We start from the raw sequence: 144179 nt of genomic DNA, 5'->3' as shown, positions 1-144179 counted from the left end.
CCATTCAGGCCTCCATCAGCTCCACAATGCCCTGGGGGATGTGAAAGACATTCAGATCTCCCTGGGAGACATTGGCAATGACTGGAGGCAAAGCGTGAACACCATTGAGAACCTGAAGGATGTAAAATATGCAACTGTCAGCTAGCCTCAGTCGTGGCGAATCTGAAGAATATATTTTCAGGTATGTTCAGCTGCAAACATGCCACTTGATTGGGAACTATTATTGTTGGCTTGCATAACATTTTACGTGACATTGTACAATTACAACATATTTGTGTAGTAATATTTCTCATACTTTCCTGTGCAGTGACTGAGGTTAATGATAGAGCAAGCCGGGCTACTGGAGGGCCACCACAAGCCGATGAACCTGGAGTGCTCATGGAATGACCTCATGTATGATCAGTACCACATGTGCAGCAAGAACACGCACAACATGAACCTCATTCAAAACTACTTTGGCAGGGTGGAGAGCCTGTTGGACAACCTGGTCAAGCAACTGTGGTTAGTGCTGCAGTGCGCCATGGACAAGGCTTCCCAACACATTACAACACCTGGAAAGGTTCTTCAAGCTCGATCCACAAAACTGTGTCCGTGAGGGTGCAGGAACTGACTACAGAGGACCTGACGGCCAAAAGGTTTGTGTACCGCTTCACCTGGGTCCTCAATTTATATTTACAAAAGTAAGTCTGTACTGTGCTCTCTATGATTCATGTAGCATCAGTGATATGGGCACTAGTCCAATCATACCTTTCTATTCTAATGTTTCTGACAGTGGTTGGAACTAGATGCACAATAACAAATAAAATAAAATGGTATTTGTCACATGCACAGAATTCAACAGGTGTAGACCTTACAGTGAAATGGTTACTTGCAATGCAAATAATCTGGGTAGCCATTTGCTAAGATGTTCAGGAGTTTCATGGCTTGGAGGTAGAAGCTGTTTAGAAGCCTCTTGGTCCTAGATTTTGCGCTCCGGTACCACTTGCTGTGCGGTAGCAGAGAGAACAGTCTATGACTAGGGTGGCTGGAGTCTTTGACAACTTTTAGGGCCTTCCTCTAACACCGCCTGGTATAGTAGTCTTGGATGGCAGGAAGCTTGGCCCTGGTGATGTACTGGGCCATACTCGTTACCCTCTGTAGTGCCTTGTGGTCGGAGGCTGAGCAGTTGCTATACCAGGAAGAGATGCAACACGTCAGGATGCTATCGATGCTCCAGCTGTAAAACAATTTTGAGGATCTGAGTACCCATGCCAAATCTTTTCAGTCTCCTGAGGGGGAATATGTTTTGTCATGCCCTCTTCACAACTATCTTGGTGTGCTTGGACCATGTTAGTATGTTGGTGATGTGGACGCCAAGGAACTTGAAGCTCTCAACCTGCTCTACTACAGCCACATCGATGAGAATGGGGGTGTGCTCGGCCATTCTTTTCCTGTAGTCCACAATCATCTCCTTTGTCTTGATCACGTTGAGGGAGAGGTTGTTGTCCTTGCACCACACGGTCAGGTCTCTGACCTCCTCCCTATAGGCTGTCTCATCGTTGTCTTGCAGTAATGAGTGAACAGGGAGTACAGGAGGGGGCTCAGCACGCACCCCTTTGGGGCCCCCGTGTGGAAGATCAGCGTGGCAGATGTGTTGTTACCTACCCTTACCACCTGGGGGCGGCCCGTCAGGAAGTCCAGGATCCAGTTGCAGGGAGGTGTTTAGTAGCATAGTGATGAGCTTTGAGGGTGCTATGGTATTGAACACTGAGCTCTAGTCAATGAATAGCATTCTCACATAGGTGTTCCTTTTGGAAAGGACAGTGTGGAGTGCAATATAGATTGCATCGCATGATTGAAACATGTTGATATTACAAACTCAGACAGAGAGAGGTTGAAAATATCAGTGAAAACACTTGCCAGTTGGTCAGCGCATGCTCGGAGTACACGTCCTGGTAATCCGTCTGGCCCTACGGCCTTGTGAATGTTGACCTGTTTGAAGGTCTTACTCACATTGGCTGCGGAGAGCGTGATCACGTAGTCGTCCGGAACAGCTTATGCTCTCATGCATGTTTCAGTGTTATTTGCCTTGAAGCGAGCATAGAAGTTATTTAGCTCATCTGGTAGGCTTGTGTCACTGGGCAGCTCTCGGGTGTGCTTCCCTTTGTAGTCTGTAATAGTTTGCAAGCCCTGCCACATCCAACGAACGTCGGAGCCGGTGTAGTACGATTAGATCTCAGCTCTGTATTGATGCTTTGCCTGTTTGATGGTTTGTCGGAGTGCATAGCGGGATTTCTTATAAGCTTCCAGGTTAGAGTTCAGCTCCTTGAAAGCGGCAGCTCTACCCTTTAGTTCAATGCGAATGTTGCCTTTGGTTGGGGTATGTACGTACAGTCACTGTGGGGACGACGTCATCGATGCACTTATTGATGAAGCCAGTGACTGATGTGGTGTACTCCTCAATGCCATCGGAAGAATCCCGGAACATATTCCAGTCTGTGTTAGCAAAACAGTCCTGTAGTGTATCAGCTGCTTCATCTGACCACTTTTTTATAGACCGAGTCACTGGTGCTTCCTGCTTTCCTGCTTGTAAGCAGGAGTCAGGAGGATAGAATTATGGTCAGATTTGACATGGAGTCATCTGTGAAATTCAGCATGGCTTCTGGGAACTTTCACTATACAGAAGTCCATTCATGTCAAGTGCATTCCACTCCTTGGAAATTGAAATGATCTACATTTCAGATTTTGCTTGAAATTAGAGAAAGTGTATTATGTGAATAACCTCTACCTTAAGCTAGTATCTTTCCCTCTAAACTAAGAATCAGCCTTCAACTGTGATAGAAGGATTGTTTTATTAGAAAGAAAACATGAAAATGTTCTTGAATGTGGGAATGAAGTTGAATAAAGATGCCTCCTTTGCTCTATAATGGTTTAGATCTGGGAAAATGGAAGTGTCACGGTCGTCCTCCTCTTCATCTGAAGAGGAGAGGAGGATCGGAGGACCAAAATGCGGCGTGGTATTTGTTCATCATAAATTTTAATAAAGAGGACACTGAACGCTGAAACACTATACAAAAACAATAAACGAAATAACAACCGTGAAGCTAATGAGAACTGTGCCGAAACAAGCAATCAACATAGACAATCACCCACAAACAAACAGTGCAACCCAGGCTACCTAAGTATGATTCTCAATCAGAGACAACTAATGACACCTGCCTCTGATTGAGAACCATACTAGGCCGAAACATAGAAATCCCCAAATCATAGAAAATCAAACATAGACTGCCCACCCCAACTCACGCCCTGACCATACTAAATAATGAATACAAAACAAAGGAAATAAAGGTCAGACGTGACAGGAAGTAATAGTGTAGAAAATAAAAAACGTTTTACCACAGTCGGCCTTCTTTGTTCAGGTCAAGTAGTTAGGCGGCAGGGTAGCCTAGTGGTTAGAGCGTTGGGCTAGTGACCGGAAGGTTGCAAGTTCAAACCCCCGAGCTGACAAGGTACAAATCTGTCGTTCTGCCCTTGAACAGGCAGTTAACCCACTGTTCCTAGGCCATCATTGAAAATAAGAATTTGTTCTTAACTGACTTACCTGGTTAAATAAAGGTAAAATAAATTTAAAAAAAGGCCTAATCAAATCCAATTTTATTTGTCACATGCGCCGAATACAACCTTACCCCTGAAATGTTTACTTACGAGCCCTTAACCAACAATGCAGAGTATTTTTTTAAAGTAAGTAAGAAAAATGTGTTAAACTAAAGGAAAATTAGTAACACAATAAAAATAACAATAACAAGGCTAAGTACAAGAGGTACCGGTACCGAGTCAATGTGCAGGGTTACAGAGTAGTCAAGGTAATTAAGGAAATATGTACATGTAGGTAGGGGTAAAGTGACTATGCATAGATAATACACAGAGAGTAGCAGCAGTGTGAGTGATGAGCGTGAAGGAACTTTTTTAATGACTGAGTCACTGGTGCTTCCTGCTTTCATTTTTACTTGGAATCAGAAGGATAGAATTATGGTCAGATTTGCCAAATTGAGGGTGAGGGAGAGCTTTGTACGTGTCTCTGTGTGTAGAGTAAAGGTGGTCTCAAGTTTCTTTCCCTCTGGTTGCACGTTTAACATGCTGAAGTTTCCCTGCATTAAAGTCCCCGGCCACTAGGAGCGCTGCCTCTGGATGAGTGTTTTCCTGTTTGCTTATGGGGGTATTGAGCTCATTGAGTGCAGTTTTAATGCCAGCATCGGTCTGTGGTGGTATGTAGACAGCTAGGTAGATAGTTTGGATTAGTGCCCAGATATCACTGATTAGTGATAGAGTACATAAAATAAAAATATACATATCAGGTTATTATTTTTGATAATAAATCGTATCGTTTTGAGAAAATCGTAATATTATTTTGCGCTAGTTGGCTGTACCTACACAAAATTGCAATATTTCCCCCCATCTTTTTGTAAAATAGGGAGAAAAAAATTCAGCATTTCCAAGACTGATCAAAACTCATTTTCATATGGCTCTCTGCAGAAAACAATATGGTGAGAATTATGTTTGGAACGCAATAAAATCAGTATCGAATTGCAATAAATATATAATAGGAGAGTTGGGACAGAGTTGTAAATGGTTTAGATGGGGTTTTACATTAATCAAAGGGCAGTGCACATTCCCAGAATGCAACCAATGTCAAAGATAAACAAATAGATTTCTTCCTTCAGTCATGCTTCTACTAAAACTCCAGATCTAACTGGATGGTATTCTGTCAGTTGCTAGTTCTTAGCAGAACTAATTTTCTAATGATAATGCTAGCTACTGTAGCTAGCTATGGCTCCATAACTTTACCTAGTCAATTTCAGTAGCTAGCATCAGACTCCAATGTTAGTTACAAACTCTTAATTACAATGACTTGGACAATAGTTTCCCAAAACATTAAAAATAAGAAACAAATAATGCTACCTAGCCATAAAAGAAAGACATTAAAACTTACCAGCCATGAGAGCTAATAGCTGGGCTTCTTTGGTGGACATTGTGCAATCAGTCTCAGCTGTAACCTGGTTGTGCACATCGTGATTGGGGAGAAAGGAAAATGGCCCTACCACCTGTTAGCCCTCTCTAAAAAAGCACCACACATTCCACTATTTAACCCTACCTAGTCCTACTCCAGACAAACAGTCTGAGAGGACATAACACTACCACTCATCACCTCCTGCAGCTGTTCTGCAGTAAATCCTCGCAATCCCAAGTTCTTCTCTGCCGCTGCCACTACAACCTCTATTTTCAGTCTTTCGATTAATTTCTGCAGTACAGTTAACAACCATGGCTGTGAATGCTAAAAAGCCCACCTTACTGAAGCACATTTTCTTCACTCTCTCTTGATCTCTGCCTACTCACAGGAATCCTTTCAGGTTCCCTCACCCTGTACCCATCTTCCTCTAGTACTCTCGTCACTGCTTTGGCATATAATACTTTTTGTACTTCTCTAACCCTGGGAACCTCAAGCTGCCTTTCTCTCTCTGGACACCTCTGATCTATAAGCCCCATGATCAACCCCACAACTAACACACAACTTTCTCCACCGATACCACACATTCGTTAGTCTCATGCCCTCCTACACACTGCTACAATATGGCCATAACCTTGACACCTAAAACACTGTAATATTCTCAGAACATAAACTCTAACAGGATAACTGACACTTCCTGCCTTGACCTTATCTGGTAACGATTCTGCATCAAAACTCAGCATGACAGATAATGTCTTCTCAGTTTCCCACCAGATCTACGTCTCATCAAGCGGCGGGCGTCAGACACCGGGATCGTCAATTTCAACTGCTCCTCCTTAACACCTATTGTAATGCCACACCCATTATCACTCCTCTCAACGGCGCCCTGCTCCATAGAGCAAAGCATGTCACAATTCTTGTCCCTAATCTCATAATCTGGCGCGCCCTCTCCCTCTGGGTGGAGGAAACACAGTAAATCATCACGAGTCCACTCAGAGTTACCTTCACCATCTCAACAGTCCCCAACCTCGCCTCCACCCAACCTGACACCACATATGGATCAACCAAACAGCAAGGATCCATTCTTTACAAATCTCACTCCAACAAAATCCTCTTTATCATCCTTGGGATGAGGCCCGAAAGCCGTAGGTACTTCACCCTCACTCTCAACAAGTTCCGTCTCTGAACTACTGGAGCACATTTCCTTGTTTTTGCACTTGACACCCACCTTCCTCCCCTTACTACTTCCCTCTACACTCAACGTCTTCTCAGCAATCATCACTGCACCTGCCACCACCTTTAATTCATCTTCACTCTCGTCATGTTCCATTTCCTCCTGAAGCTCTTCCAAAAGTTGTGTGATCCTCCATTCCATATTCACTCAAAAAATATTCCATGTCTCTTTTTTTTATTGTCCATCTTCTCCTTCAACAGATCTGTCAGAAGGCCTGTGCAATCCCCCACTCCATGTTAATTCAGAAATTACTTTCTTCCTTATTTCCTTTTCCACCATCTTCCACTAGCCTACTCGCATCCAAGCGGCCTTGGTTGCGTCAGACAACAAGGCCGATGCATGTGAGCTGTCATCAACCAACCAGTGTAGAGTATGCTGGTCTATGAAAATCTCATCTGATTGGTTAGAAGAAACAGGTCCCCCCTCCCAGAGCTCTAGCTCTATCTCTCCTTGCTTGCAAATTCCTGTTTGGACATCTACAAATCTTTTTGTCATGGTAGGGCGCTAAAACACTGCCAACAGTCTGAGCGTGTGAAATTGAAATGCACAGCTGTACAGATGCAATTATTGCTTGTAATTATTAAGTTGGAAGTTTGCGAACGCGATTACAACTACACGGGCACACCAAGAAGAAGTCCTTCCATTCCAGGACTGTAATTGTGTGTTATCTGCAGGTTGTTTCCATGGTTAGGCCTGTATAACATAATGACCCTCTAGAGATGAGACTGAAACATTTAAATCAATACCATGTCACAGCAGACTCCCAAAACGTTCCATACACACTGTCAAGTCAACTAAAGGTAAACTTCCTAACAGGAAGATAGCTCTTTACTGTCTTTAAAAAAGACTTGTTACCACCACCTACATAGAGTGTACCGGAGTCAGATTACATAAACCAGAAATGTTTAATCTTGCGCATGCTTTGCTGACAAAAGGGCAAGGGGATTTGTCATCAGTTTGGTCTGAAAGGTTGAGGGATAGCAATTAGGGCATAGATACAAGCCGCATGGCAGAAGATCCACACTATAGCACAATTAAAATGAAGGAAGTGTTCCCGCATTCATGTCGGCTCAGAAATTACATGAACATTTCAGACACGCTAGGGGGCTAGCAGGTAGCCTCGTGGTTAGAGGAGCGCCAGCAACTGCGGGTTGCCAGTTTGAATCCTGGGTCCGATGGGAAAAATCTGACAGGAAGTGAGCTGACAACTGGAGGGTTATTGCTGGTATCAAATCCTTGAGGCCTTTGCCTGCCATTGATCAAGGCACTTAACCCCTCACAATAACAACTCCCCAGGTGCCAAGTCTCTCCAAAACCTGTAGGAGGGGATGGGTTAAAAGCAGAGGTCAAGTTTCAGTTGGACCTTGTGTGCAATTGACCAATAGTGACCTTAATCTTACAAGATACGTATTGAATATAACCCCTAGATCTCAGTTTGTTGGAAATGCAAAGTATTATGGAACTAAATCAACTTCATCATCTTGATAAATATTGAGTGACAATTTGAATAAATCATGTCTCATGTTGATTTAATCTGCGTGGGAAAGAATGGAAACTCACCCAAGTGGCACAGAGCCAAGAACAAACCTTCAGGAGCACAGATTTAGAGTCAATAAAGATATGTTGCACATTACACAAACAGAACATACATGAACATATTTAAGTGTTTTTACCTGCAACTAAAGTGAGCTTGCTCATTATGCCTGCTTCTCTGCTAGTCAGGTAGGAGGACATCTTTATGTCTTTCTCAAAATGAGGATGATGAGAAAGGCGAAATGACAACTATTTGCTCATCATATTTTGTTCCACTCTCTATGACTAATAATTAACCTGGGTTAATCATCTGACGATCCTCCAAAATAGCTCTGTCATTCCTGTCTGTCATAGGTCTGTTACAACAGAACAAGAAATGTCTTATCTTGTGTAATAAAAAAGCTGTGCCACAAAAGTTGGTAAAACAGTACACACACAAACAGCTTCCTGTTCTCATACTTTCAGTATGAGGTTTGATGACCATAGTATTAACATATAAACCCAGAGCATGAACTCAGTATGAAAAATGGGAACAGTTGCCAAAGAGCCTACAGATAGCTGTGCAACTTCAAGCACTTATACAGTACTGTCCTGTCTTCTTCAGTACTGTATGCTCTGGGGTAAACTGAACGCAATTCCCTGAGGGCTCCCTGGGCCAGAAGCTGCAGTGGATCCTGTCTGGAAGAGTCACACCTGCCAGAGATCAAATGAATGCCAAGTTGAATTTGAAATGACAGTCTATTTCTGTGGGGTCAAGGGACAAATGGATGAAAACATATGTATTCCCCACACAACCCAACATGTGACAACAGACACTACCAGAAATCCCTGTTCCTAGTCCTATGGAAAATTAGATGGAAGATTCCACTGACATGAGACAGGCTTAAGATAACTTGGATTTGATTTAGTTTGTTGTTGTGTTGGGAACAGTTTGTGACTGTCAGGTCTTATGTAGTATATTCTTCAATAATACTCTATATTTAAATGTTTGATGTGTAGCAGGCTCATGGGTGTGGGGTTTCCACGTCACCAAGTTCAATAACAAAGCACGCCCCAGTAGCATCACTAGAATGCAAATGGAGAGTTTATAAGGGATTTTTGTACACTGGGGAAAAGGGGGGGATTCGCCAACTATTTCACAGTTCACAAACCGGTCTCGTTGTCCGTTCCGTTTTCCAGGAGTAATCCTAAAACTCGGGTCCTCAGCCAATCCGGTTTGGTACACAATCAGACAGTCCAGGTCACAACGGGTAATCATACAGATATTGCGCTCTCTTCTCCCGCTCTCTCTTCTCCCTCTTTCTCTCCTCCCTATCTTCTCCCGCTCTCTCTCTCTCTTCTCCCGCTCTCACTCTCTCTTCTCCCGCTCTCTCTCTCTCTCTTCTCCCTCTCTATCTTCTCCCTCTCTCTCTCCTCCCTCTCTCTCTCTCTCTCTTCTCCCGCTCTCTCTCTCTCTTCTCCCGCTCTCTCTCTCTTCTCCCGCTCTCACTCTCTCTTCTCCCGCTCTCTCTCTCTTCTCCCTCTCTTCTCCCTCTCTCTCTCTTCTCCCGCTCTCTCTCTTCTCCCTCTCTCTCTCTTCTCCCGCTCTCTCTCTTCTCCCGCTCTCTCTCTCTTCTCCCGCTTTCTCTCTCTTCTCCCTCTCTCTCTTCTCCCTCTCTCTCTCTTCCCTCTCTCTCTCTCTCTCTCCTCCCTCTCTCTCTCTCTCTCTCTCTCTCTCTTCTCCCGCTCTCTCTCTCTCTTCTCCCACTCTCTCTCTCTCTCTTCTCCCACTCTCTCTCTCTTCTCCCGCTCTCACTCTCTCTTCTCCCGCTCTCTCTCTCTCTCTCGCTCTCTCTCTCTCTCTTCTCCCTCTCTCTCTTCTCCCTCTCTCTCTCCTCCCTCTCTCTCTCTCTCTTCTCCCACTCTCTCTCTCTCTTCTCCCTCTCTCTCTCTCTCTCTCTCTCTCTCTCTTCTCTCTCTCTTCTCCCGCTCTTCCCGCTCTTCTCCCGCTCTTCTCTCTCTTCTCCCGCTCTTCTCTCTCTTCTCCCGCTCTCTGCACCTTTGTGCAGGCTGCCTCCTCCTTTATCACCAAGCACCCCCTGGCTTAATGACCCACAGCCTCGCCTCGTTGGGGCAGGACGTCCATATAAGGATTGGTGGTGGAGCCAGGGGGGCTGCATGATATCTCCCCTCAATAACCACTCCCCTCACCTCTCCCTGCCACAGATGGTTGTCATGTCGAAAGACGCCACCACTGCACTACAACATGATTGATGGTTTTCAGATGGTGGTTATCGACCTTCAAAATGAATTTTGATTTGAAGTTTTGGTAACACCTTATTTGACAGCGTCAGTATAACATGGGCATGGCAGGATCATTTTGATCTGAATTACACATTCTAAAAAACTGTCCCCAGTTGTGTCCATGGGAGATGAGGATATAAAGTGCCATGCTGGGCTAATAATGCTAATAGTCAGACTGGCCATTAACCTGTTATGACATTAAACTCATTGGAGGATGATTGAAATGGTAAATGGCCTGTAATCCAAAATGAGACTCTGCATTTTATCACCAGCACCGGCAGGGTAGCTTAGTGGTTAGAGCGTTGGACTAGTAACCGGAAGGTTGCAAGTTCAAACCCTCGAGCTGACAAGGTACAAATCTGTCGTTCTGCCCCTGAACAGGCAGTTAACCCACTGTTCCTAGGCCGTCATTGAAAATAAGAATTTGTTCTTAACTGACTTGCCTGGTTAAATAAAGGTTAAATAAAGGTTAAAAATAATAATAATAATAATAGAAAAAATACCAGACAAAACAACAAAATAAACTCCAAAGAGAAAGTGGGTGCATCTCACTCTAACTTGGCTCCTCATCTCCTTTCCTTACTGCATTGACATGAAAGAACAGACAAATGATGACTACCAGGAGTTAACATTCACCTATCCAGTTCGTTCACATCATTTCAGAAAGGAAAGGAGACAGGGAGAGGAATGTTCTCATATCTTTCCCCCTTTTTCTTTCACATCGCTGCTCGTGGTATACAAATATTAAGTTTGCTCCATGAGTAGCTGTCTCTCAGTCATGATTACGAAACGGGCCCTGGGGCCCCCGACCTACAGGCACCCCCCAACCCCCCAGATAGCAAAATGTGTAGAATAGCAGGAAATTAGCTTTAAAACTACAACATTTTCTCTATGACCCATGGCAAAAGTATAGAATTGCAGGAAATTATCTTTATTAACCCTCATGACAGGAATAGCATTATAAAACTGCAACCACAAAAATGTGGTACTCAAATACAGTAGTCCAGCAGGAACACTAACAATGTTAAAGGTAGACATTTTCAGTTAACTGTCTGAAAGTCATGAAAGGATTCAAACCCACAGTAAACTTAATGAAAGAAATCCCAGTGTGGAGGAACATCTCCTGAGAGACATCTTCAAATAAATACATTATTCCTGATTGTGAGGTAAGCAATGTGCATTGAGCATCTCATTAACTTTAGTACTGCCGAGAACAAGAGAGAGGGATTCAGCTGGACATCAAGAGCGTGTAGACGGCTTTATGCCTCTCATGGGTCTCGTTGATATCTCAGTGACGTCTCGTTAAGCCTGACACTTTTGTGTCACCTAAGCTTACCCCGTCCTCTTTTTCTCTCCCCTTTTTAAGAATCATATCTATTATTCATAATGACTATAAATACACATGAGGATTCACACACTGTGGATGGTCATTATTCTCTGAGCAAAGTTATATCCTGTCAATTACACACACAGGTGAGAACATGCCGCTAATTCAATCTTTGTCTGAGACCTGGTGAAACGATCATAAGCATTACAGATAATGGTCAAATTAGCTTTCCTTTCCCATCTATCTATCTATCTATCTATCTATCTATCTATCTATCTATCTATCTATCTATCTATCTATCTATCTATCTATCTATCTATCTATCTATCTATCTATCTATCTATCTATCTATCTATCTATCTATCTATCTATCTATCTATCTATCTATCTATCTATCTATCTATCTATCTATCTATCTATCTATCTATCTATCTATCTATCTATCTATCTATCTATCTATCTATCTATCTATCTATCTATCTATCTATCTATCTATCTATCTATCTATCTATCTATCTATCTATCTATCTATCTATCTATCTATCTATCTATCTATCTATCTATCTATCTATCTATCTATCTATCTATCTATCTATCTATCTATCTATCTATCTATCTATCTATCTATCTATCTATCTATCTATCTATCTATCTATCTATCTATCTATCTATCTATCTATCTATCTGTCACATCTGCTCCCGCTCTCTCCCCCGCATCACACACTCCAATCATCCATTATGCACGCCTGCCTTCCCTCGTCACACGCATCAGTGATATTGGACTAACCTGGACTCACTCATCACCTGTTATTACCTCCCCTATATTGGTCAGTTCCCCAGCTCTGTTCCCCGCTTCTGCATTAATACTTTTTTGTCTGTATTATTAGTTTGCTGATGCGGTTCCTGTCTCGTTCCGTGTCTCTTCTGTATTAGATGTTTTACTCCCCGTACCTGCTTCCTCTCTCCAGCGTCATCCATGTGACAGAATGCAGAAGCCTCTGTCGCAAGTAATTGATGCTGGAGAGACGAAGCAGGTACAGGGAGTGAAACATCTATCTATCTATCTATCTATCTATCTATCTATCCATATATCTATCTATCTATCTATTTCCCCATGGAGACATTTTCCAGCTTGCAGATGTCAACATTAAGACCGCTAATTATCTTGAAAATGTTTCAAATATTTCTGATAAAGCAGGTTGTTGGAGGCAGTTTGCTCAAACTGCTGTCTGCATCACATTAGCACTGAATACTACCATACACAGGGCTGGACTTTTCTAGACTGATTTTGCAACGGTGGAGATGACACTATACATGTTGGGATCACCTGGTCATATATGACTTAAGGGCATTAAATGGCATTTGTCCCCTGTACAGTAATAGTATAGTTTCGCAGGTTAAGCAGATTTCTTCAACACACGGCACTATCAGATTTTTAAATGTATTTATCTTGGGCAAGTCTGTTAAGAACAAACTCTTATTTACAATGACGGCCTAGGAACAGTGGGTTAACTTGCCTTGTTCAGGGGAAGAAAGACCAATTTTTACCTAGTCAGCTCGGGGATTCGATCTAGCAACCTTTCGGTTACTGGTCCAACGCTCTAACCACTAGGCTACTTGCCACCACAAAATGAGCTCTATCCATTTCATGATTTTTTAAGGCCTTATACAAACCCCAAAACACTTTTGAAGAAATGCTCTCTCTCCCCTTGCTGAGTCTACAGAGACATTAAACTGCAAACCAACAGAAGAAAAACACTTTTAAACAAGTATTTTAACCCATCTGAATTGTCAATGACATGAAAAAAATTTCTTCAGTCCCTTGGTAAATCTAATCGCTAAATGCTGACTCAATGTTCACCTTGGCAAGAGCTTCTCTCTCCTCTACCTGGCATCAGGCCTAATCGGGTTCTCAGCAGGTGTTAGTTGGGGCTGGCAGTAGCCTGGACTCCCTGGGAAGAGTGTAGGGACAGCAGGCCATACATAAACACACATCTACTTTATGCCAGAGCTGAGTAGGCTGGTACACTCTACACTGTAGCAGCATCTGATAGTTTTCGAGTTCAGTACATATAATTAGGTGTTTACAGCAAAGCTGTGAAACCTATTGTTATTCTTAGATTATCAAATAACTCAAGCATAAATTGGAAACTATTTTTCCAATTTGGCACACAGAGACTACTGGTCATACGTAACCATAAGACCAAATGACACAGAATGTAGGCCCATGGTACGTCTTACATTTGTTTGAGAAAGCTAAGGGATTGGTCAAGAATTTTGCTGAGGTATTGATAGGAAATCAGGAGATCAGATTTTACGTTTCCATTTAAATCCTTTGTAAATTCACTTCACAATGGCCTATCAAGTCAAAACATTTTAGGGTCATCAAAGACATTAACATGATGAGCCATGTTGCGTTTGGCATTGATTTCCTAAATAATAAGGAAACTATTAACAATAAACTTTTTTGACTATGTAATGCTGATTTGCTGACCACGCCTGAGCATTGCAAAATAAATGTACACATACATGTTATTCAATCATTGCACCCACACTGCTCGGTCGCGTCAATGAGCGTCCACGTAGCCAGATGCTTAAATAGAACTTGGTTCAATTTGTGACACTTACCGCGCAGCAAATCCCGCCTCTCCCATCTCCTCATTGGCTTTAAGGGGCATACACCCCGTGGGTGATTGAAAGATGAACTGAGGTTCACACTCCAGTCCAGTTGGTAGTGTTATTGCACCTTATAGTTGGTTGCCAACCCCCATATAAAGTCCAAAGAAGAAGATGCCTGAATGAGGAGCGATTACTAGAAACTAACTCGGTTTACTCTTTTATCTGTGGATTACTTGTCGGAGTAGAGGACCTTGTGCATTTCAGGTAAAATAACAACCCAATGTTTATATCCCAGGACAAATTAGCTAGCAGCAGCAAGCTAGCTAGCTAGCTAAATTGCCATAAATGTTTAATGCTTTTCAACCTGTCTCCAAATTAATATAGTTGGTTCAGAGTTGGTTTTGATATTTCGACCTGCATGTCCTGATCGCATCTGGTGTGTGGACAAAATCAACATGCGCACGATGGCGCATGCGGGCGCACGCGCACGAGCGGTCTGGTCAGCATGTAATGCTTCAAATAATCTTTAAAAATCTTCTTCTCATGGGCTAAACGTAGATTCACTCCAGATTTGGTCTTTGGACTCATCATAATAGTCCCTAAAGAGTTTGAGAAGATAACATTGATTCATTCAAACATGGTCACAATATACAGTAGATGCTGCTAACAATACTTCAAAATCTTATTTTCATGAACCATAGAACCTAAAGACACCACCTTTGTAATGTAGGCCCATGGTACATTTCTTAACTTAGTTTGAGAAAGCAATGGGATTGGTCAAAATATGTTATTGACAAATCAAAAATAAGACTTTATGTGTCCATTTAAACCACTTTAAATCCACTCCACAGTGGCCTATCAACTTTAAACTAGGCATCTCTACAGGGTTGACTGGTTGAAACCAGGCAACACTTATTTGAAATGAAATCAGTTTTAATATGAACCATTTCATTATAATATTCAAATTTGAGCTGGTTCAGGTCTGGCGTATAGCTTTTTGATAAAAGTCTACAATTAACATATTTGAATCATCAATAAAGTGCTTGGAAGCTATGAACATTTGAATCGTTTTAATACATTTAAACTTTCATTCATTTTAAGGGTATCAGCAGCATTATACATGAACTCTCCAGGAAGACTGATGTCTACATAATGATCTTAGTTGTATTTGGCGTACAAGTGTCATTTCAGTTGAAAGAACGATAAACTTAAAGAAACAGCTGACATATTCAAACAGTCATATCAACCAGAGAACTAAAAGTCAGGGACAAAAACCACCACAATGTGATCTTACTCTGCGTTAGTTCAATTCAATTAATAACCAAACAACCATCCATTTGTACAGTAAAAAAAAAATGTTACGTCTCTAGTTATGCTATAATGGTACACATACACGTCTTCCTCTCTTTCATCTGGTCTGTAACTAGTTTCAAAGCAGTTTAAAGCTTTCTGGGGGTTCTTATCAAACACACAAACATATTTTTTGAGAGAAAAGAAAAGTATGAACATTAAAGCATTTCTTTTGTCATCGGTTCTAGAATTCATTCACTACTTCTCTACGTTTCAGCTGTTTTCTGTTATGTGTATAGATGTTTAGCAACAGGTAGGTTGTGCGTCTGGCATCAATAACTACTGTACTCAGTTGATAGGTTACAATTCAGTGACCTGATATCAAAGCATGGACTGTAATACACGACAGTAGTGTAAATTATGGCTTAGGAAAACTCCTATATGGCTTACTTTAGTATGGCAAGTGTCCATCTTTGCAAATGAACTTAACATGGTTGTGGCTGAGCTGCTGCTAAAGGAGTTAAGAGAGGAAATATCCATTTGGAGAATACAAGACAGTTTGAGGTATCGTTCCTTCAATGTCAAAATACACTTTTTTACACAACCTTTTTCTGACAACACACCGTTCTATTTAGAATTCTCACATTTCTATCAAACATGTTCACATCCTTCAACTACAAATAAAACAGAAACAAAACGAGCCAACCAATATGAAAATCCAAATGAAAGGGAGTGAATCCAAAAATGGCAATAATTATAATATTAATAACAATAATAACATTTTAAAAAGGAACGTCTACATTTTGGCAAGATTTCCCATACACAGCAGGACAGCCTTGAGAGGGAACATTTATAAAATGAAAGAATAAGAAAGGTTCTGTAAAAAGAAAAGCATATCATATTTTTTTCATTATTTTTTGTTTTGTTCAAAGAAATATTGGGTCAACTTATGTCTTGTTATTCAAATAATAAAATATTGACCATAATGTTTTTAGTTTTTTCCTTTTGGTATCACACTTATTTTAGCATACTCCAATAAACAAAAATGGTAGATAAGGTATTCACAGTAAAAAATAATAAAAAGGAAGGTATCAGTGATACCTGGAGTAAACAGTTGATCTAAAGCCTTGAGGACAGTGGCACTATGTGACTTTATTAGGGTATGTGGCGGTAGCTAATCCAATTCTGCACAGAATACTAGATTCAGAAACTGGCAATGAAAGACGAACCTCCACACAAAACAGAGACATAAACTTGTAATGAGGCGAAGTTTTTTCACAGCCATTCAAACAGTTACAACACAATTCATTTGGAGGATCTGAAAACAAATGTACTTAAATGGAATCCTCTTATGCTTGATGGAGACTTTCTCAAGTATCTCCAGCAAATTGACTGGGATTTTATTCAGTAGTTACAAAAAGGGGAAAGGCGGTGCTCTATCACAACACGGATATTCATGTGGTTAGGTCATTAATAAATGGAACAGAAATGATTGAAAATGTTAGAATATGGTCATAGTATTTATATAATTCAAAAGACAGTTATTTGGCCATTTCAACTCCATCCTTGTAACAATATATGAAAATATCCCATTTTTGGAAACTGAAAATATGTGGAATTCCATGCCTCAAGTGGTCTGCCAGTGAGATACATGGAAAACAACCTGCGAACATTTTACAGTGTTACAGGTGGTTTCCTGAATTATCTTTGTAATGAGTTTTTTTTGGTTTATGTAAGCTGTTTATGTAAGCTGCTTGTGTTTCTTAGTTTGTCTCGTCATTGGCTAATGGCAGCCCCTTAAAACAGGAACCCACCTGAAAACAACTTTTTTACGAAAAGGTTCATCGAGGAAAGACTGAAAACCGTAACAATCATACATCTTTGGATATCGTTCGACTTGGTTTTCATAGAATATTTGGAAAGTTTTGTTGAAACAGCGATCTACGGTAAAAGCTAGTGTCATTTGTGCGGTAAATGTGAGGTAAGAATTGAATATGAATAGACATGAAGACAAAATACAAAACAAATTAGTCACACAAGAAAGTTAACCATGGTCTACTGAACAGAAGGTTCCCATGACAACAAAGGTATTTGAGGCACTGCAAACCAATCACCTTTAGTTGGTGACAGAAAGCTTCCTGAAAATGGCCGTCTCAGCAACAATATACATTTCTAATTACATTTTGGAATTCTGCAGGAAAGGGCAAAAAAGTCAGCAAATTCATCCATAACAGAATGGTGAAACTTGGGCTTTATATTCCTTAATGTCCATACTTTCATGCAATGTTCAAAGTTGAAAAAATGCTGTGCGTTCATGTTTATCGCTCACTTTCGGTCAGGCTTCCAACTTTGTTTCCTGTTCCACGTTTCTGAGTCATGTCTTTCTCCAGCAAGACGAGATGGTGTTGGCAGCAGCAGGTGATGCCTTAATAAAGAGACATTCATCTCGCTTTTCCTGTTTGACTGAGGAGACATGTCTGTTGTTCTTGTAGTGCTCCACAGCTGGGATCCGAGACAGCTTGATTTGACATCATCAATGATGGTGGTCTCTCCATCACCCATTTGTGAAGCTGATGAGTCTGAGGTAGAATATGTACTTGAAGCATAGCCATGTGCTTCCATACTGCATGTCAGTAGCTGAAGTGACCCAACTCTGAATGAACTGCTTTAAATTAAGGCAGACGTTCAGGATTTGGACTAGGTGTTGAGTCCCAATTGTGGGGTTGGAAGCTGGTAGGCGATTCTTGCAGAGAATAGGCAATCAGGAATCATACAATGTCAAACATATGTGAACTGGCAAACCCACAGATCCAACCAGTTACATTCTGGGTAGAAGATGGGCCTAGTGACATTCAATCACAATCCAAGGCCTCCTGCTTTTCTTGACAGGAAGGAATAGAAAGAGTGTTCCACCCTCTGAACACAAGGAGTGGCAGCTGGCACAGGACTGGCATTGGCACCCAAAAAGAAAAGGAAAAGGGGGCACAGAAGTACCCTTTTGGTTGAGGTAGGTATGCTTGACCAGCAGCACGACAGGCAAAATGGTTACCTTGATAGCTCTGACGTTCTCGTCAGGCTGAGGTAGCTATCTTTGGAGGTAAAACGTTTTGGTGGGGGAGCAGAAAGTTAACAAAGAGTTTGGGATAGGGGGTTGAACAGAAATGGCTGAATCTGTGATCACTCGACACCAGACCGCCTCAAGGCTAACATGGTGAGACAACAATCAATTAGCAAGGCTAAAGCAGACCACGTTACGTAGCCCTGAGGTACAATCTTGTGGAGCTAACCAGAGAACACCTATCAACTGAAAACATTCACTATATCTACTGTTTCACAAGCTGAACAGAGAAATCACTTTGGTACTGGCCTCAGTGTAAGACTGATAGACTTTCTATCTCATCCATTGACTCAAGCTCAACATCTAATTATCTGAGAGCCACGTTTACTGTTCAAACTGGTAAAAGGCCTCAATATATCTATCAGAACCTGAAAATGGCACCATTGGCCATTAACTTAAAATTACATCAAATGAAGCTATTTATGGGGTTTGGTTTTAAGAAGATGCACAATGTCCAATACCACATAGAAAATATAAGGAATATAGTAATATTGCAGTTATCTTCAGAGATGAGCCAGCAGCATTTTACCTAATGAGTCATTTTGAATAATACATGGTCTGTGCCCATTTCCTCTATGGCTATCAATACATTTCCATGGAACTAAAAATAAAATGTTAAAATAAGGCTTTCAGCTTTGGTGTAAAAGACATGGGGTTAAAATCTCAATAGTTACTCATGACTACATTGGTACTACTTTGTTTTTACTTGAAGCTACTATAAAATACCTTTTTTCCTTTGTGGTATTGGACATTCAACAGAAGTCCTCAACACATCATCTCTTACTCTCAGTTTCATTCTCAATCTCTCTCTCTCATTCACTGCTAGAACTACGACTGGACGGACGCTGCACTAGGCAGACTATGGCTAAGGCGTTGGTGGGCAGGTGAGGTGGAGGAACCATAAAACAGCCATTCATTTCTCAGGCTAAGGGGACTGGGCTTGGGGGGGGTAAGTGGAGTGGTGTTTGGGTGCTTTAGCCGGTGCCTGTGCCAGGCTGGCATGGTGGGGGCTGCTCGATGAGGACTTGGCACTGCGCTGGGGGGGCTTGACCCTTAACAACCATCACTGGAGCAGTGATAGAGTCACATCTCTACAGGCAGAAAAGAGAAGGATGGTTATTATTATACTAACCGCTCTATAGGACACAGAAAGCTAGAAATGTGAGTGTGTATGATGTAGAATTGTGCATATTGCAGCTCCTTACCTGTGGCACTAATTCAATGACCTCGGGCATGCGGATCACCCCCTCTTTAGGTGGGCTAGCCCGCTGGTTCCTGTCTCCTCCTCGGGGCCCTGACCAGCCATCTTGGGTCCCTTTCCTGCAGAAGAAGCTGGGGAGAGAAGCATTCAAACATGGAATGAGACCCGTGTCCTCGAGTCAAAGTGACTCAATATCCAGGCAATAATAAATAAAGCAATGTAAACTAAAACCAGATTCAAAACTTATTCTTCTACCATATTACATTTGACCAAAAAGTGCTTCCTTACCTGCGGCGGTAGCCAAACATGAGGAACAGAACACAGAAGAGGATGCATGCCATGCCAGTGTGGATTCCCACCACAATGCCAGTCATGGACCCCTCGTCATCCTGTTTGCAGTTACATGGGCTCTGCCCACCTGGACAAACACACACAAAAATGGGTTTTGTTAGTGGAAAAACAATAGAGGGATAAACATACACACTCACAAATGCTCGCACAGACACGCATAAGTGCCACGACTCACACCATCTGTGGTGTCAATACAGCGATCTGCTTTAATTCTAATATAATGAGGCAAATATTGTGCACTAATTACAACCAGAAAGAGTTGAAAACAAAAGTACACAAAAAACACATTCTCTGTTCTTGTGGACTTGGCAAACATCTGTGCAGACACACACTGAGATGTTCTTTCTGTGATCTGAAAGATTAACTAAAGAGATTTATATTACATTTACCTTTTCATTATATAGCTGACGCACTTATCCAGGATGAGTATATGTTTTTACATATATCCTCTGACTAGGATTGCAAAGCTACTCGTAATTTACCAATGTAAATTTGGTAATTAACAGAAAATATGTGGCAATCTATGGTAACTTTGGAAATTTACTGTATACTTCAATAGCTTACAAAAATATATATGAATGTATAGTATTCATGTATTATATCTGTGTCCATATTGTCCATGAGTTCCTTGTAGATAGATCATATGGTTCAAGAGAAAATAGCTGAATGAATGAAAAAAGCATCTAATCAGTAATGGCATTATTTTCAACTAATTATTTTTTCTTCCAACATTGACTTTTTTCACATCTGGCACCAGTCTGACGCCAAAACATTGACAGCAAATACATATTGAAATAGTAAAATAAATAGAAGTGTGTAAAACACTAATGGTATTCACTAAGTTGATGGTTTATATTTAGGATAATGTTTTACAGCTTTGTCATTAAATATATATATATTTTTTTTTAAATCACCTTCATTATTTTACATGTGATATTGCCAGAGAGAGGGCCATCGATAACTACAGACATCTGTGATAATACCAAATATGGCCACTGGATGTCTTTTTATAAATTACATACAATTCTTGAAAGTTACCAAAATTCTTGTAGGTAACTGGTAAACTTTAAAAGTTTCCAGTAGTATACCCTCCCTTTGCAACCCTACAGGGCAGCAGGTAGCCTAGCGGTTAAGAGTGTTGGGCCAGTAACTGAAAGGTCGCTAGTTTGAATCACAGAGCCGACTAGGTGAAAAATCTGTCGATGTGCCCTTGAGCAAAGCACTGAACCCTAATTGCTCTGGATAAATTACTAAAATAAAAAAATGTACCCCCTGACACATACTGACTAGACAGCATCATTGCTCCACATTGCCACCTGGTGGAGTATGTTAGACAGTACCATTTTACACTGACAGTTACACATAGGGTCCTGATCCTAAATCAGCTTAAAGGTCCATGTTTGTGTCTCACCGGAGCTGGTCTTGGCGCTGGTACCACTCTCAGCCAGTGAAACCAGATGCTTGTTGGCAGCACCGTCCCCATTGCCGTTGTAGGCCACCAGTTGGATCTCATACACAGCAGCGGGTTCTGAAACAGAGATGGCCAGTTTGGAAAACCAACCATAGAAAGCAACACCCTAATACACAGCATTCATTCCATTTCAAAGGTCCTTTTGGTACCAGTACCGGCACTCTCCATTGTGAAAATGTCTACTTTGTTTGAGTCATTGCAATCTGAGACCCTGCAGTGACAGTGGTTAGGAGTATTCTGCCTCATCACTGACCTAGATGGGAGATGGTGTGGGTGTTGATGTGGCCGGGAAACACTTCCTGCCCCTGGAAGTTGGGCTGGGGGACCTCGCGGTAGGACAGCTTGAAGCCCTCTACCTTGCCCGACTTACTTGGCAGCTCCCAGAACACCTGCATGGCCGTCTTGTTCAGCACCTTGGTGAAGAAACTGGGAGAAATGGGTACTGTGAGGGGAGAGAGGGGAGGGACAGAGAAGATGAGTGGATTAACATACAAATTGAATTCCAAACATGAGAAGACAGATAGAGGAAAGGGAAAGAGATGAGTGAGGCTTCGGATAAACAAACAAAATGTGAAAAACTAAAACAAGGAGATCTTACAGAAACAGGAAAAGATAGAAAAGTGAGAAAAATTAAAGAGTTGGACAAATAAAAATATAGGTGCGATCGAGGAACATGAGAAATTAGGCACTCTGATATGCAACTGCTTATCTCCTCTCATTTCATGATGTCTAAATGACGTACCGCCCCCTAGTGTTGTAGCCACCACAGTGCTGGACTGCTGGCTGGCTCCCAGAGGGGAGTAAGCCTTGAGGTAGATGGAGTAGGTGGTGGCGGGCTCCAGGGTGGTGAACTCATGCTGGAAGGTGGTCTTACTGACAGCTTCCTGCAGCTCTCTGCTGTCTGGCTCTGGAAGGGACAGGAAACAGGAAGTGAGGTCATCATCTTTGCATCTTACGACAGGAAGGTATTAAAAAGAGGCAGTCTTGTGTACAACTGGAGTACTAGATACAGAAGTGTCAGCAAAAAAATATCTTCAATTCTTCATAAGAATTCCATGAAACAGCAAAAATATAAGATTCACTTTGGACAATGAAGTTGTATTATATTATAACAGCCTCCTTACCGCCCAACATGCGGATGTGCAGCACATATCCGATTATGCCGTCGGTGACCTCTGGAGCGGGCTGGACCCAGGTGAGCTGTAGGGTAGTGGGGGACAGGGCCGTGGCAGTCAGGTCCTGGGGGGCCTCGGGCAACTCCGTGGACTGGGTGAGGGCCAGGCGGGCACTGGCCTGGTTGGTGCCAGCGCTGTTCTCAGCAATACACTGGTAGATGGCCTCGTCTTCCGTGGTGATGCGCGTCACCGCCAGTGTACTGTAAAGGGGGGGTGGGGGAGGTGGGGGGCGGTATTGTTAAGAGTTGTAGTGACTAATAATGATGGTTTAATTAATATATGAATAACATTACTTAATGTTTCATTTGAATCTTATATTTGCAGATCTAAAAGTCAATCTAGATGAGTTAAAGCATACTAACTACTGTACCTGTTATTGTTGGTGAGCTTGACGTTGTCACCAGGCGTCAGGATTTTGCCGTTCTTCAGCCAGATGAGGTGAGGCTCGGGAACTCCCTGGGCCATACAGGTGAACACTGCACTGCTCCCTGCTGGTCTGGAGACAGACTGCGGCCACTGCAAAAACTCAGGAGGAGCTGGGAATAGAGAGAAAGAAAAAGAAAGAGAGTGAGCGTCTCCTATTTCGCTACGTGCTATGTAATTAATGTATGTGATGGAATGTTCCACCATCTTCTATTGTCTCAAAGTCTGCTTGGCAATATCTACATTATGTAGTTTATTTCAATTTAATTTAAATGAGAGGGGTTGGGGAGGGGGATGGATAGGGGATGAGATACTGCTTGCTATTACAGGGCTCAGTGGCTGCTTTGACTGTGCAGTGTTGCCTATGTCTTGCAATTACTATAAAGCACAGTAGAGGGCAGCATAGATGTTTCAGCAACGCAGTTGACACAGATGGACTTGATATTATTCTGACCATTCTGGTTGTGAGACTAAAATGAGAATTAGATAAACTTGCCAAAATTATGTTTTGGATAATGGACAGTGTACAAGAGATACAATCTTGATTTAAATTCTAGGGTTTACTCAATATTTTATATGCCCTGTTTGTGCTCAATTTAATATAGTTTAGGTGTCGAATGTTACTCAAAGAACTTGAAAAGGATGAAATGGCATTCTGTTCTGTATTTTATGTGGTCAGGATGAGTGTTTGCCTCTGAATCCAAATCCCCAAATAATCCACAAACAAGAAGAGCCACCACATCTCTAACGAGATAAGAACATTAAGGTCCAGACTCAGACTCCAACTGAGCATATGCCAAAACAAGGAGTCCAAAATCAAGTTCATTATCCATGACAGCAGCATCTCGTCCCCAAATTAAAGCGGCACCCCTGTCCGTCCCTCTTGTGACACCCGAGTGGAGAGGGAGACAGAGAGGGGCACAGAAGCAGTCTCTCGGCCACAATGGCATAATGTCTGTGTGCAAAAACCTGAGGCCTCGCCCCCCTCCACACGCATCTCATTGATCTACTACTTCCCCCACCCCCCTTGTAAAAATTAGCTTGCTCACAAATCCATTGTCAGGACTCTGGGAAACGCGGACCAAGAGGAGAGGGAGGTGGGGTGGGGGGTGTAGGGGTGAAGGGGCTGGGGGCATGGGGGGTTGGGGCGGCCATCAATCAATGGCAGGGATGGATTTTATTTCTAACCAGGGCGCTGGGCCTCAATCTCTTTGCATTAACAAGGGACAGGAAAATAAAAGATGACATACAAGCTGGGCCTCTAAAGCTTGTGTACCGAAAAGATAAACATAAATGCTTGGTTTAATCTTGTGGAGATTTGAGGATATTGAAGAGATATATATCTGTTAGGGTTCCCAGGGTAGCAGAACTTGGATATGACAACAAATTGTGCTAAACATTTTTATATAACCACAGGAACACGTTTAGTCTCCCTAACAGTTTTTCTTCCGTCGTCTCCCTAACAGAAATCCACCCGAGAGCAAAGCATAGGGCCAAATATTGGTAGTAAGCTGCCATAAATGGCCCTGTAGACATATCCATCAGCAACGAACTGTCCAATTCCTTATGCCTAGACTGACAGGAGTACTCCAAACAGTCTAGAATAAGTGTTTAATAAGTGTGTATTTCACTTCAGCTCCAGCAGTGTGGAGAGCTGAAATTGAGTTTGAGTAATGGTGGATCAATGCTGGATGTGTGTGAGAGCCTGGTGACAGAACGGCAGTCAGGGTCATTGTCATTCTGTTTGCAGAGAGAGCTCCCCAGCTGTCCCAGCCTGCCCCTCTGCAGAAGGGACCGAGGGGGTAGAGAAGAGGTGGAAAAGGGAGACTGTGGTTAGGGTGCAGATTTGCTGGTTTGCTCATTTGAGAGCAAAAAAGATGGCTCCCATTGTGAGAGTGAATGGGGGCTGCTCCATACTACTGCATTTGGGGGAAGGACGGGTAATGAATCTACCCTCTAGCATCCCTCTCTCCTGTGCTAGAGTGCACTTCACACTTGGGCGAGGCCATTTATTTAGAGTAGAGATGCATTCAAGCCCTGTTATTTCAATGAGGATTAGTGGTTCCTTTTGTTTCAGTGAACTAGAGGAGAAACCTGCAGTGAATGCTTTTCTTTGGGTCTGCCTGTCCGTCAGTCTAGGTGTTTGCCTACCAAAGGTGTGGCTGGACTATCTAGAGTTTTCTGTGTTCCTGTACGTTGCTGTGACTCTTATTGTATACAGCAGACTTCAGCATTCTGGTCACACACACATTTAGGTCCTCAATCATGAAAACCAAATCACGGTCGTAGATTGGTTTTCAACTGTTTCACATCATTTCTCATACAGAACTAAACCTGAAATATACTGAACCATCCAGAAATATACTGAATGTGCTTCCCTCTCTGTAAACCTTATTGCAGTGTCTTCAGAGCAATACAATGAGTTGACCATGACCATGGCTAAAATCGAACACAACTTCCATCAGGGCAAAGTTCACGACACATAGGTCCCAATCAAACACCTCATGGCAATTGTGAATTGTCCTATCTTCCCTGGAATATTATGCACATTTTCAGAAGGTGTGAATGAAAAGTAACTCTCAGCTTTCCCTATGCATGAGGATGCTAACCAAAAGCCATGGGAATGGCGTGTAGGCATACACATAGATGTCCCTTAGAATAAGCTGTTTTGCAAACACACAATGGCTGTCATGTCCCTTTGTGTCCTGAGCCCTTCTGTGTGTCTGACTGGCACTCGTGGCCTCTGTCCCCTGAACTTGGCCTTGCCTGTGTCTGTCGCCTGCAGCTGTGACAAAGACAAGTGTCCCCACAGGCCAGGGAGGTGGAGCGAGGACCGTCTCGCTGCTCTATCAAGGCCTGCCAATCATAGGCCTATAACAACAAAAAACCCATCAAAGCCCCACCCCCTACCACTAAAACTAAAACCCCACCCCCAACCATCTCACGCATAATTTCCTTAGGGCCTGCAGGGAGAGGGTCAGGGGTGAGAGATCAGAGGTGATCCCTCACTCTGGCACGATTACTCTGCTCCCCCTCCTCCTGCACTTGGGCTTTGCTAGCACTGTCTGTTTTATTCTGTTTCTATATCTTGTTATCTTTTTTCAGTTCTCTGTTTTACAATTTCTTCTGAATCTGTTCTCCCTATATCTCTCTTTTTCTCTCGGTCAACCTCAATCTCTCGGTCAACCTTAGGATCTTAATTTGAGCACCATGTTGCAGAAAAACTTGTTTTCTAATTTATTATTTTAATCGTCCCTTACTCTACCTCTCTCTGCTTCCCTGTACATTATATCTCCCCTTGTTGTCTATGAGTGTGTACAGTATATCTCTCCTTACTGTCTATGAGTGTGTACAGTATATCTCTCCTTGTTGTCTATGAGTGTGTACAGTATATCTCCCCTTGTTGTCTATGAGTGTGTACAGTATATCTCCCCTTGTTGTCTATGAGTGTGTACAGTATATCTCTCCTTACTGTCTATGAGTGTGTACAGTATATCTCCCCTTGCTGTCTATGAGTGTGTACAGTATATCTCTCCTTGTTGTCTATGAGTGTGTACAGTATATCTCTCATTGCTATCTATGAGTGTGTACAGTATATCTCTCCTTGCTGTCTATGAGTGTGTACAGTATATCTCTCATTGCTATCTATGAGTGTGTACAGTATATCTCTCCTTGCTGTCTATGAGTGTGTATAGTATATCTCTCATTGCTATCTATGAGTGTGTACAGTATATCTCTCCTTACTGTCTATGAGTGTGTACAGTATATCTCTCCTTACTGTCTATGAGTGTGTACAGTATATCTCTCCTTGCTGTCTATGAGTGTGTACAGTATATCTCTATTTGCTGTCTATGAGTGTGTACAGTATATCTCTCCTTGCTGTCTATGAGTGTGTACAGTATATCTCTCCTTGCTGTCTATGAGTGTGTACAGTATATCTCTCCTTACTGTCTATGAGTGTGTACAGTATATCTCTCCTTGCTGTCTATGAGTGTGTACAGTATATCTCTATTTGCTGTCTATGAGTGTGTACAGTATATCTCTCCTTGCTGTCTATGAGTGTGTACAGTATATCTCTCCTTGCTGTCTATGAGTGTGTACAGTATATCTCTATTTGCTGTCTATGAGTGTGTACAGTATATCTCTCATTGCTATCTATGAGTGTGTACAGTATATCTCTCCTTGCTGTCTATGAGTGTGTACAGTATATCTCCCCTTGCTGTCTATGAGTGTGTACAGTATATCTCTCCTTGTTGTCTATGAGTGTGTACAGTATATCTCTCCTTGCTGTCTATGAGTGTGTACAGTATATCTCCCCTTGCTGTCTATGAGTGTGTACAGTATATCTCTCCTTGCTGTCTATGAGTGTGTACAGTATATCTCTCCTTGCTGTCTATGAGTGTGTACAGTGTATCTCCCCTTGCTGTCTATGAGTGTGTACAGTATATCTCTCCTTGCTGTCTATGAGTGTGTACAATATATCTCTCCTTGTTGTCTATGAGTGTGTACAATATATCTCTCCTTGTTGTCTATGAGTGTGTACAGTATATCTCTCCTTGTTGTCTATGAGTGTGTACAGTATATCTCTCCTTGCTGTCTATGAGTGTGTACAGTATATCTCTCCTTGCTGTCTATGAGTGTGTACAATATATCTCTCCTTGTTGTCTATGAGTGTGTACAGTATATCTCTCCTTGCTGTCTATGAGTGTGTACAGTATATCTCTCCTTACTGTCTATGAGTGTGTACAGTATATCTCTCCTTGCTGTCTATGAGTGTATACAGTATATCTCTCCTTGCTGTCTATGAGTGTGTACAATATACTGCAATACTACTCCATTTCTGTATACCTTTGTTTCCCTTCTCTCTTGTGTTTAGTGTATGTGTACATGTCCCACTATCTCTATATTTGTCCATCTTTCTCTCTCTCTCTGTCTCTTTCTCTTCCCCACAGATGGTGATTATGCAGCCATTGTCTGACTGTGGCTTGCATCTGTCCTGGTCAGGTGGTCCCCTGGAGCAGCCAATTTATGACCCCCAGCAGCCAGCACCCCAAATTAGTTTGGGGGTGGGGGGCAGGAGGCAGACGCAACCAGGGAGATGAGGTCTGAAAAGGCATCCCATAATATGCAAAGCCAGACCAGACTTCATAAGACCGAAAAGGTCTGCAGAAGGTAAAGGCTGGTCAAGTTCAAGTAGAATCAGTGAACTTAGGAGATTTTCAGGCACATTGAGGCATATGGTATTTGACATGAGATATCAAGGGATTGAGTAAACTAGAATTAATATGGTATGCTTTATTGATGTTAGATTTGGGTATAGCCTGAATCCCTGATATAGATGGTATTAACATTATGGACTGGATTTTTGTTATCTACCCCCCACATTAACTGTATGAGTCGGTTTTAGAAAGAGCAGCAATTTTATCCACACTGTAACATACACACATGTGTTGATCAAGTTATGAAAAAGCAAGGGAAACTAAACCGATTCATATCTGTATATGAACGCTGACTGCAATTGTACTCCTCCAAACCTATTGATGGTTTGACCTCTTTGTTTTCAAATGAAGTTATGCTCTTTGTGCCTTTTCCAACGTCAATCAATAAATGAATGAATACATTCACCAAGCACAATAAGGGTGCTAGCCAGATCCTGATTTTGAAAGACACAGAAAGCAGATATTGATTGATTGAGTTGGGTGGCGAGGACAAGCAGACAAACTCAGCCATTAACACCAGCTACCAGTATACATTTACAAATGTGTGTACTATCGTGCCATTTGGCAGTGTATTACTGACGTACAGGAAAGTATCACCTGACTAAACACTCCAACTATGAACACACACTCACTCTGAAACTCACATTTGAGTGTGTTTGTGTTTGAGTGTTACTCTGAGTTTATATTTATGTAGGCATAATTGTGAGTTGAATCCAAGGGATGAACCACCATTAAGATGCTATAGTATAAAACAAGGTATTATGAGCTAAAATAGGTAGAGCAGAGAGGTAGAATTACACATAAAGCCTCGTTGAAGTAGAGGGAGGGTCATTTCAGCAATAAACGGTATCTCCTCCTTCATCTTTGTCCAGCTGGAGCCCAATGCCAATAGAACATGTTGGCCAACAGCAGAACACTAAGGCCCCGTGCCAGGAGGTCAAAGGTGACCAGAATAGTTGGGGGATGTCAGTTCACCCTTAAGGTCATGGTCAAATCTACCAAAGGTTAATATATTCTGACCTTCCTAAAATAACCCCACCATCCTCCATCCTGCTTATTACCTCTCTCCCTCCATCTCCCCATCCCTCCCCCACACTCCTCTATCTTTACCCCCCAAAACAGAGCCCTGGGAGAGCCAGGTGCTCCCCTGAGGGAGACTTGAGATGAATTTCCAAATGGACCCCCAGACCCAACTCCCTTAGGCTCTTCTGTAGATCTGGAAAGACCACATAGGTTTCAAAAATATGCTAATAGCATCACCTTGTCTCTTGAGTGGCTGGGTGGAATGTCTGACATGTTTTTTCTACCTATCCACTCATTTCAGATATACAGAAGTGTTTTCTGGGTAGGGGCTAGGGGGGCATTTAGCATAGGCCTGGGAGGCACCGGTCTATTGAGGTGATGGTTGAGTGCTTTCCTGGAGGCTGGTAATGGTGGGTGGGAGATCTGAAAAGTGCTGTATCAACAAAGCCAATATTGCATTGTGTGTATTTGGGGTTTGAGGGTTAATACTAGTGTGTTTGGTGTGAGATTGATGGGTACCACGACTCACCCTGCACCACCAGTCTGCCCAGCGCAGTACGCCTCATTCTGGTCCCAGGGCGGTTGGCAGAGCACACGTACACCCCAGAGTGTTGCAGGTTGGCATCTGAGATCATCAGGTTCCCCGTACCCAGCACCTGGATACCCTCCACCCCGATGGAGCGTCCGTCTGGAGGAGAAGAGAGAGATAATGCAAAAGTGGGAGTGTTAGAGTGCTGAAAGTCTCATCTGTAGCAAACATGGATGATCTATTTAGCACAGAACTACTCAACAATATTAAGGCAGCATTCAGTCAATGTTCAACTACCAAGGCCACATTGACGTCTTATATCATGTGTATGGTTGCTGTCACTTCTGTAAGAAGTGGTTAGCGATAACAAATTGATGTTACGAGACAATACTCTCTGTGGTATAATCATTTGGTCTTGGGTTTGGACAGTGATGTAGGTTGTGTGAGAGGGAACAGTGATGTAGAGTGAGAGGGAGCAGAACCCTACCCAGCCGACTCCAGGACACGATGGGTCGAGGGTTGCCAGTGGCGATGCACTCCAAGATGGCAGTCTGGTGCACAGTGATGGTCAGGTTCTGAGGACCCGACAGAATCACTGGCTCCTTGTAGATCCGTGGAGCTGCCACTGTAGAGACAAAAAGAGAGAGAGAGAAGATAGGAAATGGTGACAAAGTAAAAATACAGATATCAGTAAATACACAAACAGATTTTTGTTATTAGCAGATATGATCTCTGACACATACATACTCAGAGAGGACAGCTTCTCTTACCAGTGACAGTGAGCTGGGCCTCGTGGCTGTAGCGAGTGTTAGCGATATTGGTGGCTACGCAGCGATACACACCACTGTCAGCCCACCTTACACCGGTTATCTGCAGGATCCCTGTGGGCAGGATGGTGTACCTGAATAAAGGAAAGGAGAATTATAGTGTGTGTGTGTGTGTGTGTGTGTGTGTGTGTGTGTGTGTGTGTGTGTGTGTGTGTGTGTGTGTGTGTGTGTGTGTGTGTGTGTGTGTGTGTGTGTGTGTGTGTGTGTTTGTGTGTGTGTGTGTGTGTGTGTGTGTGTGTGTGTGTGTGTGTGTGTGTGTGTGTGTGTGTACCCATGTGTTACCTGTTATCATCAGTATTCACAGCGGTTCTATTTTTCTCCCAGGAGATGCTGGCCTCTGGGATTCCGTTCACCTGGCAGGTCAGTCTGGCAACGCCACCCTCATCCACCGACTTGGACTCTGGGTGTGTGTGGAACTTAGGGAGAGCTGTGTGTGAGAGAAAATAGTCATGTCCAAGACGGTTTTCAATGTCCTAGAACCCGAAAAACAACAAAGTCCCTGGAGACAGGTCTTTCTGATAGGCTTAGAGCAACTGCGTTTTTCTTAAAGGAAAGTGAATCACCATGGTAACCCCTTTCCCTAAGGGGAGAACCACCAATCCTTCCAATAGCCATAATTCTGCTGGTTTACCCAAAATCCCCTCACCTCCCAACCCCCAACCACCCACTTCTGGTTTTATTTGGCCAGAGGGAGGGGTCAGGGGATTGAGTGAATGAAAGGTTGTCCACTCAGTGGGGTGTTTAGAGTGGGGGGAGGTGCTGTGGTTATTAATGTTCAGTCCCAACTGGGGACAGATAATGGAGGAAGGGGTGGGAAGGAAGGATTAAAGCAGTCAGGTATGATTTAAAGGCACAATGTGCAGTATCAAATGAATGAACACACATAAAGAATGTCTTGACCAGCATGGGAGCCGGTTTATGTGAGATGCTATGTTCACTTCAATGGCTTGCTAGCCATTTCAAAGAGTTTACATATAACTTCTGCATGCCATGTAATGTGTCACACATGACTCTTACAGTATACCGTATGTGTATCATCTGTCTTATGTATGACTACTAATGTGTGTGTGAGCACTCCAATATGTATATGTGCCTGCGCGTGTCTGTGGTGTGTGTAACTTACATGCCAGCTGAACCCTGGCCTTGCGGCTGATCAACATGCCATAGTGGTTCTGGGCAGCACAGTCATACTCCCCAGCGTCCGTCTCATTGCTCTCTCTCCTCTTCTGGAAGCTCTTGATCAGGAGAGTTCCGTTGGCCAACACGCTAGCCTTCGGCCCGGTGGGAACAGGCACTCCGTTGTGCCGCCACATCACAGAGATAGGCCCCTCCCCTTCCACCTGGCAGTCCAGCATCAGGGGCCGATCACGCACGGCGATGACATCATTGGGCTCCTTCAAGAAGGCCAGCTCAGAGGCTCTGCCCAACACTGGGTGAGAGAAGAGGAGCATGGGAGGTCAGGTACTGCTGAAGTTCTCCTCCATTCAGATGATGATAAGGATGATGATGATGGAGGTAAGAGGGCTGATGTAGATGACAAGGGTCATCCTCAGGACAGAATGGAGCATCTGATGATGATGATGATGGTGGTGATGGAGTTGATGATGAAGAAGAGGATAATGATGGAAGTAAGAGGGCTGTTGAAAAATGACAATGATAAAGATGAGAATGAGGATGATAATAATGATGACACACACACACACACATTCACACGGACACACACACACACGCAAAAGACTCTTAAAGCTGAACTGACATCAGGAATATGACCTATCACCTACAATTACACTACTACACCAATCAATCAGTGATTCCAGTACAGAGCCATCAGAGGGCCAGAGGTTGAAACTCTCCACTGAAAGATGGTTGATGAAGCCATCCAAGTGCTGATGTCATCGATCTAAGTGGACTTTTTTCGTAAATGATTCTCTGTTAACGACCTATCTATTGGTTTCGTGTAGTGCCTTAAGCACATATCACACTGTGTTATATCACCATTGTAAAATATAGCTCCTATGTAGTTAGCAAGTTTAGGAGCTTCCAATACCGACAATATATGGCCATGTGGTTCTGGGGAAATATATTGAAGCACCTTTCTTGGTGGATTGATTTATAACAAATAAACAGTATGTCTGTTTAAACTTTTCCAGTGCTCTATGTAAACCAATCTCTGCCCAACTAGATGTTGGACATAATCCAGGCCCTTGTGTTCTTAATAACACCTTAATTACCGCTGAATAACAGGGTTGTTAATGAGAGATTAATAGGGGAAAAAGAGGACGCTGGATTACTCCTTGGCTGGGGTTATAGCGCTAGGCTGGGAATCACACACTGATAAATGGCCAGTTTCATTGAGCAAGAGCAGACATCCTGAAGCCCTAACTCTTTCCCCACAATGAGACCCTGTGAAAAGTGAGACTGCCTCTCTCAGTGGTGTGCCCCACACACAGTGTGCACTGGTGACAGCTTCATTCTCCAGACGGGGGTGTGTGTGAGTGTGAATGTGAGTGTGAGTGTGAGTGTGAGTGTGAGTGTGTGAGAGAGAGAGGGGGGGGGGGGTATTGGACTGAAAAAGTGAGAAACAACAGCGCAGAGGGAGGGGAGCAAAGATAATGTCTTCAGAGGAGTCTGTTTGGGTAGTTTTCAGAAGGGTGAACTTGCACTTGACTTTCCTCCAGCCTGATTGATAGCTCTGTTAGTCACCTCCACCCCCCATCCTATTCTGCCTTTCACAGTGCCCCCCCTCCTTCCCCCACACGCAAACACAATTAATTCCCAAAACTGCCTTACAATAGTGCCGAATGCCATGGAGCCATTGAAGCAAGAGAGGGCCTGAACAATGCAAGAACTGGGGAAGAAGGGGGGAGAGGGAGAGGGGTTAGGGGTCAAGTTTGGATGACTTCAATGAAGTCTGGGTGGATGACTAGTGAGAACCCCCCCACACACCCCCTTTCCCCTCTGTCCCCTTTAGTCATCGCCCACTCAGATGAGAACATCTGCCCCCCTCTCGCCAGCCACTCTACTGCACCCCCCTGTCCCCCTCTCCCCTTTTTAACTTGAACTTGGAGGTGACTTTCCCATGCCACCCCCATCGCTCACACTTCGCCGAACCCCGTCACCGATTCCGTCGACACGCCCGTCGCCCCATTATACGCACCATTTGGCGATACCCCTTCTGTTCCCCCTGATTTTTAACCCTCTCCCTTTCCCCTGACCCATTCTAAAGTCCAATCCACCTTTCCCAGATGTTCAAGATTTAAAAAAAGGAGAGATGCTGAGAAGAAGAAAAGGTTCAGTTCATTTTCGGTCTCTTATGTTTATATGGCGAGCTGTGGAATTGTAGCGTGTGACGTCTGGATCCCCTGACCCTGTGACCCTTCTGAAGAACAACAATACACACTACCCAGACACAACAAACCCCCTCCTACATCAACACGGCCGACCACAGCAAACCTCTGCAACCGTCAAACATCCCACCAAAAACACGCCAGACAGCTGCTCTTTCTTTCCCAACTCCTTCCCCCCATCCATCCATAGTCTTCCCATCCTCGCCATAGTCCTCTCCCATAGCCCCCTCTCCCACATCAGCCCATTCTGGGAGACCCAGTCTAAACTCCAGCTCTTGGCTCTGCTCCAACACATGCTGTGTAATCTCCACTGCCTCCAGTTGTTTTTTTGTTTGTCCAATTAGCCTCCCTTTACTCCATTTAATCCCTCCCCCTTTTCCCATTAATCCACCTCCATTGACTTTCTCTGTAACAAATAACAACTAACCAGTATAGCTGTGCATCCACAGGACAGATCCTTAAAGCATCTTAATCTAAATCTTCTCGCTCCAGTAGATACCTGATCATTACATTTAGATTCGGGGTTATGTCTTTCAATCACTGACATACAATTATTCTCAATCCCCTGCACCTTCCAACAACTATATATTATATGAGTGCTTGGGCCATTCAGGGTAAAACTCCATAATTTACACAATCAATGCACACATGGATGCATGCCAAACAAGCAGCCGCAGTACAAGGAATCTTATACCCTTCAAACATATTTTACAATCTCCTTCATATCTGCTCTGCAAAATATATACATTCTGGATTTCAATACTATGACCCAGGACCAGGTCGAAGCTTAAGTCACTCTGGCCTGGAGTCTTAGAACAGGCCCCAAGTCACACTGCCTGACACAGCTGGGAAGCTTGGGCCCCAGGTCTTTGTAGTTCAGAACGACTGCTTGCACTACCCAGAGACACTCAGTCAAGCTTAACATCTGATGTAAGGGGTAGCAGTGGATAATGGAATACCTGGGATGCTATGCTGGGGATGTAAAGAGAGTGAGATGTCGGTCACGGTAACTAAGGATTAGCTGCATGTCAAATCTTCTGTGGGGACATATTGGATTAGAGATATCTGGGGACTTCCATGCTGGGGATAGAGGGAGAGTGTAATGTAAGAAGGGACTATGAGGGAAACAGTTAAGTGCACAGTTAAGACTGTGTTGATTGAGGCTTTGAGGGGTGAGAGCGCTGTAATCAGTACATTATTTTTGGGTTGCTCAATAAGGAAACCTTAATCATTCATTTGTACTTGAAATCAGAGGCATAAAGCGAATTATGATATTATTTATCATCTACATGTATGTCATATAAAAGCAGCCAAGCTGCCTTATCAATTCCCAGTTGTATTCCACACAGTCAAAATGCAAAGCCCATCTTTACCACTGCAGCCCTGCATTCGCCCCTGTGCCACGGAGTGTGATTAAGTGTTAAGTTTAGGGATAAATTCGCCACCCATCTGGGTGCTCATAATAAGCAGAAGGGGGGCTATCCAGAACACTGAGGACAGGGACCCCGGCCCCATCCCCCAGCTTTCCCTCACACTCCACCCCATCAAAATCCCAAATCTCCACCCCTCAGCCCCAGACTGTGACCCCAGAACCCTAAAAGGTCATGAGAGAGTTGGCTGAGGGGACTGAGGGGGCCGGGGTGGAGGACAGCTTGCATTCGGTCACCAAAGCACCCCCCTACCCCAGTCCCTTCATTGTTTATTGTCGCCTCAGACTTGGCAGTGAACTTCACAGTTTCCATTGTGACTGTGGCGTGAAGGTGGCTAAGCCCCCCAGGATGATGAAAAGGGGGTTCAGGGTCGAGGCAGAGAAGGCAAACACAAGTAAATCCCTTCATTGGTTGCGTCCTCTATATTTTTCCCTGTGTGGGTTTGTATGTTTTTTGTGTGTGAGTGAGTGTGTGTGTGTTGGGGGGGGGGGGGGTCGCTGAATCCTTAATTGACTTGTCCCATACGATCCCCTCTCCCTGACCCTGGGAACCCCTGCATGAAGGGGAGAGGCCGACTTTGGAGATGCCATAGTGAAAATGAACGTATTTTATGTGCTCTTCACTTGATGTGCTTTCCTGAATGTTTACAGTGTTGATAAGCTCCATTAGGTGAAATGGATAAGATCAATTACCATGCTATAATAAGCATAGAAATCTACAGGCTTAGTTGTATTATCAGCTCAAGTCACACCACAGGCAGACCCTCTGGTATAGGCTTAAACATGTCTTATTACCAGTGGATATTGCTATAGCCAGCAGCTCTCCCTCTCTCCTTTCACCTTTTCCTTCACTAACCTCCTTCACTCTTCATCATAGCAGAGGGATAGGCACAGATGATGTCTACTGAATTAGGCCCATGCAGGCAGGCATAACGGATGGAGGGGAGGGGGGTAGAAAGGCCTGTATAAGTATTGGGGTCTGACTCCTAGGCCCAGCTGGGATTGAGGATTGGGGGTGCTGGGGCAGGGGGCTGTGGATTTGGGGACTGACGTCGCAGGGCTGGGCCTATTGTCCCACTAATAGGAGTTAAACTCCCCTCTCTACCCCTCTCCCAGCCCCAACCTTGACTAGCTGCGTGGCACGCTCTTCTTTATGGCTGGTGATGGTGCACCAGCAGATCTGCTCCCAGCATAGCTCCTCTCCTATTGTTTAAACAGCCACTTCTTCATTAATTGCCAGCCAATTTGGCATTAGTGTGTGTGTGAACACGAGACCCTTTTCCCATTGCGCGAATTAATTAACTTCCGCCTACAAGCACTTCCTTACACACCCATGGGTTCGTTCAGCGAGTGTAGGGGGCATTTAAGGACCAATTACAAGGGGTGGCATTGTAGGAATGTGGGCAATGTTGGCAACAGACCAAGCATCCATTATGCAACGTTTTGAGATAACATATTTAGCTTGTCTGTCATTCATCATTCAACAACCATTAATGGCCTAGTTAATGACAATACATTCTAATGACAACACACTGTGATAATGAATTCATCAGTATTTTAACACTTGTTCTAACTACTTAGAATATGCTCCAAGCATATTTTTTATTTTATTTTGGCCAGAGTCTGTATTAAAGCGAAAATCACTTTCCTCAATTTTTCTCACCCCCAGTTTTCTGTAAGTGGGATAGGCCTATACTTCCTTCAGCACTCTCTGGCCATGTAAAAACAGCACAATCAAAATAAGTCAGATCCTAAACTAACCAACTTCGCTTTCCCTTTGCCTCAGCCTGAGTTCCTCAGAAACATGTTAGAGAGATGCAGTGGAGCGCATTTTGTCAAAGTAATTGCAACACCGAATCAGAATGACCAAAATGTATTGACATTGTTGGACAGAAATGGCCTATGTCATCTTGTACTGCTGCTTGTGAAAGTGGCTTCTGTCAAGAAGTCAACATCAGGTCTCATTGACCACCAGCAGTTGATTGAATGGATTTCACTTTTAAGAACAGGAAATCTAGTTTATCTTTAATCGAAAACAATGCCAGAACGAAGGTTGTTCCATGTTTCGGTATTGTTTCAATTAAACTGATAGATAATGATGGACATGTTTTTCCAATACTGTCCTTAAAATTCACTTTTACACACTTTCTTGATACCTTTCTTTCTTGAGGTTAATAAACCTCAGTGTGTCTTTCTCTTTCTCTTCTAAAAGGTTTCATTGTATAGTGAACACAATGTTATGTTCAGTCTCTATACATCCCACCTCAAAGGGCCTTGGGAGAATTATGCTGTATGAGACTCGTGGTGTAAATTGTTCTTTCACCAAGCCCATGATACACAGGCAATTTGTTTTGGCAATATTCATCTTATTGACTAGGTGGCCCTGCCGATTAAATTTCCCCAGATAATAAAACGATTCTCATTTACAATGGAAAAAGTTTCAGTAACCATTACTGGCAACATTGCTCTGCAATATTGCATCAAAACAATGGCCAGTGTTGCCTTTAGGTCTTGCTTAAAGTCCTATAAAATGTAATACATATTGAAGCGCATACCTAAAAACGATATGTCATTCATAACTGCTGTCAAAATGAGTTGAATACCCTGCTTTTCTTATTTGGTCTATGCATGTCATTAACCCACTTTCTTATCCCTCTTACACACAGCAATAACAGCCAGCAGCACTGTTTCTATGCACCAACGTCAGTCTTATCTGTTATATATGAACCCAGGGTGGGTCCAGCCACATAAGAGGTGAAGAAGTGGGGAGGCCAACAGGGAAGGCTATGAGGCTATGGCACAGAGAGCAAATATGTCTGAAGGAACTAAGGCCAAGCTTTTGAGCCTCATGGCAGAGTAGCGCCTTGGCCCTGATTCTACCTCATTGTAGATCTTTGGGATTAACACCCCCAGTCAGAAGGGTGTCTGGTTGAGAGTAGGAGAACACTGTCTGTGCAGGCTGGGGGAGAATGTTTGTGTGTGTGTGTTTGCCTAGGTTTTAGGGGATGTCAAGTAAGGCGGCTGCAGGGGGATTACTGAACACCCAATCCCACACACCACCATACCCCCAAATGAGGTGTGGGGTGGGAGGCAGACAGAGAGGGTCTGTCTGTTTTATGTAAATTAAGGTGTGAGGTCGTCAATCATTGTTTGACCCCAATGTTCAGTCCACCTGGCTGCCCTGTGTCTGACCATGGCCATGAAGGGTAGATGAGTCTGATCTGACCAAATATCCCTGAGATTTCAATATACAAGAGGTAGCCAAAACATTGTCATTTCCCATCCTATAGTTATTGGATTTACAGATATGTTCCTTGCCTGTGTTTAACACTATTTTATGAGAAGTGTAAACATGGTTCTTATGGAAACAGTTACAAACTGCACATCTTGGTTAAAGATGATACAGTGTTTTGAATTAGATGGAGACTTGAACAGCCAATACCTGATTAAGGAATAAATGCATGAGAGGCAATAGTCAGGTTCAGAGGATGAGTCAAATTGACTAGCATGTTCAAGATTAGTATTGAAAAGTTGTATTGGATTATTGTTGTGATGATTATGTGAAGTTTGTTTGATGGATAGCCATTTTTATTTTATTTTTTATTCTTTATTTAACCAGGCAAGTCAGTTAAGAACAAATTCTTATTTTCAATGATCAGAGAAAATAATGTGGGAGCTGACTAAAGTTAATAACATGAAGCCTGACATGATAAAGCATCGTGAGTTCCTGTCCCCAAATTGCCAATAGAGAATTACACTTGTGCGTAAAAGGAGAGAGAAAAGGCTAGTATCTTTGCGCATCGGCTGAATGGTGCATAATACTAGCACACCGTTGAAATCTCTGATCAAACATATGTCAACTTTTGTGCTGATAACACACAATTAATGAAACCAATTGGAATGAAAAACGTTTAAAAGAAGTATCTAATGCTCCTGTATTTCACCTTACCCGAATCAATAACAACGTTTATTTTTTATTTTTTGAAGGCTCTCCATTCTGATTTCCACGCATAATATACATATTAACACTATAGACATGTATGTTGAAGTTCAAAAGCTTCCCTCCAAAGACAACAGTTGTAAATATCCTAACGGTTCCAACTTGGCCATTCATCTTTACGCGCGCCTTAACAGCCCCCATTAATTTCTCTCATTACACCCATGGTATCCTAGAGGCTGCAAACTACACATGTCCCCTAATCGACACCAATGACTTTATGGAAGACATACACAGACGAGATGGAGTCGACAGGAAAGGAAAACTAGCTTTTACGCACTGCAATAGGCTAGAGAGTCGGGTGCACACTAAAGACGCATGGCTTCACGTTCACCTCAAATACAGGAGATAGTGAGGCTGCATGCTAAAATCATTTCAAAGTCACATGCAAGTGGCAAGACATTCAGTGGGTTCCGCATGGAGTAGATTTACTTGACGTTTACTACCGTTACCCATTCAAAGCTCGAACACTCATCCGTTTAAATATGCAAAGCATTACCTGAAGATATGACCACCAATAGAGAAAGCAGAAAAATCCTCGTCTGGTTCATGTTTCAGTATTAATCCCTTTTAGTTTGAAGTCTAACTATTATAGCAACGTTTTAATAGCGAGCTTCACTCCTTAAAATGTATTAAATAAAAATCCCAACAAAATCTCCAAAAATAATTTCCGCAGTTTAAGTTCCACTGTCCCGGCGAACGGCTGGCTTCTGGACGCGTTCAAGGCTGCTTTGAGAATGTCCCGTTTGCTATTGTAGAAGGGCCCTCGCGGGGTTCTGGGGCTATTAGTTATGCGTAAGGTATTGTTGTCCCCGCTGACATCCCGGTCAATGAATGGACACTGATACAACAATAGAACTGGCCAGCGGAGACTGGGGCATGTAAACGAGCCAATGGCAGGATGGGGGCCAGTCAAAAGGGGTGGCCCCTTCTGCACCCCAAAGCATCACATGAGGGGACCTGCTATATAGAAGCTCCAAAAACCAAATGTTGTCATAATATGCAGGTCATCATCATTATATTCTCAACCTACAACTCTATACATACACTTTAATGCTGTTATAGTGGTTATTGCTGTCAGTTGTGGAGGTGCTGGCAATGACAATGTTACTGGTACTCCAGTAACCACTTTCCAAATTACATTGTGAGCATCTGTAAAAAAAAAAAAAAAATAATAATAATATATATATATATATATATATATATATATATATATATATATACAGTTGCATTCAGAAAGTATTTAGACCCCTTGACATTTCCACATTTTATTACGTTACAGCTTTATTCTAAAAATTTATTAAATAAAAAATGTTCCTCATCAATTTCCACACAATACTCAATAATGAGAAAGCGAAAACAGGTTTAGAAATGTATGCAAATGTATTAAAAATTTAAAAAACAGAAATACCTTATTGACATAAGTATTCAGACCCTTGCTATGAGATACAAAATTGAGCTCAGGTGCAGCCTGTTTCCATGGATCATCCTTGAGATGTTTCTACAACTTGATTGGAGTCCACCTGTGGTAAATTCAATTGATTATACATGATTTGGAAAGGCATACACCTGTCTATTTAAGGTTCCACAGTTGACAGAGCATGTCAGAGCAAAAACCAAGGTTTTTGAGGTCGAAGGAATTGTCGGTAGAGCGCCGAGGCAGGATTGTGTCGAGGCATCGATCTGGGGAAAGGTACCAGCACATTTCTACAGCCTTGAAGGTCCCCAAAAACACAGTGGCTTCCATCATTCTTCAATGGAAGAAGTTTGGAACCACCAAAACTCTTCATAGAGCAGGCCGCCTGGCCAAACTGAGCAATCGGGGGAGAAGGGCCTTGGTCAGGAAGAACCAGATGGCCACTCTGACAGAGCTCTCCCATCTTCTCTGTGGAGATGGGAGAACCTTCCAGAAGGACAACCATCTCTCCAGCACTCCACCAATCAGGCCTTTATGGCCAGACTGAAGCCACTCCTCAGTAAAAGGCACATGACAGCCTGCCTGGAGTTTGACAAAAGTCACCTAAAGGACTCTCAGACCATGAGAAACAAGATTCTCTGATCTGATGAAACCAAGATTGAACTCTTTGGCCTGAATGCCAAGCGTCATATCTGGAGGAAACCTGGAACCATCCCTACGGTGAAGCATGGTGGTGGCAGAATAATGCTGTGTGGATGTTTTTCAGCGGCAGGGACTGGGAGACTAGTCAGGATCGAGGGCAAGATGAACAAAGGAAAGTACAGAGATCCTTGATGAAAACCTACTCCAGAGCGCTCAGGACCTCAGACTGGGGTGAAGGTTCACCTTCCAACAGGACAATGACCCTAAGCACACAGCCAAGACAACGCAGGAGTGGATCTGCAGAGAATAATGGGAGAAACTCCCCAAATACAGGTGTGACCAGCTTGTAGCGTCATACCCAAGGGACTCAAGGCTGTAATCGCTGTAATCGCTGCCTAAGTTGCTTAAGTAAAGGCTCTGAATACTTATGTAAATGTGATATTTCAGTTTTTTATTTTTTAATACATTAGCAAACATTTCTAAAAACCTGTTTTTGCTTTGTAATTATGGGGTATTATGTGTAGATTGATGAGGAAAATAAAACAATTTCATACATTTTAGAATAATGCTGTGACATTACAAAATGTGGAAAAGTGAAGGTGTCTGAATACTTTCCAATTGCACTGTATATATGTATATCTGTCACAACAGGTGTAAATATATGGGTCATGACAGTGTTATGACTATATTATGACATCGTTATGACCGTGTCATAACGTATTATGGCACTGGGTGTCAAGTAAAGTGTCACCCATACAGGTAGTGAAGTAAGAACATTTAACATGAAATTACAACATAGGTATTGTCATCATGTTTGGTGTTTTTTTTCTCCCCTAAAAAAACGGATTATTGATGATGAGAAGGGGAAGCATGTACTGCTTTGCTTTATCTTGGCCAGGTCGCAGTTGTAAATGAGAACTTGTTCTCAACTAGCTTACCTGGTTATTAAATAAAGGTGAAATAAAAAAAGAAATACAAAAATATTGTACTGCAGCTTTACTAAAAGCACAGTCATAGTAGCTACAAGCAAGTTGAAGGTCTGTTCAATGAAGACCATTCACCAACTAAACTCATCTCATCGTCTCAACTCCACCAGCCTCAAAGAAGTTCTCAATCTTGGGTACAATAACGAATGTTTAAATAGAAAAACACATTCAGCCACCCTCTGCCCCAACGGTCCTCACTATGGAGTTGTAAAGGAAGGGGCTCCATTACCCAAGCTGTTGGAATGCGTTGCGGCTCACAGCAGGACAGACCAGCCAATTAACAGGCATCAGCCCCCCTAACACACACAATACGCACCCCTCTTAAGAGAGAACAACAGGCTAGTAGCAGCGTGCTATTCATTAGGTGGTCTTCTGTTCATATAAAGGGATCTAATTGGGGATCGGTCCAAGTGGGAATGGCCTGGTCTATTATGAGGGAGATATCAACATGCAAAACAAGGATCTGGGAGGAGAATGAGATGCATGTTTTTTAGCCATCTGAGGGAAGAGGCATAGATCCTACCTACACACACATTTTTTGTTATCTTCTTAACTAGCTCATTAGTAAGTAGCTCAGTGACTGTTCCTATCCTAATCCCCCTGGTTCTCACCATCATTAAACCATAAAAAATTATCTGATCATCTGGTCACTCATCCTACTCTATAATCAAGCTTATGTTCCCATGCTCCCCACCCACAGTACAACTTTATTAAACTCACCATACAATGTAGTCCCCATTAAATTCTTTTTAACACATCTTGAACACCAAATATAATGTTTTACACAGTCTGGTAAGGGAGTGGAGGTGGTCATGCTTGCCAATTATACTGGACAGCATCAATCAACTGTCCCCCATGGGCTCGTTAAAACTATACTACAGCTGTATCAGCATCTCATATCATACATTCTCCTAATCTGGCCATTAAAGTTGCTAGGGAGATAGAAAGGTTAGAGGACATGAAAAAATATATATAATAATCAGGGGTCTGGTCCAACTGGGAATGTCCTGAGATATATACATGCAGAGTCAGAGAGAAAGAGACAAACATGTCTACCCATTCCAGGTTCTTTGAAAGGGTATAGACATAGTCCTCCCTCAGCCCCCCCCCCCCCCCTGTGATTTTCATAGCTAACTCATTAGGCAGCCCAATTCTGATATTTTTCCCCCACTAAATGGTCTTTGACCAATCACATCAGATCTTTCACATCAGCTCTTTTTCAGAGCTGATCTGATTGGTCAAAAGACCAATTAGTAGAAAATAAATATCAGAATTGCGCTGCCTGTCTAAAAGCAGCTTTTGTGATTTCTCATAATCACCCTGGTTCTTCTCACCACCATTAAATCAGTTCTTACTGAAAATGTACCTTCATCTGCTGAGCCCAGTATGTTTAAATCTACATACTGCAAGTATCATATGGTGTCAATGTGTACATAATGTTTTGTAGACTTGTAGTAAAGCCGATCAGGCTATACTGTGCAACATCACTCAAATATCCCTCATTGACAATAAACCTCTGTATGATGCAGTTAGTTTAGGAACAAAACACCTAACCTCATATATTACTGAAATTGGTCAAATTCATATTTTGTAGCACATACACTTCTGTATATGTTATCACAAATTAAAGAAATTCAGCGCTTCAGAATGAAGTTACTTAGGATTCAACATTCAAATTACAGGGATGCTCAACACTCAACAAACTGACATGAACCTTCAACCTGTAATGCATCAGACGATGTGAATCAGTAATCTTACCCTACAGGTACATCAGCTTATAGCCTATGATATTTCACCCAAGAGAAAATGGCAAATGTGAATCTTATCCTCCATAGTATGCATACAGAGACTAATAGAGTTATTCCCAGGCCTCTGTGGTTAAACAGTGAGTAGTAAGTATGGCTGTATTGAGAACCCTTTGTAGCTCATTGTCCGCCCAGCAGTAGCGAAGCTTTATCCTATTAGCCACATAATGGGGTTTAGGGTTTCACATAGTGACGATCACAGTGGTCTAATCTGAGCTGGCCTGGCAAGACCTCCTCTCACTGCATGCATAAGGCTCAGATCTTTACACCATTCCTCTCTACAAGGCTTGTGGTCATGGAGGAAATAGGACGGAGAGGAGTAGAGATAAAGATGAAGATGATTTGCTTCCCCACCTTTGTCTTTTCCCTGTTTCCATTTGAGAAAAACACTGTTTCCTGCAGCAGACTTGTCCTTGACTACACAATGTACCAGAAACTACATTCCATTTCATGGAATAGTACGTCGTCAGAAAATAAACAAGCTGAGGCGTATAAAGAAGACCAAAAAAACAGGGGAAAAACAACCCCAACACATTTCGTGCCCAACCGCCAGGGAAAAAGGACCACTTTGATATATGTTCTTGAAATAAAGGTGTCATGTACAGACTTATACTGACTGTGGAATAAAAAGGTCCATGGCAACTGGACCAGATGAATGGGTTTGGAACGTATACCCCACTGGGCTGTTACAACTACTGTACAATGTAGATCAGACAGAGCTTTACTGTACGATGACACCGCTACCTAACCTTATGCAGGATATGATGATCTCATACTGACTATACATAGTTCCCACATATGCTGCTTTTCCTTCACTCTGCGGTCCAACTCATCCCAAACCATCTTAACTGGGTTGTGGCCGGGTGATTGTGGAGGCCAGGTCATCTGATGCAGCACTCTCCTTCTTGGTCAAATAGCCCTTACACAGCCTGGAGGTGTGTTGGGTCATTGTCCTGTCGAAAAACAAATGATAGTCCCACTAAGCGCAAACCAGATGGGATGGCGTATCGCTGCAGAATGCGGTGGTAGCCATGCTGGTTAAGTGTGCCTTGAATTCTAAATAAATCAGTCACCAGCAAAGCACCCCCACACCTCCTCCATGCTTCACGGTGGGAACCACACATGCAGAGATCATCCGTTCACCTACTATGCGTAAAATCTCAAATTTGGACTCATCAGACCAAAGGACAGATTTCCACCGGTCTAATGTCCATTGCTCGTGTTTCTTCGCCCAAGCCAGTCTCTTCTCCTTATCGTTGTCATTTAGTAGTGGTTTCTTTGCAGGAATTGACCATGAAAGCCTGATTCACACAGTCTCCTCTGAACAGTTGATGTTGAGATGTGTCTGTTACTTGAACTCTGTGAAGCACTTCTTTTTTGGGCTGCCATTTCTGAGGTGCAGTTAACTCTAATGAACTTATCCTCTGCAGCAGAGGTAACTATGTGTTTTCCTTTCCTGTGGTAGTCCCCATGAGAGCCAGTTTCATCATAGCTCTTGAAGGTTTTTGCGACTGCACTTCAAGAAACTTCAAAAGGTCTTGACATTTTCTGGATTGACTGGCCTTCATGTCTTAAAGTAATGATGGACTGTCATTTCTCATTGCTTATTTGAGCTGTTCTTGCCGTAATATGGTCTTTTACCAAATAGGGCTGTCTTCTGTATACCATCCCTACCTTGTCGCAACACAACTGATTGGCTCAAACGCATTAAGGAAAGACATTCCATACAAATACAATTTTAAAGCAAACCGGTGTGCTGCCCTATGGGACTCCCAATCACAGCCAGATGTGATACAGCCTGGAATCAAAACCAGGGACTGTAGTGACACCTCTTCCACTGAGATGCAGTGACTTTAACTGCTCCCGAGTGGAGCAGTGGTCTAACACTTGTTTGGTTACTACATGATTCCATAATTCTGATGTCTTCACTATTATTCTACAATGTAGAAAATAGTAAAAAATAAAATGAGTAGGTGTGTCCAAACTTTTGACTATTAATATATACACAGTGAGGGAAAAAAGTATTTGATCCTCTGCTGATTTTGTACATTTGCCCACTGACAAAGAAATGATCAGTCTATAATGGTAGGTTTATTTGAACAGTGAGAGACAGAATAACAACAAGAAAAAAACAGAAAAACATGTTAAAAATATTATACATTTCTTTGCATTTTAATGAGGGAAATAAGTATTTGACACCTCTGCAAAACACGACTTAGTACTTGGTGGCAAAACCCTTGTTGGCAATCACAGAGGTCAGACGTTTCTTGTAGTTGGCCACCAGGTTTGCACACATCTCAGAAGGGATTTTGTCCCACTCCTCTTTGCAGATCTTCTCCAAGTCATTAAGGTTGAGGCTGATGTTTAGCAACTCGAACCTTCAGCTCTATGGGATTAAGGCTAGGCCACTCCAGGACCTTAATGTGCTTCTTCTTGAATCACTCCTCTGTTGCCTTTGCCGTGCGTTTTGGGTTATAGTCATGCTGGAATACCCATCCACGACCCATTTTCAATGTCCTGGCTGAGCGAAGGAGGTTCTCACCCACGATTAGACAGTACATGGCCCCGTCCATCGTCCCTTTGATGCGGTGAAGTTGTCCTGTCCCCTTAGCAGAAAAACACCCCTAAAGCATAATGTTTCCACCTCCATGTTTGACGGTGGGGATGGAGTTCTTGGGGTCAAAGGCAGCATTCCTCTTCCAAACACATTGTGTTGAGTTGATGCCAAAGAGCTCCACTTGTCTCATCTGACTACAACACTTTCACCCAGTTGTCCTCTGAATCATTCAGATGTTCATTGGAAAACTTCAGATGGGCATGTATATGTGCTTTCTTGAGCAGGGGGACCTTTCGGGCGCTGCAGGATTTCAGTCCTTCACTGCGTAGTGTGTTACCAATTGTTTTCTTGGTGACTATGGTTCCAGCTGCCTTGAGATCATTGACAAGATCCTCCTGTGTAGTTCTGGGCTGATTCCTCACCGTTCTCATGATCATTGCATCTCCACGAGGTGAGATCTTGCATGGAGCCCCAGGCCGAGGGAGATTGACAGTTATTTTGTGTTTCTTCCATTTGGAAATAATCGCACCAACTGTTGTCACCAAGCTGCTTGGCGATGGTCTTGTAGCCCATTCCAGCCTTGTGTAGGTATACAATCTTGTCCCTGACATCCTTGGAGAGCTCTTTGGAAACTGATTGCAATATTGATTGCTTCTGTGGACAGGTGTCTTTTATACAGGTAACAAACTGAGATTAGGAGCACTCCCTTTAAGAGTGTGCTCCTAATCTCAGCTCGTTACCTGTATAAAAGACACCTTGGAGCCAGAAATCTTTCTGATTGAGAGGGGGTCAAATACTTATTTCCCTCATTAAAATGCAAATCAATTTATAACATTTTTGACATGTGGTTTTCTGGATTTTGTTGTTATTCTGTCTCTCACTGTTCAAATAAACCTACCATTAAAATTATAGACTGATCATTTCTTTGTCAGTGGGCAAACGTACAAAATCAGCAGGGGATCAAATACTTTTTTCCCTCACTGTGTGTGTGTATGTTATATATATATATATATATATATATATATATATATATATATAACATACACACACACACATTTTTGTAATATACACACAAATAAACAATATTTGCGGCTTTATCTAGCCTGAAAGCTTTTCAAAGATGAATCAGAGAATACTATTTGGGGATGTAATTTAGAGCAGCTCTAATACTACTGTTAGGCATAGAGAAAATCATAATGTACATTAAATCACAAGAAAACTGAGATTTTGCAGCTTTGGGGAATCTGTGTATTTTCTTCTATAAAACAAGACATTTACAACTGAAGTCACATCCATAAATTACAACAGCAAACACAATATATTTTAAATACATATCTCCTTCATTCCTTTGCTCACTTGACCAATAAAAGAACAGACAATATAAATGTCCCTTATATTCACTTGCAGTCAGATGCATTGAAATAGCAGCCATAAATGTAATATTGCCTACGTTGGGGAACAAATCTACCTGCATAATTTTTTTATCTAATTCTGGGCTGGGAAATCTTTAATTATACACCATTTTATCAACCTACTAGCCATACAGTTCACTACTTTTGACCAGAGCCAAATAGGGTGTAATTTGAGACGCTGATGATAACTCAGTCTTAGCTTTTAAACAGCATTCCGTCTTGGGTCTCCTTTACGTTATGACCACTGATCGTTCATTTGAATAAACAGGTTCCCACCATGTTATTACTAAAGACATGTCAATTCCAAGACCAGGGTTGTCTTAGCCTGTTCAAGCCCAATTCCACTGCCAATTGCTAGAACTGGACTCTGTATGCCCTACTGCCCTCTACTGGTTGAGAATGCTCAATGCTTTGCTCCAGTCTGTATATCCCTGTTGACTGGATGGCTGTGTGCAAACAATGTCTCTCTTGTACTTTAATGATATATGGGTACAATATCACACAATGATATCAGTGCCATCTGAAATATCTCACCCTAAGGTTAAGACTAAAATATGAGATATGAAAATTGTTCTCCATACAACTTCACATCCCTAGTTGTAATTACAGCATTACTCCCCAGGTGGGACAATAATTTATGTCACTCACACAATCTTCAAAGGCAGAACACAAGGTATTCTCTCGTGACGCTGCTATATAACACTGCAAGATCAAAAACAAGGTATGACGGTAACAGAGGCATTTAACAGTGTGACATGAAATTGAAAGAAAATGAAAAATCCATTGTGCAATTGATATGCTTTCATATACAAAGCTGAACAAATAAAGGGTTAAAATATGAGGGGAAGGCCTCACAGGTATTGTACATGGAAACAAGAAGCTAGTAGGTAAGTATGGGCTCCACGGTGAAGTACCTTCCTCTCTTTAAATCCTTCCACTCAAGTGGATCTTCTGAAGTTCTTTAATCTCTGCCAACAATCCATAACATACTGCCTAAATGTGTGGTGAATAACTGTGTGGTAAATGAATAAATGGTGATGTGTGACTAAAGATCCATCACAGTCATTCCTTGACCATCCTCCCAGACAAATCACTCCCGTTTAACATGGGAAAAGAGGTGAGAGATGAGGTAAATAAGCATAAAACGTGAGAAAACACATGACATCATACATACCATAATAAATCCCCCTTCCACACGTTTTTATTTTTTTCTTCTGTCAGAAACTTTTCTGGTACAAATACCTCGATCACTGACCATCAGTTCTTGAACTGAGAACCCCCAATCACACTTCGAATTCACAAGAACAGTACAGGGAATTAAAAACACAATACAACTGATAAATCTTGTATGTGATATGTATGTGTGTCCGTGTATGAAAAGTCCTTCCTGGTTGTGACTTGTGGATTATCCTTGACTGTCAATGTCTGTTCCCAGTCACACCCTCCCTCCACTTCCTGCCTAACATAATGTTGCAGGCATAGAGATGCCTGTGCAGAGTTCCCAGTTCCGAAAATACTGTATCCCTGAAAACTGGATGTTAGCATTTTCTGGTGATTCTACATAGGAAATAGCCTGTCTTACCCAAAGTTTGACCATAGCTCCATTCCACACCATGAGCTGGAAAACACACACACTAAGGAAACCATAGTGATAGCGATCAAACTATTACATTGCTGATCCACACTACTACCATCTGCTCCCAAAACCGAGTTAACATCCTCATCTCCTAAAATCAATAGGAAACAACATCCTTTCCCAGTCGACATCCTCCTTTCCCAGAGTTGACATCTTTTCTGGAGTTGACATCATCCTCTCCCAGGTTTGACATTCTCCTTTCCCAGAGTTGACATCTTTTCCGGAGTTGACATCATCCTCTCCCAGGTTTGACATCCTCCTTTCCCCAGAGTTGACATCCTCCTTTCCCCAGAGTTGACATCTTTTCCGGAGTTGACATAATCCTCTCCCAGAGTTGACATCATCCTTTCCCAGAGTTGACATCTTTTCCGGAGTTGACATCATCCTCTCCCAGGTTTGACATCATCCTTTCCCAGTCGACATCCTTTTTTTAGTTGACATAATTCTCTCCCAGAGTTGACATATTCCTCCCGAAGTCAATAATCAACAACCCCCTCTCCCAGAGTAAACATCCTCGTTTGGATTGGCTGAGACTTGCTGAAGCGGTCTCATCCCAAAGTTAGACTTTACCACCAATGTCCAGTTGACAGAATTCTTTCCAGAGAGTGAAAAATAGCAAGAGAGACATGAAATGCCTAAAAGTTTTGACTGACTGAGTTTTGACTGACTGAGTGATTGGCATGTACCCTTGCAATGTAATGTATGTGTTACAGTTCGATGATATTGGCACTTCCCATCACATCAAGAATCACTAGACATCTCCCACTCTTATGAGATTTTCTGTCTGAAAGCAAAGCAATGCAAGTTATAGAATATGTTCACATTGAATGCATAGATTGCAGGTCGGTAATATTCCTTACAAATTGCATACATATGAAATGCATGGTTTATGACCTACAAACCAGTATGAGTTATATTGGTGAGGCAGAGACCATGTATATACGAGCAATGAGCAAAGTCCAAGGGGGCTGGGTTGTATGTACAGTACCAGGTCCAATAATCCCTGTAGCTAAACTATAGGCCGAGAGGGTTGTTTAGTTGTTGAGGAAGCGGTCCAAAGTCCAGTTGCACAATGAAAATGAATGAAGGTCAAATGTAGATATCTGGTTCACACAAACAAGGACAGTGAGGTACAGTTGCACAGTTGAGGGGCTTTTATAGTGTGGCCAGGCTGTGCTAGGGGCAGCACAGCAAATAAGTCCAAAGTGAAAGGTGAAGGCAGAATTTTCTGTCTTTTGTCTTCTATCTAGCTTTTCTCATCCACTCTTCTTGGCAGCTGGGTATCAGTGTTCCAAGGGAGCGGAGGCAGCAGCGATGGGGGTGGATCTGGATTGGAGTGGGTGGAGGCTGCAGGCTAGAGGTAGTATCAGCACTCGAGGGGCAGCAGGAAGCTCCGTCTGCAGTCCACAGCCTTGGGGCTAGGTGGCTGGGCTCGCTTCCTGCGGAGCTCCCCGCGCCCCAAGGAGCCACTCAGCCGTTGGTACGCAGCCTTGTATTTCTTATCAAACGCAGCTAAAAGACAGAGAAAGTGCTGTAAGCAATAAGCCTGGTTGGTCTGAAACTATACTGAAGTTCTAGTACTCCAACTGTGTTTAAAGTGTCTTAAAAAGGCTGCTTACCAACATGATCTCTACCCATGGCAGCCAGTGTGAGGAAGAGCATCTCTCTGTACAGACTCCTGGACAAACAACACAAAGTACTATCGATCACAATTGTGCAATCACATAACAAAAACATTGCCTTGACAAAGTAGAGTATTCATACCTCTCGACTTATTCCACATTATGTTGTGTTACAGCCTGAAGTCAAAATGGATTAAATAGATTTTTTTCACCCATCTACACACAATACCCAATAATGACAAACTGAAACCATGTTTAGAAATGTTTGCCAATATATTGAAAATTAAATACAGAAATCTCATTTTCATAAGTATTCATACCCCTGAGTCAATACTGTGTAGAAGCATTTTTGGCAGCGATTACAGCTATGAGTCTTTCTAGGTAATTCTCAAAGCGCTTTCCACACCTGGATTGTGCAACATTTGCTCATTCTTTTCAAAGTTCTTCAAGATCTGTTAAGTTTGCTGATCATTGCTAGACAACCATTTTCAGGTCTTGCCATAGATTTTCAAGACTAACTCGGCCACTCAAGAACATTCACTGTCTTCTTGGTAAACAACTCCAGTGTATATTTGGCCTTGTGTTTTAGGTTATTATCCTGCTGAAAGGTGAATTCCAGGTTTTCCTCTGTGCTTAGCTCCATTCCATTTATTTTTTATCCTGAAAAACTCCCCAGTCCTTAATGATTACAAGCATTCCCATATCATGATGCAGCCACCACTATGCTTGAAAATAGCTTTGACATTATGTGGAATTGTGTGTAGGGCAGTTACAATTTTTTATTTGAAAAAAAATCCATTTAACGTTTTGTATAACAACAAAACGTTGAAAAAGTCAAGGGGTGTGAATCATTTCTGAAGACACTATTACTTACACAAACTAAAAAATGTAATCAACAACTGATGATTCAGAGGCCATTTCCTGAACTCACCTTTGTATCTTGGGCGTGCCTGGTTGCTTAGCAATGGTTTCCAGGAAGAGGGTGATTCCCTTGTGTATCTCGTTCATGCCGACCCAGCGCAGCACTTCCTCCAGGAAGGCCAGGGTGAAGGGGTGGTTGTGCCTCCGCCAGCTGTGGTTCCGCATGGGTACGCCACCTGAGAGAGAGAGAGAAAGAGAGAGATATGTAATTCATGAAAGGATCTTAACCTGTATCATCTGAGTATTTCCTTGTAAATAACGTGTGTATCTTACTGTGTATCCTCCACAGGATGTAGAGGGGGGGCCAGTGGTCTGTGTCAGGGGTCAGTGTGTCCCACAGCAGCCTCACCCTCACTGCTGAGTTCTCTGAAGTCTGACATACACGCAGACAGGAGCTCAACATTAGAATGAGGACATTATGTATTGTAATATACTAATGCTAATAATTCATCACTAGGCCCCAAGAGAAGCCTGGGAGCAGAGTTACCTGTGCTAGTTGGTTGGCCAGCGGTGAGGAGCGAACCAGCTGCAGCAGGTTGCTGGGCAGGCCCAGGCGATGGAAGTACCACACTAGGTTCCAGAAGATGATGGAGTGGCTGTCCAGCAGCTGGCCCTGTGCCAGCACCGCCTCGCCCTCGTTCTCCAGCAGGCTCTCAAGCTCCTTGCGCAGCACCAATGGGCTCAGGTAGGCCACCGTCACCTGGGGAGACTCGCCCACCGATGAACCCTGGAGTCAATAACACGTTAACTGTGGTTATAGCAAGACTGAATATTTTCCAGAAGCCAAAAGATAAAGATGAGAAATAAACCAGTGTTGGTAGAGTACCATGGTAGCGCTGCTGCTCTCAGAATAACTGCTGGTCTCAGAACTGGAGTCCTCACTCACACCGTTGTGACCCAGGATGGCCTCCTGGCCACCAGGGGGCTTGGCTGCACTCTCCACCTCCTCCTCCGTGTTCCAGTTGGTACGTTCCAGGCTGTGGTGAGTGCTTTGTTAGTCAAAATGAAAGGATTGGGTGATAAAAAAGTTTAAGAATCATACAGTCCTCAACATACATGACACAGTCCTCACCATACATGACACAGTCCTCTCCATACATGACACAGTCCTCTCCATACATGACACAGTCCTCTCCATACATGACACAGTCCTCTCCATACATGACACAGTCCTCTCCATACATGACACAGTCCTCTCCATACATGACACAGTCCTCTCCATACATGACACAGTCCTCTCCATACATGACACAGTCCTCTCCATACATGACACAGTCCTCTCCATACATGACACAGTCCTCTCCATACATGACACAGTCCTCTCCATACATGACACAGTCCTCTCCATACATGACACAGTCCTCTCCATACATGACACAGTCCTCACCATACATGACACAGTCCTCTCCATACATGACACAGTCCTCTCCATACATGACACAGTCCTCTCCATACATGACACAGTCCTCTCCATACATGACACAGTCCTCTCCATACATGACACAGTCCTCTCCATACATGACACAGTCCTCTCCATACATGACACAGTCCTCTCCATACATGACACAGTCCTCTCCATACATGACACAGTCCTCTCCATACATGACACAGTCCTCTCCATACATGACACAGTCCTCTCCATACATGACACAGTCCTCTCCATACATGACACAGTCCTCTCCATACATGACACAGTCCTCACCATACATGACACAGTCCTCACCATACATGACACAGTCCTCACCATACATGACACAGTCCTCACCATACATGACACAGTCCTCACCATACATGACACAGTCCTCACCATACATGACACAGTCCTCACCTTTGGGGCGGCAGGGTAGCCTAGTGGTTAGAGCGTTGGACTAGTAACCGAAAGGTTGCAAAAAATCCCTGAGCTGACAAGGTACAAATCTGTTGTTCTGCCCCTGAACAGGCAGTTAACCCACTGTTCCTAGGCTGTCATTGAAAATAAGAATTTGTTCTTAACTGACTTGCCTAGTAAAATAAAAGGTAAAAGTAAAACATTACACAGTCCTCACCATTTGTATTTAGACAGTAAAACTGTAGCTTCACTTTCCAAATACATATGGTGAGGACTGTACATGGCCCTGAATAGACAGATTGAATAAGAATAGGAGTCAAAATGAAGGGATTTTGACTTCTACGGGCCCTGGTCAAAAGTACTGCACTATATAGGGAATAGGGTGCCATTTGGGACACACAAAAATGTTAGGGTGATGTTATGATGAGAGGAGTAGTCCTACCTGCTGATGGGTCCTAGGTCACAGATCTCAGCGTTGAGAAGGGGGACGAAGGTGGTCGAGCAGAAGGGACAGCTGGAGTTGAGGTTGGAGTCGTCAGACGTCCACCCGGCCATTATCTCCTCATCATAGACCAGGGAGTTACAGCTCCGACACAGGGAGCAGCTCGACATCAACACCTGTAGTCCCGCTCCCTCTTGGTTGGTGTCCCAGGACTTGCGGAGAGGAAAGGCCAAATTGGTGGTGTCAGGGAGGTCAACGTCACTCCCCACCGACAGAGAACTCTACAGAGGAAAAGGATGGTGGAACATTAAGCATGTTTTGACAGGTTTGATAACTCTCCCTACATCTACAAATGCATTTTACCACAGTAAACTAAATCAGATGGCCAATACAGTGTAGTTACACTATAAGCTACTAAAACCACATGTTGTCCCCTCACCTCAGAAGTAGCATTGTAGAGCCTCTCCTTAGCCTTCAGTAGGCTCTCAGCCACCTTTCGGGACTGTCTCTGTTCTGACACCCGGCTCACAGGCCCGTTTTCTCCCCCCGAGCGCCGGGCGTCTACACTGGCGGCCCGCCGCCCCGAGACTCGATGGCGAGTAGGCGTGAGCAGCTGCTGCAGTTTCCCCGTCAGGCTGCCCCGACTCCGTGGTGACACATTATTGTAGTTCTCGTCCACGGCCTTGCGGCTCACAGTGTCTCTAGGCCCAGGTGGCCTATATTGAGAACAGAGGAATGGGAGACATACTCTTATAGTATATCTGAGTGATATTCAAACTGTAATCCAAAAACATACCAGAACATATCAGTCCCAGCTTCTCCACCCCCTCACCTGCCGTCTCTGTCCTCAGGCTGGCAGCTGCAGTCAGGGTCAGAGTCGGCCATCTCGGCACAGTCTTTGTAGAAGGTGGACAGGCACACCTGGTCGCGGCGCACCAGGACACCACCAGGGGGAAAGGGAGAAGGGGTGGAGGTGTCTCGTGGCCCCACGGGGGGTTTACGGGAGGCGGGATCGCTGCAGCCATTGGCACCTGCGTTCCGGAGCACCGCCTTCATTGAGAGCTTAGACTCTGTGGGGTGGAAATTGTTAGGAGGGTGGTTCCCAAACAGACACAGCTGTTTGATGAGAGTGTTGTGTTACATTAAACCAAATCCAATGCGCCAAATACAACAAAATACCGTGAAATGCTTACTCGAAAGCCCTTAACCAACAATGTAGTTAAAGAAATAGAGTTAAGAAATTATTTACTAAATAAAGTAACAATAAATTAACAATAACGAGGCTATATATTGGGGGTACCGGTACCGAGTCAATGTGCGGGGGTACAGGTTAGTCGAGGTAATTTGTACATGTAGGTCCTGGTAAAGTGACTATGTGTAGATAATAAACAGCGAATAGACAGTGTAAAAACAAAGGGGGAGTGGGGGTGTAAATGGAAATAGTCAGAGTGGCCATTTGATTAATTGTTCAGCAGTCTTATAGCTTGGGGGTAGAAGCTGTTAAGGATGTTTTTGGACCTAGACTTGGTGCTCTGGTACCGCTTGCCATGTGGTAGCAGAGAGAACAGTCTATGACTTGGGCAACTGGAGTCTGACGATTTTTTGGGCCTTCCTCTGACACTGTTTGCTTAGGGGGAAAAGGCGGTGTCATGCCCTTTTCACGACTGTCTTGGTGTGTTTCGACCATGATAGTTTGTTGGTGGTGTGGACACCAAGGAACTTGAAACTCTAGACCTGCTCCACTACAGCCCCGTCGATGTCAATGGGGGGGTGTTATGCCCTCATTTTCCTGTAGTCCACGATCAGCTCCTTTGTCTTGCTCACACACACACACTGCCATGTCTCTCACCTTCTCCCTATAGGCTGTTTCATCGCTGTTGGTGATCAGGCCTACCACTGTTGTGTCATCAGCAAACTTAATGATGGTGTTGAATTTGTGCTTGGCCATGCAGTTGTGGGTGAACGGGGAGTACAGGAGGGGACTAAGCATGCACCCCTGAGCGGCCCCCGTGTTGAGGATCAGCGTGGCAGATGTGTTGTTGCCTACCCTTACCACCTGGGGGCGGCCTGTCAGGAAGTCCAGGATCCAGTTGCAGAGGAAGGTGTGATGAGCTTTATGGGAACTATGGTGTTGAACACTGAGCTGTAGTCAATGAACAGCATTCTCACATATGTGTTCCTTTTGTCCAGGTGGGAAATGGCAGTGTGGAATGCAACTGAGATTGCATTGTCTGTGGATCGGATGGGTCAGTATGCAAATTTGAGTGAGTCTAAGGTTCCAGGATGATGGTGTTGATGTAAGCCATGACCAGCCTTTCAAAGTACTTCATGGCGGAAGTCATTTAGGCAGGTTAACTTCGTGTTCTTGGGCACAGGGACTATGGTGGTCTGCTTGAAACATGTAGGTATTACAGACTTGGTCATGGAGAGGTTGAAAATGTAAATCAAGACACTTGCCAGTTGGTCCATGCATGCTTTGAGTACACGTCCTGGTAATCCATATGGCCCAAAGGCCTTATGAATGTTGACCCGTTTAAAGGTCTTGCTCACATTGGCTACGGAGAGTGTTATCACACAGTCGTCTGGAAAAGCTGGTGCTCTCATGCATGCTCCAGTGTTTTTTGATTTGAAGCGAGCATTAAAGGCATTTAGCCCATTTGGTAGGCTCGCATCATTGGGCAGCTCGCGGCTGGGTTTCCCTTTGTAGTTTGTAATAGTTTGCCAGCCCTGCCATATCCAACGAGCGTCAGAGCTGGTGTAGTAGGATTCAATCTTTATCCTGTATTGTTGCTTTGCCTGTTTGATGGTTCGTCTGAGGGCATAGGGGGATTTCTTATAAGCATCCGGATTAGTGTCCTGCTCCTTGAAAAAGGCTGCATTTAACTCGGCGCAGATGTTGCCTGTAATCCATGGCTTCTGGCTGGGATATGTACATATGGTGGGGATGACGTTGATGAAGTTGGTGCCATTATACACTGCTCAAAAAAATAAAGGTGTGTCACACTCCAGCCACATGAGGTCTAGCATTGTCTTGCATTAGGAGGAACCCAGGGCCAATCGCACCAGCATATGGTCTCACAAGGGGTCTGAGGATCTCATCTCGGTACCTAATGGTAGTCAGGCTACCTCTGGCGAGCACATGGAGGGCTGTGCGGCCCCCCAAAGAAATGCCACCCCACACCATGACTGACCCACCGCCAAACCGGTCATGCTGGAGGATGTTGCAGGCAGCAGAACGTTCTCCACGGCATCTCCAGACTCTGTCACGTGCTCAGTGTGAACCTGCTTTCATCTGTGAAGAGCACAGGGCGCCAGTGGCGAATTTGCCCCCACCTGTGGACGTAGGACCCTCATACCACCCTCATGGAGTCTGTTTCTGACCGTTTGAGCAGACACATGCACATTTGTGGCCTGCTGGAGGTCATTTTGCAGGGCTCTCTCAGTGCTCCTCCTGCTCCTCCTTGCACAAAGGCGGAGGTAGCGGTCCTGCTGCTGGGTTGTTGCCCTCCTACGGCCTCCTCCACGTCTCCTGATGTACTGGCCTGTCTCCTGGTAGCGCCTCCATGCTCTGGACACTACGCTGACAGACACAGCAAACCTCATTGCCACAGCACGCATTGATGTTCCATCCTGGATGAGCTGCACTACCTGAGCCACTTGTGTGGGTTGTAGACTCCGTCTCATGCTACCACTAGAGTGAAAGCACCGCCAGCATTCAAAAGTGACCAAAACATCAGCCAGGAAGCATAGGAACTGAGAAGTGGTCTGGTCACCACCTGCAGACCCACTCCTTTATTGGCGGTGTCTTGCTAAATGCCTATAATTTCCACCTGTTGTCTATTCCATTTGCACAACAGCATGTGAAATGTATTGTCAGTCAGTGTTGCTTCCTAAGTGGACAGTTTGATTTCACAGAAGTGTGATTGACTTGGAGTTACATTGTGTTGTTTAAGTGTTCCCTTTATTTTTTTGAGCAGTGTATAACATTCCAATGACAGTGCTATTTCTATATAATAGATATCCATCACTCACTGTCTGTTGAGCCTCTCATGCTGTTCAGGCTGTTGCTCTTCACCATAGGCCCCGTCAGCGATTCGTGGCTGGAGCTTTCACTAAGGCCGCTCCAGCTGGACTGACGAATCAGGTTAGATTGTGGGCGGGATCGTTGGTTACTGTCCATTGTATCTTTTTAAAAAGACAAAACATGTTTCACCTCTGTTTTTACATATATAATGTTTTTTTTAAACCATTAAAAAAGAACACTAAAACCAATGACAATTTTTGTTACAAACAATAGTAAAAAATAAATAAATAATGTCCTGACCTGTCCGCGAGCCTACTGAACCACTTTTCTGCCATTGTCTGACTGGCTGTCTGAACTGCGCCACGGCCATCAGAACGTTACGCAACTTGGCCCAGCGTAGACGGCCACCCTGATTGGTAGAGGGCCACTTGCTCTCCAGCACTGCCTGAGGAGAGCGGGCCGAGCCAGAGGTGAGTCAATATGGAGAACAAAAATACAAACACTTACAGATGAGATCACAGACTGGGTTCAACTTTTAATTGAAGTAAATAATGTCTCACCTTGTTGTAGTATGCATAGGTGATGGTGTTGGGTGTGATCCCAGCTTTCTTCATCTCCAGAAGTACCCTAACAGCGAGCACAGGCTGCCCGTACTGCCCACACAGCTGCATCAGGATCCTGTAACACACCTCATCCGGTAGTACCACCTTCCTGGTCTCCATGTGCTTGAGCACCTCATATGCCGTTTGCAAGGCACGCACCTTGGCACTCTCCGCCCGCACAAAGGTGGGCAGATATATGAACCACAGCCCATAGCAGTGGCCCAGCAGGCATTTGGACCACATGTCGGGCACTGCCGAGTATATCTGTGCCCGCTTCTGTGCCAGCTTAATCTCCTAAAGGAGAGAGGGGGATACAGAGGAGTTAGGTCATCCAATCTAGATTTACTAAAGCTGTAATAATGTGGTTCCTATGTGTCCTAGAAGGCAAACTTAACAACACTGAAGGGTGCTTGGGGTATTCACCCAAAATACACAGCCGCCACTTTGCTTCTGCTTTTAAATATTGAATGAAGAATGAAATATGAATGCTCATTAAATTCAAATGGCACAGAAAAACAGTGAAGCATGTTCCCTCTTTAGCTGTGGAAAACTGGGTTATCATAAAGCTAACTGGGGAGTCTTGAACAGATCAAGTTGATTGATGCTAATACATTTTGATTTGCTGGCAGGGTAATGCTCTTAATAAAATAATAAAGATTGAAATTAAACAGCGTGAGTCAGCCTCTTATTATTGTATAGTTCCTAGTAGTTTTGATAAAGTGGATCCACTGGGGTTGTTGGCTTTCAGTGGGGTTGCATTGGGGCTCTGGTGCGGCGGATGGGGTCTGTACCTGTTTAGTCCGTCGTGGGGCAGGGCTGCTGGGGGCACTCCCCTTGGTAGGGACACGTAGCTGGTCCTGAGGCTGGTCAAACAGATCCATGCAGAGCACAGGGAACGTCTCATAGCTGTAAACAGACAAACACGCCGTCACTAGTCACAGCATCAGACAGTATAAAGTGCCGGGGCCCTTATTTGTGCTCATCTAGAATCAGATCAACCCTCTTATTCTTTATCATTTAAAAGACTAAACTCATCCTAGTCCCAGCCCTACTCTGAGAAGCTTAGTGAACACATACCCTGCTATATGTAGCGCCTGTGTTACCTGTAGTGAGTGGGGCACTCTGAACCGTCTGGCTCCTGGGGTTCCTCTGGGGGCATGATGAAGACCGTGTGCTCCCCACTGTGGGCCTCGTCCAGGTCTATCAGACGCACCTCCTCAGGCTTCTCCACATCCGACTGCTTACACACACCACATATATATACACAGGTAGACACAAACATTGACAACATAGAGGGCAGGAATGGATCACACACATTTCCATTAGCTGCGCAAATACAAAAAGGCTCATCCGGTTTCAGGATTAGAATCAACACACTAAAAGCTTCCATAAGATATGGTGCATCACTAAACATCCTGTAAAACACGAAGATGTGATTTTGACCTTCTGGACACACTCGTCGAAGAACTCCAGACAGGCATGGCGATCACTGACGAATGAGCACTCCTCGATGAACTGAGTGAACATCTGGGTCCTGGTCAGCTGGGTGTAGAACTTCTGGTGGTTGCGTTCACGAGACTTCAGGAAGCCTGCAAGAGCCAGGGAGTGGTTAACTTCACACATTAAAACACTAGCTTCGTAGGTGCGGTAAAACACCCACACACACGTACTCAGCTAGAAAGTTATATAATATTTGTGTACACTTGTGTAAATTGTTTTGTGAGTTATGAGTCACACACAGGCAGTCACACACCCCCCCCCCACTGACCCTGCAGGTTGAAGAGGGAGCTGCAGTCGGTGGTCCTGTCCGAAGGGGCCTGGGTGATGGGCAGCAGGTAGGCACGGTAGCCCCTCAGCAAGCAGCTCATGAAGCGCAGGAATGCCTCCTGGATCTCCAGCTCCAGCTGCTTCTGACGCCCGTAGATCAGGTCATAGTCCGTCAGCAGGAACTCCAGGGTGGCCTCCTCTTGGCCAGTGGTGTAGACTGATGGAGGGGAATGTGGGGAGGGGGGAGATGAAAAGTGAGGGAAATGGGGATAGTGGTGGAGAAAGGCACAAAGATAAAATTATGAAGATAAAAAGGAATGGCACATTGAATTATCAAGAGTCAGATGTATTGCACCAATATGTTTCAGCTTGTACTCATATTCCAGCATCGGTCCCTAGATGGGCTTCAGAATAAGTAAACTAGATGATGTAAAATGATTGACAGAAGGGAGATGAGAAGAGAATGCATGTCATGCATGGAGTCTCCAGCCATCACCCACTTTTCTCCAGAGTCTTCATCAAGTTGGTGAGGGTATTCACCAGCATCTTGCCATGCTTCCTTGGTAGCGATCGCCATGACAACAGCTTCTTGTCCTCTGCTCTGCAGGAGAAGAGAAAACAAAACTATGGATTTCATCCTTTCAAACGTGCATGTTTGGTTTTGTTGCTTCCTCTTCCATCAGTTGCATCCTGGTCCAGGTCCTTCAAGGTCAGTGTACTCACTGAAAGATGGTGTTGGTGTCCAGGTCAACACACACCACATCAGTAGGGGGGTCATAGAGGTCAAAGTAGCTGGAGTGGATGCCCACGATGAAGGGCATGGGGGCACACAGTACGTCTGCCAGCCGCAGCGGGCACAGGGGGATGTACGGGCAGTGCCAACGCAGAGGGAACGTCATCTGGAGGGATAGAGTGCATTCTTTGATTGGAATGAGTGTGTGTGTACGTATGTCTTTGTGTGTGTGATTGCATACGTGGGTGTAGGTTTGGCGTGTGTGTGTAAACTCACAGAAACCAGGGCCTCGCTGACGGAGGTGAGGACGTCGGGCCGGAGGGAGTGTAGCAGTAGTTTGTGCTCCGTCAGCACGGCCAGCAGCAGGACACAGGCGTTCTCAGGGCCCAGGTTCTGCAGCAGCTTCACAAAGCTAGCACCACTACAGACAGAAAAGAACAGACAGAAAAGAACAGCCTATTCATCAATTCATTATTGTTTTCATGGATTCACTTCAATATGATACTATAAATCCCTCAGGGGAAACTAAGCCATTGTTGGAGTGATAGCTCCTAGCGCAAAATAACTCATTCCACCACATAGTTTATTACGACTCGACCTAATGCATATTTACTGTACTGACCTGAGCAGTAAGGGGGAGGAGACAGGCTGACAGAGGAGAAGGTTGTCATAGGGGGAGAGCTGAAATGACACACACACATTTTTCAGTAACAAACCAACATGGTGGACAATAATCTACAGGTTTAAGGAAGAAAGTTCAGCCATGCTTCAATTTCATAGACCACCATTCACCAAATTGATATATGTTGATTTGAAACAAGCCATAAGGAATCAAGTTTGAAAAGCCTCATTTGACTCGATTTGAGTTTGAGAAAACCACAAACAACTTAAACAACTGTCTCTACTTTCTAGTGCCGGAAGGATCATTCAGTGATTTGAAATTATTTTAAATCCACAGTAAATTATAGATTGTTTTGATTGGGTGTTATTTTTACCCTGTCCATCTGCACACACTAACCAGTGAAACCATCAATTAATTCAACACCCATTTCCTGTGGGGGAGGAAGTCAAATCTTTAGTGAGAAACACCACAATGCTACTGGTGTCAAGTTCAAATAGAACTCAAGCGGAGTTTCCGCTTGTAACACACACACACACAGGCATATACAAACACACACAGAGCAAGCAAGCTTTTGTTCTAAACTAGCACTAAAACACCTGACTCAACTAATAATCACAGTCATGCCTTACTTGAATTAGCAGTTTTAATGCTGCCTTCTGTATAGCCCTGAGCTAAACCAATGCTTAGCAAGGTTTTCCATTCCACCTTTCTGATTCTTTCAAGTACTTTGATGTGTTAATAAGGAATAAAGATAAGAGAATTGAGTTAAAGACAGGTGTCCCTACCTGCACTAGGATGCGAGGCCGCTGAGGGGAAGGGAACGGGACGTTGTGCATGAAGCTGGAGATGTGCCTGGAGAGAGCAGAGTTCCTGTTAATAAATCAACCAACCATAGCATGAATCAATAGCCAATAGGCCTACGGTTTGTTAGCCACTAGATCAGCCAGTTTAGGTTCATAAAGACACATAGCTGATATTTGCCATGAAGGACCACTGACTTCTCAAGGGGCAGCACGTGGGGTCCGGAGATGGAGTATCGGTAGACGAAGGTGAGGAACTTCTGGAAGACGGTGAAGAAGGGCCAGTGGGAGAGAACACACACGCTCTTCTTCACTTGCAGGGTGCGGTTGGTGATAGGCCGCCGGTCCACCACGCTCACCAGGCCCAGACGGACGCTCTGCCGCTCCGAGAGGCACTCCCGTGGGAACGCCTCATAGAACTGGATGGCAGCACCGTAAACCTGGGACGGGAAGAGGAGAAACGGGAATGTTAAAAACAAAAGGATTCAGCTAACGCTAGATGCTTTGAACTGTGTGAACAGTTAGCATTTAGCAAATGTTAGAAAGATTTTTTAAAATTAAACTGTGAGCGAGTTCATACTGGAGTCATTTGCATCTCAATGTTTTTGTTGTTTTTATAGCTTCTTGCTGATGTCGCAGACAAAGTCTATATAGTAGGCCAATTTAAAACTTGTAATTTACGTAGGCAAGCATGATATTGAATAGCTGCATTGGTAAATAACTACGCACAACTCAATCAACAGATAGTTGGTATTTATCAACATTAGAACTTGTCAATGTTCATATATCACACTTGATATGCATTTCTTTGTGAGTGTGTATTTGTGAACCTTGTCAGCCACTGTAGGTCATGGCATTTTGTAGAATTATAAATACTTCAGCCCATTTGGTTCTAGAATTAGCTTTTGTTGTCGCAACCATAGAATTAGCAACATACTCCTCACTGGGGTCATTTAAAAAATATATATTTCACCTTTATTTAACCAGGTAGGCTAGTTGAGAACAAGTTCTCATTTGCAATTGCGACCTGGCCAAGATAAAGCAAAGCAGTGTGACACAGACAACAACACAGAGTTACACATGGAGTAAACAATAAACAAGCCAATAACACAAACAGGTCAATGACACAGTAGAGAAAAGAAAGTCTATATACAGTTTGTGCAAAAGGCATGAGGAGGTAGGCAATAAATAGGCCATAGGAGCGGATAATTAGAATTTAGCAGATTAACACTGGAGTGATAAATGAGCAGATGATGATGTGCAAGTAGAGATACTGGTGTGCAAAAGAGCAGAAAAGTAAATAAAATAAAAACAGTAAGGGGATGAGGTAGCTAGATTGGGTGGGCTATTTACAGATGGACTATGTACAGCTGCAGTGATCGGTTAGCTGCTCAGATGTTTAAAGTTGGTGAGGGAAATAAAAGTTATTTTTTGCAATTCGTTCCAGGCACTGGCAGCAGAGAACTGGAAGGAAAGGCGGCCAAATTAGGTGTTGGCTTTGAGGATGATCAGTGAGATATACCTTGTGATTGTGATGTCATCACTCATGACGCTATTCCCTAATCATAATCAGATGAGTTCTGAGTTACCATAGTGATGATTACTATATCAAACAAAATCAATGGAACATCATATTCCAAAATCGTCAGTCTGTGAAAAATCCATGTCCCGAAGAACTGCAGTTTCTGATAAAGAGAAAATTGTCAGCCGTGCAAGAGGTCGATCCAGGGTTAGATGCCACTGCCCTACATTGGTAAACCAGCCAATACATAAGACTGTACTTATTAGTAACACAGACGTTCTGTAATAAACTTTTTCAGTTCTGTTTCAAATGAAAGCAAATTTGAGAGTGGTCTTGGCTGAGAGTTGTTTAATTTTGTCCATACAAAGGAGAGAAGGCACTGACTCTGTGACCCAAACAGTGAAACACCCTCAGAAGGCAGAAAAGGACATAATGAATTGTGGACGTAGTGAGTGTGTCCCTCGAAGAAGGGGAAGAGCTGTAAGTAAAAAATATAAAAAAATCATACGAAAATGTTGTTTTAACACGATAGCCTAATCTTAGATTTCTTAATCTGATGCCATATGCAAATAATCCCTGATCCATGTCATGTTCATGGTAATAAAACATATTTTCAGGAGCCACTGCCCAATTTGGACAAACCAGCCCTTATACTCATTGGTTAATACAGTATGGAGGAACACTGACATTTTCTGAAAAGTTGATATTTATTTATTTTTACACCTGGTTCCGCCTCAACTTTCAATCTACAGTAAACATGAAATGAAATAAACAGTTATTTCATTGTCTTAACAGATCCATACAAAAGAGAGAGATGGCACTGACTGTGTCCCAAAAAGTGGACTACTCTCAGAATGCAGGGAGGGACGTTATGACTTGCGGACGGAGTGTGTCATCTATCCCTCAAAGAATGCCAATAACTGTGAGTTAAAAAAAAGCTTTAAAAACATGCTAACCTAATCTGAAATTCTTAATCGCATGCCATACGCAAATCATTCTTGATCCATGTCATGTTCTTGTCATAATAATAATTGAAACCTGTTCTTTTTTCAGGAAGATGAGAAAACTGTCTGCCATGAAAGAGGCAGATCCAGGACCAGACATCACTGCCCATCTTCGGTAAACCAGCCCATACATTCATTATGGCACTGGCATTTCCATTTTTTCAGATCTGTTTCAAGTGAAGGAAAATGTGAGAGTGGTCTTGGCTATACTCTCCATATAGGCTAAGTGTTGTTCCATTTGCACTGACTCTGTGACCCAAACAGTGGAACACCCACAGAAGGCAGAGGGGAATGCAGCAATGAATCGCTAACGCAGTGCATCTATCCGCCCAAGAAGGCCAATAACTGTGAATTTAAAAAACAATTAAAATCAAATATTGCCAAAACACTACAGCCTATTGCCATATGCTAACCATTCTTGATCAATGTATTGGTCTTGTTTGCATGATTATATGGAAACCTTTTCTTTTTTCAGGACGACAAGAAAATTGTCTGCCATCAGAAAGGTAATTCCAGGACCAGACACCACTGCCCAACTTCGGTAAACACGGACATTTTCTGATTCGCTTTTCTGCTCCGTTTCAAGTGAGAGCAAATGTGAAAGCGGTCTCAGCTAAATTTCCAAACAGGCTTATAGTAGTTTAATTTTGTCCTAACAGATCCATACAAAGGAGAGAGATGGCACAGACTCCCAAACAGTGAAACCTACATTGACGCCTACTGACTCCCAAACAGTGGAACCTGCACTGACGCCTACTGACTCCCAAACAGTGAAACCTGCACTGACGCCTACTGACTCCCAAACAGTGAAACCTGCACTGATGCCTACTGACTCCCAAACAGTGGAACCTGCACTGATGCCTCCTGACTCCCAAACAGTGAAACCTGCACTGACGCCTACTGACTCCCAAACAGTGGAACCTGCACTGATGCCTACTGACTCCCAAACAGTGAAACCTGCACTGATGCCTACTGACTCCCAAACAGTGAAACCTGCACTGACGCCTACTGACTCCCAAACAGTGGAACCTGCACTGACGGCCACTGATTCCCAAACAGTGAAACCTGCACTGACTCCCAAACAGTAGAGCACCTTCAGAAGGCAGAGGGAGATCACATGAGGAAAAAACAGGACCTAAGCCTTTTTGAACAGAAATGTGACAGAATGTTCAAGAGAGAGAGGGAGTGGTTAGAGGACAAGAGGAGAGAGATCAGAAAGAGGGAGATCCTATGGAGACAGAAAACTGGAAGTAGAGGGTAGATACCTAGCCAAGATGGAGGGATTGCTAGAGGACATGGCTTGGCGAGTCCAGGATTTGTCCAGAGAATGACGGAAAAACAAAGGGTGGTCAATCAAAGGTGAGCTTTAGTGACTAAACTCAGCAAAAAAATAAATGTCCCTTTTTCAGGACACAGTCTTCAAAAATAATTTGTAAAAATCCAAATAACTTCACAGATCTTCATTGTAAAAGGGTTTAAACACTGTTTCCCATGCTTGTTCAATGAACCATAAACAATTAATGAACATGCACCTGTGGAACGGTCGTTAAGACACTAACAGCTTACAGACAGTAGGCAATTAAGGTCACAGTTATGAAAACTTAGCACACTACAGAGACCTTTCTACTGACTCTGAAAAACACCAAAGAAAGACGCCCAGGGTCCCTGCTCATCTGCGTGAATATGCCTTAACTATGCTGCATGGAGGCATGAGGACTGCAGATGTGGCCAGGGCAATAAATTGCAATGTCCGTACTGTGAGATGCCTAAGACAGCGCTACAGGGAGACAGGACGGACAGCTGATCGACCTCGCAATGGCAGACCACGTGTAACATCGATCCTGTGCAGGTGTTACAGCCCATAGGCGACATTGTTGCCGGTGATGTCTGGTGAGGACCTGCTTTACAACAGGCCTTCAAGCCCTCAGTCCAACCTCTCTCAGCCTATTGCGGACAGTCTGAGCACTGATGGAGGGTTTGTGCGTTCCTGGTGTAACTCTGGAAGTTGTTGTTGCCATCCTGTACTTGTCCCGCACAGTGTTGACATCACACCTGCGGGACAAGTACAGGATGGCAACAACAACTTCCAGAGTTACACCAGGAACGCACAAACCCTCCATCAGTGCTCAGACTGTCCGCAATAGGCTGAGAGAGGTTGGACTGAGGGCTTGAAGGCCTGTTGTAAAGCAGGTCCTCACCAGACATCACCGGCAACAATGTCTATGGGCACAAACCCGTCGCTGGCCCAGACAGGACTGGCAAAAAAGTGCTCTTCACTGACAAGTCACGGTTTTGTCTCACCAGGGGTGATGGTCGGATTCGTATTTATCGTTGAAGGAATGAGCGTTACACGGAGGCCTGTACTCTGGAGTGGGATCGATTTGGAGGTGGAGGGTCCGTCATGGTCTGGGGCGGTGTGTCACAGCATCATTGGACTGAGCTTGTTGTCATTGCAGGCAATCTCAACACTGTGCGTTACAGGGAAGACATCCTCTTCACTCAAGTGGTACCCTTCCTGCAGGCTCATCCTGACATGACCCTCCAGCATGACAACGCCACCAGCCATACTGCTCATTCTGTGCGTGATTTCCTGCAAGACAGGAATGTCAGTGTTCTGCCATGGCCAGTGAAGAGCCCGGATCTCAATCCCATTGAGCACGCCTGGGACCTGTTGGATCGGACGGTGAGGCCTAGGGCCATTCCCTTGCAGGTGCCTAGGTGGAAGAGTGGGGTAACATCTCACAGCAAGAACGGGCAAATCTGGTGCAGTCCATGAGGAGGAGATGCACTGCAGTACTTAATGCAGCTGGTGGCCACACCAGATACTGACTGTAACTTTTGATTTTGACCACCCCTTTGTTCAGGGACACATTATTCCATTTCTGTTAGTCACATGTCTGTGGAACTTGTTCAGTTCATGTCTCAGTTGTTGAATCTTATGTTCATACAAATATTTACACGTTAAGTTTTCTGAAAGTAAATACAGTTGACAGTGAGAGGACGTAAATTTTTTTGCTGAGTTTATTTCAGCACTATAATGTTGTTTCTACTGTACTATCCTTCTGTTTAGTAAACTATCATCTCTTCAACGTAACCATTTTAGAACGAATCCAGTAGTAGCAGTAGTACAACTAAACAAGAATTAGTAGCTATACTAGTATTCTGTTGTTATTGCAGTTAAACAATACTTGTTATCTATCTTAGAAAAAGAATGGCCAGGTCCCCCAGGTGACAGGACAAGGCAGGGGATAAGAAAACACGGCTTGAGTGCAAGGCTGAGAGGAAAGAGCAGAAAATGAAGGATAGGGAACAGAGAAAGGAAAGGGGAAGAGGATGGTGATGGAGATGATGGTGCAGGGAAAGAGTACAGGGGTGATTTGGCTTGAAATAGGTCTGAGGAGGTTCTGGAAACAATTGAAGAAAGGGGTCAGGTTCATCCTGGGAACATCCTAATAGGATGATATGATTTATATTTTGGAATAAACGGGTCTTTTATTATAATTATTTTAGCTTGTTGTCTGGATTTAATATGAATTAGGAAACTTTACTATTACTGTTATGATTGTCACTGTTACATCATGGATGGAGTGAAGTATTTCAATGTCTGACAAATAATGACATCTTAAGTTATTGTCATTTGTTGAAATTGACTGAACCGGTGACTTGCAACAAGCTACAATAGATTATAAATTCACCTGATATTATCTAGAGAAAATTCCTACACATAACCCAATGGACTCAATAGCTCAGCCACGGCGCAGTGTTAAGAGTGTTGGAGAGTGTGTGTGAGAAGAAGGCAGGTAGGCGGACCCACCTTGTCGCCACAGGCGCTAGTGAGGACGAAGGTAGAGAAGACAGGGAGCTGGTACTTGGTGTTGAGGGGCCAGCTCTCCACCGTCACACCCATGGGCAGACAGAACATAGGCACAGACTCTGGCAGGGGGAACGACTCCACGTCCGCTTCCGGATACCGACTGATCAGACCTGGGAAACACACAGACAGAGACAGACAGTTAATAAAAGTACCATTTTGATTAGTGACTACAGAGAGACTTTCATTTTTGGTAGATCTTTCTACTTCTAAATGTATTTAATTGTGAGAAGTAGGTCAATAGGTCTGTTTAAAACGTCACATATCGCGACAGCAGAATGAGTGCTGTGATACCTTCATAATGGAACAGTCTACACTCACCTGCTTCATAGACTAGGGCATTGGCTTTGGCTACAGCTCTCTTGTAGCACAGGTATAAGGCTGGACCCCACTGTGGAGCCAAAACAACAAAGCACAGTGAGAGAGAGAGAGGGATGGAGGGAGAAAGATGAAGAATTAAGTTAAAAAACAGTAGAAAAACAGAGCGCTTCAAACCCACTATGCCAGTGTTGAGGTTCTTCTCCACCCGGCAGAAGGTGTGGGGGGCCACCTCCCCCTTACTGGGCAGCAGGAGGGAGATGTCTGTGACCCCCAGGGTGTGGAGGGCCTGGGACTCTGGGGCCCGGCGGTAAGTCAGGAAGGTGCGGTGGGTGGCGGGCCCCCCGGAGCTCAGGCTGGCTGAGCGGCTGTAGGGGGTGGTCTCGATCACATACCAGCCCTGCTTCACCACCTCTTTGCCCTCGTACAGCACCCTGGGGACCGGGGGAGGGGGCAGAGTCAGGACAATGAGTCAGTCAATGTCACTAGTTATACAGTTAACAGAAACCAATTTCTATCACTCATTCAAGGAAAGCTTTTCTTTTCATGTTTAGAAGACATCCCGCACTTTGTCCAGAATTAATGCATCATGTGACGTGCATAGCTCTTTCCATTAAAGAATCTATGGGTATGTATACAATTACATTTTGCAGTCATGTATGGCTTGGCCAGACATGCTTAATTTAATGATTATGGCGGTTCAGGGCTACATAGCAATAGCATACAATAAAACCTTCGTGGTCACACGTACATGGTTACAGCATGCAGTATGTCGATAATTGCATAATGCAAGCTCAAAGCATTGTTATGCATTAGCTACAGTATGTGAACTCCAAGCACCATGCATAGCTTTAAATTGATGCTGTGGCTAATGTCTGACTCCAGCATCCATTAGAATAGAATGATCATTTTTTTCATCACTGCTGGAGTGTCTCACCCGAGGTCGAGGATGGGTGGCTTGTCATGCCCACGGCGGTAACACAGGTACATGTGGGGGTTGTTGATGAGTCCGGTGCTCAGCTCTGCCGGGTGGCCCCCCTGGGTCTTCTCGATGCAGGTGAAGCCCTCAGGCACCTCCTCCCCCAAGCCCCGGGCGATCACCGCCAGGTCTATGACCGGCTCCACCACCCGGCCCCCTCTCTGCTGGCCCTCTTCGTCCAGTGGGGCCGAGCCCCCCGGGGCCAGCCCTGCCACCACAAAGTAGTCCACTAGCTGGGGGCATTTCTCCTCCATCATGCCTCCTGTCTGCCAACTGCTGTGGAGAGGGAGGGAGAGGGGGAGAAAAAGAAAGCGAGAAGTAGACGGAGGGGGAACCAAATTGAGATTGTGCGATCTTGCTTATGTAAACATAACTGCTGAGCAATTGATGATGAATGGATTTCTTTCTTTCCGACAGTCTTATAGAAACTAACCCTTATTACTCATACTGACAATATTTGGTTCTCATCATTGGCAATAGATAAACAACCAGGAGAGTGATAACAATATCACTGCACGTGGATTCCGCACAGTCCCACACAAATATTTATTTTTGACTCAAAGGCCTTGAGTCATTCGCATTTCATACAGATATGACCCGTCTGAGAGGTAGTCTGAGGGTCAACAATAAGCTGCTAAATTCTGCTGAGATGGGAGATCCAACCAATTACCACTCATCCTCTCCCCACCCATTAGTTGAGTTTGTTTATTTCAGTATACATGGCAACTAAAAGTTGGATTTCATATGCATCAGGAAATACAACAGGAAAACAAAACAATAAATGTGATACAGTTGGCAAATCAAGAAAGTTAAGAAGTCGTAGATGGGATCAGGCTTGCACTTCGGATGGTCAGCCGAGGTCCGTAGCCTCAGCAGCACAGAGTGCACCTCTCCATTCCCAACTTCCTCTCTGTGCTTTGGACTTCGTAGATAAATCTATCCCTACCCTAACCCTTTGTAGATGCCAATCCTGCCACTGGCTCACCATACATTTTGTGACTGTCAGAGTAGTGGACAATCTTCACTACTGCAAGCCATCTCTGCTAATGTAGTCCTATTTACTTCTGTAGTGTTGCGGCATTCAAAGCTAGCTAGCCAACATCGCTAGTAAGGTAAACCAAACCAAACGCCAACAAATACGTCAACTCTATTTAAAAGCTAATCAAAAAACTAAAAGCGATTCAGCAAATCATTAGAAACAAATCATGTGGATTCCTTCTCCAATCATTTCAGAGGGAGCATTACTGTCTAGAGAGCATTTATACAGGATGGATAGGCCTTCCTCACAGAGTGGATGAGTCGATAAGTCACTGCTAGGAAGACAGGACAGTGCCGGAAACTGAAGTCATTTTAATTATTCTTAGCAATGATTTAGGAATCCTTGTAAGTTAGGTTAGCTAGGTTGCCACTTGTTGTTAGCCAATTGGAATTTAACTTCAGATCATTAAAATAAATAGCTAGCCAGCTACTTAACCCTGTTGCCCAAAGATAAAGCGAGCTGGCTGCTTATAACGTTATCTGGCTAGTGAGGCTCGACCAGACCGGTTTATGTGTTGTGAAGCTAGCCATAGTAAGGATTAGGCACAAGTGGAATTTACAGTTTGCCTTCAAAATAAAAGTATGTCATTGACAGTTATACAAATGAATACATAGTAGAATTATGCCATACTTTTATTTTGAAGGCTAGCCGCAAAGTCCACTATTGTCCGACCACCATTAATCAAATAAGAACTGTCTTATAAATTAGGGTTATTTTAGATGACACCTAGCTATATAGTTAGCTAGCTAACTATTGCTACTGAAACACGTCGTTTTGCTATGCTTTAAGGGAAGAACATTGTTTGCATCCATGAGCTAGCTAGCTTTTCTTTATGACCAGCACTGTAGGTGAGCGAGACAACTTTCCCAGCATCATAGCATACGTATCGATGAATCGTTGTGACATATGAAATGATAGTGTAATAACGACGTAAAAAATGTACGTTAAATTATTATGTGACGTGCCGTCATATTAAGGTCTGCATTGGTCAACAAACCTATTTGACACATTAAATCGTATATTTTTTGACACGCAAAGACCCAAACGAGTTCCATAGAAATCCTGGTTGAGAATGAAGCGACTGAAAAACGAAATAGCACAGCAAGTAAGTGAAATAAATAGGTTTCAATTATGTTTTACTGGTAATGGGTACATATGTACATGCCAACAAATTAACTTTTTGGTCAGTGTGTGTGTGTAACCTTTATTTAACTAGGCAAGTCAGTTAAGAACAAAGTATTATTTACAATGACAGCCTACCCCAGCCAAATTGTGTATATACAGCCTAGATTCGACCCAGGGACTGTAGTGACACCTCTTGCACTGAGATGCAGTGCCTTAATACGCTGCGTCGATGTGTGTGTGTGTGTTAACTATTTAACTGTACTAGAATGCTTAAAAGGCTGCTAAACATTTTTATATCGGTTATCGATATCGTTTTTTTTGTAAGAAAAATATTGGATTTTGGTAAATCGGCCAAAAATGTCATATTGGTGCATCTCACTAGTAGAGGTCGACCGATTATGATTTTTCTACGCCGATCAAAAATGTCATATTGGTGCATCTCACTAGTAGAGGTCGACCGATTATGATTTTTCTACGCCGATACCGATTAATGGAGGCCAAAAAAATGCCGAAACCGATAAAAATAAAAAAAATCTGCCAATTTATTTATTTATTTATATATATATATATATATATATATATATACACATACACACACACATACATACAGTGGGGTAAAAAAGTAATTAGTCAGCCACCAATTGTGCAAGTTCTCCCACTTAAAAAGATGAGAGGCCTGTAATTTTCATCATAGGTACACTTCAACTATGACAGACAAAATGAGAAGAAAAAAAAAAATCCCGAAAATCACATTGTAGGATTTTTAATGAATTTATTTGCAAATTATGGTGGAAAATAAGTATTTGGTCAATAACAAACGTTTATCTCAATACTATATACCCTTTGTTGGCAATGACAGAGGTCAAACGTTTTCTGTAAGTCTTCACAAGGTTTTCACATACTGTTGCTGGTATTTTGGCCCATTCCTCCATGCAGATCTCCTCTAGAGCAGTGATGTTTTGGGGCTGTTGCTGGGCAACACAGACTTTCAACTCCCTCCAAAGATTTTCTATGGGGTTGAGATCTGGAGACTGGCTAGGCCACTCCAGGACCTTCAAATGCTTCTTACGAAGCCAATCCTTCGTTGCCCGGGCGGTGTGTTTGGGATCATTGTCATGCTGAAAGACCCAGCCACATTTAATCTTCAATGCCCTTGCTGATGGAAGGAGGTTTTCACTCAAAATCTCACGATACATGGCCCCATTCATTCTTTCCTTTACATGGATCAGTCGTCCTGGTCCCTTTGCAGAAAAACAGCCCCAAAGCATGATGTTTCCACCCCCATGCTTCACAGTAGGTATGGTGTTCTTTGGATGCAACTCAGCATTCTTTGTTCTCCAAACACAACGAGTTGAGTTTTTACCAAAAAGTTCTATTTTGGTTTCATCTGACCATATGACATTCTCCCAATCTTCTTCTGGATCATCCAAATGCTCTCTAGCAAACTTCAGGGATTCTCTGCCTCTAACCCTATTACAGTGGCTGAGTCACTGGCTTACTAGGGCTCTTTCATACCGTCCCTAGGAGGGGTGCGTCACTTGAGTGGGTTGAGTCACTGATGTGATCTTCCTGTCTGGGTTGGCACCCCCCCTTGGGTTGTGCCGTGGCGGAGATCTTTGTGGGCTATACTCAGCCTTGTCTCAGGATGGTAAGTTGGTGGTTGAAGATATCCCTCTGGTGGTGTGGGGGCTGTGCTTTGGCAAAGCGGGTGGGGTTATATCCTTCCTGTTTGGCCCTGTCCGGGGGTGTCATCGGACGGGGCCACAGTGTCTCCTGACACCTCCTGTCTCAGGCTCCAGTATTTATGCTGCAGTAGTTTATGTGTCGGGGGGCTAGGGTCAGTTTGTTATATCTGGAGTACTTCTGTCCTATCCGGTGTCCTGTGTGAATTTAAGTATGCTCTCTATAATTCTCTTTCTTTCTCTCTTTCTTTCTTTCTCTCTCTCGGAGGACCTGAGCCCTAGGACCATGCCTCAGGAGTACCTGACATGATGACTCCTTGCTGTCCCCAGTCCACCTGGCCGTGCTGCTGCTCCAGTTTCAACTGTTCTGCCTGTGATTATTATTATTATTATTATTTGACCATGCTGGTCATTTATGAACATTTGAACAACTTGGCCATGTTCTGTTATAATCTCCACCCGGCACAGCCAGAAGAGGACTGGCCACCCCACATAGCCTGGTTCCTCTCTAGGTTTCTTCCTAGGTTTTGGCCTTTCTAGGGAGTTTTTCCTAGCCACCGTGCTTCAACACCTGCATTGCTTGCTGTTTGGAGTTTTAGGCTGGGTTTCTGTACAGCACTTTGAGATATCAGCTGATGTACGAAGGGCTATATAAATACATTTGATTTGATTCAGACGGGCCTGGACATCTACTGGCTTAAGCAGGGGGACACGTCTGGCACTGCAGGATTTGAGTCCCCTGGCGGCGTAGTGTGTTACTGATGGTAGGCTTTGTTACTTTGGTCCCAGCTCTCTGCAGGTCATTCACTAGGTCCCCCGTGTGGTTCTGGGATTTTTGCTCGCCGTTCTTGTGATCATTTTGACCCCACGGGGTGAGATCTTGCGTGGAGCCCCAGATCGAGGGAGATTATCAGTGGTCTTGTATGTCTTCCATTTCCTAATAATTGCTCCCACAGTTGATTTCTTCAAACCAAGCTGCTTACCTATTGCAGATTCAGTCTTCCCAGCCTGGTGCAGGTCTACAATTTTGTTTCTGGTGTCCTTTGACAGCTCTTTGGTCTTGGCCATAGTGGAGTTTGGAGTGTGACTGTTTGAGGTTGTGGACAGGTGTCTTTTATACTGATAACAAGTTCAAACAGGTGCCATTAATACAGGTAACGAGTGGAGGACAGAGGAGCCTCTTAAAGAAGAAGTTACAGGTCTGTGAGAGCCAGAAATCTTGCTTGTTTGTAGGTGACCAAATACTTATTTTCCACCATAATTTGCAAATAAATTCCAAAAAAATCCTACAATGTGATTTTCTGGATTATTTTTTTTCTAATTTTGTCTGTCATAGTTGAAGTGTACCTATGATGAAAATTACAGGCCTCATCTTTTTAAGTGGGAGAACTTGCACAATTGGTGGCTGACTAAATACTTTTTTGCCCCACTGTATGTATATATATTTGTAATAATGACAATTACAACAATACTGAATGAACACTTATTTTAACTTAATATAATACATCAAAATCAATTTAGTCTAAAAAATAATGAAACATGTTCAATTTGGTTTAAATAATGCAAAACCAAAGTGTTGGAGAAGAAAGTAAAAGTGCAATATGTGCCATGTAAAAAAGCTAATGTTTAAGTTCCTTGCTCAGAACATATGAAAGCTGGTGGTTCCTTTTAACATGAGTCTTCAATATTCCCAGGTAAGAAGTTTTAGGTTGTAGTTATTGTTAGGACTATTGCTCTCTATACCATTTGTATTTAATATACCTTTGACTATAGGATGTTCTAATAGGTACTTTAGTATTGCCAGCCTATTCTCGGGAGTTGATAGGCTTGAAGTCATAAACAGTGCAATGCTTGAAGCACAGAGAAGAGCTTCTGGCAAATGCAGGAAAGTGCTGTTTGAATGAATGCTTACGAGCCTACTGCTGCCTACCACCGCTCAGTCAGACTGCTCTATCAAATCACAGACTTAATTATAATATAATAACACAGAAATACGATCCTTAGGTCGTATTAATTAATATGGTAAAATCCGGAAACTATCATTTCTAAAACAAAACTTCATAATTTCGAAAACAAAAATACGGAACCATTCTGTATTTTATCTAACAGGTGGCATCCCTAAGTCTAAATATTGCTGTTACATTGCACAACCCTCAATGTTATGTCATAATTATGTACAAGTCTGGCAAATTAATTACGGTCATTGTTAGGAAGAAATGGTCTTCACACACTTCGCAACGTGCCAGGCAGCCCAAACTGCTGCATATACCCTGACTCTGCTTGCACGGAACGCAAGAGTAGCGACACAATTTCCCTAGTTAAAAGAAATTCATGTTAGCAGGCAATATTAACTAAATATGCAGGTTTAAAATATATATTTGTGTATTGATTTTAAGAAAGGCATTGATGTTTATGGTTAGGTACACATTGGTGCAACGACAGTGCTTTTTTCGCGAATGCGCTTGTTAAATCACCTGTTTGGTGAAGTAGTTTGTGATTCAATGATAAGTGAACAGGCACCGCACTGATTATATGCAACGCAGGACAAGCTAGATAAACTAGTAAAATCATCAACCATGTGTAGTTAACTAGTGATTATGTTAAGATTTATCTTTTATAAAAAACAGTTTAATGCTAACTAGCACCTTACCTCGGCTCCTTGCTGCACTCGTATAACAGGTGGTCAGCCTGCCACGGAGTCTCCTCGTGGAGTGCAATGTAATCGGCCATAATCGGTGTCCAGAAATGCCGATTACCGATTGTTATGAAAACTTGAAATTGGCCATTCCGATTAATCGGTCGACCTATAAACACTAGTATTTAGCACATCTAACGCGTAAGAGTACATATGCATGCCTAGAGTGTGAGAGAATTACTAAAAGGGCCTTGAAAAAGTGAGAGTAGAGGAAATCGATGGAGGTTGGGCTCCAAACGTTGACTGGCAAACAGGAAGTGGCCACTGGCAGCCTGTTTCCTGTTATATTCCAAGAGTTCATCAGTAGCTTCCTTGTGACACTGGAGCACGGTGACACATGTCCAGGGGGAATTTATGACAGGCTACAGGAGGTAATAATATACAGTGAGCTCGAAAATGACAATTTGTTGTTGTTTTGGCTCTGTACATCAGCACTTTGGATTTTAAATTATACAACAAATAAAATAACTTTGAGGTTAAAGTGCAGACTGTCAGCTTTAATTTGCAGGTATTTTCATCCATATCGGTGAACCGTTTAGAACGGTTTTTGTACATAGTTCCCCCATTTTAGGGGACCAAAAGTATTGGGACAAATTCACTTATATGTGCATTATATGAGGATTCTAGCATGACTACAGATAATCCTGAATTAATTGTGAACAACGATGAGTGAACAAGTTAGACACATATATAATACACCCCCCCCCCCCCCATAATGCTGACCTCCCGTTATTGTTATGTTTAGAGGTTAGCACGTCTTCGGGGTATGATATGTGTGCATATTTGATGCAAAACAAACACACCAGTATAACGGATCTGTTAGGCCCTAAGGCCTACAATGGTACTATAATAAAAGGGTGTTGCCCTGCTGGGAGCTTGTCAAGGACACTGAACCTCGGGGTTTTTCAGAAATTGCTGATGTAGGCTAATAATTGCTGGTTCCCTTTTTCATAATACCCTACGTGCATGGTAACGTTCACTTTCTATCTCTCACACACACGCTTGCAAATGTACACACAAACACACACACACACTGGAAAACCCCTTTTGAGTACTGGATTGCCCCAATGTCCAACATGTCTTAATATTAGTCACAATCCCTGCGACTGCAAGTTATTTCAATATGTTTGTCAATATTACTAAGAAATGAATTCATTAAAACTGTCAGTGGTTTGAGCGAGAGAGCGCGCAAAAGAGAGAGCGAGCTCTGGAACTAGAGCGCCCACATCCTGACAAGAGGCTTTTGAAGTCCCATTCGTATGAAACCCAGTGCATCATAGATATAGAATTGAATACGCCATATTTAGACAAGCAACAAGAGAGAAGTAAAGGTCTTATTCCCCAGAATTATGACATGTCTGACAGTACACTTCAGCCTTGAAGCAGTGGACCACCACCATGATCATACGAGCTGACATCAATGTGAAGTATTAGACCATGGCCTACTACTGAAGAAGATGGGTTGTTTTAGGGCAGGGGTTCGGTCTGTCATTCTGCTAGTTCTTTCCTCCCTGACTGATAACAAGTGCGGCCGTCAAGGACTAGAGTTGTGCATCCCTGCTTGGTTGAACTAATGTCAGACTTTCTGAGTCATAACTCTTGAAAAACATCTACAGGCGTACACAGATGACATACGATTAAAACAAGTTGAGCACATGAATTCGGGTCGCTACCCACTTCACCATCTAGTCTGTATTGCATCTTGACCATATCAGCCAGCCTCTCCCTCTGGCTGCTTTTCCAGATATTATAATAATTGACTTATATTATTATTCAGTGAGGTGATACAATACTTGAACATCTTGACCATGTTCTGTTATAATCTCCACCCGGCACAGCCAGAAGAGGACTGGCCACACCTCATAGCCTGGTTCCTCTCTAGGTTTCTTCCTAGGTTTTGGCCTTTCTAGGGAGTTTTTCCTAGCCACCGTGCTTCTACACCTGCATTGCTTGCTGTTTGGGGTTTTAGGCTGGGTTTCTGTACAGCACTTTGAAATATCAGCTGATGTACAAAGGGCTATATAAATAAATTTGATTTGAATACTTAAACATACAAAAACAAAAGTCTTGTGTGCAACCTGAGAGTTCACCAAGAAATCATTGAGAAACAGTGGCTTAAACAATTTGTCAAAATAGGCTAGCTAATGCTCAAACAAAACTGCAACTGAAAGCCTTCCAGCCACTCACATCACACCTCAACCTCCTCAGAAACGTAGTTTCAAACAAGCAGGAAATAAAAAGAGCCACAAGATATTTAAAACAGGTCATGAGTTTGGTTCTTCTTTTAATTCACCTGCTATTATTGAGCACCAGCCGGGCTGGAAGGCCTGAATATATATTTCCAAAATATTATAAACCTCTAATGCAAGCTACTGAGGAATGAGTCATTTCAATGAACATTTTCTAGGAAAGGAGAAATTTACTCTACCGTACATAGGTTAAATCCCCATATCAGTCAAATAAAGCAGTTAGTTATAGCTCACTGTGTATGTGAATTACAGTGTAGCTTTGCCTCCAACTGATTGAGAAGAGTTATTTCTGAGCCTGTGCAGTGACAACACTCAACCCGCACTCCCACATCTCTACAGGTGTGAGCTCCTGATAAGGACACCCCAAACGGACAAGGAGAGCTCTGTTCAGGCTTGGCAGCTAGAAATCCTGCCCCTGAACTGGCAGACTGACACTCTCACTCTTCCTATACAGCAGGTTCTAAAACTCCTGACATGTTTGAGAATGTGTGAAATGATGTGTGTGAAGAGGTGCTACACGCATCATTTCACACGTCAACATTTCTTCATAGCTTTGTCAATAACACCCTCGAAAAAACAGATTTTTACTTTGTGTTATGCAATACCTAGGGGAACATTTTGACAGCACAAAAACGTGGAGATCTTTAAAAAAAACTTCCAGATAATTTCCAATACTCACCACAGCACTCACAAAATGTATTTGAAATACAGCAGAATGTACAGTGCTAACAGATCTTTATGAACACTTGTATCTTGCAACTTAATGCCATACATTCTTCCTCAAAATACACTTGCCAGCTGATTTGGGGAGTTTTTCCTAGCCACCGTGCTTCTACACCTGCATTGCTTGCTGTTTGGGGTTTTAGGCTGGGTTTCTGTACAGCACTTTGTGACATCAGCTGATGTAAGAAGGGCTTCATAAATACATTTGATTGATTGAAATAAATTTGATTGATTTGCCTGTCAAAACAATGCTTAAGATAAAGTTGTTAGCCATGAATGCTGTCCAGAGGCAGTGCCTTTGCTCTTGTCAGAATGCTGCTGCCCATAGCTGGCATTCAACCAGAGCCACAGCTAGTGACAGAGGAGGTATTCAGGGTCACTCTTCCCAGCGAGATGATGCTGGAAGTCAGCAACAGGGAGAGAGATGCCTGGTAGCTGGTACAGCCACGCCCACGCCAACTCAGGGGCATCGCCACAATACCATTCTAAAATGGAGGCCCGGCCGCCCCACAATGCCCGTTTTGTGTGCACGGGGCAAGCACGTGATGATGTTAAGAGGGGACATACATACACACACACGCGTGCATAGCCTACACACACACACCGTTAACAGAGTGAGGCCCAGAGGGGAGTACTTTACCACAATGGTCATTTCACAAGCTCACCACAATAAATAGCATTATCCAAAGTGTTGACAGTGTGAAAAAGCCATTATCACACACTGTTTACCAAAGACCACAACTCTGACTTGACAGAGCTCCTTGGAGAAAAAAAGTATAGACCTAGAAGAGTGATAGTGGAACAACACGATAGGGGACCCTTCCATTAGTGTGAAGTTAACTTGAAGGGTATGATTAAATATTGTAGGGTGGTGGGGGGACAAATCCTTCTCTGTCCAGTCAGCATGTTGTTATGAAGGTGATCTCGGCCCATTAGACCACCAAAGAGAAGGCATGACCAGTGTTTTTGGACGTTATCAGGATTCGACAAGCTATGCTCCTCCTTCTTGGAGTCAGTGGTACTTAACTAAAACTAGCACTAGAGGGTAGACTAAAATTGATGTTAGATCATCGGATGTACGAGTGACATCTCATGGGCCAGTGCCAGTCCAGGGGTTGAGAAACACTTAATGACACTCTCTAGATGACACATGAGTCATGACTCGGCAAGGGGATTCATAAATAGCGGGCTGGGGATAGTAGACAAACTAGGTCAACAATCCAACCTAAACATGGCCTGGCTGAGACATTCTAACTGAGCCATGGTATACCTGAGGTACAGGTATAAGGTTGATACAGATTAGGCCTAAACCTACCTAATAAGCTTCATGTGGATACTGTGTTTAATTCTTAATTCATCACCCTGTATTCAGCAAGTCAATAGTAAACAGCACGCACCATGTGTTGTTCAATATTTGACTCTGGGATTTTCAAAGTAGTTCTTAAACATTGTCTCGCTGATGTTGCAACACAGACTGGCAGAACTAAAATGATCAGGGAGCAAGAGTGTCTTCGATGTGGATAACTTCCAGAGTTGATCCTTGATAATGCTTTGATCAATCTAAATGCCATCCACAATTAAATTCAGGAAACTTGATACAGGCAACCACAGTGGGAAAGGTTAGTCATTTCGCTTACTCCAAAAAAACAACACGACTAGGCCTACTTAGTCTCAATTCAAACAAAAGGTTTTCCTCTGTTATTCACTCTCCCCCTACTCACTTTCCTAGGCCATAACAAACTAAAAGGGGTCGAGAACAAAACCAACACAGAGAGCCTCTCAGGCTGCATGGTTCCCTGACCACGTCACAACGCAACATTGTCCAGGGTGTCTGGATTCACCCTGGTAATACCTCAGGGCAAGGAAGACACACCACTCTCAAGACCACAGAAGATTGTAATAACAGTTCTGGTTGGTTCACCCAAAGTCAGAGAGCCAAACAGATTCCTAGGCCTCGGTGGCCCTAACACCAGGGTTCATGCTACCAGCGCTGTTAATTCCGCTCCGGCAGCGTCCATTGAGCCACGTGGCTGGCACTGTCTCTTACTGTCAGCACTCCTGAGAAATGGTTATTTCAAATGACGCTTCTATTTAAAGCCTGCTCAGAGAGTCGGTTCTGCCCCTCTCTGAAGCCTCTCGCTTAAAACGGCTTCAGCAGCACTCTTCTCTCTCTGTTGCTGCTGAAGTATTAGAATTCAAATTCAAACGTCTCCAGGTATTGGTGTGATAACTGACTTGCACTTCAACATACAGCAGCTTCCCAGGATTTCTGGAAAACTGTCTCCGGTGGGCCTCGTCAAAATGTAAAGGATTAGCCTATTGCCAAACAACATGGGAAAAGACACGGGACCTAACTGTTGAAATGAGAGAAAAAAAATAATGACAGACACTTGGAGATTAAGATAAAGTTATAAATATCCAAGACTGCCTTCTGGGCGAGGCTGAGAGCATCATGAAAGGCTCTTCAGTCAATGCTGGCTTAAGTGTACCATATGATGCACCAAGCAACGATCTCATTATCTCGAATTTGGATACTATCCATGAAAATAAAAAAGTGTCCGTAATTTAAAAAAAATGCTAGAACCAAGATGTATCCATCCACATTTAACAGTTGGTAGGGTACTAGACAATGTTAGAGATTTTGGTGTGGGCAATTGCCAATTACTGTGATTGTTCTACCAAGATCGAATGCCCATATATTCCTTGTTGTGGAGCACTGGGCTTTGGCCTAACCCCTATGGTAATGTGGCTAAAGTGTTTATGCTAGTTTAGTGGATAGAGGACGGAGGGACAGACTTCGCCTTTATCTGGCAGAGATGGAGTTCGGAAAGAGAAAGAAAGGTAGAGGAAGGAGGGATGAACTACAGACTGTAGCAAGGGAACTGGATTTGTGTGTGTACGACAGGGGGGGATAGACGAAGTGTGTGTGTGTGTGTGTGTGTGTGTGTGTGTGTGTGTGTGTGTGTGTGTGTGTGTGTGTGTAGGTGACACACTGAAGGTTGCAAAGTCAGCTAGGGCTGACAGAAAGTAAAAGCAACAGAGGAAGACAGGATTGAAGGGACAGATGACAGGGAAGAGGCAGAGAGAATGATAGACAGAAAGAGAAAAGGAGAGGAGAGAAAGGAAGTGTGGAGAGAGAGGTTTATTTTGAGCAGTTGCCAGGTTTGATTTAGCCAGCACAAGTGGGCTGATCATTACATTGCAGTGGACAAATATATTCCTTGACGTTGAACGAGGTGGACTATAAAATGTGGCTATAACTGATATTCATGCATTTCTCTACTATAACTTTAATTTCTCCTCTGTGTTGCATAATGCAGCATACAGTAGGCCTACATATTACACACGGTATGAGGCTTAAGTGATGCTCTGTTTTGAGAACAGTAATTTACACTGCTTTAGCCATAGCTAGTAAGGAAAAGATACAGGATGCAAGTGAAAAGAGGAGATGGATACATAATCTTGACACTGGCCATTTACCAATGGGGCTCTAGGCTATAGAGCTGTTCTCAAAACGAATCATAGTGTATGTGAGTGCAGACAACCCAACAGTAGCAATACGAGGCTAAGCATTGTGAACAAGGCCCTATAGCACAGTGTATAATGAGGCTGTTACAGCAGTACAAAGGACAGATTCTTGGACAGGTGATAGACTGGCTGACTGTTACTAAGCCTGTTTCTACAACAGCATCAGGTTTGCTTTTAGAGTACCCGTTTAGAGGCTGACAACGATACACAGGTTTAGGCTGACAGAGGGGTTACATGAGTTTCAATGGCCTCCCAACCTGACTTCATTGTGGAGTGAGGAATAACAAAGTCTGTTTGCTTTCCATCTGCATTATCAGTGATCACAGTGCACCTGGGCTCCACCAGGAAAAGTAGACCCAACCCGCATCATCCCACAAATCTATTCACATCATATTCTCCCAACACTACACCCACTTCCTAATCCGATATTCACTAGTTGATGACGTGCCACTTCCTCAGATTGCCAGCTGCCTAGGCACTTTCAACCCATGAATGTAAGACCTCATTCCTCTTATGATGACGGGGGAGGGCCATACACATCTGGGAAGGACTCTCTAGCATTTCCTCAGAATCAACTTGTATTTGTCACATTACGGTGAAATGCATACTTACAAGCCCTTAACCAACAATGCAGTTCAAGAAATAGAGTTAAAATATTTACATAATAAAGTAAAAATAAATAAAAACAATCAAAAAGTAACAAATGTACATAATAATGAGGCTATATAAAGGGGGTACTGGTACCGAGTCAATGACTGGGGGTACAGGTTACTCAGTCATTTGTAAAGTGACAATGAATAGTTAATAAACAGAGAGTAGCAGCAGTGTAAAAACAAAGTGTAGACAGTCTAGGTGGTCATTTGATTAGTTGTTCAGCAGTCTTATGGCTTGGGGGTAGGAGCTGTTAAGGAGCCTTTTGGTCCAAGACTTGGCGCTCTGGTACCGCTTGCCATGCAGTAGCAAAGAGAACAGTCTATGATTTGGGTGACTGTAGTCTTTGACAATTTTTTGGGCCTTCCTCTGACACGTCTAGCATACAGGTCCTGGGTGGCAAGCAGTTGCCATACTAGAAGGTGATGCAACCGGTCAGGATGCTCTCGATGGTGCAGCTGTAAAACCTTTTGAGGATTTGAGGACCCATGCCAAATCTTTTCAGTCTCCTGAAGGGGAAAAGGTGTTGGTGTGCCCTCTTCACAACCGTCTTGGTGTGTTTGGACCATGATAGTTTGTTGGTGATGTGGATACTAAGGAACCTGAAGCTCTCTACCCGCTCCACTTCAGTCCAGTCCAGTCGATGTGAATGGGGGCGTGTTTGGCCCTCGTATTCCTATAGTCCAGGATCAGCTCCTTTGTCTTGCTCACATTGAGAGAGAGGTTGTGGTCCTGTTACCACACTGCCAGGTGTCAGACCTCCCTATAGGCTGTCAGGCCTACCACTATTGTCGTCAGCAAACTTAATGATGGTGTTTGAATCATGCTTGGCCATGCAGTTGTGGGTGAACAAGTAGTACAGGAGGGGACTAAGCACGCACCCCTGAGGGGCCCCAGTGTTGAGGATCAGCGTGGCAGATGTGTTGTTACCTACCCTTACCACCTGGGGGCAGCCCGTCAGGAAGTTCAGGATCCAGAGGGAAGTGTTTAATCCCAGGGTCCTTAACTTAGTGATGAGCTTTGAGGGCACTATGGTGTTGAACGCTGAGCTGTAATCAATGAACAGCATTCTCACATAGGTGTTCCTTTTGTCCAGGTGGGAAAGGGCAGTGTGGAGTGCAATTGAGATTGTCCTCTGTGGATCTGTTGGGTCGGTATGCAAATTCGAGTGGGTTTAGGGATTCCGGAATGATGGTGTTGATGTGAGCCATGACCAACCTTTCAAAGCACTTCATGGCTACTGATGTGAGTGCTACGGGGCGGCAATCATTTATGGAGGTTACCTTTGCTTTCTTGGGCACAGGGACTATGGTGGTCTGTTTGAAACATGTAGGTATTACAGACTTGGTCAGGGGGAGGTTGAAAATGTCAGTGAAGACAGTTGGCAGTTGGTCCGTGAATGCTCAGAGTACATGTCCTGGTAATCCGTCTGACCCTGCGGCCTTGTGAATGTTGGCATGTTTAAAGATTTTGCTCACGTCGGCTACAGCGAGTGTGATCACACAGTCGTCTAGAACATCTGGTGCTCTCATGCAAGCTTCAGTGTTGCTTGCCTCGAAGCAAGCAATAAAAGGCATTTAGCTCATCTGGTAGGCTCGTGTCACTGGGCAGCTCGCGGCTGGGTTTCCCTTTGTAGTTCGTAATAGTTTGCAAACCCTGCCACATCCGATGAGCGTCAGAGCCAGTGTAGTAGGATTCAATCTTTGTCCTGTATTGATGCTTTGCCTGTTTAATGGTTCATCTGGGGTCATAGCGGGATTGTCCTGCTCATTGAAAGTGGCATCTCTAGCCTTTAGCTCGGTGCGGATGTTGCCTGCAATCCATGGCTTCTGGTTGGGAAATATAAGTACGGTCACTGTATGGACGCCGTGATCGAGGCACTTATTGATGAAGCCGGTGACTGAGGTGGTATACTCAATTCTATTGGATGAATCCCAGAAGATATTCCAATCTGTGCTAGCAAAACAGTCCTGTGCGTAGCATCCGCGACATCGGACCACTTCCGGTTTGAGTGAGTAACTGGTACTTCCTGCTTTAATTTGAGCTTGTAAGCAGGAATCAGGATAGAATTATGGTCAGATTTTCCAAACGGAGGGCGAGGGAGAATCTGTGCGACACTGGGTCATAAAGCAAAGGTTAGTGGTTTGATGAAGTTGGTGAGGCCAAATTTCACTATTGAGATTAAATGGTATATAACTGCTGGCTGGTACGATGACATCATACTGACACCCTCCCTGTATTAGCCAACTGAACATGTCCCAAGACAAACCCTGGTTCCTCCTTCTAAACATTCCGTTTCCATTTCATTGTTATGACATTCAACAAGGACCATTATATTTTGCATTAACTTACAGGCTTATGTAAATGTAGCACTAGTGTGAAAGGTTAAGCAGAAACATACGCAATCCCTCATGCACAAAGCATAGCCTACTTCTGCAATGAGATATGATGTGAAAAGGGAACTGGGAGTCCTGGAGATAGCATTCCACCTTTAGTGTTTACACTGAGGAGATAGTCTGAGTGAGGCAGACAGTTGGGAGACTAGACATGATTTCAGATAAACATTCTTTACGGAAGGCTCTAACACTACTGATCAGACTATACCTTGAGCATTCGGCTTCTATTGAGAAATTTAAAAATCATAATTCAAAGTAAAGAGCAACCTTCAATTCTGGAATTTGAGTTTCTTGACTGAATTAAAATGTAATTGACTCCCAACCCTAGTGCTCAGAGAGTTATAAACACTGACAGTGTGTTGCTTTGAGGTTACTTTCTTCAAGAAACGTTCCCCAGCTGTAGCAAACCCCTAACAAGAGGTGACAGGTCCCAAGTGTGATCGCAATCTCAGGTATCATGCAGACAGACTACTGTCTACTGACATGAGGAGGCGGCGGCTGTGAAAGAACACTGGATTGCCATAGAGAGGTATAGTTAGCAAAAGCTGATAAGTAAGCCTAAATGAGGACAGAGTACCCTCCGGAAACTATGTCCCAAATTCAACTACAAGGCTATATTGAGTGCTTTAGATGCATGAGGGGCTTTGAGAAAGTTGCCTCTGTGCCTTTATGGGTTGTGACGATAAGTGGAAACAGTCAGTGGACTTTTAGTTGTGCATGGCTAACCTAACTAGTCACTAATTTTCCACTAGTGTAAGTGGTGAGGATATGGAACAATCAACAATGCAAGCTTCCGTTGTCTATGCAGAGGAGTAGCTAAGTAGGACTGCCAGCAGCGAATAGCAGTTGTAATATTATATTACTCATTTCATGTCAGGTAGCTAGCTGTAGGCTCAGTTCCTCTACTTAGAACCAGCTTCTCTTCATTTTAGAAAATAGTGTAAAGAAATTAATCATCTAAACCATCTGTCCAAACCTGTACCTACAACATCTACAGATACATTTAGACTACGTGTGCTATTTTTGTATTTAACCAGGTAGGCCAGTTGAGAACAATTTCTCATTAAAGCAAAGCAGAGCGACAAAAACAACAGAGTTACACATAAACAAACAAAGTCAATAACAATAGAAAAATCTATGTACAGTGTGTGCAAATGTACAAGAGTAGGGAGGAAAGGTAGTAAATAGGCCACAGTTTGCCGAGTAGAGTGTTGGAGGCTATTTTGTAAATGACATCGCCGAAGTCAAGGATCGGTAGGATAGTCAGTTTTACGAGGGTGTTAGGCAGCATGAGTGCTTCTCTGTGTGAGCTCAGTACACCACAACAAAGTAGGCCCACAACCCTACAGCTTATTTTCCCCTACATGAAAATCTAGGTGTGTCAAGTTGAAATCATATTCATTATATTTTGTCTGGAATTGAGTCATCTGTAAGGAATGAATGGGCAAGAGTACATGCTGAGGATTAGACAGCATGTCGATGTTAAGCTCAATTGACATGTGCAAATTGTTATTTTAACAACAGGGGTATGTAACATAGCAATGTTTAAACATCATGAACAGATAGCGAGGCCATGTCATGAGACCAACACTATAGAAAACATTCCATGACATAGCTTTCACCTGGATTCACCAGGTCAGTCTATTATCCCTTGTTGATGTCACTTGTTAAATTCACTTCAATCAGTGTAGATGAAGGGGAGGAGACAGTTTAAAGAAGGATTTTTAAGCCTTGAGACATGGATTGTGTATGTGTGCCATTCAGGCGGTGAATGGGCAAGACAAAATACTTAAGTGCCTTTGAACAGGATATGGTAGTAGGTGCCAGGCGCACCGTTTGTGTCAAGAACTGCAACGATGCTGGGTTTTTCACACTCAACAGTTCCGGTGTGTATCAAGAATGGTTCTCCACCCAAAGGACATCCAGCCAACTTGACACAACTGTGGGATGCAATGGAGTCAAAATGGGTCAGCATTCCTGTGGAACGCTTGACACCTTGTAGAGTCTATGCCCCGACGAATTGAGGCTGTCCTGAGGGCAAAAGCAGGGGGTTGTAACTCCATATTAGGAAGATGTTCAGGCTAACTGTTGTAGAAGATAACATCGCATGAGCTTTCCAAAAATCATGTTTATGTGTTTAGCCTACAATTCTCCCTGCCAACAGATGTTTGACCCTAAACATCACCTATGAGCTTTAAACAGCTCTATTATTGGTCCCTATTCAATATCAGCACAAAAATTGCTACGGGCAAATGATTTTATTCCATATGCTGAAACATTTGTTTGAAACATTGTAAATGGGGAAGAATTTCCAAACAACCGTATTGCCAAAATGATAAGATAAATCAAATCAATGGCAGATGTGAGGCAAGATGCATGACACTGTCAAAATAGTAACGTTGCGCATTGAGAGTAGAGGTGGACCGATTAAATCGGAATGGCCGATCAGTATTTTTGTGTGCCGATTTAAATAAAAATAAAAATAATTATACCTTTATTTAACTAGGCAAGTCAGTTAGGAACACATTCTTATTTTCAATGACGGCCTAGGAACGGTGGGTTAACTGCCTTGTTCAGGGGCAGAACGACAGATTTTCACCTTGTCAGCTCGGGGGATTCAATCTTTCAACCTTACAGTTAACTAGTCCAACGCTCTACGAGGAGCCTGCCTGTTACTCAAATGCAGTAGAAGCCAAGGTAAGTTGCTAGCTAGCATTAAACTTATCTTGTAAAAAACAAAGTATCAATCATAATCACTAGTTACACATGGTTGATGATATTACTCGTTTATCTAGCGTGTCCTGCGTTGCATATAATCAATGCAACGTTGGGGGATGATTTAACAAAAAGCGCATTTGCGAAAAAAAGCACAATCGTTGGACGACTGTACCTAACAATAAACACCAATGCCTTTCCTAAAATCAATACACAGAAGTATATATTTTTAAACCTGCATATTTAGCTAGAAGAAATCCTGGCATAACACACACCCCTGCAAGCATAGCTCAGAGATTCTGGTCCGGCAAGCAAGCTTTATTTATATAGTTATTTGAGATTGACATTTTTGGGGATCATAATATTTATTCATCCTTTATTTAACTAGGCAAGTCAGTTAAGAACAAATTCTTATTTACAATGACAGTCTACCCCGGCCAAACCAGGATGACGCTGGGCCAATTGTGCGCCGCACTATGGGACTCCCAATCACAGTTGGATGTGACGCAGCCTGGATTCGAACCAGGTACTGTAGTGACGTCTCTTGCACTGAGATGCAGTGCCTTGGACCATTGCGCCACCTGGAAAAATATTTAATATTTAATAAGGATTTTCAAAATACTTTAATTATTACTCATTTCCATGTCGGCTCTATGCCTGGAAATGCCCTTCTCCGGTGCAAAGGATTCCAATTTCAAACAGTCCAAAAAGTGTTAAAAAATATAATTTAAACTGCCAATACTGGACATTAACTGAAAAATGTTCTTATGTAGTTTCTTGCAATATCCCTCTGTGACTTTAAAGAACAGCTCTCTCAAAACTGTTATTCCTAAAAGATGTGTCCCGGGGTTTGGTCAACTCCGCCAGATTTCTCTAAAATTCTAAATTAATCAGGAATGAGCAGGGTCAGCATAAGGACCCCTTATTCATGTCCTCATTACATGTAGTGCAACAAGACCACTCATTGTCTGTAAAGTTATCACAGTTTAAACAAACAATATTGGAATCGCCATGGTCAACTGCATCTGCCTGATAGAATATTAATTTTTATTCTAATATGCTACATTTAGTTAGGTTTTAGAATCATAAAATAACTGTGGAAAAACAAAATCGATAGTCTGTGTATACCACTTGAAAAGACGAAACAAGTACTATTCAACTCCGTAAAAACCTCCAGATTTTTGTCTAATGTCAACTCCATCAGAACGCTGAAAGATCAGACAGAATGGGTGTTTTTAATTGGGTATTTTCAAATGAATAATTTTCTATATTTTACAAATGTATTTATATATTTTTTGAGACACAAATATATGTCTGTCTTGAATGTCTGTTGTCAACTCCGTCAATATTTTTTGTAAAAAATGTTCTGGTCAATATTCTGAATAAATATTGCTCGGACCTTGAGGGGCCCACGAAACAACGCTACACGACTGGTAATCCCATATCGTTGTGGAAAATGATGCATTTGCAGGATGTAGGTATGCTTAATACTCAAGCAGAAACACGATAAATGCACAATGCATTTTCTAAATCCACAAAGTACCATGAATGGACAACACGGTTTATGAGATGGCAAATGCAGAGAAATGCGTTCCAATGCAAAACATGATGCACGCGCAGTACAACGTCAAATATCCTTGATCAATGTCCGCGCTGGCAACATATTTTAACATTTTGGACTAGGGGCAGGGAGCACCAGGCGATGTAGTATTACTACCAACCTTTAATTACTTTAAAATCGGTTGTACCATATACATTTGCCAGTGCTTGGTATCACTCGCTGGATCACAACACGGGCCAGCATGAGAAATAGCCTAACGTTACACACACCACACTACTGTTTTATCGCTTCGCACATTAGCCGGTTAGCGCAGCACTACAGATACTTTGGTATTTTGGCTTACAACTATTACTGTGGGTTTCGGGGGTTGAGTTGTCACCATACCTGAATTGTGTGACATTAACCCAGAGCAGAGACAAGTATTAGCTAGCTGACGTTACTTAGCTTCCTAGCTAGCTAACAAACAAAATATTGTGGGGACACTAACGCTACTACCACTATTTAACTAGCAATATAATTTACCTTGTAATCCTTGCTGGCAGTTCTGATTGCTCACTTTGGATATCATCCTGTTTAGGACATATTTAGCGTTTAGCGTCCATGAGTCGGTTTCTAATTAGAGCCTGTGCAGATGTCTCTCGTGTCAGTCCGCTTCTTGCTAGTTGTGAGGTTAGCTGCAAACAGCTCATTCGGTCAAGATGGGAAACTAAAACACTGTCGTACTTCCAGTGCTACAGACTGAAAGAGCTCTCAGAACATTGCGACTTGGTAGTGCGCTACTATTTTACTAATACATACAAACTAATTATTAATTTGTTCAACACCCTGGCGTCTATTGTTGTGCATTTAAAAACACGTTTGCTGTGGCAATATTCATTATAAAAACTAAAGGAAGATGCGAGGGTAAAAACAATTGGTGGACACCCCCCGCGTGCATGCAGCTGTTGGGTTTTGTTTACAGCTGTCACTCTACTGGAGACCAGTGAATCTGTTATGACAACGCGGATAATAATACAATATAAAACCATCCTTTGACAGGATTTTTTATTTTTTGTAAAATAATGTGAAGGTACAAATATTTTCTTGTTAGGTTTCAGATGCACAGTGGTTTAGGAACAGTATTTACAACACACATGGGTTCCCTGGATATTAAAAATGTAAAATAAACATTTAAATGTATTCCTCTGAAAACGCAAAATACATATGGTTTTGACCCTAAACATAAAGCAAAAATGTTTTTATTACAACCGTAAAATACACTGAACAATAACAGCAATTAACATGGCCATCTGACTGATCCCCATCACACAACTTCACTGTTCAACAGCAACCCCTACTGGCAATGTTATTGCCGTGCATGGTCTTCAACTACAATGTTATTGCACAAGACAGATGCTGAGAGATCTATGAAGTTGTGAGCGCAGAGCCTCCATGTAGTCCTAAAAATCGGAAATGAAACCTCAGGTTCGTTCAGCCGTTCCTATAGTGGAAATGAATGAGGTTTGGGGCTAATTAACACATCCTTTGATGATTTTATATGCTTTGTTCAATGAGATGTATGTCTGTTAACATGACCTTTATGAATTATGAACCCTTTATGTGCTTATTTTGATTACATAAATGCTTAAAAATTCACAAAAAATTTACTTTAGGGAATGAAGATTATCTCATAGAACAAAATGTAAGATCACACAGGCCTTGTTTTTTGTATTTATCAAAACAAACCCCAAAATAATTTCTCCATAGGCTTTGGCCAACAAGCCATGGTGGAGTAAGCCTAGCTCCATTAGTGCCTACAAAAATACCACATTACTATTGCTCTCTATAAGCATGACAGCTGAAACATCAAATTGCAGCTGTGAAGAATTGCCAAGACGTTAGACAAATTCACTTGGTGTAACTAACGAATACTGAGGGGGAAAACATAAATGAGCAAATATTTCTCCTTTCCTCAGTAACTAAAAACTGCAGTGTACACATTCAAACTTTAGGATACACATGATAATTTTGGGCTTCTGAATGGCGCAGCGGTCTACGGCACTGCATCACAGTGCTAGAGGCGTCACTACAGACCCTGGTTCGATTCCAGGCTGTATCATAACCGGCCGTGATGGGGAGTCCCATAGGGCGGTACACAATTGGCCCAGCATAGTCCGGGTTAGGCCGTCATTGTAAATAATAATTTGTTCTTAACTGACTTGCCTAGTTAAATAAAAAACATTTAAATAATTGCATGAAGAAGATTTTTCAACAAGCCAACTATATTGGCAAAGTGACCGATATCTCTCAGAGGCATTGCGTAACATTGTCACATATTCTAAATCAAACAACTGGTAGAGCAAACATGCATCACCATGGACTAATCAAGCAAGACAACCAATGGCGGGCGTGCTCTTGGGTTTTTAAATGACAAAGTGCAGAATAACAGTGAAAACAATAAAATTACTTTCTCTGCATTTCAAGTCTGTTCTCACACCAGGTGAAGATCATTTAATCATCACACCTCGAGTCAACTGCCAGCGCTGACCCTGAAACTAACTGGTACTTCATCAGAATACCCTTCAGACCCAATCTAAAATATACTAGCCACACTTACATGATTCCTTCTAAACAGACAAGACATTCCGTCCACTCTACCCTACAGTCCACTTAAAAAAGGACTCATTCAAATCTCCATTATATAGCCTATCAATTCAAATATAATTTCAAAATAATATTTTCAGTTTTGGTTGGGAATGGTCCACAGTGCAGAACTAAACTAAATCTGAAAATACAGGAAACATGCCACAGAAAATAGGGAACACAGGACTAAGCAATGCAGAACAACTTCTAACACTTTCAAATATGATTTTCACGCTAACTTGATATTTTTTTATACCTCCTCATTAATGGCTAAATAGGAAATGCATTATTATGACTCTTCAAAATGACTTGTGGTCTTACCAACACCACCAGCCTAGTAAGAAGCAAAATATAAACTCAGCAAAAAAAGAAACACCCTTTTTTCAGGACACAGTCTTCAAAGATAATTCGTAACAATCTAAATAACTTCACAGATCTTCATTGTAAAAGGGTTTAAACACTGTTTCCCATGCTTGTTCAATGAACCATAAACAATTACTGAACATGCACCTATGGAACGGTCGTTAAGACACTAACAGCTAACAGACAGTAGGCAATTAAGGTCACAGTTATGACAACTTAGAACACTAGAGGCCTTTCTAATGACTCTGAAAAACACCAAAAGAAAGATGCCCAGGGTCCCTGCTCATCTGCGTGAACGTGCCTTAGGCATGCTACAAGGAGGCATGAGAACTGCAGATGTGGCCAGGGCAATAAATTGCAATGTCCGTACTATGAGAAGCCTAAGACAGCGCTACAGGGAGTGAACGTGCCTTAGGCATGCTACAAGGAGGCATGAGAACTGCAGATGTGGCCAGGGCAATAAATTGCAATGTCCGTACTATGAGAAGCCTAAGACAGCGCTACAGGGAGACAGGACGGACAGCTGATCGTCCTCGCAGTGGCAGACCACGTGTAACAACACCCGCACAAGATCGGTACAGCCAAACAACACACATGCAGGACAGGTACAGGATGGCAACAACAACTGCCCGAGTTACACCAGGAACGCACAATCCCTCCATCAGCGCTCAGACTGTCCGCAATAGGCTGAGAGAGGCTGGACTGAGGGCTTGTAGGCCTGTTGTAAGGCAGGTCCTCACCAGACATCACCGGCAACAACGTCACCTACGGGCACAAACCCACCGTCGCTGGACCAGACAGGACTGGCAAAAAAGTGCTCTTCACTGACGAGTCACGGTTTTGTCTCACCGGAGGTGATGGTCGGATTCGCGTTTATCGTTGAAAGAATGAGCGTTACAACGAGGTCTGTACTCTGGAGCAGGACAGATTTGTGGGGGGTGGGGTGGTCCGTCATGGTCACAGCATCATCAGACTGAGCTTGTTGTCATTGCAGGCAATCTCAACCCTGTGCCTTACAGGGAAGACACCCTCCTCTCTCATGTGGTACCCTTCCTACAGGCTCATCCTGACATGACCCTCCAGCATGACAATGCCACCAGCCATACTGCTCGTTCTGTGAGTGATTTCCTGCAAGAAAGGAATGTCAGTGTTCTGCCATGACCAGCAAAGAGCCCGGATCTCAATCCTATTGAGCATGTCTGGGGACCTGTTGGATTGGAGGGTGAAGGCTAGGGCCATTCCCCCCCAGAAATCTCACAGCAAGAACTTGGAAATCTGGTGCAATCCTTGAGGAGGAGATGCACTGCAGTACTTAATGCAGCTGGTGGCCACACCAGATACTGACTGTTACTTTAGATTTTACCCTCCCCCTCTCCCCCTTTGTTCAGGGACATCGTATTCCATTTCTGTTAGTCACATATCTGTGGAACTTGTTCAGTTTATGTCTCAGTTGTTGAATGTTATGTTCATACAAATATTTACACATGTTAAGTTTCCTGAAAATAAACGCAGTTGACAGTGAGGACGTTTCTTTTTTTGCTGAGTTTACATCGAGGCACAACATTGGCTCACAGTGGTAAAAGGAGACTTTGCAAACCCACACTATTACTGTTGGATAGGGGGCAGTAGTGAATGGGTTTTACCATAGGTTTGATACTCAAACCACTTCAACCACCACTCCTGTCAAAAAAGATTTACATTTGGCTCATATGATCAGTGTAAAAGCAATATGGTTGAAATAAAGCATACCGGTAATTAGAGGTACTTCAATATCTGTCAATAAGGGGGTTAAACTCCATGTTAGCACAACTTCAGAACAGCACTACTTCATTTTAGGATGGATGTTACCACAAATCTATGATGTAACAGTTGCATACAGCTTTCTATATCCAAATTGCAATGCTTGTGTTTATTAAGTCTGTCAAACATGGCCTCTTTCAGTCCACACTGGAAAGAAGGGCTGATTTCCATAACCTTTGTCGTTATGAAAGTTTAACGATATTATCTCAAGCACTAACTTCCTGTTGCTCCCACACAATGTCAAACTTACAGTAGTCATCAGACACCAATATCAAACATTGTCACCAAAGCAAAATATGCCCATTTAAAAACCAATAAAAAAGCCCCCAAAAATTAGTTTAAAAAAAAAGTGTTTTCACTACAATAGTATGATACAAATGTACTATTTGCAAATGTACTAAATTAAAAAAATATTTGGCAACTCCCAGAGACATGCACAAGAACACTTTGCATAGCAAATGGACTACTTTCAGAACCTGTTGCTTTTCAAATCATGCAACCGGTTTCAGGGTGTTGCGGAACCAAAAGGCTTCTCTTCTTAAATATACTCTCAATTATTTATCCATTTATATACAAAGACAGACCACCTTTAATTAAAAAATAAAACTTCATAGTAATAACTACTTTGTTACATAAAAATATGTTACTATAATCTGGCTCTGGCCCTTGCTGTGGCAAGACAGGTGCAGCAGGTGGGAGGGGTTAGAGGTGTCAATCACAGTGGCTAGGATTACCTGACTAAAACGGACACTAAAGCTCCAAGGCCTTAGGATAGTAGTAGCAGTTAAAATATATACTATGGCAAAAATGTTGCTATGCATTAGTCTACTTGGTTTTGGCCTTGCCATTTCCCAATTACTCAATGATAAAACATACAACTCCAATTCATGTAATTTCAATGTATTGAGGGCTTTTCCTTTTCCTCTGCCTTTTTCATATCAACAATGCCAATTCTCTTGATGGAAGGCAGACACTTTGTCAATAGCACACATTTAAAAACAAACAGTCCCTAGTTGCTTTAAAGGAAATGTGCAGAAGAGGGTAGGTCTAAGATCTGACTGGAAGATAGCAGGCACACAGGGGTGGTACATAGCAAAAGGTCCTCAGCTTAAACTTACTGAGAAGCTCAATGGTATAGAAGCAGGCTGGCAGAATGGCAACATCTGTCATGTTGGGACATGTTTAAAAAAAGAATACAAAAATATTTTGTCACACACCAGACAGGTGCAATGAAATGTGTTATTTTCTTTGTTGTTTTTATAGACAGGAGAGTTGGATAATGGATTCTGTGGACTACTTGGTTCAATATGAGGACAATATCCTTAGACGATTGATTTGGTCATTTTTTTTCAATTAGGAACCATCAAGACGATTCAAGTTAACAGACGTTAAATGAGAAAGGTCAATTTAGCTGGGTCTTGAACACAGGCACAGTGATAATCTTACAGACGAATATGCCGTCCAGACACTAAAATGAATAAGTGCCAACTTGTCCCGAGGGACTGAGAAAGTCACCTCTCCAAAAAAACACTTTCTTCTCTTGTCCGTTGAAAGACTGAACTATATCTGAATTATAGCTAGCAAGGCCCGCCATTGAATTACCTTCACCAAACTTAAATAAAATGGAAACACTTAATGACATGTCAATTGGCAACTATTGGTTGAACGGTCTCTGGTTGGGTTGATGTAATCCAGAAAATACCCCAGATCTACTGTGTGTTCTTGCAGTAGAAAGATGGCGAACATGGCCGATATTCCAGCCTCCCCATACTGGTGTTGGAATGATGGAACACAGACAGACAAAGCCGAAAGACCAGTCGGGAAAGTCCTGTCTCAGAATGCATATGGTATGGTTTTTAAGACGGCATTTTCAAGTGTAACTGACTTCATGCGTGATCCCTGCGTTTATGCATTATCCGAAGTGCATTTGTTTACATGCAGATAAGACTCGTACAAGCTAATGCCTATATTTTCTTTTTTTCTCTTAAGCATCACGAGTGCATTTTCGATAACTGCCTGGATGTAGCGGAAAGAACCGTAAACGAACTTGCTCCACCACTGACATGTCAGTCCTGTCCTCCAACCTTCCCCACCACCACATCACCTCACAAAAAGCATGTGGAGAGGTCCCCACTAGACCAGGTGCCTCCAACTCTGGTCCTGGAGAGCATGTAGAATTCTATTCAAGCCCAGCACTAACACACCCGATTCAAATAATCAAGATCCAGATTTAAGACAGTGATTAGCTGATTATTTGACAGGTGTATTAGTGCTGTGGTAGAACAAAAGCCTGCTTCCCAGTTTCTCTCCGGGACCAGTCAGAGATCCCTGCACTAGACTGTCCAAAACCTCCCACCTGACCTTTTATTCGCAGATGCTGTGGTTGGGTCAATCGCCAAGGAGGGGGAAACAAAGCAGGGCTCAACCCCACCTGTTCCACTTCAGTCTGGGGTCGTTCCAACCCCCTTCCCTCCTCACTCCTCCATATCCACTCCTGGGGGAGGGTCACTTGAGGCGGTCGGAGCGGAAGGAGTCTTCCACGGCGGGGTCAGTCAGCATGAAGTCCCCGTCCAGCATGCCCAGCCCCTCAAGGGCCAGGGGGTCCATCCTGAGGGGGTCATCCAGAGCAAATGAGTCCATCTCAAACCCTGGCACGTGGGACAGGGCGCTGGCGATCTCCTTGGAAAGGCCCAACGAACTGTCTCCTGGTGAAGAAAGAGGGCTAGTAATACGTAATAATAAATGTGCCATTTAGCAGACGCTTTTATCCAAAGGGACTTTCAGTCATGAGTGCATACGTTTTCGAATGGGTGGCCCCAGCGGGAACCAAATCCACAACCCTTTACATTGTAAGTGCCATATTCTACCAACTGAGCCACTCAGGGTTAGTGTTAGTTGTAGTTATAATTATGTACTTGGAAAGCATTTCTCTCCTACAGGGGAGTAATAGCTGAAGTGGTAGCCCAGATCTCACCTGTGAGGATGATGTTAGGGACGTTGTGGCATCCCTCTCCCCCAAAGTTCTGGTTGTTAAGGTGCTGCCTATCCCCTGAGTCGTGGAGCTCCAGGAAGCCATGGTTGGGGTGGTAGGATTCCTCCTGGCCTTTTCTACCACTCCCACAGCCCAAGCCACCGTGGTTGAATGACAGGCTGTCTCCCGGAGTCTCCATGTTGAACTGAGACTGGGACAAAACACCAAATGTGAACTCAGGCAGACAAATACAGTACAACAGAACTCAGCAATGAAAGCAGAGGTGCAGTAGTCAATACAAATATGAGCCTGAGAGAAATAGTGTCTGCAGAAATGGTATACCTGCTGGTTCTGTCTGGAGGCGATCTGCAGGCCCAGGTAGGGATCATCCAACAGAGAGTTTAACAGTAATGTGTCCTACAACACAAGTACTTTAGTGTAAAGACAGAACAACACGTCATACCAAGTTATGTTTAGTGACATCACCTACAACATGACTGTAGCAGTGAAGTGGGGCTTCATTGATGCTACAGGCCAATTTCACTGTGGTCCCAATGTCACAGCCCTTCAGCACACTAAGACAGCCAGCTCTAAGGACTCCTATTAATAGAGACATTCAACAACAGAGCCCAGGATCCATTTCACCTCACTTGGGCATGACATCAGCGTTCCCTCTCAAGTTTCACACACCGCATTCTGCAGCTAAAAAAATTGTGAGCATGTTCAAAGTCAGAAGGATGTTGTGAAACAATCTCCAGTGGCAAGTTATGGAACCAAGTTGAGACTTGAGTGAGCATTGGAAATGTATTGAGAAGCTATACAGGTCCAGGAAATGTGAAGCATCAAGTAGGAAATTATTGAGCCACAGTTATAACAAGATGGCCTCTTGAATAGCCTAAGTTATGTTTTAAATACAGTACCAGTCAAAGGTTTGGACACACCTACTCATTCAAGGGTTTTTCTATATTTTTTAAAACTATTTTCTGCATTGTAGATAATAGTGAAGACATCAAAACTATGAAATAACACATATGGAATCATGTAGTAACTAAAAAAAAAGGTGTTAAACAAATCAAAATATATTTGAGATTCTTCAAAGTAGCCACTCTGCCTTGATGACAGCTTAGTATTCTTTCAACCAGCTTCATGAGGTAGTTACCTGGAATGCTTTCCCAACAGTCTGGAAGGAGTTCCCACATATGCTGAGAACTTGTTGGCTGCTTTTCCTTCACTCTATAGTCCAACTCATTCCAAACCATCTCATTTGGGTTGAGGTTGGGTGATTGTGGAGGCCAGGTCATCTGAAGTAGCACTCAATCACTCTCCTTCTTGGTCAAATAGCCCTTACACAGCCTGGAGGTGTGTTGGGTCATTGTCCTGTTGAAAAACAAATGATTGTCCCACTAAGCCCGAGCTGACACGGTAAACATCTGTCGTTCTGCCCGAGCAAGGCAGTTAACCCACTGTTCCCCGGGCACCGAAGAAGTAGATGTCGATTATGGCAGCCTCCCACACCTCTCAGATTCAGAGGGGTTGGGTTAAATGCGTTAAGACACATTTCAGTTGAATGCATTCAGTTGTACAACTGACTAGGTATCCCCCTTTCCCTAAGCACAAACCAGATGGGATGGCATATTGCTGCAGAATGCTGTGGTAGCTATGCTGGTTAAGTGTGCCTTGAAGCAACCCCACACCTCCATACTTCACGGTGGGAACCACACATGCAGAGATCATCCGTTCACCTACTCTGCGTCTCACAAAGACACGGCAGTTGGAACCAAAATTCTCAAATTTGGACTCAGACCAAAGGACAGATTTATACCGGTCTAATGTCCATTGCTCATGTTTCTTGGCCCAAGCAAGTCTCTTCTTCTTATTGGTGTCCTTTGGTAGTTGTTTCTTTGCAGAAATTCGACCATGAAGGCCTGATTCACACAGTCTCCTCTTTACAGTTGATGTTGAGATGTGTCTGTTACTTGAACTCTTTGAGGTGCAATCTGAGGTGCAGTTAATTGCCGATTTCTGAGGTGCAGTTAACTCTAATGAACTTATCCTCTGCAGCAGTGGTAACTCTGGGTCGTCCTTTCCTGTGACAGTCCTCATGAGAGCCAGTGTCATCATAGCGCTTGATGGTTTTTGCTACTGCACTTCAAGAAACTTTCTAAGTTCTGGATTGACTGACCTTCATGTCTTAAAGTAATGATGGACTGTCGTTTCTCTTTGCTTATTTGAGCTGGACTTGGTCTTTTACCAAATAGGGCTATCTTCTGTATACCACCCCTACCTTGTCAACACAACTGATTGGCTCAAACGCATTAAGGAAAGAAATTCCACAAATGAACTTTTAACAAATTGAAATTCATTCCAGGTGACTACCTCATGAAGCTAGTTGAGAGAATGCCGAGAGTGTGTAAAGCTGTAATCAAGACAAAGAGTGGCTACTTTGAAGAATCTCAAATATAAAATATATTTTGATTTGTTTAACACTTTTTTGGTTACTACATGATTTCACATGTGTTATTTCATGGTTTTGATGTATTCACTATTATGCTACAATGTAGAAAATAGTAAAAATTAAGAAAAACCCTGGAATGAGTAGGTGTCCAAACTTTTGACTGGTACTGTATATCACATGACAGCAGAGTAATGTGTCAAGTGTAAAGAGATGATATTATACTATTTGATACTTGAGGATGTCACACACTAAGAGGCTGAACAGTGATCAATTTGCATGGCCAAATGTATAAATAAATTAACTGATTACACAAATATGCAATACAAAATAGTGAGCTAATTCTAGCTAGATGACAGAGTAAACTCTTTAAAAAAATATGTCCTGGTGTGACCAGAAGCTATCAGGCTGTCACTGGTTATTGTCTTGATAATAACTGTACAGATGATTACATCATCCGGATCATTCTAGTTGACCTCAGTTTCTATCATAACCAACGTTAACAACACTGCGCTTGCTTTAAACACCATGCGTTTACAAAAACATCAAGCCATGGTGGCCGTCATGCCCCTCTGCCCCAGAGAGGCCAGGTAGGTTAACTGTGACGGACCGATAGTAGGAGGACATAGAGGAAATTGTGGCTTTATTGGGCCAATTGGCGGCAGTGTGTTGTGTGTATGGGCTAGCACTGACTCCACTCACGTTGTAGAGGCCCAGGTCTGTGGCCAGGGACTGGCTGATGTGCTGCAGCGGTGGAAGATTTCCCTGCTGCCTTTGCTTCTCCATCTGCTGCAGTTGGTCTTGCTGGTCCTGTTGTTGTTGTTGTTGTTGTTGCTGCTGCTGCTGCTGTTGTTGTTGTTGTTGCTGCTGCTGCTGGGTTGACTGCGGGTCTTGCGTCTGCAGGCACTGAGAGTTCTGGCCCTGCTCACCCTGCTTCTCAATTTTGACCGACACCCTTTGGTGCTGCTGCAGGTGCTGCATCTGCTGGTTCTGGGCATTGCGCAGGTTCTGCAGGTGCAGCTGCTGGAGGGCCTGCTGAGACTGGGCACATTGCTGCTGGTGCAGCTGGTGTTGCAAATGCAGCTGATGGTGTTGGTGCTGTTGTTGATTTTGTTGTTGCAGTACCACGGACGGCTGGGAGAGCTGTTGTCCTACCTGAGAGGCCTGCTGGGGCTGATGGGATGCTGGAGGACCTGGCTGATGAAGCTGCTGCTGGGGTTGGCTGAAGGGGTAGGGAGGGAGCCTCTGGTCCATGGGGAGTTTGCTGGTGTCCAGAGGGACACCCTGGGAGGAGATAAACACATTGATTGGAAATGGAATACGAACTCAATTGGCATGCAGGTCGGCCAATGTTATGGTGCCGTGTAGGCTTGGGCGGTTTACAGTATAAACTATATACACACCAGGATATTTTGAAATACTCATGGTATGATTTTCAATACCGTCAAAACAATTGGGCAATTTTTTTTCATCAATTTGAATATATATATTTTTTAATACCTACAGTCAACTTGTGCTGTAGGTTAATAAATATAGCACCATCAACTACCCTTGCATGCTGACGAAAAGGGCAGTTTAGTTAAAAACTAGCATTATTTCAATCTACTCGATTCATCATAATTAGGAGTACAGCGCCATCTCCCATTCCTGGATAGATGTACGTTTTCCGAGCCATATCTCGCGCCGGCTCTGTGGAGTCCACATTCTGGCATAGCACCGTTCCAACCAGAGAGAGAAGTAATTAACGTCTAGTCAGGTTCTTTAGGCTAACTAAGTGGCTAGCTTGCAAGATCAATCTTCTTGGTTACAGCAGAGACAAATCCCCTCCTGGATCAAGATCCCGACGTCTACTATTTGTGTTGTGTGTGCAGCACAGGAACGGCATGAAGGTATGAACATCTGGATACCGCCCAACCCCCAGGCAGTGCTTTATCTGGCCTGTGATTAAATCATGGTAAAAGGAGAACGTAGGTAGACATTACCTGTGTTATGGAGGACAAGTTAGGAGAGATGGTGGGGGAGAACTGTTTGGAGTGGTGTCGGCGAGACTCCCCTCCCATGGGTAGGATCAGAGGGGAGAGCTGAGCTCGTCTCCGTGGCAACGTGCTGAGAGGCGACTGCCCCTGGCTAGTTAGCAGTGGCGAATAAGAGGAGCACGAGCCGGACCCTCCCACCCCGCTATTGTAACTAGGATTACTGGATGTGGTGTGGAGGGACTGGCCACTCAGGGAGGAGTTGCTGAGGGAGGAGTGCAGGGATTGGTTGCTCAGGGAAGACTGGAGGGAGGGGGAGGAGCTAAGGGAGGACTGCAGGGAAGGGTTGCTAAGCGATGAGTGCAAGGAGGTGGAGCTGAGGGAGTTGGGGAAGGAGTGGCTGCTGAGAGATGATTGGATGTTGGGGTTGCTTAGCGAGGACTGCAGGGAGGGGTTACTGAGAGTCCCCTGAAGAGATGCCAGGAGACCTGTTCAAATAAACAAGACCGATAAACAGATTTGAATATAGAGCTACATAAAATAATACACACATTTTCAGTCCTGGTGTGAAAAGTTGTGGTAATGAGTACATAGACTGAACAAAAAAATAAACGCAACATGTAAAGTGTTGGTCCCATGTTTCATGAGCTGAAATAAACCATAGCAGAAATGTTCCATTTGCACAAAAAGCTTATTTCTCTCAAATTTGCACACAAATTTGTTTGCCATTGAAAAGGAGTGGGACAAAAATAGTACAGGCCACAATCAACAGCCTGATCAACTCTATGCAAAGGAGATGTGGGAAATGGTGGTCACACCGGATACTGACTGGGTTTTCTGTTCCACGCCCCTACCTTTTTTTAAGGTACTTTATCTGTGAGGAACAGAAGCATATCTGTATTTCCAGTCATGTGAAATCCATTGATTAGGAATTTATTTCAATTGACTGGTTTCCTTACATTTCAAATAACTAAAATCTTTGAAATTGTTGCATGTTGCGTTTATATTTTTGTTCAGTGTAGAAGACTACAAACATCTAAAATTCAATGAAAATGTATTGCAACATTTCCTCGTTTTAACATTTAATATGACAAACTGCAAACACAGTTTGTCTCCTGGCGATCATATCAGGAGGTACAACGCTAGCTCAGTCCCCTGAAGAGGCCCTGAACTGCAGGGTGCATCTCAAGAGTCAAACTAGGTTTCCTTTCATCGTCTCCTATCCTTAATTTGCACTGATGTGAAAGAAGTAGAATAATACCAGCAAATATCTGGTAAGCATTCACCATACTGTTCTCAAGAGACGAGAAGAGTAAGCCACCTCAGACTATTGACATGCACCCTAGGCCTTGCCTCTAGACTGAAGTTAACATTACCTGTGTGTGGTCAGCCAAATCACCTCAACACAGATAAGTAGGGCCGTATAAAATCTGTTTAATTTCTTTCCTGATTGCGGTTAGTTAATTTTACACATTCCGTTGAGTTTTACAGGTCTCTGTTTCTGCGGGATTTTTTCAGGCTTTCATACTCTAAATGACACTTGAATTGAAAAACAACTAAATTGGATTTTAAGTCCACAACAATGCTTAAACCACATTAGGAGACCACTTTTGAGGTCTGGGAATTGTTTTTGAAATTTAGATTTTTGGGTGTAGTTACCCTTTAATTCCATTGCACAGCTAGCAAGAGGCGGTTCAGCTGTGTTTTTGTTATGATAGTTTGCAAAACAAACACCCACTGGACTGATGCAAATAATCATGATATTCTGCCAGGTAGGCATAGGCTTTGTTGTTAACATTTAATGTATGTTTTTGGGAAAGCCTTTCCATCTACCAGAAGACTGTTTCATTAGCATCAACGGTAATAGCTACACAAAGTGGTAACTGCGCGCACCGCACATACACAGATGGGGGAATTCTCATTGCCTCTTCAGAAATTTGCAGGAAATACAAATCACTGATGCATTCTGTTCATGTCTTATGATAAACCTGGGCTAATTAATAAATGTTCAATACATTTAGTTGACTCCCTACTAAGTTCAATACATTTAGCTGACTCCCTACTAAGTTCAATACATTTAGTTGACTCCCTACTAAGTTCAATACATTTAGTTGACTCCCTACTAAGTTCAATACAGTTAGTTGACTCCCTACTAAGTTCAATACAGTTAGTTGACTCCCTACTAAGTTCAATACATTTAGTTGACTCCCTACTAAGTTCAATACATTTAGTTGACTCCCTACTAAGTTCAATACATTTAGTTGACTCCCTACTAAGTTCAATACATTTAGTTGACTCCCTACTAAGTTCAATACATTTAGTTGACTCCCTACTAAGTTCAATACAGTTAGTTGACTCCCTACTAAGTTCAATACATTTAGTTGACTCCCTACTAAGTTCAATACATTTAGTTGACTCCCTACTAAGTTCAATACATTTAGTTGACTCCCTACTAAGTTCAATACATTTAGTTGACTCCCTACTAAGTTCAATACATTTAGTTGACTCCCTACTAAGTTCAATACAGTTAGTTGACTCCCTACTAAGTTCAATACATTTAGTTGACTCCCTACTAAGTTCAATACAGTTAGTTGACTCCCTACTAAGTTCTATACATTTAGTTGACTCCCTACTAAGTTCAATACAGTTAGTTGATTCCCTACTAAGTTCAATACATTTCTTTTATATTGTTGAATTCCGTTGAGTCTGGATTCTCTGATTCTGTCTGCATCAGGGATTTTATAGGGCCTGAGGACAGCTACTTTTTCAGAATGCACAGCCCTGCACTTTACCTCTACTTTCTAAATACATCTTACATGCACGCGTCCACCTAAATGAATATTGCCCTGTCTCCCTCTTGCACAAACACCCACTAGCTTCCTCCGTTTGAGTCACAACTTAAACATTTTAACTAGTGTGACGGAAAGGGTTGTAATTGTTCCTAGCATGCCTGCATGAGCGCACACACTAACATACACGCAAGAGAGAAGTGCTGAAGATCAACATGGCACACACAAGCTTCAGCCTCTGTCCCACAGTGCCTCCCTTTACCTGGTGAGTGGCAGAAGGCGTTACTGGCATTGATGCCCAGCTGGGTCAAGGTGGAGGCCAGGTTGCCCGTGCTGCTGCCCCCACTCAGGGACGAGGGGTAGCCCGGCTCGTCTGGGTCCAGCGGGGTGGGCAGCGGTGACGGGAAGTGCAGGCTGGAGAGGTCAGGCAGGGAGCCCCCCGTGTTCAGGGCTGAGGGAGCATGGGGGGTGCTGGACTGCTGGTCAGGGGAGGGGAAGATGCTGGAGGAGGAGATGGAGAAACTATTTAGATAGACAAGAGAAACCACAGTGGTGTCTCACATTCGTCAAGAATTAGACACTGGGGCGTGTGATTTACAGACAGGATGACCTCAGCGTCCCAGAGCTAAACTGATCCACACCCAACAGCAGCCTCCAGACACACACACAGAGACAGAGACAGAGACAGACAGAGAAAAATAACAGAATAGACCAAGAGGGGAGAAAGCGAGCGAGAGAATAAATTACAGAGAGAGAAAAAAAAAGAAAGAGATAGAGAGCAAGTGAATGAGGAAAAAATAAAGAATGTCCACTACACACACGTTCCAATCTAAACCCCAGCTATGAGAGAAAGATAAAAGAATGCGCAACGAAAGTCATGCTAGTCATGACGAAGAAGAGGAGGATAGACAAACAGAGGCTGAAAACGGAGGAAGATATTTCAAATGGATGTTTCAATGGAAAACAAATGGAGCTTGAGCTTGAGGCTTTTACATCAGCAGAAAGTGTTCAACAGAAAATCAGCCATGCATTCATATGTCATACCTGAGGGCACACGCTAGCCATAGTACAATACTATGTCTCCTATCAGACTCCCCTCCATATATTGCTGCTTCACATTAAACAAATTACATTAAATGTAAGCAGCAACAACAGATTACATTAGGTCTGAATGAACGCACGACATCGCAGGTTTTTAATAACTGTGTGTCTGCACTGAAACAGAATTCTGTAGATAATTGTGTGCTAACTTCTAGAGCCACAGACATTTTCACATAAGTTATTCTCTCCTGTGAGAAAAGCTGTAGAAATGACTTGGATGTGTTTCAGAAGGATTTACTTACTTGATACCGGGAACTTCACAGGACTTGGGTCGAGAAGACAGCAGGGGCAACTTCTTGGTGTCCCAGGGCTTGAGCAGTTTGCCCTGATCCAGAATGTTCTCCTCAATGGGGGGAACTGGGTACGGAAACACTGTGGATGACAAACAGCATGATCACAAATCAATGTCTCCAAGTCATAAGGATTTTTTTTCCATTGTCAAGATTATTTGTGGTGTGTTTAAAGTAGGACAGAATTGTTAGTGTACAGCGAGTGTGACTGTTAGACTCACTTCTTCTCCCCTCTCCTTCACTCTGACCTAGAGGAGCACAGAGAGATACGAGTCAGAGTACCGAGGCAAACTGGGAATGGGCTTAAGGCACAATCCCACTTAAACAATTATAACAATACGGTAATTTAGCAGACACTTATCTCAGTGGCAAACCCCCAACTCCCACTCCGATGTGTTAACTAAACACATATGCTGTTGGTTTAGTCTTTAGTGAGTCCTCACCAGTGAGTCTGCCCTGAAGGGTGAGTGTGTGTCCAGCGTTGAAGGGGTCTCCTGCAGGGGGGTTCATCACACTGGTGTGGAGGGCAGAGTCTGAGTTGGTCCTGCATAGAGAAAAAAGCATCAGGAGAGGAGAAAGATATATCCAGGGGGTCTCTTTCCATTGCCACGTCAAACACATTCACCAAACAGGAACCAACTACTCAAGTCAATCCATGACACATTAGAAAAGTCCTCCGGTAACCACATCATGACATCACTACCTTACTTTTGTTTCTGCTCAGCCACAAACTAACTCCATCCATGATATATTGGAACTCAGTCTTAAATATAAATTCATTCAATATAAAAAGGAAAAACTCATTCAATATACAAGCTCTTGGAAGATCTTTGAATGGTCATATCTTGCACTGGCACAATCGTCTATTAATGTCTGCCCCAGGACAGTGAGTTGATGCCCTATGTTGAGGGGGAGAAGAGAAGATAGATGGAGAGGGTGGGATTCACCTGTTGAGTGCCATGGTGGGGAGGCGAAACAACGGGCTTTTGTCTCCTGGGAAGTTGCCCGAACAGTTCCTTTTGTGATCAACAACAAAAAATGGCCGTTATTCTCCAGAGAAGGATTAAAAGAGAGAAATAAAAGAGAGTGAAGGCTTGGGACGAACGGCGAGCATAGGAGACGCAGAGATAGAGGGAGGAAGAGAGGGATACTGACATTCTACAGAACACATGGCCCATCCATAGATGCGTTTTTTAGGATACAGAGAATATTGAGTGAATTGAGTGCATTTGTGGATGTGTGTTACTGCATGCTCATCTGCACAAATGTATGCATTCACAAGAGTGACCTTGCGCTCATGCGTGTGTGCTCATGTAAGACTGGCTATTTATGAAAGAGGCTGTTAAACTCTCTGCTAAACTGGGGTCTCGCAGCGATCGGTTCACGTCAGTTGAATTTACAAAGATGTTTATCAGTGTTTCCAGCCCCATTGCAAATCTGGAAAGAATCGGACAGACTTGTGCCAAATCCACCACAAACAAACTACAGGAGCAGCTCCCTCCATTCACCTGATTGATGGAGGCTATTTCCCAAAGCGCAGCATCCAAGCAAGCTGGGATGAGAAACGCTGGTTTAGAGCGGCCTTCATTTCATTCATGCATCAACGCTGCTTTATAAGTCATCTCGACATGCCTTTATTTTTTCAGAGAATAAGATAAAACGGAACTGTTGGGAGGTGTGTAAGAGTCATATAATTTCATGTCAAAGCCAGTTTCCCTTTCTCAAAGAGTTTGTCCTTTTCCATTTAGCAGAGAAAGAAAAGAAAGAAAAAGAAAGAAAAAAGAGGATTGGCAAGAAGGGAAGAGGTGCGAGTTTCTTTCCTAAACTTGAAGGAAAAAAAAGAGTGTAAGTGTATTCGGATGCCAGAAAAAAGAGAGGAAAGTGGAGAAAATAAAACAACAAAGTTCTGAAAAGCAACTAAATTCAAGGCTATGAAGGAAAGCTAAAATCAGGTGTCTTGTTAGTCAGTCCCAATCGCGTTAGCATGCATTGTTACCGTGAGACCAAGCTATAATGCTGCAGAGAAAAACAACTAAGCACAATACATAAAAATTAAAACAGGCTCCCTGAGGACACCCATGTCTCTGCAGATTGGGGTTCACTCCAGATCATTACCTTCTCCAACTGGTGTCCGGAGGCGGGGACAGATAGGCCGAGTTGTACGGAGAGCTGTCCACCTGAGGAGCACACAAGTTAAGGCGACAACTAAATTGTTACACTTTTTAACTCTTCTCATCCACAATCAGAGATTAACAACAAGGGAATTGGTCAGCACAGCACAGAAAATGACAAAATAATATATCATCAAAGCAGTCCTTTGCCTAAGTAGAGCAAAACTCTGGATTAGCTCCTAGATTGTGCAACAAGGTCTGAAGATGTTCTGGTCTCAGAGGTATTGTGAAGGATACTTGTTTCCTGTAGGGACGCCCTGGGGAGATGAAGCGTCTGTCCCTCTGGACCCGCTCTACCAGGCCGTGGTGCCGTGTGGAGCGACTGGAGTCCAGGTTAGAGTGGAACAAACCCTAAGAGAGGGGGACCGATGATGGAAACAAGTAGGAGAACAGAGAAACAAAGGGAGAGAGGATAAAGAGGGGTGCAAGAGAAGAGGGAGAGACGCCATGGTGTTTAAATTGGCGTCAAGTGATTGTATGGATAGATTTTTAGGCTATATATTAATGTGGACCCCCACACAAACAATACAAAAAGGTGAACCTCTCTCACCTGAAAGTCGCCTGGGTTCCTGCCGATCTGATTAACGTTGGGTAGGGAGCCCCCATAGTACGGGCCCTGGGTTCTAGCCAGACGCACTTTCTGAGCCTGGATCTGGAGAACAAAGAGGAGATGAAGACTTTATGAATACCTCATGACTTTTGTAAGACAAACTGTAATACTTGTGCCCTTGACATACTTCACTGCTGGATTGCTGCATAGCCTACACAGAGACAGAAGCCACATCAGTGGATTGATATAATCAAGTGGGTAACAAGATCCTCAAGGGTTTGTTGTAGTGTGCTTTATCAGCTGCAAAGCTGTGGTTGTCCTATATCACGATAGAATGTTTGAAATGAGCTGGCCAGTTATTTTAGTAAGACACTATCTGGCCATTTTCATTAATGACAGCCAAACATCTTGGTGTCTTTTCAGACCTTGTTCTTTTGAGTAAAAGCTTGACATTTTATAAAATGTACTGTCCTGCCTCTGACATCTTTCATGCAGTCTCTCAACCTTTAAAACAGACGGCAGTGAGTTCATCACTGTAAAAAAAAAAAAGACAATCATTCACAGGGAAAACCACAAGTATTGAGGAAAAGCTGTTCAATTATTTTTTTGAAGAAAAATAAGAACTTTGAAAACAGTCACAAAGCAACAATATCCCCACCAGTATATTGGATATTGCTAATAACACCCAGGAGTTGCCTTATACATTCCAAGTAGGACAAAACATTTCCAGTGAGGTGACAGTGGGAAAATACTGCTTTGTGTACCTCCCAAATGTGACATTGGCAGTCTAAAATATTATGACAGCAGAAGAATGAGACACGGTCTTCATAGGACTTAAGATTAAATCTGCCCTTACAAAGTTCCCTTCTGAAATGGATTCATATGAACCACTACTGTTCCAGCATACAAATAAGACAGGCCAACTGTGTCATATTTTACAAACCCATCTAAAAATGTCCAAAAGCCTTAAAGCTTGAATCCTTCATTGTGAAACTGTGATATTACAACAACAAAGAAGTTAAGTTTCTTTCCCCTCTGACATTGCACGAGCGATAGAACAGCAGAATATGTGATACAATTTTTTCTATGGGTGACGCTCCTCACCTTCGCTTCGTCAACAAAACAAAAGCAATAACAATGGCCATGGGGCGGAAGGTGGCGCTGTTTCCCCTACTGCGGATTCCATCTTTAAATCCCCTTTCTCTTTTGCAGGCGAAGACGATTTAAGTAGCTAGCACTTTCAGTATTCCTTACACTGATGACAATATGAATTCTCCACACATATACAGGTTGTACAACCAAATGTATTAATAAATACAATGAATGAATGGAAGTGGGTAAATCCATGGTAACGGATTTACACAGACTCAGATTTTTCACTTTAAAATGTATACCAAACAAAAAAACATTGATTTCTAAAGTTTGACAAACCATAGAACTCTATTCACAAGTACTACTTTTAACAATTTCCACTGAACATTTTCAGGATGGGGTTCCAAAGTCTGGAAACAAATAAAACTGAGTGAGAATTTACCATAATTCTGTTACGAAACTTTTTTTATTTACTGTGAAAATTGTTCAAAGTAGTCATCGTGCATAGAATTGTATGGTTTGTTAAACTTTTAAATCAATGGTTTTTGTTTGGCATACATTTTAAAGGGAAGTCTCAGCGTAATTCTGCATTACTCTACTCCATCGTTTGTGCCTTCTCTCTCGCACACACATAGCACATCAGTTTCACGGCATGCTCCGTCTCCATTTACCGGTAACCGCATGCCTGCCTTGCTATTAGGCTGACCACCCCGACAAAAAGTATATTAGATGGGGAGGTTGTAAAGGACAGGACTCAAAGGAATTCCCAGAAACGTCAGTGGTTGAGATGGCAAAGGGGAATTACCATGAATGAAGAAAGTGGGGTGGTATGAGGGGTTTGGATGAGTCAGTGTAAGACTTGAGCCCTTGAATGTGCTGCCCAACAATACAATTTAGGAGGATGAGTCGTCACTGACTTTGATTACCCACTCTTCTCCTTTCTATTCCTCCCACTCAGTCTGTATCACAGTCACCTCAAAAGATATAGGATATTCATAGAGGGGGGAAATTCTGGCCATTATCATGCTTCTAAAAGATTGAATGTTAAAAAAAATAAAAATTCATTAATAACCAAATTATTAATTAGTATCTGTTTGAAAAGCAGTTCAAACTTTATTCACTTCAAATTGAAAGATCCTTAGAATGAACCCTGGGGTGTATTTATTATGTCTTGCAACGGAAACACGTTAAAGAATCAAACGTACACGAACAGCGCAAACGATGAAAAACGGGGAGGGACCTACCTGAATTTGTCCAATAGAAACTAGTTTTCGTTGAACAAAAATGTATGTTTGGAGTAAACGGTTATCGTTGCTAAACGTTTTGGAACAGAATCGGCGTACTTAATACAGCCGTGGAGTTCCTATAAACACACCATTTTGTGAATGTTAAACTCAGTTGAAAAATAATGGAGTGGGTTGCAGTTATGCCAAAAGTTTGCAATCTGTTCTGCTGCGGTGGTTGACAGCAACCACTATGTGCCACTTCACTTGATGCACCGCCTGTCTGACCAACTAGTTCGCTAAGCACTGAAAAACTAACGTTAAGCCAAAACATAGCTGGTAACTAACATGATCAACCAGTCACACAGTTCAGCAGGTTTGAAGATGTATTAAAACAGTTAGTTATAACTAACGTTACAATGTCTCGTTAACATTAGCTTGCTAAGTAGTTAGCAAGCTAACGTTAAGTAACGTAACGAACTAGTTAACATTAGCTACTGAATTTGAAATACTACTTAGCCACATATGGCTAACTTAGGGCTAGCTAACTAGTCTATTTACGCTAACTTTAGTTAACTAGCTAGCTGGTTCGCATTACACTTTTGACAAGTTAGATAAGATAGCAATCAACATCGCAGTTAACGTTAGATAGGTGAAATAACTAGAAAGACATTCAAACTCCAACATTTAAAGGCAAATCGTGGATAACGTTCATTCTTGGCTAGAGTTAGTTCGCTAAACTTCTATTGGTTTATCATTTTCGTATTTTTTGTTTACCCTCTTGACAAGCCCCGGGCCTGTACTTGCTCCAGCTTTCCTCTCCTGCCTCCCCCTCCGACTTACCCTGGTAGAGGTGATGTCCATCATAACCTCCTGAAAAGCAGCAGTCTCTTCAGCCTGACGTTGGGTATGTAGAGCTATTTTCTCGCTAAATTTTCGAGGGTTTGATGCCCCGGACCCAGCACCCGAACTGGGTCCTGCTCCGGGTCCACAACCGCCTACATCCGTAGCAGACATATTTGCCGAACGACTTCACGCAGTGGGATGATCTGACTTGGTTGTCACTAACGTTAGTTGCTATAGCCACAAAGTGATACGGGCCGCCTATTTCTACAATTTATCTTCTTACAATGTGATTTTAAACCTAACATTAACACAGTTAACCATAAATGAAAACCAAAAAGTTATTTTTGTTTTCATGAATTTGTACGACAGACAATTCTGACTTTGTAGCTGTGGTAACTAGCTAGTCGAAACCATCTGACTTGGTGGGGGGGGGGGGAGAAAGTGAGCGCCCAAGCCAATCTGGGGCATGTAGTTTATTTTATTTTTTATGTAAGGCTAGGTCAACACAGAAATTACAGTACTGTGTAATGGATATAGATTTTTTTTAAACGTTAAATTGTTCCAAAATACAACTATTGTATTGGTTGGTTTTCTCAAAATAAAAAGGCTGCATATAAACCAGATTATTCAGTAGTAAAATACACTGCCAGACTGGCTGTCTGATCACTATCATACTCATCACTAATCTTATTGCTCTCCAGGTGAAAAAGAACTAGGAAACATGTTAAATGATTTCAGATTACTTTTAAATCAGTAAACCAGGTACAGATAAACAAGTGCTGATATAAAAGTGAACATAAAAACAAGAGGAGCCATTTCAATTATTCAAACTCAAGTTTTACAAGATAATAGAGGACTAATTCAAAGCTCTCACCACGTGGCAGTGAAATAAGGGCCTGACAAAGAGCAACCACTCCATGTATCTTTTTAAGCATTTAAAGTAGTAGCCAGCTGTATATGCTCTTATGTTTTTTTAGGGGCTAGGCAGTCATACTACTGAACAAACAAATATGTTTACAATTCAGGACACAGCTAGTCAGATTTCACAGCTTTCAAAACATTAGGTATGCTATAATATCAAACCAGGAGTTTTATAATGCTCATATTACCTTTTTTAAAATCAGGTCATTTTGACCACATCACGGTATACAGAAAGCCGTTTGTGAAGTATGTTATTGTTTATATAAAAAATATAGATACGTTCAAATTCTCATATCTAAAATAGAAAACGTTATATGATGTTAATTTCAAAGCATGGCAGGATTAGCATATATCCTTTTTAAAATCTGAATGAATAACATTCATCTACATATTAAAACTAAAATAATCAAGTTTCCAGTATAAGGCAAACCAGCATTCTCCCTGCACCTTAAGAAAACTTGTTTGAATTAATGACACGCTTGAGTATCTTTTGGTCTCATGCTGTAAACATTGTTTAATGCTTATCAGTCCAAATTGCATTCTCACGGCGCAAGAGGAAATTTGTTTTTGTTTTTGATCGAATCAGACCCAAAGAATTGATCTACAGAATATTTACATTTTGATGAACAGCATCCCAGTGACCACTGCGAACCCAGTGAGAATCATGGCCACCTTGGGGATGCGGTTCTGCGGGGAGCTTAGCTCATGGGGCAGGATCTCCATGAAGGTGATATACATAAAGGTGCCAGACGCCAGGCCTTCTAAGGTGGACCTGGCCAGCTGGTGCTGCGGGGATGACTTGGTCTCGGTGAGGGCAATGCCCAGCCCAATGCCCATTGGGGACATGATGGCAAAGAGCAGGAGGCAACCTACCACGGCTGCCCGCCGCAGCTTGCCCTGGGCCAGCTTTAGGGCTAGACTGAAAGAGATGATGCTCTTGTGGAGGAGTAGAGCAACACAGATCTCCAGCACCTCTTGACTGTCCTCCTGTAACCCCACAGCCAGACCCTCGAACACTGAGTGCAGAGATAAGGAAAATACTAGAATGAAGGCCCGGATGGCCGAGGTGGAGTTAAAGTCCACATGGAAGTGGGCATCCTCTCCTCCTAATTCCTCCCTACCATGGGAGTGTCTCCGGCCATCTCTGTCATGTGATTGGACGCTGGAGTCCACCAATAGTGCGCGTCTTTCTTCAGAGTGGCCCGCCGATCGGTCTCTGAGGGCCAAGACTATTTGCTCCAGCACCAGGACCAAGAAGAATCCCATGGCTATGATAAACTCAGGTAGAGGGAACTGAAGCTGGAAGGGGTAGATAGACAAGAGGATAACACACACTTTATAAGTTACTTGGAAGAACTAACTACCACAAAGATAGCCTAATCATTAAGCTGACAAGTGTAACATTTAAAAAAAATCTATTAAAAAAAAGGTGTCTGCGAACAGAAATTGATGAGTCTACACAAAGTCATTAATCTATATTTTTCTCAGCATTCAAATTTGACAAAGATTAAAAATGTAATTCTGACATCAAGTAATACAGGGCAGGCCAAGATAACGCTGTGCTTCCTAAATACTAATCAGATGTGAAATGACTAACCGGAAGGGCAGAAACAAAAAAAAGACACCGCTAATGGGGACTTCCCCAAATTCTTACTGTGATGCCCAGGCTACTAAATGCTTCATTGATCCCAGATAGGTAGTCAGGTACCAGGTCCAGAAGGCAAGTAGCAAAGAACACTCCTCCAGCGAAGCAGCTCACCAAGCTCACTACCTTGTGACGCGTTTCTGTGGAATACAATAGACTCAACTCAGCCACAAATGTATCAGCCAGTCATGCAAGTCTATTGAAAGGCTCTACAACAAGTAAGGTCAATGTTTTAACCTGGTCGGTCTTCATCTGGTCTCCATGGAAAAAATATACAGATTTGACAGACTACATTTTGACAACATCTGGGAACAGATTACACAAAAGTGAGTAGGTATGTCTTCCTTTTACTAATTTACCTGCACTTTATTATTCAGCCCTGTGCAACGTTATCGGGTGTGCATGGAAGTTGAACCCACTTACATGCTACTGTCTTTACATGGATTTGGGGGTCTTTCTGTTTCATGTAGGGTTTGTGAAAGGAAGGAACACATAGGAGTCAACAAGTAAGTTTACACCCAGGACCTTTTTTCGGTAAATCCATTTGAATTCAATCACTTTTTGATAGCATCCCTTTTGATTTAAACAAAACTTTCCTACATGTTTTCCCATGGAAGAAGTGGTCAGAAAGTGACCTCAATCCCAAAACATTCAGGAGATAAGTGCTCAAAATGTCTTCATCACTTGAAAAAGTAAACGGTTGAGTTTGATACCATTTAAAAGCTTACAAAACAGGGTTATCAAACTACTTAATCATTTATTGAAAAATGTTTTTAATTAAATAAAAAAAATTGACCTTAACATCAATTATTTAAAAAATAATCTTCATGTTCACATACATAAAACACTTTTTTGGTTACTACATGATTCCATGTGTTATTTCATAGTTTTGATGTCTTCATTATTTTTCTACAATGTAGAACATTTTAAAATTAAAATAAAACCCTGGAATGAGTAGGTGTGTCCAAACTTTTGACTGGTACTGTATGTTGTAGCTTAGACCATATTTTTACATCTGAGGTTTTTGTGTTGTGCCCGTCATCGGTTGAGACGCAACCTAACATTGAGTGGCTGCTGCCAACACACTGACACTGACTCAACTCCAGCCACTTTAATAATGTGAATTGATGGGAAATGATGTAAATATATCACTAGCCACTTTAAACAATGCTACCTTATATAATGTTACTTACCCTACATTATTCATCTCATATGCATAAGTATATACTGTACTCTATATCATCGACTGCATCCTTATGTAATACATGTATCACTAGCCACTAACTATGCCACGCTCACTCGATACCATCTACTGTATCTTGCCTATGCTGCTCTGTACCATCACTCATTCATATATCCTTATGTACATATTCTTATCCCCTTACACTGTGTATAAGACAGTAGTTTTGAAATTGTTAGTTAGATTACTTGTTCGTTATTACTGCATTGTCGGAACTAGAAGCACAAGCATTTCGCTACACTCGCATTAACATCTGCTAACCATGTGTATGTGACAAATAAAATTAGATTTGATTTGATTGAACATGCTCTTGAATACAGGGTGGGTGTCATTTCAATCATATAAATATATTTCATAGAATGGACCTATCCCTTCAGACCTCTGCAATTTAGCTGGTACACCATTAACATTTTAATTTAAATGACATTTGTACTTCTAATTACTAACAAAGATTTCTGCTGGTCCACCCATTGTCGAATGTCAATTTAAATGGTCATGTCTATTCTATGATCTATATTTCAAAAAGGTTTCCTATGGAGGATTGACAGTATAATAGAAAACTACTGATATTCCCATCCAAGTCAACATTGTGTGTAATTGACATTTAAGGGAGAAAGAAATGTTAAAAAAACATGTTCATAAGCTTTTAAATATGTAAATCTCAACTGTTTTTATCTTTTCCAGTGATAAAGAGATAGATGTCTCATGGTATGGTCTGTATGTAAAATAGGTCAACTGGGTACTTTTTATCTCTTGACTATTTTGCCATTCAGGTCCAAAAAGTAACTTTCTGAGCACTTCTACAATGGGGAAAAAAATGTAAGGCAGGTTCTATTCAATTCAAAAGGGGTACTGTCAAATTTTTATTTAAGGCAAATGTTTTTACCTTTAAATCACATTCTCAAAATTCATTCTGATCTAAAGTACCACTTACCTGGGTCTACATTGCACCTCCCTGCCCCCCTGACTAAGCACAAAGGGGCGAAGCCACAGACCAGTGTGATGGAGAAAAGAACAACCAGTGCTCCCAGCTTTACCTCCAGGCCAGGGACATAAGCTGGGTTCATCTGCACTTCAGATGGCCACCCGGAGAGGGCAACAGAAGATCCTTTTCTGAGAGCCATCTCTGCACTCCCTGCTTCTCTTTCACTGCTGAGTGAAACAGCAAAGAGTAGCTCTCAGACGCCCTCCATTGGCTTACAGTCGAATGGGGAGCGGTAGACCACCTGCATCAGAGAAGTTTGAGTAACATTTGCCTACATTCAAATCAAGTCAAGACAAATAAACGCAGTTTGACATTTATTGCATACATTTTCATAGTACCCATGGTTTAGGGTGAGAGACATCTGTGACAATGTCACATTGTAGCATCTGCTCTGGGATCTTGGCAAACAAATAACATGAATTCCCAGATACAGTATGTGAAAGGATAGAAAACGTACAGTTTGTGAAGGAAAGGGGGGGCATAGAAAGCATGTGACTGATCTAACATCAGATAATATTAAATAGCTTTACCGGGACTGTTATAATATCCTGTACAGCTGTTTAGAAAGTTAAAAACTATCGCTAGTCCATAAAAAGTTTTAAACAATATGACTAAACGTATAGCTTTCTGCCTATGGCGTCTCTCACATTACAAATAGCAAGCAATAAATAATGTACTACCTTCTGTCGTATTCTCTCATAAAAGGACAGCCTTGGTGAGCAGCTTGTATTGGCACAGACTTAATAACAAGTGGGAAAAAGGCAGCAAAATTACATTACTGCTATGCCAAAAAACTGCACTCTGTACGGGAAGTGATGATTCAACTGATCAGAATGAGGCTGGGACGACCTCGAGGGAGGGGCATATCCCGGATTCATCAACGCTCAGTGAAATCTGATCTCGAGTCAGATCTGCGTTTTAGCTGTCGATAGTTCATCTCAAGATTGGGGGTCCGCTAAACAGGTCATTTATCAGTTGTTTCGGAGCAACTTCGAACTATCGCGGTCTATTCATTCGTGGACTTTTGATACAAGAAATTATGTACATTGTATCACTTATTAAATCGCACACAATTGCAACAGATGAAGGATTGAGGGGACATCATGTGCCATCTCTAGACTTTGTATCATTCCAGTAAATGTGTGAAATATGACAATCGCATGCGTTCCAGTACCACACCTCCGCTGCATTCCCTAACCTAGTAGGCTACATACTAGCTAAGCATTTACCGTCAGGTAATGTCATTTGGACGTCGTTTTTTCTGGTCCTGTGGTATTTATATCTTTTTTTGTTGCGGTCTGGACTGGCCTTGCTTTCAACGTCAGACGGCTATGATCGGTTTAGATTTGATCTGGTCCAGGCTGGCATTGATTTGGCTACATACAGAGTTCTATGATTGGTCCGATAGGACCAAGAACCGAATATGTTGTTTGCTCCACTGGTGTCAGAAATGGGATGACAGCCATGACCATGAAACATGACGAGTAGCCTAAGAAAAATGTTGGAATCTCTTTCTACTATCCCAAAATTCCACTGATCCTGCTTTCAGATTTGTGGGAAGTACTGTAGTGAACGAGTATAGGCCTACACTTCCCAACCAATCATTTACAGACGTTGATGTCTTTAAAAAAACATTTTTTAATAGTGCTCTGTATTGTACCCTGCTTTACTCTAATCTACTCTACCTGTACTCTATTGAATAAAACGTGACTGTCCTACTCCAGCGACTGTGGAGTAGCCATACCAGGCTGTGGTGCAGGGTCGAGTGTGTCAGGGACGGAGGAGGTGATGTGGTCTTTGACTAGCCTCTCAAAGCGTGAGTGCTACGGATTGGGATGATAGTGGACATCTTAAAGCAGGAGGGGATAACGGCCTAAACTAGAGAGATGAAAATGTCCGAAAACACATCAGCTCTGAGGTTGCGGCTCGGGATGCCGTCTGGGCCGGCAGCCTTGCGAGGGTTAACACATTTGAATGAATTACATATGTCCTCTGTGGAGACCTAAGCACGTAGCCTCCTTGGGGATCTCCTTGGCAGATCAGAGTCGTTAACGCTCGAAGTGTGAGAAAAAGGTGTTTACAGTGCCTTGCAAAAGTATTCATCCCCTTGGTGTTTTTCCTATTTTGTTGCATTACAACCTGTAATTTAAATGGATTTCAATTTGGATTTCATACAATGGACATACACAAAATAGTCTACATTGGTGAAGTGAAACGAAAAAATAACTTGTTTAAAAAAATTTTTTACGGAGAAGTGGTGCATGTATATGTATTCACCCACTTTGCTATGAAGCCCCTAAATAAGATCTGGTGCAACCAATTACCTTCAGAAGTCACATAATTAGTTAGATTGCACACAGGTGGACCTTATTCAAAGCTCATCACCAAGCTAAGGAACCTGGGACTAAACACCTCCCTCTGCAACTGGATCCTGGACTTCCTGACATACCGCCCCCATGTGGTGAGGGTAGGTAGCAACCCATCTGCCACGCTGATCCTCAACACTGGAGCTCCCCAGGGGTGCGTGCTCAGTCGCCTCCTGTACTCCCTGTTCACCCACGACTGCATGGCCAGGCACAACTCCAACACCATCATTAAGTTTGCTGATGACACAACAGTGGTAGGCCTGATCACCGACAATGACAAGACAGCCTATAGGGATGAGGTCAGAGACCTGGCCGGGTGGTGCCAGAATAACAACCTATCCCTCAACATAACCAAGACTAAGGAGATGATTGTGGACTACAGGAAAAGGAGCACCGAGCACGTCCCCATTCTCAATCGACGAGGCTGTAGTGGAGCAGGTTGAGAGCTTCAAATTCCTTGGTGTCCACATCAACAACAAACTAGATTTGTCCAAACACACCAAGTTGTGAAGAGGGCACGACAAAGCCTATTCCCCCTCATGAAACTAAGAAACTAAAAAGATTTAGCATGGGTCCTGAAATCCTCAAAAGGTTCTGCAACATCGAGAGCATCCTGACCGGTTGCATCACTGCCTGGTATGGCAATTGCTCGGCCTCCGACCGCAAGGCACTTCAGAGGGTAGTGCGTACGGCCCAGTACATCACTGGGGCAAAGCTGCCTGCCATCCAGGACCTTTACACCAGGCGGTATCAGAGAAAGGCCCTAAAAATTGTCAAAGACCCCAGCCACCCCAGTCATAGACTGTTCTCTCTACTACCGCATGGCAAGAGGTACCGGAGTGCCAAGTCTAGGACAAAAAGGCTTCTCAACAGTTTTTACCCCCAAGCCATAAGACTCCTGAACAGGTAACCAAATGGTTACCCGGGCTATTTGCATTGTGCCCCCCCAACCCCTCTTTTACGCTGTTGCTACTCTCTGTTTATCTTATATGCATAGTCACTTTAACTATACATTCATGTACATACTACCTAAATTGGCCCGACCAACCAGTGCTCCCGCACATTGGCTATCTGCATTGTGTTCCACCACCCGCCAACCCCTCTTTTTACGCTTCTGCTACTCTCTGTTCTTCATATATGCATAGTCACTTTAACAATACCTCCATGTACATACTACCTCAATAAGCCTGATTAACATGTGTCTGTATATAGCCTTGCTACTCTTTTTTCAAATGTCTTTTTACTGTTGTTTTATTTCTTTACTTACCTACACACACACACATACCTTTTTTTCGCACCATTGGTTAGAGCCTGTAAGTAAGCATTCTACACCTGTTGTATTCGGCGCACGTGACAAATAAACTTTGATTTGATTTGTCACATGAACTCAGTAGATATACACCTGTTCTGAAAGGCCCCAGAGTCTGTAACACCACTAAGCAAGGGGCACAAACAAGCAAGCGGCACCATGAAGATCAAGGAGCTCTCCAAACAGGTCAGGAACAAAGTTGTGAAGTACTGGTCAGGGTTGGGTTATAAAAAATATCAGAAACTTTGAACATCCCACAGAGCACCATTAAATCCATTATTAAAAAATGGAAAGAATATGGCACCAAAACATACCTGCCAAGAGAGGGCCGCCCACCAAAACTCACAGACCAGGCAAGGAGGGCGTTAATCAGAGGCAAAAAAATACCAAAGATAACCCTGAAAGAGCTGCAAAGCTCCACAGCGGAGATTGGAGTATCTGTCCATAGGACCACTTTAAGCTGTACACTTCACAGAGCTGAGCTTTATAGAAGAGTGGCCAGAAAAAAAGCCATTGCTTAAGGAAAAAAATAAGCAAACACCGTTGGTGTTCGCCAAAAGGCATGTGGTAGACTCCCCAACCAAATGGAAAGTAGCCGGCAGGTAGCCTAGTGGTTAGAGCGTTGGACTAGTAACTGGAAGGAGCTGACAAGGTAAAAATCTGTTGTTCTGCTCCTGAACAAGGTAGTTAACCCACTGTTCCTAGGCTGTCATTGAAAATAAGAGTTTGTTCTTAACTGACTTGCCTAGTTAAATAGTTGGAAGAAGGTAGATGAGACTAAAATTGAGCTTTTGGGCCATCAAGGAAAACGCTATGTCTGGCGCAAACCCAACACCTCTCATCATTCGGAGAACACCATCCCCACCGTGAAGCATTGCGGTGGCAGCATGTGGGGATGTTTTTCATCAGCAGGGACTGGGAAACTGCTGTAATTGCTGCAAAAGGTGGCTCTACAAATGATTGACTTTGGGGGGATGAATAGTTATGCACTCTCAAGTTTACAGTTTTTTTGTCTTATTTCTTGTTTGTTTCACAATAAAACATATTTTGCATCTTAAAAGTGGTAGGCATGTTGGGTAAATCAAATGATACAAACTTCCAAAAAATACATTTTAATTCCAGGTTGTAAGGCAACAAAACAGCTCATCCGGTAGAGCGGCGTTGGTGTCTGTGACGTGATTGGCTTTCTTTTTGAAATCCATGGATGTTAGACGCCCCTGCCAGATACGTCTTTTGTCAGACCCGCTGAATTGCCCCTCCACTTTGTCCCTATACTAGTGTCTTGTCATCTTAATCTATCTGTATTGATCATATTTATACTGTTTAACCATACAATTGTGCCCGGTCAACTTGCCGTGTTTAAGCAGCATCTCTCTCTTTCAGTTTCCTCACAAGGCTGCCATCAATCCACGCTTTTTTTATTTGGTCATTCAGCAGACACTCGTACAGTGGGGAGAACAAGTATTTGATACACTGCCGATTTTGCAGGTTTTCCTACTTACAAAGCATGTAGAGGTCTGTCATTTTTATCATAGGTACACTTCAACTGTGAGAGACCAAATCTAAAACAAAAATCCAGAAAATCACATTGTATGATTTTTAAGTAATTCATTTGCATTTTATTGCATGACATAAGTATTTGATACATCAGAAAAGCAGAACTACTGGTTGGTAGGTGATCAAATACTTCAGTTGCAGTCATTCCTATATTCTTGTGATAGAATGCTTACTTCATTGAGAATGTATGTGCAGTTGAAATTTGTCCATAGAATCAATGACAGAAAAATACATGTTTTTTACGTCTGTAAATGGTCTTTTTGACATCCATTACAGACGTATTTTTGATGTCCGTATAAGATGTCTTCTAACCTTTCATTCGGCACCTGAAATGCACGTGATGTCAACGTATGGAAAAGTATTTTCAAAGTAATTTTGCTCACTGGGCAATGTATATTATTACTTCCTGTATAGAATAAAAATATCTTGATTGCATAGTATATTGTTCTGTGTTTTTCAAAAGATCACCAACACAATTTTTTTATGTATTTATTGAGGCAGAAATTGCTGATGCCACATCCCAGTTCTTATGAGGTGAGATCATGTGAGATCATAAAGAGGCAAACCTTGCCTTGTATAAAAAAGAGAAAAACAGAGTTCCATGGGGTGTCAGGGTAGCCTAGTGGTTAGAGTGTTGGACTAGTAACTGGAAGCTTGCAAGTTCAAACCCCTGACAAGGCACAAATCTGTCGTTCTGCCCCTGAAGCCATAAATAACTGTCCTATAACTGTCCAATTTATATTTTCCATAATACGAATAAACCACGAAATACAGTATAAAGGACATGAATATATTAAACATATTGTCTGACATTTTGGCTAAAGGCCTGGTTTGGAATTCAGTATGTAGATACAGCTTTTGAATTTACAGTGTTATTATATGTACATGAATGCTCAACGACACAATCCGACACACCGGATCCAAGATGGCGTAGCAGTAGGATGTTTGTCTTTGTTTTATCCCATATCTTATCCTGTGTAAATAGCCGGTCTATTTTGTATATATCTTAATCTCACTTTCTATCTACGAACTAAATATACTTTCTTGCAACCAGCCTCACTCAATGTGGTACGGCTCTGCTATTTTTATTCCTTATAACTGGAACTTCCATCAGGAGCTAGCCAACTAACTAGCTACTAGTCCTTGTTAGCCATCAAATCAAATTCAAATCAAATTTATTTATATAGCCCTTCGTACATCAGCTGATATCTCAAAGTGCTGTACAGAAACCCAGCCTAAAACCCCAAACAGCAAGCAATGCAGGTGTAGAAGCACGGTGGCTAGGAAAAACTCCATAGAAAGCCCAAAACCTAGGAAGAAACCTAGAGAGGAACCAGGCTATGTGGGGTGGCCAGTCCTCTTCTGGCTGTGCCGGGTGGAGATTATAACAGAACATGGCCAAGATGTTCAAATGTTCATAAATGACCAGCATGGTCGTATAATAATAAGGCAGAACAGTTGAAACTGGAGCAGCAGCACGGTCAGATGGACTGGGGACAGCAAGGAGTCATCATGTCAGGTAGTCCTGGGGCATGGTCCTAGGGCTCAGGTCCTCCGAGAGAGAGAAAAAAAGAGAGAATTAGAGAGAGCATATGTGGGGTGGCCAGTCCTCTTCTGGCTGTGCCGGGTGGAGATTATAACAGAACATGGCCAAGATGTTCAAATGTTCATAAATGATCAGCATGTTCGAATAATAAGAAGGCAGAACAGTTGAAACTGGAGCAGCAGCACGGCCAGGTGGACTGGGGACAGCAAGGAGTCATCATGTCAGGTAATCCTGGGGCATGGTCCTAGGGCTCAGGTCCTCCGAGAGAGAGAAGGAGAGAATTAGAGAACGCACACTTAGATTCACACAGGACACCGAATAGGACAGGAGAAGTACTCCAGATATAACAAACTGACCCTAGCCCCCCGACACATAAACTAGTGCAGCATAAATACTGGAGGCTGAGACAGGAGGGGTCAGGAGACACTGTGGACCCATCCGAGGACACCCCCGGACAGGGCCAAACAGGAAGGATATAACCCCACCCACTTTGCCAAAACACAGCCCCCACACCACTAGAGGGATATCTTCAACCACCAACTTACCATCCTGAGACAGGGCCGAGTATAGCCCACAAAGATCTCTGCCATGGCACAACCCAAGGGGGGGCGCCAACCCAGACAGGATGACCACATCAGTGAATCAACCCACTCAGGTGACGCACCCCTTCCAGGGACGGCATGAGAGAGCCCCAGTAAGCCAGTGACTCAGCCCCTGTAATAGGGTTAGAGGCATAGAATCCCAGTGGAAAGAGGGGAACCGGCCAGGCAGAGACAGCAAGGGCGGTTCGTTGCTCCAGCGCCTTTCCGTTCACCTTCCCACTCCTGGGCCAGAATACACTCAATCATATGACCCACTGAAGAGATGAGTCTTCAGTAAAGACTTAAAGGTTGAGACCGAGTTTGCGTCTCTGACATGGGTAGGCAGACCGTTCCATAAAAATGGAGCTCTATAGGAGAAAGCCCTGCCTCCAGCTGTTTGCTTAGAAATTCTAGGGACAATTAGGAGGCCTGCGTCTTGTGACCGTAGCGTACGTGTAGGTATGTACGGCAGGACCAAATCAGAGAGATAGGTAGGAGCAAGCCCATGTAATGCTTTGTAGCAGTAAAACCTTGAAATCAGCCCATGCTTTGACAGGAAGCCAGTGTAGAGAGGCTAGCACTGGAGTAACATGATCAAATTTTTGGGTTCTAGTCAGGATTCTAGCAGCCGTATTTAGCACCAACTGAAGTTTATTTAGTGCTTTATCCGGGTAGCCGGAAAGTAGAGCATTGCAGTAGTCTAACCTAGAAGTGACAAAAGCATGGATAAATTTTTCTGCCACATTTTTGAACAGAAAGTTTCTGATTTTTGCAATGTTACGTAGATGGAAAAAAGCTGTCCTTGAAATGGTCTTGATATGTTCTTCAAAAGAGAGATCAGGGTCCAGAGTAATGCCGAGGTCCTTCACAGTTTTATTTGAGACGACTGTACAACCATTAAGATTAATTGTCAGATTCAACAGAAGATCTCTTTGTTTCTTGGGACCTAGAACAAGCATCTCTGTTTTGTCCAAGTTTAAAAGTAGAAAGTTTGCAGCCATCCACTTCCTTATGTCTGAAACACATGCTTCTAGCAAGGGCAATTTTGGGGCTTCACCATGTTTCATTGAAATGTACAGCTGTGTGTCATCCCCATAGCAGTGAAAGTTAACATTATGTTTTCGAATAACATCCCCAAGAGGTAAAATATATAGTGAAAACAATAGTGGTCCTAAAACGGAACCTTGAGGAACACCGAAAATTACAGTTGATTTGTCAGAGGACAAACCATTCACAGAGACAAACTGATATATTTCCGACAGATAAGATCTAAACCAGGCCAGAACTTGTCCGTGTAGACCAATTTGGGTTTCCAATCTCTCCAAAAGAATGTGGTGATCGATGGTATCAAAAGCAGCACTAAGGTCTAGGAGCACGAGGACAGATGCAGAGCCTCGGTCCGATGCCATTAAAATGTCATTTACCACCTTCACAAGTGCCGTCTCAGTGCTATGATGGGGTCTAAAACCAGACTGAAGCATTTCGTATACATTGTTTGTCTTCAGGAAGGCAGTAAGTTGCTGTGCAACAGCCTTTTCTAAAAAATTTGAGAGGAATGGAAGATTCGATATAGGCCGATAGTTTTTTTATATTTTTTGGATCAAGGTTTGGCTTTTTCAAGAGAGGCTTTATTACTGCCACTTTTAGTGAGTTTGGTACACATCCGGTGGATAGAGAGCCGTTTATTATGTTCAACATAGGAGGGCCAAGCACAGGAAGCAGCTCTTTCAGTAGTTTAGTTGGAATAGGGTCCAGTATGCAGCTTGAAGGTTTAGAGGCCATGATTATTTTCATCATTGTGTCAAGAGATATATTACTAAAACACTTGAGCGTCTCTCTTGATCCTAGGTCCTGGGAGAGTTGTGCAGACTCAGGACAACTGAGCTTTGAAGGAATACGCAGATTTAAAGAGGAGTCCGTAATTTGCTTTCTAATAATCATAATCTTTTCCTCAAAGAAGTTCATGAATTTATCACTGCTAAAGTGAAAGTCATACTCTCTTGGGGAATGCTGCTTTGTAGTTAGCTTTGCGACAGTATCAAAAAGGAATTTCGGATTGTTCTTATTTTCCTCAATTAAGTTTGAAAAATAGGATGATCGAGCAGCAGTAAGGGCTCTTCGGTACTGCACGGTACTGTCTTTCCAAGCTAGTCGGAAGACTTCCAGTTTTAGGTGTGGCGCCATTTCCGTTCCAATTTTCTGGAAGCTTGCTTCAGAGCTCGGGTATTTTCTGTGTACCAGGGAGCTAGTTTCTTATGAGATGCCATGGCTAGCAGTCTTCAGTCAGCCTTAGCTCGGACAACACCTGTCAGTCTGCACAGCGCGATATCAACCCAGAACATATCGGACTGCTTCTCTCTACCACAACACCGGATTCCTGCCGCTCTGGATCATTACACCGGATCATCACAGCTAGCTAGCTGCAAATGAGTGGCTACTGTTAGCTAACACCTCTGTCCCGAAGCAAGGACCATCTAGCCTTGAGCTAGCCTCGAGCTAGGCCCATTTGGCAGTTAATTCTAGGGATACAATACCTCCGCTATTCTGTTACGATGTTGCCGAAGAACCATCTACAAGCCCCGGCCCGCTAGCTTTTCTGAACGCTGTGTCCCCTGCTCGTAGTAAGTGACTACAGAACGGCACCCTGGCTCACCTATTGCTTCTCAATTGCCCCTATGATCACTCGGCTGTTTTGGCTAGTTCTTATTGTTTTATTTCACTGTAGAGCCCTCAAGCCCGCTCAAAATGCCTTAGATAGCTCTTTTGTCCAACCCCAAACACATGCGGAGACCTCACCTAGCTTAACTGGTGCCTCCAGAGGCGAAACCTCTCCCATCACCACTCAACGCCTAGGTTTACCTCCACTGTACTCACATCCTACCATTCAATTGTCTGTACATTATGCCCTGAATCTATTCACCCAGAAATCTGCTCCTTTTATTCTCTGTCCCCAACATACTAGACGACTAGTTCTTATAGCCTTTAGCCATACCCTCATCATACTCCTCCTCTGTTCCTCTGGTGATGTAGTGGTTAACCCAGGCCCTGTAGCCCCCAGTTCCACTCCTATTCCCCAGGCGCTTTCATTTGATGACTTCTGTAATTGTAAAAGCCTTGGTTTCATGCATGTTAACATCAGAAGCCACCTCCCGAAGTTTGTTTTATTCACTGCTTTAGCACACTCCGCCAACCCTGATGTCTTTGCAGTGTCTGACACTCTAGACCCAAATTGTTATAGACCTATATCTATCCTACCCTGCCTTTTCTAAAGACTTCGAAAGCCAAGTTAACAAACAGATCACCGACCATTTCGAATCCCACCATGCCTTATCCGCTATGCAATCTCGTTTCCAAGCTGGTCATGGGTGCACCTCCTAAATGATATCCTAAATGATATCATAACCGCCATCGATAAAAGACAATACAGTGCAGCCGTCTTCATCGGCCGGGCCAAGGCTTTCGACACTGTCAATCACTGCATTCTTATCGGCAGACTCAACAGCCTTGGTTTCTCAAATGACTGCCTCGCCTGGTTCACCTACTACTTCTCTGATAGAGTTCAGTGTGTCAAATCTGAGTGCCTGTTGTCCGGACTTCTGGAAGTCTCTATGGGGGTACCACAGGGTTCAATTCTCGGGCAGACTCTCTTCTCTGTATACATCAATGATGTCGTTCTTGCTGCTGGTGATTCTCTGATCCACCTCTACGCAGACGACACCATTCTGTATACTTCTAGCCCTTCTTTGGACACTGTGTTAACTAACCTCCAGACGAGCTTCAATGCCATACAACTCTCCTTCCGTGGCCTCCAACTGTTCTTAATGCAAGTAAAACTAAATGCTTGCTTTTCAACCAATTGCTGCCCGCACCCGCCTGCCCGTCTAGCATTACTACTCTGGACGGTTCTGACTTATAAAATGTGGACAACTACAAATACCTAGGTGTCTGGTTAGACTGTAAGCTCTCCTTCCAGACTCACATTAAGCATCTCCAATCCAAAATTAAATCTAGAATCGGCTTCCTATTTTGCAACAATGCGTCCTTCACTCATGCTGCCACACATACCCTCATAAAACTGACTATCCTACCGATCCTTGACTTCGGCGATGTCATTTACAAAATAGCCTCAAACACTCTACATAGATTACATCCAATTTGCTATCACAGTGCCATCCGTTTTGTCACCAAAGCCCCATATACTACCCACCTCTGCGACCTGTATGCTTTCGTTGGCTGGCCCTCGCTTCATATTTGTTGCCAAACCCACTGGCGCCAGGTCATCTATAAGTCTTTGCTAGGTAAAGCCTCGCCTTTTTTCAACTCACTGGTCACCATAGCAGCACCCACCCGTAGAACGCGCTCCAGCAGGTATATTTCACTTTGGGGATGCTGGCCTTCTAGGCAGAGTTCCTCTGTCCAGTGTCTGTGTTCTTTTGCTCGTCTTAATATTTTATTTTTATTGGCCTCTTCACTGTTGACATTGAGACTGGTGTTTTGCGGGTACTATTTAATAAAGCTGCCAGTTGAGGACTTGTGAGGCATCTGTTTCTCAAACTAGACACTCTAATGTACTTGTCCTCTTGCTCAGTTGTGCACTGGGGCTTCCCACTCCTCTTTCTATTCTGGTTGGAGCCAGTTTAGAGCCAGCCTTCATTTCTCAGAAAAAGAATAGACTGACGAGTTTCAGAAGAAAGTGCTTTGTCTCTGGCCATTTTGAGACTTTAATCGAACCCACAAATGCTGATGCTACAGATACTCAACTAGTCGAAAGAATTACAGTTTTATTGCTTCTTTAATCAGAACAACAGTTTTCAGCTGTGCTAACATAATTACAAATGGGTTTTCTAATGATCAATTAGCCTTTTAAAATTATAAACTTAAATTACCTAACACAATGTGCCATTTTTTTATTTTTTTATTTCACCTTTATTTAACCAGGTAGGCAAGTTGAGAACAAGTTCTCATTTACAATTGCGACCTGGCCAAGATAAAGCAAAGCAGTTTGACACATACAACAACACAGAGTTACACATGGAGTAAAACTGTAAGGGATTTCCTCCTCTTCTTCCGAAGAGGAGAGGCGAAAAGGATCGGAGGACCAATATGCGGCGTGGTAAGTGTCCATGGTTCTTTTAATACGAAATAGTACACATGAACAACTGAATACAAAAAACAATAAACGTGGAATGACCGAAACCCAAAACAGTACCGTGTGGTGAAAAACACAGACACGGAAACAAACACCCACAAACGCACAGTGAAACCCAGGCTACCTAAGTATGATTCTCAATCAGAGACAACTAATGACACCTGCCTCTGATTGAGAACCATACTAGGCCCGAAACATAGAAATCCCCAAATCATAGAAAAACAAACATAGACTGCCCACTCCAACTCACGCCCTGACCATACCAAATAATGACAAAACAAAGGAAATAAAGGTCAGAACGTGACAAAAACAAACATACAGTCAATAATACAGTAGAAAAATAAGTCTATATACGATGTGAGCAAATGAGGGGAGATAAGGGAGGTAAAGGCAAAAAAAAGGCAATGGTGGCGAAGTAAATACAATATAGCAAGTAAAACACTGGAATGGTAGATTTGCAGTGGAAGAATGTGCAAAGTAGATACAGTAGGGGAAAAGGTAGTTGTTTGGTCTAAATTATAGATGGGCTATGTACAGGTGCAGTAATCTGTGAGCTGCTCTGACAGCTGGTGCTGAAAGCTAGTGAGGGAGATAAGTGTTTCCAGTTTCAGAGATTTTTGTAGTTCGTTCCAGTCACTGTCCCGGAGAGAACTGGAAGGAAAGGCGGCCAAAGGAAGAATTGGTTTTGGGGGTGACCAGAGAGATATACCTGCTGGAGCGCGTGCTACAGGTGGGTGCTGCCATGGTGACCAGCGAGCTGAGATAATGGGGGACTTTACCTAGCAGGGTCTTGTGGATGACCTGGAGCCAGTGGGTTTGGCGACGAGTATGAAGCGCGGGCCAGCCAATGTGAGCGTACAGGTCGCAGTGGTGGGTAGTATATGGGGCTTTGGTGACAAAATGGATGGCACTGTGATAGACTGCATCCAATTTATTGAGTAGGGTATTAGAGGCTATTTTGTAAATGACATCGCGGAAGTCGAGGATCGGTAGGATGGTCAGTTTTACGAGGGTATGTTTGGCAGCATGAGTGAAGGATACTTTGTTTGCGAAATAGGAAGCCAATTCTAGATTTAACTTTGGATTGGAGATGTTTGATGCGAGTCTGGAAGGAGAGTTTACAGTCTAACCACACACCTAGGTATTTGTAGTTGTCCACATTTTCTAAGTCACAACCGTCCAGAGTAGTAATGCTAGACAGGCAGGCGGGTGCGGGCAGCGATTGGTTGAAAAGCATGCATTTAGTTTTACTTGCATTAAGAGCAGTTGGAGGCCACGGAAGAAGAGTTGTATGGCATTGAAGCTCGTCTGGAGTGTTGTTAACACAGTGTCCAAAGAAGGGCCAGAAGTATACAGAATGGTGTCGTCTGCATAGAGGTGGATCAGTGACTCACCAGCAGCAAGAGCGACATCATTGATGTATACAGAGAAGAGAGTCGGCCCAAGAATTGAACCCTGTGGCACCCCCATAGAGACTGCCAGAGGCCCAGACAACAGGCCCTCAGATTTGACACACTGAACTCTATCAGAGAAGTAGTTGGTAAACCAGGCGAGGGAATCATTTGAGAAACCAAGGCTATCGAGTCTTCCGATGAGGATGTGGTGATTGACAGAGTCAAAAGCCAGGTCAATGAATACGGCTGCACAGTATTGTTTCTTATCGATGGTGGTTAAGATATCGTTTAGGACCTTGAGCGTGGCTGAGGTGCACCCATGACCAGCTCTGAAACCAGATTGCATAGCGGAGAAGGTGTAGTGGGATTCGAAATGGTCGGTAATCTGTTTGCTGACTTGGCTTTCGAAGACCTTAGAAAGGCAGGGTAGGATAGATATAGGTCTGTAGTAGTTTGGGTCTAGAGTGTCCCCCCCTTTGAAGAGGGGGATGACCGCAGCTGCTTTCCAATCTTTGGGAATCTCAGACGACACAAAAGAGAGGTTGAACAGGCTAGTAATAAGGGTTGCAACAATTTTGGCAGATAATTTTAGAAAGAAAGGGTCCAGATTGTCTAGCCCGGCTGATTTGTAGGGGTCCAGATTTTGCAGCGCTTTCAGAACATCAGCTGACTGGATTTGGGAGAAGGAGAAATGGGGAATGCTTGGGTGAGTTGCTGTGAGGGGTACAGTGCAGTTGACCGGGGTAGGGGTAGCCAGGTGGAAAGCATGGCCAGCCGTAGAAAAATGCTTATTGTAATTCTTAATTATAGTGGATTTATCGGTGGTGACAGAGTTTCCTATCCTCAGTGCAGTGGGCAGCTGGGAGGAGGTGTTTTTATTCTCCATGGACTTTACAGTGTCCCAGAACTTTTTTGAGTTTGTGTTGCAGGAAGCAAATTTCTGCTTGAAAAGCTAGCCTTGGCTTTTCTAACTGCCTGTGTATATTGGTTTCTAACTTCCCTGAAAAGTTGCATATCACGGGGGCTTTTCGATGCTAATGCAGAACGCCATAGGATGTTTTTGTGTTGGTTAAGGGCAGTCAGGTCTGGAGAGAACCAAGGGCTATATCTGTTCCTGGTTCTACATTTCTTGAATGGGGCATGCTTACAGTGCCTTGCGAAAGTATTCGCCCCCCTTGAACTTTGCGACCTTTTGCCACATTTCAGGCTTCAAACATAAAGATATAAAACTGTATTTTTTTGTGAAGAATCAACAACAAGTAGGACACAATCATGAAGTGGAACGACATTTATTGGATATTTCAAACTTTTTTAACAAATCAAAAACTGAAAAATTGGGCGTGCAAAATTATTCAGCCCCCTTAAGTTAATATTTTGTAGTGCCACCTTTTGCTGCGATTACAGCTGTAAGTCGCTTGGGGTATGTCTCTATCAGTTTTGCACATCGAGAGACTGAAATTTTTTCCCATTCCTCCTTGCAAAACAGCTCGAGCTCAGTGAGGTTGGATGGTGAGCATTTGTGAACAGCAGTTTTCAGTTCTTTCCACAGATTCTCGATTGGATTCAGGTCTGGACTTTGACTTGGCCATTCTAACACCTGGATATGTTTATTTTTGAACCATTCCATTGTAGATTTTGCTTTATGTTTTGGATCATTGTCTTGTTGGAAGACAAATCTCCGTCCCAGTCTCAGGTCTTTTGCAGACTCCATCAGGTTTTCTTCCAGAATGGTCCTGTATTTGGCTCCATCCATCTTCCCATCAATTTTAACCATCTTCCCTGTCCCTGCTGAAGAAAAGCAGGCCCAAACCATGATGCTGCCACCACCATGTTTGACAGTGGGGATGGTGTGTTCAGGGTGATGAGCTGTGTTGCTTTTACGCCAAACGTTATGTTTTGCATTGTTGCCAAAAAGTTCAATTTTGGTTTCATCTGAGCACCTTCTTCCACATGTTTGGTGTGTCTCCCAGGTGGCTTGTGGCAAACTTTAAACAACACTTTTTATGGATATCTTTAAGAAATGGCTTTCTTCTTGCCACTCTTCCAAAAAAATACAGTTTTATATCTTTATGTTTGAAGCCTGAAATGTGGCAAAAGGTCGCAAAGTTCAAGGGGGCCGAATACTTTCGCAAGGCACTGTATTTATGATGGTGAGGAAGGCATTTAAAAAAATAACCAGGCATCCTCTACTGACGGGATGAGGTCAATATCCTTCCAGGATACCCGGGCCATGTCGATTAGAAAGGCCTGCTCGCTGAAGTGTTTCAGGGAGCGCTTGACAGTGATGAGTGGAGATCGCTTGACCGCTGACCCATTGCGGATGCAGGCAATGAGGCAGTGATCGCTGAAATCTTGGTTGAAAACACCAAAGGTGTATTTAGAGGGCAAGATGGTTAGGATGATATCTATGAGGGTGCCCGTGTTAACGGCTTTGGGGTGGTACCTGGTAGGTTCATTGATCATTTGTGAGATTGAAGGCATCATGCTTAGATTGTAGGATGGCTGGGGTGTTAAGCATGTTCCAGTTTAGGTCACCTAGCAGCACGAGCTCTGAAGATAGATGGGGGGCAATCAGTTCACATATGGTGTCCAGAGCACAGCTGGGGGCAGAGGGTGGTCTATAGCAGGCGGCAACGGTGAGAGACTTGTTTTTAGAGAGTTGGATTTTTAATAGTACAAGTTCAAATTAGAACACAGGAGTGATGGTTGCTGATAATGGGCCTCTGTACGCCTATGTAGATATTCCATTTAAAAAATCTGCTGTTTCCTGTTACAATAGTCATTTGCAACATTAACAATGTCTACACTGTATTTCTGATCAATTTGATGTTATTTTAATGGACAAAAAATTTGCTTTTCTTTCAAAAACAAGGACATTTCTAAGTGACCCTAAACTTTTGAATGGTAGTGTATAATTGTAAATTACACAACTAGAGAATGTTATATGTCAAATGACTGGGCCTCAGAACTGTGGCCATCAAGGACTACAGTTGTGCACGTCCCTGCTCAATACAAACCACACTTGCATGCAAGCTATGTAGGCCTACCTCTTTGGCCAACAGGTGATATCTATACAGTTTTTCAGGTGTTGGGTCGTGTCCTCGGCACAGTCTTCGGGCAAGTGACCTGTGGAAAGTGACTGCAGGAATACACTGTCACATATCTCTGGATGGCACCAGTAATCCCCTGGCCACTCACACTAGGAGCCACCCACAGCCCTTGCACCACAATGGTCTCCCCACCATCCACCAGCAGGACAGACTCTAACGCCACCTACAGGGTAAAGGGAATGATACAATTTCACAAAGTTACATTCAAGATCGCAACATTTGGCTGCCTTTTCCATTCTTGATCAGTCAATCAACTACAAAGAATGGTGAGACAAAAAGATAAGTGTCTATTGAAAATAGATAAGTGCACAGAGAGCAGTGAACACATACAAAGATTGACTCACCACCCTGCTATCCATTTTTGCAAGGAACACCAACCGACCAGGCTCTTCCAGCCATCATTGACGTGCCAGCCATATATTACAAACCATCAACACTGCTTTGAGATATCCATGACCTGTTCAAAGTCAGAACTCCAGATGGTGTGACACACTTTTAGATTTTGCCATGATCCTTTGATTTTGCTCTGACTTTCCTACTGCAAAAACGTCTCAATAGAGAAGGTTGGCAAAAGTCAAGGTCTTTTGAGTTCAATACGATACTGTAACTGTTCTTTTCCAGTATGTCCAGTACAATATCTAATTCACTGCTACATTGTGCCCACGAAGTATTCACACATAAATTGCCCTGCCGAATCAAAGGGGTTCACTGTGTGTAACAGTGATAACACTAAGTAAAACTGAAATGATAACTTAAAAACACAAAATATAAATATTCATTAACAAACGTATAGCTTATTAGACACATTTCCACTTCCTGAACACATATTACTTAAATAAAAAGCATACAGCCTTTTCTTAGTAAAACACAAAAGTAAAAAAGAAATAAATAAAGTGGGAGGGACTTCGTTTTTTTTTTGACGTTTATGAACTGTACAACGTTGGTGTAAATGTACTGATTTATAAAAGGGACATGTTTTTGCAGTATGGAATAAGTAAGACACAGAGAGAAATCCACATACTCTATTAGTTAGTGATTTTAGAGCCAACGGTTGCGTACAGGCGACGCACATCCGCCGTGCCAGTATGGTTATTCGCACTCCGGGATGATTGACATGAGAATTGCCAGCTGGATTTTTGGGAGAAATGCGTCTTACACTGGTTGATCTTTAAACACTACTCGTCTGCATTTTTCTCCTCACGTTGGGCCTTCTATTGTTGTAATGCTCTTGAAGTAGACCTATATATATATATATACTATATTCGGAAGAATCATCGCTTCTGAAAACAGCAGCAGACAAGTAAGTTGTTTGTGGTGTCATGAAGCTATAGTTGGAGAGTACAATGTAACACTTGTTTATCCTGCTTGACAGGGAACGGAATCCTATACATGACCGAGGTATCGTGTCAAACTCAACATCTAATACGAACCAAGAAGGCATTCGTTTGCGAATGTTGAATTTTAATGGATAAACTTTATTTAAGTTCCGGCACTTAATAGCGTGAGATCATTATCTGAACACTTGGCTGACATATTCAGGCAATAGCCTACGATATAGAAAACATACGTATAGACAGACTATAGTTTATTAAAGACTACTGGTGTGGGTCACGTGATATTATTATTTCTGCTAGCCTAACTAGTAGGCCTACATATTAAATATAATGCCAAAAAAGGATAATAGTTGTGATTTTATGAGGGGGTACAATTGCTATTGAGAAAGCCTATCCGTTTTTAATACAACTGTGTGTGTTTGTGCGTGCGTGCACCAGGATGCTGATATCCTCTTGCGAAAGGACTCCCACTGATCAAACAGTAATAATAGATATAGCTCCACCCTTTAACAGCTCTCTGAGCAGTTGCCACACCTTCTTCATGCTTTATAAATCTCCACTTACAACAACATAGATATGAGTTTCAAACACTTTAATAACAAAGAGTTGTAACATTGACAGTGCCATAAGAGAAGTACACAAAAGTGAACTGAATTGATAAATATTTTGTAATACTTCTAACTGCTGTTTTGTTTCTTCTAGGACATGGATATAGAGAATGGAGAGATGTTTTTCTGTCACAAAGAGGACAGTATAACAGAGGAGAGTTGGGGACTGGAAGGGCCATTTTCTTGCTCTGATGTCATCTATGCTGGCTCTGAAAAACCCCTAGATGAATGCACGGTAGACCCCCAAAGTGTGCGGATGGTTTCCCATTATAACTAGTTGTACAATATAGTGAGCCAAGTTGTAAAGACCTGGGGCAATATTTACTCAACTTTATTTATTAAAACATTATTAACATGTAATAATGTATTATACCCATTTGCTTAAAGTATTACCTAATTCCTCTCCATATGTTACAGGGTTTAAACGACAGCGAGCCAGAGGATGTGCTTTATGCCATCAATCCAAATGACGTCTTCCCTACCAGAGACCCAGTGGAGACCTCCTCAGAGAGCGACAGTGGCATCTCTGAGGAACCCTGCTCCAAGAGCCCCCTAACTGCCACGGTGGACCCCTCTCAGGTCCCCACAACTATCTATCAGGTGGTCTATGACATCAGCACCCTGGCCAACATCAAGACGGAGCCAGAGCAGCATAGTGTTGATGTCATTTCCATAGAACTGGGTGAGTGTGTGTGTGTGTGTACGCTAGCGCACACGCATCTGTGTGTGTGAGTCCATGTGTGTTGGGCGGGAATTTACTCTCTTTTCCTATGTCTTCTGCTAGATGATTGGAGTTCTCAGATGTTGATCTCGGAGTCCTGTATCGTCAACGAGTTACCCCTAGTATCCGCTGGTAGATTTGACCATGGTCATCTTTCTACCCACTCTGGTACCACCTCAGGCCCCACCAGTCCAGACAGCCCGCTGGTGAGACTTAAAAGGGGCAAGTTGACTCCAAAATAAGAGTTTTTGATATTTTCACACCACAAAAGTGGTCTTATGCCAAGAAAAGTCCATATTCAATGGCATCTGTTGTGAAGATCCCGCTGTATGCATTAGGACAAAGCTGCAGGGCTCAATCCCAAATGAATAGGGAATGTTTTTACCATCTAATTAGATGTAATTACATAGTGACAATCTTTCCCGCTGATTTATACAGGAGGCCTGCAAATTTATTGTAAAGATGTGGTGAAATCCATAGGCATCAATCCCTAATGAATGGAGAAGATATGCACAATAAGAAGATAGTGGGGGAGGGGATTGTTAGTCTGAGACCCCGGTGGTTGTTCAAGTGTCTCTCTATGGGATTATGGCGGTGAGGATTATAAACACAATATCCTCTTTTCCTGATCAGCTTTACCCTGACCTCACACTGACTGAGGAGGAGCAGAAACTGCTGAACCAAGAGGGGATCTCTCTGCCCAACAACCTGCCCCTCACCAAGGTCAGACATACACACACAGTAGATGGTACACTATTCTATGTACCCCAAATCCATTACTTCCCTGCGTGCACTTGGACTACATTACTTTTGCATAACAACTTTGACATAACAAATGACTTTGCTGTATATTTTATATGATTTGACTGAAATTGACTGAAATTGTTTATCTCTGAGTTGAATTGCATCTAAATGTACTGGACTGAATTCCCTTCTAGGCTGAGGAACGGATTCTGAAAAAAGTGAGACGCAAAATACGCAACAAACAGTCAGCCCAAGACAGCCGTCGCAGGAAGAAGGACTATGTGGATGGGCTTGAGAGCAGGTGAGGCCTGAGGCTTCAATTTGGCTCCATGAAAATTGGACCCACTTTGTAGTCCATGGTGGATAATATTCTCTATAAACAAGTCACTTGCATTTCCTTAGCATTTTCATTTGTGTTACAACAGTGAGGCATGTGCAGTAGGAAGTCCTGACAATGGGTCCTTCTGTTCCATTCTGCCACTGAGTTATTTTTGACTCTCCCCAATGGTGTGACACTGTCGGACAGTAGGAATACTTTTCTGTCAGTGACCCTAGGTATTTTCTGTGTCTCAGGGCAGCAGCTTGCTCAGTGCAAAACAAAGAGCTGCAGAGGACCGTGGAACAGCTGGAGAAACACAACATGTAAGTTAATTGGCTAACATCACCTTTTTGCACTGATGATGCTCAATGAAGATGTTTGTGTCTTGTTAGCTCTGGTGTTTTTATAATATCTCCATGCACAGGTCTCTCCTGGCTCAGCTGCGCAGACTACAGTCGCTGATCAAGCAGACGGTCACTAAAGCAGCACAGACCAGCACCTGCGTCATGGTGAGATCAACATGTCTTTCATCCATGCCTTTGGGTACTTTCAGGGTGATCTTAAAAAAAAATGAATTTGAACGTGTGTCTGTTGTTTCCCATCAGATTATCCTCTTCTCTCTGGGCCTCATCATCTTCCCAAGTTACAGCCCCTTCAACTGGGGCTCCTCATCCATAGAAGAGGACTATACACCAAAAGGAGGTTAGTTATCCATTTAGGAATTAATAATGGATCATTTTTCTTCTGAAAACGATGAAAGTTAAATAGCCTTCCCTCTTCTTTACCGTTTCAGTTATCTCCAGAAGCATCCTCACAGATCCTGCTTCATCCTTGCAAGCTGCTGAGGATGTGGACAACCGTATCATTCAGCCCGATACCCTACCAGTTTCCCGTGACCTCAGCCAATCAGATCCCCCGGATGCTTCCATAATACTAAAGCAACCAATAGAAAGTCCCAAAATCACTGACATTGAGGATGTGGCCCTGGAGGAGAGCCAACCAGGGAACAGCTCGACTCTGGATGAAGGGCAGACTGAACCTCTGGCCCTGGTGTCAGCAACAGGAAAAGGGAGCGCAAGCCTTGACCCCACCAAACCAGCCCACACTGATGAGATGTAGACATTGTTGATTAACTAGTTTGACTACATTCCATTTGCTTTATAGAGCTCTTCAAAGCTCCTTGAATTCATTATGAACAATGGACAAGTCCAATATGCTGCCCCATTACCACATTGGTTTTCAACAAGACCCCTTTGGGTGCCTTCAATGCTTAACCATTGCCTTACTCTTTTTTGGTGCTGTGGTGCAAACAAAGTTTAATCTGGGATTCGGTGGAATGGTCTTCAAAATGGGTAAATTTTTTTTGACTGTTTTGACTTTTCTATTTAAGCACCACTTCTTAATGTTTGTATGGTAAAGATTTCAGTACATTTCTAACTTTGAACTCCGAGGAGTTAGTTAGTACATCCTGTGGGAAGGATGAAGGTTGTTAGATTGTAGCCTCAAAAACACCACAGATATGAATATATTGTTTTGGCTATGCATTCTTTAAGCAAGTCTTAGTGTACACCACACACACACTCCTTGAAAGTGAGCCTACACCGATGGATTATGTTTTGGACTAACTAACTACTCGTGTGCAAACTGTTTGTGAAACTGCCTAGCTAGTTTCTGACTGGCATCTGTGCTTAATGTAGTTTGCAGCTCCCATAACTGAATGCTGAGAGACTCATTTGGCACTGTAAGCAAACTGTCTTTTGCGTGCACTTAAAAATGTCCTTTGGCCCTCATTCAGTTAAGAGGTAAACAGTGTGTACAATCCAAACATGTCCTTATCTTAAGCATGGAATTGTGGTCCAAATGTATACTCTTCACAGAACTTGCTATCCTAATTTTAGTGGTTGCTGGTGTCCTATTTTATGTGCTTTACTTTACTTTTTATATTTATTAAATGGGAACAATACTGGTTTTGCTTTATCGTAATTATATAGCCTACCTAAAGTTTGAGTATTCAGAGCATTGAAGAAATCCATTAAAAAATGTATTGACAACTGCCATAACTATGCTTGCCCTAAGGATAATCTCATGCTTTTGAAGGCTGTTGAAGATGACGAGTTCCAAAAAATCAAACATGAACTCTGACATCGTGGCTACCCTCTCCTTACTCATCAACTCCAGGTCTGACGCCATTGAGACAATGGTAGGCGCAAACACCGTGGTTATCAAAGGCTTGAAAAAGACTGGAGTTTGCATGTCTTGTAATCAAGGATGTCAAAATGGGAGTGGCTAAAGTTGAAAACGTGTGTTAAATGTGGAACAGAATAACAATGTCTACCATAGACGTCTCACTGATCTGGAGCAATACACAAGAAGATGGAACCTGAGACTCTATGGTGTGCCAGAGGTGGAGAATGAGGATGTGCTACAAGAGGCTATCTCCATTTGGTTTTTTTTTGTTTGTTTTTTACCTTTATTTAACTAGGCAAGTCAGTTAAGAACAAATTCTTATTTTCACTATGAACTGTGGGTTAACTGCCTGTCCAGGGGCAGAACGACAGATTTGTACCTTGTCAGCTTGGGAATATGAACTTGCAACCTTCCAGTCACTAGTCCAACGCTCTAACCACCATCACCACCACAAAGTTGGTGATACCATCGACATTGTGCATCACCTCGGCAAGAAGCAACAGCAAAACGATTCAAGACCAAGGGGTATCATCATCCTCTTCACTGCCAGATTCTACAGGAATGCCGTCTGGAAAGCTGCTAGGAAGAACTTGTTCCTTCAGAGCCATGGTTGCGGTTCGCCGAGCATCTCAGCCCGGAGGATGCTTACTTCGTCTGAGGACAAGGCTTCATCAGCGGTTCAGAAATCTATTTTCATCCCTAGAATCTCACCAGAGGGAACAGATTGATGGTTTCAGCCATGGTATTCTCATTTTCCTTGTACTGATTAACGTTACCTAACAAGCCTCAGGTGACTCTTTTTCGGAACACTCAGGTACCTCAATGGTACCTCAATAATTTATTAGCTTGTTATTGTATGACCAGACCAGAAGAAAGTGTATTATGTTTACAAACTCACGAAGAAGACTGAAAGTTGTATTTATTTTTATGCATACAGTAAGTAAAATACTGTTTTAAAGGGGCATTCAGGTCTGTTCTGACTTTACACAGTTATTGTTCTATTTAGTTATTAATAGTTATTGCCAAGTGAGAAAGGTCTTAGGAACATGTATATGGAAAACATTTTTTACTCTATTTTTTTTCTGATCAGTTTTCATATGCACTTAAAGTAGTAGGTACTCTTTTATTTATTTTTATTAATATTTTGTATTTTATTTTTATTTATCAGAATAGTGCCTGATGGCACTAAAGAGGGGTTTTAGTCTCTCTTACTACAGAGAACCCTTGGTTTGGTTTTGAAAATAATTTTCTGTTAAGTTCAATTTCAAAAGCTGGATAACAACTAGCTCAGAGTTTATGGTATAAGCTATTTTCTCTTTAAATTGACTTAAATGGTGCAGATCTCGGTTCCTTATCGCTTATGTTCACAGCTCCAATGTCTCCAATGACTCATTCTACAGTTTATACTTTTAAATTGTCTTTGTTGTTTTGTCTTTGTCTATAGTTTCTCTTAATGCTAGGGGGTTACGAAACAATGTGAAGCGCAAGGTATTTATTTGTATTTTTATTTGCTAAACAATTTCAAACAGATTTTTGCTTTTTTCAAGAGTCTCACTCAATTTCTACTGATGCCAACTTCTGGAGGTCACAGTGGGACAATGATATGGATCTGAACGCTCCACTGGTGTCACTACAGTGAAAAATATCTTTGGTGGTAATATTCTAGACTCGGAATGTGACCCCTTTGGTCACGTTAAGTTTGAGGTTAAAGATCTGCTCTCACACTTCTTGGGAAAGGGTTTGTGAAGAAAAATCATATTGCAAGAACTGGGAGCTCTTTACATTTGAGGTGTCCAAATACCTTAGAAAATATGGTAGGAATCTTGCTACGACCGGAAGAGCTGAGGAGGAAAAGGTGATCATTAAGATAACTTCCCTTTCTCAGAGGTCCCCAGCCGGCCTATCGGGGGAGGAGAAGATTGAACTGATTGACTTACAAAATAAACTGGATAATATATATAGATTAAAAAGCAGAAGGAGCCTTTATTAGATCTAGGAAAAAATGGCTTGAGGAGGGAGAACAGAATTTCTTATTTTTTTAATTTCACCTTTATTTAACCAGGTAGGCTAGTTGAGAACACATTCTCATTTGCAACTGCGACCTGGCCAGTTGCAAATGACAGACAACAACACAGAGTTACACATGGAGTAAACAATAAACAAGTCAATAACATAGTAGAAAAAAAAGAATCTATATACAGTACATTGTGTGCAAAAGGCATGAGGAGGTAGGCAATAAATAGGCCATAGGAGTGAATAATTACAATTTAGCAGATTAACACTGGAGTGATAAATGATCAGATGAACATGTGCAGGTAGAGATACTGGTGTGCAAAAGAGCAGAAAAGTAAATAAAATAAAAACAGTATGGGGATCCTAGTTCTTTAGACGTGAGAAATTTCACTCTACAAATAACAAAATTCAACATTGATGGTGTTATCAAAAATGAATCACTAAATACTGTAGCAATTTTTACCAGAAATTGTATAGCTCTATGTACTCTCAGGAATCCACATATATGTTTTTTGACTCACTGAATAATGTTCACTCTATCAGTGATACAGAATCTAACAGTGTGATGAACCCATCAAAGTTGAAGAGATTATAGTCTTTCAAACATCAAAAGAACAATAAATCCCCAGATGTTGATGGAATTACATCAGAATTTGACAAATTATTTTCTGAACAAGTAGCTCCCTTCCTACTTGAAGTCTTTTTAACGAGTATTAAAAACAATGTTCTCCCTCCTACAATGAGTCAGGGGTTAATAACACTGATACCTAAACCTAAAAAAGAAGTGCTGCTCATCGATAACTGGCGTCCAATTTGACTTCTCAATAATGACTTTAAGATATAAGCCTTACTACTTGCAAAAATAATTAAATAAGTCCTGGATGCAATTATTGATGAAACACGGTCTGACTTTATGAAGAACAGTCATATTTCTAACAAAATCAGCCTAGTAT

At 42.9% G+C, this 144179-nt stretch overlaps 5 protein-coding genes across 12 annotated transcripts; 1 reads left to right on the top strand and 4 right to left on the bottom strand.

Annotated features, from left to right (window-relative positions):
* Positions 1-19873: 19873 nt before the first annotated feature.
* LOC109901639 (immunoglobulin superfamily DCC subclass member 3-like) lies at positions 19874-32058 on the bottom strand. Its single transcript, XM_020497636.2, has 11 exons — positions 31731-32058; positions 30890-31034; positions 30539-30681; positions 30268-30405; positions 29781-29939; positions 22957-23122; positions 22536-22786; positions 22154-22318; positions 21665-21853; positions 21358-21468; positions 19874-20007 (listed from the first exon to the last, which is right to left on the bottom strand). Exons 1-11 carry the CDS (start codon positions 32056-32058, stop codon positions 19874-19876), a joined length of 1929 nt encoding a protein of 642 aa, XP_020353225.1.
* Positions 32059-48012: 15954 nt separating this feature from the next.
* LOC109901946 (DENN domain-containing protein 4B-like) lies at positions 48013-92173 on the bottom strand. Of its 6 annotated transcripts, none has more exons than XM_031786873.1 (27): positions 91777-92173; positions 70849-71166; positions 70093-70345; positions 69915-69984; positions 69537-69706; positions 63395-63636; positions 63182-63248; positions 62397-62455; positions 62051-62195; positions 61765-61940; positions 61542-61642; positions 61043-61258; positions 60718-60863; positions 60378-60514; positions 60066-60180; positions 59233-59568; positions 58973-59117; positions 58681-58833; positions 55481-55718; positions 55088-55364; positions 54649-54929; positions 53205-53367; positions 52866-53105; positions 52652-52751; positions 52389-52554; positions 51455-51513; positions 48013-51347 (listed from the first exon to the last, which is right to left on the bottom strand). In XM_031786873.1, exons 2-27 carry the CDS (start codon positions 71145-71147, stop codon positions 51202-51204), a joined length of 4500 nt encoding a protein of 1499 aa, XP_031642733.1. In that variant the 5' UTR covers positions 71148-71166; positions 91777-92173; the 3' UTR covers positions 48013-51201. The 6 variants fall into 6 exon arrangements, with proteins under 6 accessions (XP_031642733.1, XP_031642736.1, XP_031642734.1 ...); XM_031786876.1 differs by having other exon boundaries at positions 53205-53355; XM_031786874.1 differs by having other exon boundaries at positions 70849-71163.
* A 110-nt stretch (positions 92174-92283) lies between these two features.
* Positions 92284-113864, bottom strand: LOC109901947 (CREB-regulated transcription coactivator 2). 2 transcript variants are annotated; one of them, XM_020497969.2, is made up of 14 exons: positions 113495-113863; positions 110337-110438; positions 110024-110137; positions 109731-109792; positions 108563-108631; positions 108059-108159; positions 107837-107863; positions 107568-107697; positions 106487-106725; positions 103445-103923; positions 102165-102746; positions 99353-99427; positions 99014-99221; positions 92284-98744 (listed from the first exon to the last, which is right to left on the bottom strand). In XM_020497969.2, the coding sequence occupies exons 1-14, from the start codon at positions 113666-113668 to the stop codon at positions 98545-98547; spliced, it is 2562 nt and encodes an 853-aa protein (XP_020353558.1). In that variant the 5' UTR covers positions 113669-113863; the 3' UTR covers positions 92284-98544. The 2 variants fall into 2 exon arrangements, with proteins under 2 accessions (XP_020353558.1, XP_031642737.1); XM_031786877.1 differs by lacking the exon at positions 108563-108631 and having other exon boundaries at positions 113495-113864.
* Positions 113865-114221: 357 nt separating this feature from the next.
* Positions 114222-119121, bottom strand: LOC109901949 (zinc transporter ZIP1). Its single transcript, XM_020497971.2, has 4 exons — positions 118969-119121; positions 118238-118529; positions 116073-116203; positions 114222-115717 (listed from the first exon to the last, which is right to left on the bottom strand). The coding sequence occupies exons 2-4, from the start codon at positions 118425-118427 to the stop codon at positions 115031-115033; spliced, it is 1008 nt and encodes a 335-aa protein (XP_020353560.1). The 5' UTR covers positions 118428-118529; positions 118969-119121; the 3' UTR covers positions 114222-115030.
* Positions 119122-136387: 17266 nt separating this feature from the next.
* Positions 136388-140992, top strand: LOC109901950 (cyclic AMP-responsive element-binding protein 3-like protein 4). 2 transcript variants are annotated; one of them, XM_020497972.2, is made up of 10 exons: positions 136388-136600; positions 137337-137492; positions 137660-137924; positions 138027-138169; positions 138597-138686; positions 138902-139008; positions 139281-139349; positions 139451-139535; positions 139632-139728; positions 139820-140992. In XM_020497972.2, the coding sequence occupies exons 2-10, from the start codon at positions 137340-137342 to the stop codon at positions 140143-140145; spliced, it is 1335 nt and encodes a 444-aa protein (XP_020353561.1). In that variant the 5' UTR covers positions 136388-136600; positions 137337-137339; the 3' UTR covers positions 140146-140992. The 2 variants fall into 2 exon arrangements, with proteins under 2 accessions (XP_020353561.1, XP_020353562.1); XM_020497973.2 differs by having other exon boundaries at positions 136391-136600; positions 137337-137477.
* The last annotated feature ends 3187 nt before the right edge of the window (positions 140993-144179 follow it).

The sequence above is a fragment of the Oncorhynchus kisutch genome, linkage group LG13, assembly GCF_002021735.2.
Source record: "Oncorhynchus kisutch isolate 150728-3 linkage group LG13, Okis_V2, whole genome shotgun sequence".
Lineage (NCBI taxonomy): Eukaryota > Metazoa > Chordata > Actinopteri > Salmoniformes > Salmonidae > Oncorhynchus > Oncorhynchus kisutch.
Note: the sequence above shows the minus strand (reverse complement) of the source record. Positions and strands in the feature narration are given on the sequence as shown.

Coding starts and splice junctions, on each gene's coding strand:
- LOC109901639 (XM_020497636.2), bottom strand. CDS start 32,058: ATGCTCCTCTTCTCTCACCCAGTGTTGGGCAGAGCCTCTGAGCTGGCC. Junction 29,940..30,267: donor CGTGTCCTGGAGTCGGCTGG/GTAGGGTTCTGC, acceptor CTTCTCCTCCAG/ACGGACGCTCCATCGGGGTG. Junction 22,319..22,535: donor GCACATCCGCATGTTGGGCG/GTAAGGAGGCTG, acceptor TGTCCCTTCCAG/AGCCAGACAGCAGAGAGCTG.
- LOC109901946 (XM_031786873.1), bottom strand. CDS start 71,147: ATGATGGAGGAGAAATGCCCCCAGCTAGTGGACTACTTTGTGGTGGCA. Junction 70,346..70,848: donor CCACCCATCCTCGACCTCGG/GTGAGACACTCC, acceptor CCCGGTCCCCAG/GGTGCTGTACGAGGGCAAAG. Junction 58,834..58,972: donor TTCAGTAGGCTCGCGGACAG/GTCAGGACATTA, acceptor CTTTTTAAAAAG/ATACAATGGACAGTAACCAA.
- LOC109901947 (XM_020497969.2), bottom strand. CDS start 113,668: ATGTCTGCTACGGATGTAGGCGGTTGTGGACCCGGAGCAGGACCCAGT. Junction 110,138..110,336: donor GGAACCCAGGCGACTTTCAG/GTGAGAGAGGTT, acceptor CCCCTCTCTTAG/GGTTTGTTCCACTCTAACCT. Junction 107,864..108,058: donor CCTTCAGGGCAGACTCACTG/GTGAGGACTCAC, acceptor GTGCTCCTCTAG/GTCAGAGTGAAGGAGAGGGG.
- LOC109901949 (XM_020497971.2), bottom strand. CDS start 118,427: ATGGCTCTCAGAAAAGGATCTTCTGTTGCCCTCTCCGGGTGGCCATCT. Junction 116,204..118,237: donor GAGGTGCAATGTAGACCCAG/GTAAGTGGTACT, acceptor TGTATTCCACAG/AAACGCGTCACAAGGTAGTG. Junction 115,718..116,072: donor TTAGTAGCCTGGGCATCACA/GTAAGAATTTGG, acceptor TACCCCTTCCAG/CTTCAGTTCCCTCTACCTGA.
- LOC109901950 (XM_020497972.2), top strand. CDS start 137,340: ATGGATATAGAGAATGGAGAGATGTTTTTCTGTCACAAAGAGGACAGT. Junction 137,925..138,026: donor TGTCATTTCCATAGAACTGG/GTGAGTGTGTGT, acceptor GTCTTCTGCTAG/ATGATTGGAGTTCTCAGATG. Junction 139,350..139,450: donor CAGCTGGAGAAACACAACAT/GTAAGTTAATTG, acceptor CTCCATGCACAG/GTCTCTCCTGGCTCAGCTGC.